This window comes from Dryobates pubescens, chromosome 13 (genome assembly GCF_014839835.1).
Source record: "Dryobates pubescens isolate bDryPub1 chromosome 13, bDryPub1.pri, whole genome shotgun sequence".
NCBI lineage: Eukaryota > Metazoa > Chordata > Aves > Piciformes > Picidae > Dryobates > Dryobates pubescens.
Window position 1 is genome coordinate 1,074,750 of NC_071624.1, and position 121,896 is coordinate 1,196,645.

The 121,896-nt window shown below is 62.8% G+C and overlaps 1 protein-coding gene across 1 annotated transcript; it reads right to left on the reverse strand.

The window, feature by feature from the left end:
- Window positions 1-50,336: 50,336 nt before the first annotated feature.
- On the reverse strand, window positions 50,337-108,916 carry EPHB1 (EPH receptor B1). The gene is made up of 16 exons (XM_054166175.1): window positions 108,734-108,916; window positions 87,024-87,088; window positions 83,732-84,413; window positions 72,562-72,717; window positions 70,080-70,415; window positions 66,656-66,837; window positions 65,179-65,341; window positions 62,233-62,341; window positions 61,666-61,730; window positions 59,188-59,310; window positions 57,510-57,757; window positions 55,476-55,691; window positions 54,201-54,350; window positions 52,375-52,568; window positions 51,105-51,260; window positions 50,337-50,484 (listed from the first exon to the last, which is right to left on the reverse strand). The coding sequence occupies exons 1-16, from the start codon at window positions 108,789-108,791 to the stop codon at window positions 50,376-50,378; spliced, it is 3,012 nt and encodes a 1,003-aa protein (XP_054022150.1). The 5' UTR covers window positions 108,792-108,916; the 3' UTR covers window positions 50,337-50,375.
- Window positions 108,917-121,896: the final 12,980 nt, after the last annotated feature.

The following is a 121,896-nucleotide window of genomic DNA, read 5'->3' on the forward strand; positions in this document are numbered from 1 at the left end:
TTCTGTGGTGGGAAGAGAGTGAAATGGGAGAGGAGTAAGCAGAGAGAAGAGCAGAGAGTGGTTGGGCTGGAAGGGACCCTAGAGCTCATCCAGCCCCTGCCAGGGGCTGGGCCACCTCCCACCAGCACAGGCTGCTGAAGGCCATGAGCTGGAGCCATGGGACACAGCCAGCTCCAAGGGAAGGAAGTGAGGAAGGAAGAAGGAAGCTGATGAGCTCAGCAGCACGGAGCTGCAGCTGCAGAGGCTCTCCCTGGCCAGCTCACATCTGCCTTCATCACCTCCCCTGCTCAGTGCCTGGGAGCCTCTCCAGCCAGCTGGGGCTTACCCCTGACTGGCAGCCTTGGGCTTCTTGCTCTCAGCAGAGGCTTTGGCTGTGGCAGCACCTGAAGGGCCAGGGCAGGGGGACAGCAGCTGCCCACCTGCAGCCTCCCAGCTCACACAGGGCTGAGGCAGGCTGGAGGGGGGCCAGCTGCAGAGGCTCCTGGAGAAGGAGCACAATGGCAGCTGCTTCCTGCCTGGGGGTGGGGAGGATCTGAGCTCAGCCTGTGAGAGTCACCAGCCAGGACCAGAGGAAGGCTCTTCCTCTGCTCCCTCACAACCACAGCCTGACCCAGGGCGCAGGCAGGCTCAGGGAGTCTGCTCTGCCACCACCAAAGCCACTGCTTAGCAGGTACCAGAACACACAGGCAGCAACAAACAGGAGGCACAGCAGGGTAGGTGCCAGACAGCAGAATATCAGCTCAAGCCAACACAGAATCCCAGCAGCATTCTGGCTGGAAGAGAGCTCTAAGCTCATCCAGTCCAACATCAGCCCAGCCCCACCATGGCCACAGCTTCTTGAACCCCTCCAGCCATGGGGACTCCACCACCTCCCTGGGCAGCCTCTGCCAGGCCCTGGCCACTCTGGCACCAAAGGCATTTCTCCTCCTCTCCAACCTCAGCCTCCCCTGACACTGTTCCAGGCCATTGCCTCTCCTTCCATCCCCTGAGACTGGGGAGCAGAGCCCAGCCCCCAGCTGGCTCCAGCCCCCTCTCAGGGAGCTGCAGAGAGCAAGGAGGTCTCCCTCAGCCTCCTCTGCTCCAGGCTGAACACCCCCAGGGCCCTCAGCTGCTCCTCCCCAGCCCTGCTCTCCAGCCCCTTCCCCAGCCCTGCTGCCCTTCTCTGGCCCTGCTCCAGCTCCTCGGTGTCCTTCTGGGAGGAGCCCAAAACTGAGCCCAGCACTCCAGGTGTGGCCTCAACCAGTGCTGAGTCCAAGGGGACAGTCCCTGCCCTGGCCCTGCTGGCCACACCAGTGCTGATCCAGACAGCTGGGCTGTGGTCCCTGGGGCCAGAAGCTCTCCTGGCTGCGAGCAGCAGAGCTGGTGCACATCTGTAGGACTTCCCTGGCACCAGCAAGCTGCCTGCTGGCTCAGGCACAGCTTTACACAGCCCTGAAGCGCAGGATTCTGTGTCCTCAGCTTGAACCTCTTCCCTCAGCTCAGCTTTAGCAGTGTGAAGCTGGAAGGAGCTTCCCCACAGCTCACTCCACCCTCAGCCCAGCAGCTGCCAGCGGGGCCAGTGCCAGGCTCACCGCCTCCAAGCCCCAGCTGGGGACCCTGAGCACTAAATCAAATCATTTGGGTGTTCCACAAGCTCCTGAGCACTGCATCCAGGATGCAGGGGAAAGGACAACAGAAACCTTCCCTCGCAGGAAGAGGGAGAGAGCAGAGCTTCCTCTCCTCTGGGGTGAGTTTAGCTGCTGAGTGACCCCCACAGCACCCCCCCCACGCCTGCTGGGCAGAGCTGCAGCACCCCTGCAGCACCCCAGCTCTCCTCTCCTGCCTGCAGCCAGCCCCCTGCAGCAGAGCACAGCCATGCAGCCCTCCCAGGCCCTCCTCAGCCTCCCTTTGCTCCCCCAGGGCTGCCGTGGGTGGCAGGGTCACAGCCCGCAGGCTTTTCACACCTCCTGCTTTCAGCTTGGCTGCTTCTGCACAAAGTGACCCCAAACACCTTCCAAGGCCCAGGGTAACCCAGCCCTGCCTTTGCCATCCTGGTCACCCCCAGTGCCAGCAGAACACCCCCACCCCAGCTGCTTCCCAGCCTCCCTCCCGCCTGCCCATCCTGCCCTGGCGCTTCCGCTCTCAGCCAAGCCCCCAGCAGCTCAACCTTTCACCCACTCACACTGCTCAGCTCATGGAAAAGGCTCTCCCAGAGCCCCTTCCCCTGCAGCCCCAGCCCCCTTCCCAGCCCCTTCCCCTGCAGCCCCAGCCCCCTTCCCAGCCCTTCCCCTGCAGCCCCAGCTCCCTTCCCAGCCCCTTCCCCTCCAGCCCCAGCTCCCTTCCCAGCCCCTTCCCCTCCCGCCCCAGCCCCCTTCCCAGCCCCTTCCCCTCCCGCCCCAGCCCCCTTCCCAGCCCCTTCCCCTGCAGCCCCAGCCCCCTTCCCAGCCCTTCCCCTGCAGCCCCAGCTCCCTTCCCAGCCCCTTCCCCTCCAGCCCCAGCTCCCTTCCCAGCCCCTTCCCCTCCCGCCCCAGCCCCCTTCCCAGCCCCTTCCCCTGCAGCCCCAGCTCCCTTCCCAGCCCCTTCCCCTCCAGCCCCAGCTCCCTTCCCAGCCCCTTCCCCTGCAGCCCCAGCTCCCTTCCCAGCCCCTTCCCCTCCAGCCCCAGCTCCCTTCCCAGCCCCTTCCCCTCCCGCCCCAGCCCCCTTCCCAGCCCCTTCCCCTGCAGCCCCAGCTCCCTTCCCAGCCCCTTCCCCTCCAGCCCCAGCCCCCTTCCCAGCCCCTTCCCCTCCAGCCCCAGCCCCCTTCCCAGCCCCTTCTCCTCCAGCCCCAGCTCCCTTCCCAGCCCCTTCCCCTCCAGCCCCAGCTCCCTTCCCAGCTCCCTTCCCCTCCAGCCCCAGCTCCCTTCCCCTCCAGCCCCAGCTCCCTTCCCCTCCAGCCCCAGCTCCCTTCCCAGCCCCAGCTCCCTTCCCAGCCCCTTCTCCTCCAGCCCCAGCCCCCTTCCCAGCCCCTTCCCCTCCAGCCCCAGCTCCCTCCCCAGCCCCTTCCCCTCCAGCCCCAGCTCCCTTCCCAGCCCCTTCCCCTCCAGCCCCAGCTCCCTTCCCAGCTCCCTTCCCCTCCAGCCCCAGCTCCCTTCCCCTCCAGCCCCAGCTCCCTTCCCAGCCCCTTCCCCTCCAGCCCCAGCTCCCTTCCCAGCCCCTTCCCCTCCAGCCCCAGCTCCCTTCCCAGCCCCTTCCCCTCCAGCCCCAGCTCCCTTCCCAGCCCCTTCCCCTCCAGCCCCAGACCCTCCCCAGCTCCCTTCCCCTCCAGCCCCAGCTCCCTTCCCAGCCCTTCCCCTCCAGCCCCAGACCCTCCCCAGCTCCCTTCCCCTCCAGCCCCAGCTCCCTTCCCAGCCCTTCCCCTCCAGCCCCAGCTCCCTCCCCAGCCCTTCCCCTGCAGCCCCAGCTCCCTTCCCAGCCCCTTCCCCTCCAGCCCCAGCTCCCTTCCCCTGCAGCCCCAGACCCTCCCCAGCCCTTCCCCTCCAGCCCCAGCCCCTTTTCCCCCCAGCCCCCTCACCTCTGCCCCGCAGCAGGCACAGCACTGCTTCCCCCTGCTGCAGGAGGATGGAGACCAGGGCTCTGTGGGCTCTCTGCAGGTTTTCTGTGCTCTCAAGCAAGGAGGGGAAGCTTCACCCTCCTCCACAGCCGCCTCCACCCAGAGGTTTGTTCATCCCTGCCGGGAATGCAGTTTGCTCTGTGCTGGCTGGGGAGCAGCCTGGGGCCTGGCTTGGTGAAGCTCTGCTCCAGCAGCCTTCCTGCCATGCTGCCTGGCAATGGACATTGCTGCTGCAGGGTGGCAATGGAGAGGGCTGGAACCCTGTCCAGGGGAGCACAGCCCAGCACACAGCCAGCAGGGTGTGGATGAGGCCCTCAGCAGCCTGCTCTAGTGGGAAGTGTCCCAGCCCAGGCAGGGGCTTGGAGCTGGATGCCTGCAGAATGGCTCAGGTTGGAGAGGACCTCGGAGGTCATCTAACTCCAACCCCACTGCCACGGGCAGGGACTCCTCTCACCTGGACTTGGATGTCCAAGGCCTCAGCAGTCCTGGCTCACTGGAGAGATCCCAGAGGACTGGAAGCTGGCCAACGTGGTGCCCATCCACAAGAAGGGCTGGTTGGATGAGCCAGGGAATTCCAGGCCTGTCAGCCTGACTTCAGTGCCAGGCAAGATTATGGAACAGGTCATCCTGAGTGCAGTCACACAACACTTAGAGGATGGCCAAGAGATCAGGCCCAGCCAGCATGGGTTTAGGAAGGGCAGGTCCTGCCTGACCAACCTGATCTCCTTCCATGCCCAGGTGACTGCCTGGTGGATGTGGGGAGGCTGTGGATGTAGTCTGCCTGGACCTCAGCAAGGCCTTTGACACCGTCCCCCATGGCAGACTCCTGGCCAAGCTGTCAACCCATGGCTTGGACAGCAGCTCTCTGAGCTGGGTTAGGAACTGGCTGGAGGCTGAGCCCAGAGAGTGGTGGTGAATGGTGCCACAGCCAGCTGGCAGCCAGGCACCAGTGGTGTGCCCCAGGGATCAGTGCTGGGCCCCATGCTCTTTAACATCTTTATTGATGATCTGGACGAGGGCATCGAGTCCATCATCAGTAAATTTGCTGTCAACACCAAGCTGGGGGCAGGAGTTGATCTGCTGGAGGGTAGAGAGGCTCTGCAGAGGGACCTCGACAGGCTGGGCAGATGGGCAGAGTCCAAGGGCAGGAGATTGAACACATCCAAGTGCCAGGTGCTGCACATTGGCCACAGCAACCCCATGCAGAGCTACAGGCTGGGGTCAGAGTGGCTGAGAGCAGCCAGGTGGAGAGGGACCTGGGGGCGCTGGTTGATGGTAGACTGAACATGAGCCTGCAGTGTGCCCAGGCAGCCAGGAGGGCCAATGGCATCCTGGCCTGCATCAGGAACAGTGTGGCCAGCAGGAGCAGGGAGGTCATTCTGCCCCTGTACACTGCACTGGTTAGGCCACACCTCAAGTCCTGTGTCCAGTTCTGGGCCCCTCAGTTTAGGAAGGAGGTTGACTTGCTGGAACGAGTCCAGAGAAGGGCAACAAAGTTGGTGAGGGGTTTGGAACACAGCCCTGTGAGGAGAGACTGAGGGAGCTGGGGTTGCTTAGCCTGGAGAAGAGGAGACTCAGGGGTGACCTTATTGCTCTCTACAACTACCTGAAGGGAGGTTGTAGACAGACGGATGTTGGTCTCTTCTCCCAGGCGGCCAGTACCAGAACAAGAGGTCACAGTCTCAGGCTGCACCAGGGGAGGTTCAGGCTGGATGTTAGGAAGAAGTTCTATACAGAGAGAGTGATTGCCCATTGGAATGGGCTGCCTGGGGAGGTGGTGGAGTCACCATCACTGGAGGTGCTCAAGAGGAGACTTGATGGGGTGCTTGGTGCCGTGGGTTAGTTGTTTGGGTGGTGTTGGATTGGTTGATGGGTTGGATGTGATGATCTTGAAGGTCTCTTCCAACCTGGTGTATTCTATGGATTCTATGGATTCTATGTATGTATTCATCCAACACCTTGAACACCCCCAGGGCATTTGTGATCACCGAGGTCCCTTCCAACCCCAGCCATTCTGTGAGGATTACTTTCACCTTGGGGCATTCTTCCTTGTTGTCATTCCCAGTTTCCCCTCCCTACATCGTGCCAGCAAGCCCCAGCTCAGCTGAGCTCCTGCTTCCCTCATGCTCCTCTTACCCACTTCCACAAGCCCAGCACTCAGCTCTTTAAAGGCCTGTTCCTGCCTCTCCCTCCTCCTGCACACACTTCCCTCTGCCCAGTGCCAGTGGCTGTGCCTCTCAGGGCATTTCCCACACACATCTTTTCCTTCCTCTCTGCCAAGTGAAGCCAGTATCACGAATCCAAACCCACCAAGGTCATCACTCTTCACCAACCCCTGCCCCAGGCAGGACCTCTCTCTGTGAGCCACAAGGGTCTGCAGAGACTTCTGTACCCAACACAAGAGTTTTAAAGGTGATGATGTGGTCAATTAACAGCCACAGTCCCTCCAAGGCAGCCACGTCCCAAGGCAGACAGCAGACAAATTTCTCCTACTGACCAAACATCTCAGGCTGGTGGAGTAGTGGCCAGAGGAGGCCATGAGGATGAGCAGAGGCTGGAGAGAACCTCTCCTATGGGGCCAGGCTGGGAGAGTTGGGGCTGTGCAGCCTGCAGAAGAGAAGGCTCCAGGGAGACCTCAGAGCAGCTTCCAGCAGCTGAAGGGCTCCAGGAGAGCTGGGGAGGGACTCTGGACAAGGGCTGGGAGTGCCAGGCTGAGGAACAATGGCTTTGAGCTGGGAGAGGAGAGACTGAGAGTGGAGAGGAGGAAGAAATTCTTTGCATTGATGGTGGGGAGAGCCTGGCACAGGCTGCCCAGGGAGACTGTGGCTGCCTCCCTGGAGGCTGGCTGAGGCCCTGAGCAGCCTGTGCTGGTGGGAGGTGTCCCTGCCCATGGCAGGGGGCTGGAGCTGGATGAGCTTTGAGGTCCCTTCCAACCCAACCCATCCTGTGACTCTCTGAACCCTTCCAGCAGGATTGGTGCAGCATGGCCACAGGAGCCATCCCCTGCCACAGGCCACAGCTGTGCACAAGGGACTTGAGAAGCCAGGCACAAGTGGGGCTGGAACAGGCTCCAGGCCAAAACACTTGGTGAGGGTCACAGCACTCAGCTCTGGATGGTGAGGCCAGAGGATGCTGGTGTTGCACTCTGGCCTCTCTGCCTCCCACCTGGCCACACAGCCTGTGTGGACAGCAGTGGCTTCTGGTGGAGCAGCTCCGTTCCACGGGCACCCAAACAGCCCCTGAGGGACTCCCAGCTGGGGAGAGCTGGTTGCATCTGCTGGGCTTCTGTTCCAGCAGCCAGAGGCTTTCCCTGCAGAGAGCAAACACATCAAGGAAGGAGAGAAGGTGCTTGGCTCCCACACAGGCCTCTTCTCTCCGGCTGCAGCAGGTGGAGCCCATCCTGGCACTGGCTGGGAAGGAGCCCTCCGGGGTCAGTTTCTCCTCTCACAGCTTCTGCAGGGGAAACGCTGAGCACTGAGCGCTCTGTGGAGCAGCACCCCCGGGCACAACGCTCTCAGGCTTCACAGGAGCACAGGTTTTCCATCCCCAGGCTCTGCCTTCAGCAGCGACATCAACTGAAACGGCTGCAGAAGAGCCGGGGCTGGGACCCGGCCCTGGGACCTGCTCCGAGCTCGGCTCCCGTGCGGCTGGTGGAGAGCTGCTGGCTGCCTGCCCCCGCGGAGATCTTCCTCCCCTCCTGCCCCTCCCTTCCCATTTCCTGCACCCCACCGCCGCAAACCCCGGGCCGGGGGAGCTGGCAGGCAGCAGCAGGCCCATGGCCATCTTGCCCAGCGTCCAGTGTGGGGAGGCGCCAGGCTGGAGTGGGAGGCTCCTGGCGGCAGCCCCCAGCAGCCCCGAACCGATTTGACTCTGCAAACACAGAGAGCAAAACCTCTCTGCAAAACCTCTGCCACCGTTCCAAAAGTTCCGGCTGCTTTCGATATGCAGATGACTGCCCCAGCCTCCTCCTCCTCCTCCTCGCCAGTTTCTTGATGTCACCTTCAGCATCCCACCCAGCGGCGCCGCGCTGCAGGGAGAGGCTCAGCGCTTTCTTTCGGCGCTAATTAACTTAACGAGCGACCCCCTCCCTCCTCTGCCTTCCTCTCCTGCTCCTTTTCGACCTGGTCAGTAGTTGGAGGCATCCGAGGTGGCCACGAAGAGCCAAGGAGGCGCTGAAGCCCCCGTGCCGCCGCTGCAATTAGCCGTGCGGGGCTAGGCTCCGCTAATGGGAGCTAATGAGATGCTGTACCGGAGGGATCCTGCGCTGGGATCAGAAGAGCCCAATCAAAGCCGCGGCAAATTCCTGATTAAGGCAGACAAAGGGAGGGAGGAAAAGCAGCGAGTCAGATGCTGAATGGATGATAAAAATCCTCTCCCACTTTTCCAGCTCAGAACGCAGGGAAGCGGAGAGGCATGACGAAGCAGCTGGCGGGGAGGGCAGAGCACGTTTGGGGAGCCGAGGGGGAGCCGCGAGTTCAGCTCATTTTCCCCTCCCGCAATCACATTAGGATTTAAAGGCCACCTCGCCCCCAGCGGCAAGGGGGTGAGAAGATTGGGCTCTGCATGCCAAATAGGATGGCAGGAGGAGAAAGGCCAGGAGGCAGGAGCAGCACAGACACAGCCCTTTGGCACCGGGAAGCGTCTGATGCTGGCTCCAGTTCTTCCCGGCACAGGGGGAGGAGGGGGAAAGAGGCTGCCGATGGCAGGGTGGCTTTTGCTGCCCGAGTTTGTCCCTGGGCAGACTTTGCCCTTCACCACCGGGGACCAAGCCAGAACAAACCTTGATTCAACCAGCACCGACCTCAGGAGACCCAGGCCCACCTTGAGACCCCCTCTGGAATCCAAAGGGCAGCCCTGCCCTGTTCCACAAGCTGTCACCATCAGCTCACCAAACACAGTCCTGCCCCTGCTGCCTCACACCTCCCTCACTCCTTGGCAGCATTAACCTCACCTCCACCTCACAGCACCCCGGGATGGCAGCCAGGTTGTTCCTTGAGGCAACAGGAAAGGATTATCCCAAAGGCTGGAGAGAGCTGAAGGAAAGCAGCATACAGCCCTGCCCAGGCATGCCCTAACGGCCTCCAGTTGCCCAAGGGCAGGTTTAGGTTGGACATCAGCAGAAACTTCTCTCCTGAAGGGGCTCTCAAAGCCTGGCCCAGGCTGCCCAGAGAGGTGGCTGAATCTTCATCCCTGGAGGGGCTTCAGAGAGGCAGAGCTGTGGTGCTGAGGGACACAGGCAGGTCACTTTGCTTGGCTCCTCTGCTCCCTTCTCTCCTGGGGTGAATTTGTCTTATCGGTGGCATGGCCCAAGGCAGGGAACCTCTGCATGCCCAAGCACAGCCTGGTTCATCCACTCATGCAAGGGGTTGGAAGGGACCTTAAGGGTTATCCACTTCCAATCCCCTGCCGTGGGCAGGGACCCCTCCCACCAGCACAGACTGCTCAGGGCCTCATCCAGCCTGGTCCTCAACACCTCCAGGCAGGAGGCAGCTCCCTGGGCAGCCTGTGCCAGTGTCTGTCCAACCTGCCCAGCTGTGCAGTGCTCAGTGCCCAGCACCCTGCTGAGCCTTCCTCCAAGGGATGCTCTGAGAAGCCATAAGGGAGCAATGCCAGCAGCCATGCTTGGGAGCCAGCACCTCCCCGAGCCAGCTCCCCCCCAGCTGTCTGCCCCAGCTCGATAAAATGTCATAAAAGCAGAGAAATTCCACACTGAACACAAATAGATCAATAGCAGCAGAGCTGCTCTTAATAGCTGCCTCAGGCTTTCCATCCTGCACCCTCCAACATGTCCAGCAGTGAGTAATTAATGACCACACCAAGTAATTACTTTCTTGATTTTGCACAGGGCTGGAATTCACCACAAGAACTTTGAGCTCTGCCGCTGCCACCTCGCAGATTAATTCACTAAGTGCTGATCTTAGGAGTCCTGGCTGCCTGCTACAGCCAACTGCTGCAGCCCTGCCTCTCCCTGTGCCTGCTGCAGCCCTGCCTCTCCCTGTGCCTGCTGCAGCCCTGCCTCTCCCTGTGCCTGCTGCAGCCCTCCACTGCCTGCTGCTGACTGCCACAAACGGAAGGAGAGCAGCACCGGGGAGAGGGACCTGGGGGTGCTGGTGGCCAGCAGCATGGCCAGGAGCCAGCAATGTGCCCTGGTGGCCAAGGGCATCCTGGGGGGGATCAGCAGGGCTGTGGTCAGTAGGTCAGAGAGGTTCTCCTGCCCTTCTGCTCTGCCCTGCTGAGGTCACATCTGGAATCTTGTGTCCAGCTCTGGGCCCCTCAGCTCAAGAGGGACCTCAGGGAACTACCTGAGAGAGTCCATCCCAGAGGCACAGAGCTGCTGCAGGCAGTGGAACATCTCCTGGGAGGCCAGGCTGAGGCAGCTGGGAGCAGAGCAGCCTGAGGGCTGCCCTCATGGCTGGGGATAAAGATGTGCAGGGCTGGAGCCAGGCTCTGCTCAGGGATGTGCAAGCACAGCACAAGGGGCACTGGGGGCAAGCTGGAGCAGAGGAGGTGCCAGGGGAACAGGAGGGAAAACTTTGTGCCTGTGAGGGTGGCAGAGCCTGGAGCAGGCTCCAGAGAGGTTGTGGAGTCTGCTCTGGAGCCTTTCCAACCCCCCTGGATGTGTTCTGGGTGCCCTGCCCTGGGTGTCCTGCTCTGGCAGGGGGCTGAGCTGGAAGTGTGTGGCCACAGCACTTTGGGCTGTGGTTTATTGGCCACTGTGGCCTTAGAAGGTTGGACTCAATGAGCTCAGAAGGCTTTTCCAACCACCACAACTCTGGTTCTGGAATTCCATGCCCTGCAGCAGGAGGTGCTGCTGAAGGCAGCCTCGCAGCCGTGCTTGTCCCTGCGAGCAGCAGGAGGAGGGCTACAAGTCAATAAGCAAATTACTGGAGTAATCCTTCCTTCCCCACCAGGAAGGAATTATTGTTCCCCCGCTCCCAAGAGCGTGGCTGCAGCTCGGGAGCTTAGCATTCAATCCGACACGGACCTCCAGCCTGCACCGTTAATCCCTCTAAGCGCAGCGGCAGCTAAGGGCAGCCCCCCCGGGCGGAGGCAGCGCCGCCTGCTCCTCGCCCGGCCCCGCATTACCATAGCTTTAATTGGCTGGGAACATCCTCTGCTTTTGTCAAAACAAATTCTGCTGAAGCGCTGCCGCAGCCAGGAGCCGGCAGAGGCGAGCCAAGAAAATCCCTTTGCGAGCCAAGAGCTCTGCTGCGGGAGGCCTGGCCGGGAGGGGCCGGAGCGGCAGCGCCTCCCCGGCCGGGCGAGCGGCTCCGAGCCGCGGCAGGGCAGGGCAGGGGATGCAAAGGTACCGATGCAGGTGGAGCTGCTGCCTCGGTCAGCAGAGAGGAGCAGAAAGGACTCTGGAAAGAGAGCCATTAAAAGACAGCACCACGGCAGGAGCCCAGCGAGAGGCTCGGAGGCCAAGAGCAGAGCAAGGGGGAGCTTGGAGCACAAGGAGCAAAGGGGCAGTGCCACGGAGAAATGCATCAGAAGGGCAGGGGAAGCAGGAGGCGCTGGAAGGGCACTGCCAGGAGGAGTGTGGTGAGAGGAGGAGGAAGAGGAGAGGCAGAAGGAAATAGCAAACAGATTGTGCTCCTGTGGGCAAGTACCTGAGGAGTCAGCAGCCCTTCCCTCCCTGCCTGGCTCCCTCTCTCCCCCCTCTCACAGGAAGAGAGCCTAAACTCCATGGGAATGGTTCCAGTTCTCCATTGCTTTTTGTTCCAAAGAGAATGCTTCCCTCCTTGGGCACCACAGAGCAGCCAACCTCTTCCCACCCAAGCAAAGCACTGTGCAAAAGGCTGTGATGGAAAAGGAAGCTGAAGCTGCTGGAGGGGGGTGGAAGGCAGATGTCTGCCCAGCACCACCCTCCCTGCCTCCTGAGTCTCCCAGGCTGAGTTCTCAGCATGTCCAGCAGAAAGTGCAAATACAGCCCTGAGCAACCTCTTCTCAGCCACCTTCACAGCTGAAGGTTAACAAGGAAGCCAAATCTGCTTCCTCTTGCAGGGAGGGAAGCTGGGGCAGGAGGAGCAGGGCTTGGAATGCTCTGCAAGCTGCAAGCACAAAGCAGACCCCAGGGCAGGGAGACAAAGAGCACAGGGAAGCCTCTGCCATGCCTGAGCACCCCACAGAGTTCTTGCCCTTAGGATGGGGGCAAGGAGAAGAGGCAATCCCTCTGAGCAGGCTCATGGCAGCTTGGGAAGAGCCAGGCTGGAGAGGTTAGAGCTCCCCAGGTTCACCCCAGGGCAGATGGGCCTCAGAATCACAGAACTTCAGGGCTTGGGAGGGACCTCCAGAGGTCATCCAGTCCAAGCCCCCTGCCAGAGCAGGGCACACAGGGCAGGGCACCCAGGACACATCCAGGGAGGGTTGGAAAGGCTCCAGAGCAGGAGCCTTGATTTAGTTTCCATCTTCACTGCATCAGCCACAAAAATCTCTTCTTCCTCCCCAGAAGGCCCAGCACAGCCCCCAGGGACAAGGCTGGAGGGGGGAGGTTACAGCCCCCAGTTTGTCACCTGCTCTGCTAGAGCAGTGGTTGCTAAGTGGAGGCTAAGGCAGGCAAACCAACCCTGACTTCATTCACACAGGGGGGCAAAAAAACAACCCCAAAGCACACAGAGAGAACCTGACAGCACAAATGGAAGGATCAGCATCAGGCACAGGCAACCAGAAGCTTCAGCACAGCAGCTCGAAGCCCAGAGAGGGTGGTGAGCTGGGGATCTGATCGGTGCTGATCAATAGCTAAAGGGTAGAGATCAAGCAAATGAGGCTGGGCCCTTTTCAGTGGTGCCCAGGGACAGCACAAGGGGCAACAGGCACAACTCTGCCTCAGCTCCAAACCATTTCCCCTTGGCCTGGCTCAGACCCCCTCAGCAAAAGCCTCTCTGCAGCCTTCCTGCAGGCTCCCTTCAGGTCCTGGCAGGCAGCTCTGAGGTGCCCCTGGAGCCTTCTCCTCTGCAGGCTGCACAGCCCCAGCTCCCTCAGCCTGTGCTCCCAGCAGAGGTCCAAGAGCAAAGGAAGCCCTCTGCCAGCCCAGCACACATTGGCTTAGCTCCACTGCAGAGCTGCAGGAGTCAGGGGCAATGCCTGGTGCCCAGGGAGAGGTTGGGATCCCAGCTGAGATGCCTGCAGAGGAGCGCTGACAAATGCTGCGCAGCGAAGCTCTTCCCCTCCCTGCCCGCCGCATCCCGCGGGGCTCAGCCCTGCCCTCTCTCACCACTGCAGGTTCTTGCTCTCCTCTGCCTTCTGCAGCTCAGGGAGCTGGCTCCAGCCTTACCTCTTGCATCTCCAAGCACCTCCTGCCTTGCCTTCATCTTCCCAAGCCCGTGGAGCCTTCCCGGGTAGCAGCACTCTTGCATCCTTTGCTTTCCTCACCCTACCTCTGAGCCATCTGCCTGGGAATCAGAACCTTTCCTCCTTCCTCCTCTCACCACTGCTCCAGAGCACTTCAGAGACTGTGCCCAACCCTTCTGCCTGGCAATCACCACACCCTCAGGTGTCCCTTGCAGGTCTCCAAGCCTGGCACCCTGTGAAGCCAGGGCAGCCATCAAATCCATTCCTCCCCTCCCTGCCTGCAGGGTCAAGGGAGCCACATCCACCCAGCCCAGGGCTTCCTGTATCTGGCTGCTGGGGCTGGGCAGCACCTGCCCACAGCCCAGCCCCCCACCCCTCAGTCACTGCAGCTGGAGCATCCTGGGGCCGTTGCCTCCTCGTCGAAGGTGCTGTGAGGAAGCCCAGGGGCTGGAGCTGGTGGGAAGCAGGGCCCCTGTGTCCTGCTCTGTGCTCAGGTCCCACAGGATCTCTCCCACTCCTCCTCAAAGCCAACACTTCCCTCCCAGCTGCAGCCACCTCCTAGCTCCAGCTCAAGGGTCAGTCCCCAGCATGGTGATCAGCTGGCAGCTGCCACCAGCACCTCCACAGCACCATGGGGTGGGGGTTGGAAAGGACCTCCAGAGGTCACCCAGTCTGCCCCCCCTGCTAAGGCAGGTCTGTCCAGAGCAGGTGGCACAGGGATGTGTCCAGGCAGGTTTGGAAAGGCTCCACACAGGGAGACTCCACAACCTCTCTGGGCAGCCTGCTCCAGGGCTCCAGCAGCCTCATCCCAAACAACCTTCTCCTTAAGTTCAAGTGCAACCTCCTGGGCTCCAGTTTGTGCCCCTTGCCCTGGCACTGGGCACCACTGACAAGAGCCCAGTCCCATCCTCTTGACCTCCACCCTTTAGCTGTTGATCAGCCTTGAGAAGATCCCTGCTCAGCCTGCTCCTCCCCAAGCTAGAGCCCCAGGGCTCAGCCTCTCCTCAGCATCTTTGTGGCCCTCCCCTGGACTCTCTCCAGCCCTTCCCTGTCTCTCTTGATCTGGGGAGCCCAGAACTGGACACAGTACTCCAGGTGTGGCTTCACCAGGGCAGAGCAGAGGGGCAGGACCCCTCGACCTGCTGGCCACACTCCTCTTGATGCAGCCCAGGACCCCATCAGCCTTCTCAGGCCCAGGGGCACATTGGTGGCCCCCGGTGACTTTGTTGTCCCCCAGCACTCCCAGGCCCTGCTCTGCAAGCTGCTCTGCAGCAGGTCCCATCTCACCCATCCTGGGGCAGGAGGTGGCTGCTCCCTGCACTCTCCCTGCTTGGGCTTCCTGGGGTGCACTGTGCCCAGCTCTCCAGCTCTGCTCCAGGAGCGAGGTGCCAGCTGCCAGCCCCTGGCTGCTGCCGGCTCCGCGGGGCAGAGGCAGGGAGTGGGTGGCTTGCATGCAGGGCTGGGACTCAGCTCTGCAGACTGAGAGAGCTTTCCCCTGCCTCCCCAAAGTGCTGAGTGCTCAATCTTCCCCTCCCTGCCAGTCCATCAGGCAGGCTGTGAGCTCCAGCAGCTGGAGAGCCGGCCCCGATAAATTTCCTGCGGAGTGCCTCTGACACTCGGAGCCTCTCTGAGCTAATGACTGAGGGAAGGGCTGGGGGAGAGCAAGCAGCTCAGCTGAGCAGTTTATCTGATGGATTTAGCCTCTTCCCCTGCTGCTGCACTATCAGGTGGACAAATCCAATTTCCTCGACTGCATTTCTCGTGTGAGGTTATTTGACAAACACTTCCCCAGCCGATTGCCTTGGCATGCACTGAGCAAACACCCTCAGGGGGAGCTGGGCTCCTGAGTGCATCCCCTGGCACTGCACCAGGGCCCACTGGAGCAGGGCAAGTTTGCTCCTTCCCCCCCCCCCCCCCCCCCAGGATCAGTGATTTCTGCATCACCAAGCAGGTTGGGTTTGCTCTGCAGCTCTCCCTCCTTGGCTGACAGCCGTTGGTGCTGCTGCCTGGGCAGGCAGCAGGTCAGCTGTCTGCTGGTGCAGTCAGGCTGTGCTGGGCAGCACGAAGCCCCTGCAGCAGACAGATCTCAGCAGAAGCATCCCAGAGACCTCCAGCAGCTAGAGCTGAGGCTGCCTGGGAGAACTCAGCCCCCAAAGATCTCTGCTGGTTGTTTTCATAGGATCATGGATCCATGGAATGGGCTGGAAGGGAGCTCAAAGCTCATCCAGCTCCAAGCCCTGCCCTGGGCAGGGACACCTCCCACCAGCACAGGCTGCTCAGGGCCTCATCCTTGAGCACCTCCAGGCAGGAGGCAGCCACAGCCTCCCTGGGCAGCCTGTGCCAGGCTCTCCCCAGCCTCATTCTCAGGAATCTCTTCCTCCTCTCCACTCTCAGTCTCTCCTCTCCCAGCTCAAAGCCATTGTTCCTCATCCTGGCACTCCCAGCCCTTGTCCAGAGTCCCTCCCCAGCTCTCCTGGAGCCCTTCAGCTGCTGGAAGCTGCTCTGAGGTCTGCCTGGAGCCTTCTCTTCTGCAGGCTGCACAGCCCCAGCTCTCTCAGCCTGACCCCACAGGGGAGGTTCTCACCAGCCTCTGCTCATCTTGGTGGTCTCCTCTGGAGCCTCTCCAGCTCCTCCTTGTACTGGGGGCCCCAGAGCTGGAGGCAGTGCTGCAGGTGGGCTCTGGGCAGAGCAGGCTCTGGCCATGCCTGGGGTCAGTCTGAGCAGTTCCATATCTGGCAACCAAAAGCTGCTGTGTTGGTGTCTGAAAATGAACCTGCCCTGAGCAGGATGTTGGACTAAGGCTTCCTGAGTCCCTCCCCAGCTGAGTGATCCCAGGCTTGAGCAGCACAGGTGAAGGCAAGCGGCAGGAAGGTCACCCAGCGTGGCAGCAGGCTGGGGGCAGCAGGCTGGGGGCTGTGGCAGCAGGCTGGGGGCAGCAGGCTGGGGGCAGCAGGCTGGGGGCTGTGGCAGCAGGCTGGGGGCAGCAGGCTGGGGGCAGCAGGCTGGGGGCCGTGGCAGCAGGCTGGGGGCAGCAGGCTGGGGGCAGCAGGCTGGGGGCAGCAGGCTGGGGGCTGTGGCAGCAGGCTGGGGGCAGCAGGCTGGGGGCTGTGGCAGCAGGCTGGGGGCAGCAGGCTGGGGGCTGTGGCAGCAGGCTGGGGGCAGCAGGCTGGGGGCTGTGGCAGCAGGCTGGGGGCCGTGGCAGCAGGCTGGGGGCAGCAGGCTGGGGGCTGTGGCAGCAGGCTGGGGGCCGTGGCAGCAGGCTGGGGGCAGCAGGCTGGGGGCTGTGGCAGCAGGCTGGGGGCAGCAGGCTGGGGGCTGTGGCAGCAGGCTGGGGGCAGCAGGCTGGGGGCTGTGGCAGCAGGCTGGGGGCAGCAGGCTGGGGGCTGTGGCAGCAGGCTGGGGGCTGGGGCAGCAGGCTGGGGGCCAGGGACTGTCTCTGCAATTGCTGATTCACAGCAAAATCTGGGGGAAAAGAGGCACAAAGCAATCCTGGCTCAGTCCAAACTGGAGCCAGACCAACGTCTGAAGGAAGGCTGAGGGACAGACATCTGCATTTCAGCAAACTCAGCTCCGAGGCTGCAGCATCGCTGCAGAGCCAGGGAAGAGCAGAGCCTGGGCCCCATGGCTGCAGGGGGAAACTGCAAAGGCTTCAGGGCCCAGGCAGCAGCAGAAGGCAAAGAGAGAGCAATCACAATTCATTACTCATCACAAACCTTCCCCAGGCTGTTTGGAGGCCAGGGCAGAGAGCTTTAGCTCTGCAGGGAGCCTGGGTGGCAAGAAAGTAAACCCCAAAGCAACAGTCCTGCAAATGTGGCTTGGAAACTTGCTTTGCACAACTTCACTTCTCCCTCTCCCTCCCTCTCTCTCTCTCTTCCTCCCTCCCTTCCTCTCTCTCTCCCTCCCTCCCTTCTTCTCTCTCTCCCTTCCTCTCCCTCTCTCTCTCCCAGCCTGGCCCCACAGGGGAGGTTCTGCAGCCTCTGCTCATCCTCATGGCCTCCTCTGGAGCCTCTCCAGCAGCTCAGGACTTGTGCCAGCAGCACTCAGACAGCTGAGCTGGCTCTGACTGAAGGAGGTGAGCTCAGGCTGCTCCCTGGGATGTCTTGAGGATCCCCCTGGCAAAGGCATCCACAGCATTGCCCAGTGCCTGCTGGGACACCTCTGGGAGCAGGGAGGTGGCCCAGGGTCTATCATAGCACAGCCAAGAGCTGAGCACCTCCAGCCAAGCCTCTCCAGTGCCACATCCAGGCCAGTGCCCACAGCCTTCTCCCTCACACCCTGCCAGTGCCTGGCCAGGGTTGGGAGCAGCAGCTCTGCCCAGCTCAGGGAGATCAGCCTGGCCCTGGGGCCAGGCTTTGGTGGCCGTGGTGGGGCTGGGTTGCTGGTTGGAGGGGGGGATCCTGGAGCTCTTTCCCACCCAGAACAGTTCCATGATTCCTTAATTCTCTGATCTCAAACAAGAAGCAAAACCTCCACCCAGCCAAGCAGCTGAGGCTCTGGTGGAGGGGGGAGATTTCTTCCTTCTCATCCTCTTCCCTGTCACATTAATGCAAGCTGAACAATCTCCTCTCTTCCCCATGCTTCCTCCTCCAGGCAGCTCCCCTCCTCTGCCTTTCTTTTCCATCCCAGCTCCCCGCAGCAGAAGGCCCTTGGAGGCAGCAGGGACTTCAAAGACCCTGGGTGCAATGTGCAGGAGGAGATAAAACCCCTCCCCAGCAGTGCCCCCCCAGAGCCCCCAGCTCCTCACCCAGCAGCAGGGCAGGGAGATGCTCTGCTGGAGGGGAGGGGGAGCTGGGTGCAGGAGGGGAGCTGTGGTTAATGGATGCAAATTGCCTGGCATGCAAACTGCTGCTCAGGTAGAAAGGCAGCTCTGGTGCCAGCCCAGCCTCTGTGCCAGCCCAGCCCCTGTGCCCTCCCAGCCCCTGTGCCAGCCCAGCCCCTGTGCCCTCCCAGCCCCTGTGCCTCCCCAGCCCAGCTTCTGAACCATTTGTTTGCCCACCAGGGCAATGTCCTCCAGCAGCCTCCCCCCAGCCTGCCCCAGCAGCTCCTCACCCCCAGGGAAGTTCAGCTCTGGCCTGTTCCTGGGGGGTCACTGCCATCCCCCCCTGAGCTCAGCCACTGCACAGCACCACAGAGCACAGAACAGAGCCACAGCCTGGCAGGGGCTGGAGGGGACCTCCAGAGATCACCCAGTCCAAGCCCCTGCCAGAGCAGGGCACCCAGGGCAGGGCACCCAGAACACATCCGGGGGGGGGTTGGAAAGGCTCCAGAGCAGACTCCACAACCTCTCTGGAGCCTGCTCCAGGCTTTGAGAAGCCTTTCAGGGAAGAAGCTTCTTCTAATATCCAACCTAAACCTCCCCTGAGGCTGTTTCCTCTCCTCCTGTCACCACAAGCCCCCATACAAAGTCCCTCCCCAGCTCTCCTGTAGCAGGAAGCTGCTCTGAGGTCTCCCTGGAGCCTTCTCCTCTCCAGGCTGCACAGCCCCAGCTCTCCCAGCCTGGGCCCATGGCAGAGGTTCTGCAGCCCTCTGAGCATCTTGGTGGCCTCCTCTGGAGCCTCTCCAGCAGTTAGCACCTCGCAGTCTGCAGACTTACAATGCCCTGGGGGCGCAGCCACGGCACCCAGGGGGCAGCCACAAAGCTCCTGCAGGCAGCCAGTGGTGCAGCTGAGGACCAGCAGCCAGGCAGAGGCTGGAGCCACCTGCAAGCAGGAGAGCAAAGCACACAGGAGCTGGTTCAGCTCCCACAGGAGGGCCAGGGGCAGAGCTGCACTGCTGCCAGCCCCCAGAGCAGCACATCCTGGGCTGCCTGCTTCGAGCTTTCATTGTGCAGCAGTCGAAGCCTGACAAAGCCACAGCCTCAGTGCAGCCCTCCAGCACCTGCCAGGGAGCAGCAGATTTATTGCTGCTCCACTCAGCTCTGCCCCTCCTGGGAGCTTTGCTCTTCTCTGCCCTGCATGGCAAGAGCTGTGCCAGCCACAGCATCATGGAATGGTCTGGCTTGGAAGAAGAACTTTTCAGCTCATCCAGTCCAAGCCAAGGCCTCAGCACCACAGCTCTGCCTCCTTCAAACCTCTCCAGGCTGGGGCTGGCCATGGCCTCAGCACCACAGCTCTGCCTCCTTCAAACCTCTCCAGGGATGGGGCTGGCCATGGCCTCAGCACCACAGCTCTGCCTCCTTCAAACCCCTCCAGGGATGGGGCTGGCCATGGCCTCAGCACCACAGCTCTGCCTCCTTCAGACCTCTCCAGGGATGGGGCTGGCCATGGCCTCAGCACCACAGCTCTGCCTCCTTCAGACCTCTCTAGGGATGGGGCTGGCCATGGCCTCAGCACCACAGCTCTGCCTCCTTCAAACCCCTCCAGGGATGGGGCTGGCCATGGCTTCAGCACCACAGCTCTGCCTCCTTCAAACCTCTCTAGGGATGGGGCTGGCCATGGCCTCAGCACCACAGCTCTGCCTCCTTCAAACCCCTCCAGAGATGGGGCTGGCCATGGCCTCAGCACCACAGCTCTGCCTCCTTCAGACCTCTCCAGGGATGGGGCTGGCCATGGCCTCAGCACCACAGCTCTGCCTCCTTCAGACCCCTCCAGGGATGGGGCTGGCCATGGCCTCAGCACCACAGCTCTGCCTCCTTCAAACCCCTCCAGGGATGGGGCTGGCCATGGCCTCAGCACCACAGCTCTGCCTCCTTCAAACCCCTCCAGGCTGGGGCTGGCCATGGCCTCAGCACCACAGCTCTGCCTCCTTCAGACCTCTCCAGGGATGGGGCTGGCCATGGCCTCAGCACCACAGCTCTGCCTCCTTCAAACCCCTCCAGAGATGGGGCTGGCCATGGCCTCAGCACCACAGCTCTGCCTCCTTCAAACCCCTCCAGGCTGGGGCTGGCCATGGCCTCAGCACCACAGCTCTGCCTCCTTCAAACCCCTCCAGGCTGGGGCTGGCCATGGCCTCAGCACCACAGCTCTGCCTCCTTCAAACCCCTCCAGGCTGGGGCTGGCCATGGCCTCAGCACCACAGCTCTGCCTCCTTCAGACCTCTCCAGGGATGGGGCTGGCCATGGCCTCAGCACCACAGCTCTGCCTCCTTCAAACCCCTCCAGAGATGGGGCTGGCCATGGCCTCAGCACCACAGCTCTGCCTCCTTCAGACCTCTCCAGGGATGGGGCTGGCCATGGCCTCAGCACCACAGCTCTGCCTCCTTCAAACCCCTCCAGGGATGGGGCTGGCCATGGCCTCAGCACCACAGCTCTGCCTCCTTCAAACCCCTCCAGGGATGGGGCTGGCCATGGCCTCAGCACCACAGCTCTGCCTCCTTCAAACCCCTCCAGGGATGGGGCTGGCCATGGCCTCAGCACCACAGCTCTGCCTCCTTCAGACCTCTCCAGGGATGGGCACTCAGCCACCTCCCTGAGCAGCCTGGGCCAGGCTTGGAGAACCCTTCCAGGGAAGAAGTTTCTTCTCATCTCCAACCTAAACCTTCCCTGCTGCACCCTGAGGTCATTTCCTCTCCTTCCATCACCTGAGACCAGGGGGCAGAACCCAGCCCCCTCCTGGCTTGGGCTCAGTGCATTGACCTCTGTGGATGTGGTCACTGCAGACCCAAGTGGCCATTGCTCAGGGTACTGTGAGCCACTTCAGCCTGGCCTAATGCACTGCCTGAGTAAATAAGCCAAGGCAAATAAAGGTCAATGACTGCTGCAGTGCCTGCTCAGGGCAGAGTGACCCAGGAGGAGCTCTCCTGTCAAGGCAACACAGATGAACAGCAGCCACAGGCAGACTCCATCCTTCATCCCTCTGCCCGGAGCCCTGGCTGGGAAGAGCTGCTGCAAAGAGCAGCACCACTGAGTGCTGGGGGCAGCAAGGCATGGGGGGGTCAGGGGGTGACCCTCACCTTAGGCAGGAGCAGGGATCACAGCTTGGGTGAGCAGCAGCACCCAACCCTGCTACACAAGGTCTGGCTGCCAGGAGCCCCTGGCTGAGCCTGGCAGGAGATGGGAACAGGGAATGACAGAGGGATGATATCTGCACAGCCAGGCATGGGAGGGCTGGGATGGAAAGGACCTCAGAGCTCATCCAGCTCCAGCCCCCTGCCATGGGCACAGGCTGCTCAGGGCCTCATCCTGCCTGGCCCTGAGCACCCCCAGGCAGGAGGCAGCCACAGCCTCCCTGGGCAGCCTGTGCCAGGCTCTCCCCAGCCTCACTGCCAAGAATCTCTTCCTCCTCTCCAGTCTCAATCTCTCCTCTCCCAGCCCCTGCAGCCCCAGGCACAGCTCCAGCTGGAGCAGGCTGCCCAGGGACCCCTCCAGGCTGAGCTTGGATGGCTGCAGGGATGGAGCCTCAGCCCCCTCCCTGGGCAGCCTGTGCCAGGCTCTCCCCAGCCTCCCTGTGCAGAGCTTCCTCCTGGTGTCCAACCTGACCCTGCCCTGCTCCAGTACCAAACCATTGCCCCTGGTCCTGTCCCCACAGCCCCTTCTGAGCAGTCCCTGCCCAGCCTGCCTCTGGGAGCCTGCAGCTACTGAAGCGCAGCAGGAGGAACACAAACACAAACACAACCCAAACCCAACACAACCCAAACATAAACCCAACCCAAACACAACCCAAACCCAACACAACCCAAACATAAACCCAACCCAAACACAACCCAAACACAACACAACCCCAACACAACCACAACCCCACCCAACCCCAACCCCAACACGACCTAACCCCAACCCCACCCCACCCCAACCCAACCCCACCCCACCCAACCCCACCCAACCCCACCCCAACCCAACCCCAACTCAACCCCAACCCAAACCCAACCCCAACCCCACCCCCACCCCAACCCAAACCTAACCCCAACCCCACACCCACCCCAACCCCAACCCAACCCTAACCCAACCCCAACCCAATCCCAACCCAACCCCAACCCAAACCCAACCCCAACCCCACCCCCACCCAAACCTAACCCCAACCCCACACCCACCCCAACCCCAACCCCACACCCACCCCAACCCCAACCCAACCCCAACCCAATCCCAACCCCAACCCAATCCCAACCCCAACCCAACACAAACCCAACCCCAACACAACCACAAACCCAACACAACCCCAACACAACCCCACCCCAACACAACCCCAACCCAACCCCAACCCAAACCCAACCCAAACCCAACCCAAACCCTACCCAAACCCAACACAAACCCAACACAAACCCAACCCCAACACAACCCAAACACAAACCCAACCCAAACCCTACCCAAACCCAACCCAACCCCAACCCAACCCCAACACAAACCCAACCCAACCCCAAACCCAACACAAACCCAACCCAAACCCAACACAAACCCAACCCAACCCCAAACCCAACACAAACCCAACACAAACCCAACCCCAACACAACCCAAACACAAACCCAACCCAAACCCAACCCCAACCCCAATCCCAACCCAAACCCAACCCCAACCTCAACCCCAAGCCAACCCCAACCCAACCCCAACCCCAAACCCTGACCTCCTGTGCCTGCTCTCAGGCTGCAGCAGAGCTCAGGAGGGGCTGTGCTGAGCTGCAGTGCTGGAGGAGCTCTGCCTGCCCACTCAGCTGCTGGCTCCTGAGCTGCTGACGCTCCTGGGGTCCCAGCCTGGGGGCTGTGACTCTCGGCCTGGGCTGGGGCTGCCGGCAGCCCGCTCCGTCTGCCGGTGCAGCGGCGGCGCTGGCAAACCTCAGCGGTGCCAGCAGAGCCCTTCTGCTCCACAGCCTCTGGGGCTTCCCTCCCTTTCCTCTCTGCTGCTCTGAAACTGTTGCAGCCATCACTGCCCAACGTTTAATCGCTGTTATTAAAACAAGCGACACAGGAAGGAGAGAGGAGGGGGAGGGGAGGGGCCACAGGAGCTCTCTGCTGATGGTCAGAGGCTGGCAGGGAGCTGTTGGAAGATAGCTGAGGACACAATGACAGCACAGGAGCAGTGGCCAGGCCAGGCCAGGTCATAGATTCACAGAACTCTGTGGGCTGGAAGAGAGCTCTCAGACCACCCAGGCCAACCAGCAACCCAACCCCACCATGGCCACCGAACCCTGGCCCCAAGTGGCCCCAAGTGGCCCCTCCAGGGCTGGGGACTCCACCACCTCCCTGGGCAGCCTCTGCCAGGCCCTGACCCCTCTGGCACCAAAGGCATTTCTCCTCCTCTCCAACCTCAGCCTCCCCTGGCACCATTCCAGGCCAGTGCCTCTCCTTCCATCCCCTGAGACTAGGGAGCAGAGCCCAGCCCCCAGCTGGCTGCAGCCTCCTCCCAGGGAGCTGCAGAGAGCAGAGGTCCCAGGCCATAGGAAATGTTTTCCTGGTAACCCAACAGAGTGCTCAGGCCAGGCAAACACTTGTGGGGGTGGGGACAGACTGACAGCCAGCCACAGTCAGGACAAACAGCCAGGGGATGCCGCAGCAAACACCTCCCCAGCCCCAGCAGCTGACTCCCTGCCTCTCACAGCTCTGGAGGGCCGGGCCAGGGCAGAAGCAAGCAGCTCGCCGTTCAGCAGCCCCTGACAAGCCCCAGGCATGCAGCATCACCTCCAGGTGGGTGACTGGGATGTAAGGAGGCTCAGCCAGGCAGGGCCAGGGCAGCTCCTGCCTGAGCACAAGCTCCCAGCCGCAGGCTGAGCCTGGGCTGACCTTGGCTGGGGGCAGAGCGCACAGAGCTGCGCTGCACATCGCTGCCTGCTGCGGGCAGGAGCTCTGTGCCCAGGCTCTGCTTCACACTTCCCAAGAGCAGTGGCAGAGCAGGAGGCTCCCTGAGAGCTGCGGTAATAATGCAGGGTGTGAAGAAAACAGCTTTGAGGTGAGAACCTGCAGGAATTCTCTCAGTTTAGTCTCCTAGGGAGAAGGTTAAAAGCAGCTTGACTCAGGGCCATGCATCTGAGCTCAAGATGAGCTCTGCTGGTGCTGCCTCTTGAATCTTGCTGTGCCACAGCCAGAGGCTGGGGCTGGAAGCAGCCAAGCCCAGAGCTTAGGTGATGGTGGTCGCCACATGGGGCTGTGGGCTTTGGATGTCCTTCCAGAAGGGATCTTCCCACCCAGTTACCAATGGCTCTCCAGGTGACCACCACTCAGAGCTCACATCCTGCTGCCTGAGCTGTGCTGGAGCCAAAGCAGCTCTCCCTGGTTTCCCCCAGAGCCTCATCTCTGACCCATGGCAGCTCCAGAGGGGATGGGGGAGACCACTTCAGGTCCTGCAGGAGCTACACAAAGCAGGGTCAGGAGGTCACAGAAGGGTTGGGTGGGAAGGGACCTGGAAGCTCATCCAGCCCCAGCCCCCTGCCAGGAGCAGGGACACCTCCCACCAGCACAGGCTGCCCAGGGCCTCATCCTTGAACACCCCCAGGCAGGAGGCAGCCACAGCCTCCCTGGGCAGCCTGCTGTGGGAGTCTCTGCTCTCTGGGGGTTTGCTGCAGCAAGGGAGGACACAGCCTGAGCTGCTGTGGGGCAGAGGAGAGCTCCAGGACGTTCACTTCACAGCCAGTGCCAGAAGGGAGCAGCCAGAAGGGGCAAGCTGGCAGCTGCCATGGCCAGAGGGATGGAGAGAGCAGGCTGAGAGCAGCCAGGGGACTGCTGGAGGCAGCTGATGCATTGCTGGCCCCACACAGTACCTGGCTGCTCCTCTCTGTTAGGCAGATGGATGGCAGGGATTTAAGAGGAGAAATGGATTTTTTTGCTAAGCTAATTAGCTCAAGAGGCTGTCTGGAAGCTCAGGCCCCACTCTGTCTGAGGCCTGCTGACACACAGCTCAAAGCAGCATTTTTCTTCCCTGTTACTGCTCTGCCTCCCAGAGCTTCCCTCACAGGCTCAGGGCAGAGGCACACAGCTGTGCCACAGGTGTGCCCAGGCAGCGTGGGCATGGCTGTGCTGCTGGGGGGCTTAGCACAAGAGGAAATGCCCTGGGGTCACAGCAACCCCATGGAGGCTCCAGGCTTGGGAACTGCCCAGCAGGGCAAGGCCTGGGGGTGCTGGGTGCCAGCAGCTGGAGAGGAGGCAGGGGGTGCCCAGGGGGGCAAAGAAGGGCAGCAGCAGCCTGGGCTGTGAACTTTAGTCACAGAGTGGCTCAGGCTGGAAGGGAGCTCAGAGCTCATCTGCCCCAGCCCCCTGCCATGCCCAGGGACACCTCCCAGCTGCACTCAGCTGCTCAGGGCCTCATCCAGACTGGTCCTGAACACCCCCAGGCAGGAGGCAGCCACAGCCTCCCTGGGCAGCCTGTGCCAGAGCCTCAGCTCCCTCCTGCTGAACAACTTCTTCCTCAGCTCCACTCTGACCCTGCTCTGCCTCAGCTCCAAACCATTTCCCCTTGGCCTGGCTCAGACCCCCTCAGCAGAAGTCTCTCTGCAGCCTTCCTGCAGGATCCCTTCAGGTCCTGGCAGCAGCTCTGAGGTGCCCCTGGAGCCTTCTCCTCTGCAGGCTGCACAGCCCCAGCCCCCCCAGCCTGTGCTCAGGGCAGAGCTGCTCCTGGGCAGCTCCTGAGCTGCCTGCAGTTCAGAACCACCACTGCATCACTGCACTGGGAAGCAGCCTTGCTGCTGCAGTGCTGCTGCTCCAGGAAGTCAATGCCCTCACAATTAATCACAGCAGCAGAGGATGGTAGGGGCTGGAAGGGACCTCTGGGGATGCTCAGGGAGCTGACAGAACCCTCTGCAATCTGCCACCACAGGCTGTGCACAGAGCATGGCAGACTCTGCTCCTCTGCCTCCCCTTCTGCTCCAGGCAGCCCTGGTACACCTCAGTCAGCTGAGGAGGAGGCTGAGGGCAGGCTGGGATGCAGCACAAGCAAACAAATGACCAAGAGCCAGAGGGCTGGAGGAGTGCTGAGTGCTGCCAGGCTCTCAGGGGGCAGACAACAGGCAGGGTGGTGCTGCTGGCAGCCAGGCAGGAGAGCTGCTCCGGGCTCCAGAGCCTTGCTCCTGCCATGCCCAAGCGCTGGAGCTCACTGCCAGGAGCTCTGCTGCAGGCTCTGCCCCAGCCCGGGGTGCTCAGCCCGGGGTGCTCAGCCCCCAGCAGGCTCTGCCCCAGCCCGGGGTGCTCAGCCCGGGGTGCTCAGCCCGGGGTGCTCAGCCCCCAGCAGGCTCTGCCCCAGCCCGGGGTGCTCAGCCCGGGGTGCTCAGCCCCCAGCAGGCTCTGCCCCAGCCCGGGGTGCTCAGCCCGGGGTGCTCAGCCCCCAGCAGGCTCTGCCCCAGCCCGGGGTGCTCAGCCCGGGGTGCTCAGCCCCCAGCAGGCTCTGCCCCAGCCCGGGGTGCTCAGCCCACAGTAGGCAGAGAGGAGAGCTCTGAGCTCTGCCACTATGCAGCAGGCAGAGAGGAGGGCACTGGGCACTGGCACCATGCAGCAGGCAGTGAGGAGAGCTCTGAGCTCTGTCACCATGCAGCAGGCAGTGAGCATCATGCAGCAGGCAGAGAGGAGGGCACTGGCACCATGCAGCAGGCAGAGAGGAGGGCACTGGGCACTGGCACCATGCAGCAGGCAGAGAGGAGGGCACTGGCACCATGCAGCAGGCAGAGAGGAGGGCACTGGGCACTGGCACCATGCAGCAGGCAGAGAGGAGGGCACTGGGCACTGGCACCATGCAGCAGGCAGAGAGGAGGGCACTGGCACCATGCAGCAGGCAGAGAGGAGGGCACTGGGCACTGGCACCATGCAGCAGGCAGAGAGGAGAGCTCTGAGCTCTGCCACCATGCAGCAGGCAGTGAGCATCATGCAGCAGGGAGGGCACTGGGCACTGGCACCATGGGCCAGAGCTGCCACTGTGTGTGGTGGTGTCACACACATGAGCCCCAGCACAGTGACAGCAGCCAGGGGCCCAGAGAGGTCTCCAAGTGACAGCCAATAAAATATGACCTCATGATGGCACCGTGGAAGGAGAAAGCTTAATCCCCAGCTCAGAGGCTCTCAGTTACTGCTGGTTCTGAATCCTGTCCTTGCTGGCATGAGCAATGAGCAAATCAATCATCCCCACAGCTCTTTATGGCCACCATCAATCTGGGGCCCTCCTGTCTCAGCCACCTCCCTGGCTCCACAGGAGTCCTCTGTCTGCCCCTGGGATGCTCCTCGGTGTCCTGCACCACGAAGCCCTCAGGCACCTTTCAGGCACAGTGGTGGCAAACCAAAGGCTTTCCTGGCCAGGATGAGCTGGAGGCAGTGCTGCAGGTGGGGGCAGAGCAGAGGGGCAGAATCCCCTCCCTGTGCTGCTCTCTCCCTGCTCTGGCTGCAGCTCAGCACTCAGCTGGCTCTGGGCTGCCAGGGACCAGTGCTGGCTCCTGGGCACTTTGTCCCCACCTGACCCCCCTGAGGCCTTCTCCCCCAGGCTGCTCTGCAGCCCCTCCTGCCCCAGCCTGGCTCTGTGCTTGGCACTGCCCTGAGCCAGCTGCAGGACCTTGCCCTTGGCCCTGCTGAGCTCCATGGGGGTGGTTTGGGCTCAGCTCTGCAGCCTGCCCAGGGCCCTCTGGAAACAGCTAAAGCCCAGAGCCCAGCAGGGGCCATGGGAGGCAGTGGGGCTGAAGCAGGTGCCTGAAGGGAAGTTGGAGCAGGGAGGGGACCCAGCCTGTGCTCCCTGGTGGCAAGCAGCAGGACCAGGGGACATGGCTTTGAGCTGGGAGAGAGGGGAGACTGAGACTGGAGAGGAAGAAGAAATTGTTGGCAGTGAGGCTGGGGAGAGCCTGGCACAGGCTGCCCAGGGAGGCTGTGGCTGCCTCCTGCCTGGAGGTGTTGAGGGCCAGGCTGGATGAGGCCCTGAGCAGCCTGTGCTGGTGGGAGGGGTCCCTGCCCAGGGCAGGGGGCTGGAGCTGGATGAGCTCTGAGGTCCCTTCCAGCCCATTCCATGAATCTCTGATCTTCAGGCAGCCTCCAAGGCAGCCTCCTGCCTGCCCTCCCCATGCTCAGTGTGGCGCCCACGCCGTGCCAGCCAGGAGATCCAAAGGTGGGCACAGGACCTCTGCAGCACCTCAGAGCTGCTGTGGAAATGCAGCTCAGAGTGAGAGCTTCAGAGCTTGCAGGAGCAGAGGGCCAGCAGGTGCTGAGAGTGCTCCTGCTTTGCCTCTCCTGACAGGCATGGAAATCAGCCTCATTTCTATGCCACGAGGCAGCTCCAGAAGCCTTCCTCTGCTCCTCCCTGGGCTTTCTCTTGCTTGGCTTTTTCCCTCCTCCCCAGAAATGCTTCCAGGATGCCAATGAGCTGCACATGGCTCTGTTCTGAGACCTCTCCAGTCTGGAGATCAGGCAAGATATAGAAACCTCTCAGCCTGCCAAGTCTCATGCTTGTTAAGATTAAGTCTGAGCTCTCAACGTTTTCTATGGAGGGCCTCCAAGAATGAGATTAAAGAAGGCCTCCTGCCACTGAGTGCTGCCTGAGTGCAAGCACCACGACCTCCTCCACTGCTGCTGCAGCCTGCTGGGGCTGGGGAGCAGCTCCCTGCCTGCTGCTGCAGCCCAGGGAGCAGGATTCGGGTGGGGAAGCAAATTCAGCCTCTCTCCCTGGCTGCAAGGATCCCAACCTGCCTCTCACATCCCCCTGCAACGGTCCCCAGGGGCTGGAGCCAGCACTGCTGTGCCTCAGGCACTCCTCCTCTGTTTGCCTCTGCAGTTTAGCTTCAGGATGGTAGGGACTGGAAGGGACCCCCAGAGATCATCCAGGGCAGGGCACACAGAACACATCCAGGGGGGGCTGCAAAGGCTCCAGAGGAGACTCCACAGCCTCCCTGGGCAGCCTGCTCCAGGCTCTGCCACCCTCACAGCACAGAATCTCCCTCTCATGTTCAGATGGAGCTTCCTCTGGGCAAGTTTCTGCCCATTGCCTCTTGCCCTGTCCCTGGGCACCACTGAGAAGAGTCTGGCCCCATCCTCCTGACACCAACCCCTTAGACCTTTGTCAGCAGGAATGAGATCCCACTCAGCCTCCTCTGCCCCAGGCTAACCAACCCCAGCTCTCAGCCTCTCCTCAGATCAGAGCTGCTCCAGGCCCCTCAGCAGCTCAGTGGCTCTGTGCTGGACTCTCTCCAGCAGCTCTTTGCCCTTCCTGAGCTGGGGAGCCCAGAGCTGGGCACAGCTCTGCAGGTGAGGCCTCAGCAGGGCAGGGCAGAGTACACAACCTTTGTGTGGAGCCTGAAGCAGAGCCTGGGTGCTGCTCCTCACGCCCCAGCACACTGCCACAGCCTCCCCATGCTGCAAGCAGGGCAGGCTGAGTCTTTCAGCTGTTCTGGTGCAGGGCTGCCAGGGGCTCAGATGCAGGCTCTGAGGAGCAGGGCACTGCTGCCCCAGCACACCAGCACCTCCCTCTCAAGAGGTCCTCCCTCTGAGTTCAAGGTGGTCACACTGCTGGCTGACATGGTCCTGAGGAAAGAGTGATGTGGTGAAGCCACTGCCCAGGGTGCTGGGGAAGAATAGAATAGAATAGAATAGAATAGAATAGAATAGAATAGAATAGAATAGAATAGAATAGAATAGAATAGAGTAGAATAGAGTAGAATAGGAGTAGAGCAGAGCAGAGTAGAGTAGGATAGAGCAGAGCAGAGAAGAGCAGAGCAGAGCAGAGAAGAGCAGAGCAGGGCAGAGTAGAGCAGAGCAGGGTAGAGTAGAGCAGAGCAGAGTAGAGCAGAGCAGAGCAGAGTAGAGCAGAGCAGAGCAGGGTAGAGCAGAGCAGGGTAGAGCAGAGCAGAGCAGAGCAGGGTAGAGCAGAGCAGGGTAGAGCAGAGCAGGGTAGAGCAGAGTAGGGTAGAGCAGAGCAGGGTAGAGCAGAGCAGAGCAGAGCAGGGTAGAGCAGAGCAGGGTAGAGCAGAGCAGGGTAGAGTAGGGTAGAGCAGAGTAGGGTAGAGCAGAGCAGGGTAGAGCAGAGCAGGGTAGAGCAGGGTAGAGCAGAGCAGGGTAGAGCAGAGCAGGGTAGAGCAGAGAAGAGCAGAGCAGGGTAGAGCAGAGCAGGGTAGAGCAGAGCAGGGTAGAGTAGAGCAGAGCAGAGCAGGGTAGAGCAGGGTAGAGCAGAGCAGGGTAGAGTAGAGCAGAGCAGAGTAGAGCAGAGCAGAGCAGAGCAGAGCAGAGCAGAGCAGAGTAGAGTAGAGCAGAGCAGAGCAGGGTAGAGTAGAGCAGAGCAGAGCAGGGTAGAGCAGAGCAGAGTAGAGCAGGGTAGAGCAGGGTAGAGCAGAGCAGGGTAGAGTAGAGCAGAGCAGAGTAGAGCAGAGCAGAGTAGAGCAGAGTAGAGCAGAGCAGAGTAGAGCAGGGTAGAGTAGAGCAGAGCAGAGCAGAGCAGGGTAGAGCAGAGCAGAGTAGAGCAGAGCAGAGCAGGGTAGAGCAGAGCAGAGCAGAGTAGAGCAGAGCAGAGCAGGGTAGAGTAGAGCAGAGCAGGGTAGAGTAGAGCAGAGTAGAGCAGAGCAGAGTAGAGCAGAGTAGAGCAGAGCAGGGTAGAGTAGAGCAGAGCAGAGCAGAGTAGAGCAGAGCAGAGCAGAGCAGAGTAGAGCAGAGCAGAGCAGGGTAGAGCAGAGCAGAGCAGAGCAGAGTAGAGCAGAGCAGAGCAGGGTAGAGTAGAGCAGAGTAGAGCAGAGTAGAGCAGAGCAGAGTAGAGCAGAGTAGAGCAGAGCAGACCAGGCTGGAAGAGCCCTTCCAGATCGCTGCATCCAACCTCTCATCCAACACCTCCTAATCAACTCAACCCTGGCACCAAGCACCCTGTGAAGTCTCCTCCTGAGCACCTCCAGGGATGGTGACTCCACCAGCTCCCTGGGCAGCACATCCCAAGGGAAGGGGACACCGTGCCAGCTGCTGGAGCTGGGACTCATCTGAGCAGCAAAGCAAGCGACCTGTGGCCTGCCTGCCACCAAGCACCAAGCTCCCACAGAGCAGAGCTCAGCCAGGCTCTGCAACCCATGCCCCAGCTCCACAGGAACCGGGTCCCAGGCTCCAGGCCCTGCAGGCAAGGGGAGGCAGCAAGCAGAGAGCTGTGTGGGGGAGGGGTGGGAGCTGGCACTTCCTGGCACTTCCAGGAAAGGAGGGCAGGAGCAGAGAGTGGAACCCATCCCTCCTCCAAAAATACTTCCTAATTGCATGTCATAAAAATAATTAGGTTATGGTGGATTAGTACAAATGTTTACAAGGCAATTGCCATGCAGAACATTATGGGTAATAAGATGCTAATTGCTGTGGAAGCAGAGGCTGATTATGCTCCAGCACCATTCAGAGCTGCCAGCTCGGCGCTTCCAGCCCAGCTCCAGCCTCCCCCAGCGCTACCCAGGGATGCAAGGAGAGCACAGGAGGTGGCAGCCCCGCAGGGCCTCGGAGCCAGAGAGCTGCTGAGGTTGGAGAGACCTCTGGGACCCCCCCAGAGCTCAGAGCCCCAATGCTGCTGCAGAGCCACTGCCACGGAACCGCCACAGCCAGGCAGCTGCCGAGCGCCTCCCGGGCTGGGGACTCTGCCACCTCCCTGGGCAGCCTGGGGCAGTGCCTGGGAGCCCTTGCTGGGAAGAGATTGCTCCTAATGTCCAACCTGAGCCTCCCCAGGCACAGCTTGAGACCATTTCCTCTTGTCCTGTAGCTTGTTGCATGTGAGCCCAACCCCACCTGGCTGCAGCCTCCTCTCAGGGGAGCTGCAGAGAGCAAGGAGGTCTGCCTCAGCCTCCTCCTCTCCACGCTGAACACCCCCAGAGCCCTCAGCTGCTCCTCCCCAGCATCTCCAGGGAGAGGGAAAGGAATAAGAGCAACTCATAGAATCAACCAGGTTGGAAAGGACCTCAGGGATCAAGTCCAAACTATCACCTAACACCTCCTGGCCACTAACCATGGCTCCAAGTGCAGTCACAGTGCCAGGATGAGAGGGGATGGACTGAAGCTTGGGGAGGGCAGGCTGAGACTGGAGAGGAGGAAGAGATTGTTGGCAGTGAGGGTGGGGAGAGCCTGGCACAGGCTGCCCAGGGAGGCTGTGGCTGCCTCCTGCCTGGAGGTGCTCAGGGCCAGGCTGGATGAGGCCCTGAGCAGCCTGTGCTGGTGGGAGGGGTCCCTGCCCAGGGCAGGGCTTGGAGCTGCTTTCAGGTCCCTTCCAGCCCAACCCAAGCCAGGATGCTGTGAATCTGTGAGAGCTCAACATGTGAGCACAGCACAGAGACTCTTTGTAGTGGCTCAAGCTGCCTGGGAGCTCTGCAGCTGCCTTCCAGATGCTGCTGGTGGGAACTAACCTTTACAGCATCAGCTCTGGGAGCCTTCCTGGGAGCAGCAGCTCCTCTGCTGGGGTCCTCTTTGCCTGCCTCAGCCAACACTTCAGCTGCTGTTAAAAGGCTCTCTGCACCCAAGCTGCCTCCCACAGGCAGCTCTTGCAGAAGGTCACAGCATTGTCTTGAGCCCCAGTGGACATCTGCCCCTTGCACCCAGCCTGGGTGCTCACAGTGGCCTCCCAGCTCCAGCAGCATGGAATCATTTGCTTGGAAAAGGCCTCCAGGCTCATCCAATCCAACCACCCTCTAACCCTGCCAGGGCTGGGGCTAACCACGGCCTCAGCACCACAGCTCTGCCCCTTGAGACCCCTCCAGGGCTGGGGATTCAGGCAGCCCGGGGCAGGCTGGGCCAGGCCCTGAGAGCCCTCTCAGGGAAGGATTTTCTGCTAAGAGGCTGCAGCAGCTCTCCCTTCAGAGGCTCTGCACAGCCACCAACATCTTCTGCTGATGGCTGAAGATAAATCCACTTGGAACTCACCACTTCCAGGAACCAAGCTTCCTTCATCCCTCCCAAAGACCCCAGGAAGGGAATTCATGGCAGCTGTCAGCAGGAAGGGAAGATGGTGATGGATTTATTTCCACCATGGCAAACAAGAGCTGCAAACACCATCTGGATCCCTCCTTAAAGGCTTTAGACACAAAATGTTGTCCAGACCCCCCTTGCCTGGTCCAACAAGCCATCACCAGCACGTAGCAGAGAGGATCAGCTCCAATCTGTTCCTGGATGGGAAACAACTTCAGAGAGCAGCTCAGCAGGAGGCAGAGCAGCCCTGGGCTTAAGGCAGCTCTCTTTAAACCGCTTGTGAAAGGCTTCTCAGGAGACAATCTGCAGCTCTCTGCCTCTGACCACTACCTGCAGCTCAGCACTCATCCCCCAGCCCTACTGCTTGGGAAGCCTGAGCCGCAGCTGGCTGCAGCTGCAGAGAGCCACCCTCTGCACGGGGCAGCAGCCACGGCCAGCCTCTGCGTGGGGCAGCAGCCACCCTCTGGCCACGGCCACCCTCTGCACGGGGCAGCAGCCACCCTCTGCGTGGGGCAGTGGCCACCCTCTGCGTGGGGCAGCAGCCACGGCCACCCTCTGCGTGGGGCAGTGACCACCCTCTGCATGGGGCAGCAGCCACGGCCACCCTCTGCACAGGGCAGCAGCCACAGCCACCCTCTGCGTGGGGCAGCAGCCACGGCCACCCTCTGCACGGGGCAGCAGCCACAGCCACCCTCTGCGTGGGGCAGCAGCCATGGCCAGCCTCTGCGTGGGGCAGCGGCCACAGCCACCCTCTGCGTGGGGCAGCGGCCACCCTCTGTGTGGGGCAGCGGCCACCCTCTGCGTGGGGTAGCGGCCACCCTCTGCGTGGGGCAGCAGCCATGGCCAGCCTCTGCGTGGGGCAGCGGCCACAGCCACCCTCTGCGTGGGGCAGCGGCCACCCTCTGTGTGGGGCAGCGGCCACCCTCTGCGTGGGGTAGCGGCCACCCTCTGCGTGGGGTAGCGGCCACGGCCACCCTCTGCGTGGGGCAGCAGCCACAGACACCCTCTGCGTGGGGCAGCGGCCACGGCCACCCTCTGCACGGGGCAGCGGCCACAGCCACCCTCTGCACGGGGCAGCGGCCACGGCCACCCTCTGCACGGGGCAGCAGCCACAGCCACCCTCTGCACGGGGCAGCAGCCACAGCCACCCTCTGCACGGGGCAGCGGCCACCCTCTGCACGGGGCAGCGGCCACGGCCACCCTCTGCACGGGGCAGCAGCCACAGCCACCCTCTGCGTGGGGCAGCGGCCACGGCCACCCTCTGCGTGGGGCAGCAGCCACAGCCACCCTCTGTGTGGGGCAGCGGCCATGGCCACCCTCTGCGTGGGGCAGCGGCCACGGCCACCCTCTGCGTGGGGCAGCGGCCACAGCCACCCTCTGCGTGGGGCAGCGGCCACCCTCTGTGTGGGGCAGCGGCCACAGCCACCCTCTGCGTGGGGCAGCGGCCACCCTCTGCGTGGGGCAGCGGCCACAGCCACCCTCTGCGTGGGGCAGCGGCCACCCTCTGCGTGGGGCAGCGGCCACGGCCAGCCTCTGCATGGGGCAGTGGCCACCCTCTGCGTGGGGCAGCGGCCACGGCCACCCTCTGTGTGGGGCAGTGGCCACCCTCTGCGTGGGGCAGCGGCCACAGCCACCCTCTGTGTGGGGCAGCGGCCACAGCCACCCTCTGCGTGGGGCAGCAGCCACGGCCACCCTCTGTGTGGGGCAGCAGCCACAGCCACCCTCTGCGTGGGGCAGCGGCCACAGCCACCCTCTGCGTGGGGCAGCGGCCACGGCCACCCTCTGCGTGGGGCAGCAGCCACAGCCACCCTCTGCGTGGGGCAGCAGCCACGGCCACCCTCTGCGTGGGGCAGCAGCCACGGCCACCCTCTGCGTGGGGCAGCTGCCACGGCCACCCTCTGCGTGGGGCAGCAGCCACGGCCACCCTCTGCACGGGGCAGCAGCCACGGCCACCCTCTGCGTGGGGCAGCGGCCACGGCCACCCTCTGCGTGGGGCAGCGGCCACAGCCACCCAGCCAAGGCCTCTGGAGGAGCAGCTCCTCCTGGTTTGCTCTCCCGGCTCCCCCAGCGGCACGGAGCAGTGGGTGCCGGAGTCTCAGGGGGCTCCGCCTGCTCCCAAGCAGCCCCTGAAGGAGCCAGCGGTGCTCAGTGAAGCTCCGCGGCTCAGGCTTGCCTGCTGCCTGCATCAGAGCTGGCTGCATGCTTGCCCTGGCACAGAGAAGGGGGCAGCAGGCCGGTGAGCACGTGGCAGGAGTGCCAGCTGCCTGCCAGCCCGGCTTGGGCACAGGCTGCAGAGCTCCCACCTGCCCTGGCACACCTCTGGGTGTCAGAGTGACTTTGCAGCTCAGGGGGGCTGGAGCTGCAGAGCGCTCAGGGGAGGTTTGCCACGTCCCTCCCGGGGCACAGCTCACCCAGGCTGGCCAGGAGCAGCAGTGCTGTCCCCAGGGGGTGTCCCCGAGGCTGCACAGCTCCCCACCAAGCTGCTAACCCCATTGTGCCCTCGGCATTCCCCCTGCAGTGCTGAGCACCCCAGCTGCTGCCTGGCTGCACTGCCACTCACCCCTGGCTGCAGTGCTGGCCCCTGCTCCCCGATGGAGCCCAGCAGGACATCAGCTGCTGCTTGGGTTGGACATCAGAAGAGACTCCTTCCCTGGAGGGGTTCTCCAAGCCTGGCCCAGGCTGCCCAGGCTGCGTGCCCACCCCTGGAGGGGTTTCCAGGAGGCAGAGCTGTGGTGCTGAGGGCCAGGGTCTAGCCCCAGGCAGAGGTGGGGAGTGGTTGGCCTGGCTGCTCCTGGAGGTCTCTTCCAACCCAGACAGCTCTGTGATTTCCAGCAGCAGCTCCTGGAAGCAGCAAGTTCCTCACCTCAGCAGCTCAGCAGTCAGCTCTCTGCAGCCGTCTTCCCCCTGGCAGCCCTGACTGCAGAGGCAGAGCAAAGAGCTGCCTGCCTCAGCCCCACTCCTCCTGCACATCCCCAGAGCCTCTGCTCCAGCAGAGCTGTAGATGCTCCCTGTCTGTGCAGGAGGTTCTGTGCTGCTGGGAGGGGGCTGCAGGGAGAAGCTGCTCTGAGCAGCCAGCAGCTGAGCACAGCAGCCAGGCCCAGCACAGCCACCCTCCTGTCCTCCACAAAGCCACCTCTCACACCTGCTAGGCTTAAGGAGAGGTGGAAACCACAATCACAGAGTGGTTTGGGTTGGAAAAGCTCTCTGAGCTCATCCAACACCAACCCAACCCCACCATGGCCACAGGTTCCTGGAACCCCTCCAGGGCTGGGGACTCCACCACCTCCCTGGGCAGCCTCTGCCAGGCCCTGACCACTCTGGCACCAAAGACATTTTTCCTCCTCTCCAACCTAACCTCCCCTGGCACAGTTCCAGGACATTTCCTCTCATCCTATCTCTTGTTCCCAGGGAGCAGAGCCCAACCCCCAGCTGGCTGCAGCCTCCTCTCAGGGAGCTGCAGAGAGCAAGGAGGTCTCCCTCAGCCTCCTCTGCTCCAGGCTGAACACCCCCAGCTCCCTCAGCTGCTCCTCCCCAGCCCTGTTCCCCAGACCCTTCCCCAGCTCTGCTGCCCTTCTCTGGCCCTGCTCCAGCTCCTCAGTGTCCCCTTGGGGCAAGGGCCCTGAGGCTGAGCCCAGCACTCAAGGTGCTGAGCAGAGAGGCACAGTCCCTGCCCTGGCCACACTGCTGCTGCTCCAGGCCAGGACACCTCTCAGGCTGCCTCTCCTGCACACCCAGCACCAAGCAGGGTGCCAGCCCTGGGGCTGCCTCCCCTGCTGGGTTTGTCTCTCTTCCTCCTCACCTCTGCTTTTGGTTCTGCTGTGTGCTGGAGCCCCTTGGGGCTAACCCAACAGGTCCTTGCCAGCCCTCAGCCCGGGGGTGAGGGCAGAGTTCAGCTCTTCCCTGCCTCTCTCCTCCTGCCTCTGTCAATCCTTGCTGAGGGCATTCCAGACTCGTTAGTGTGACCCCCGGAGCCGGCTGCTGGGGAGTGCTGATCACGTCGGAGGCATAATCACACTCAGCTCCTGAGGACTGTTGCCAGGGTTACAGCTGCCGGTGGCTCCCCAGCTTTTGTGTGCCTGCAGGTTCCCACCCCCTGCACACACACTCCCCCTCCAGCCCTCTGCTCCACGGGCTGCTGGGGCAGGAGAGGAGGAGGAGGAGGCTGGGCAGGTTCACACAGTCACAGCATCCTCAGGGCTGGAAGGGACCCCAAGGATCCTCCGGTCCCACCCCCCCTGCCAGGGGCAGGGACACCTCCACCAGGTCAGGGTGCCCAGAGCCAGCTGCAGCCTGGCCAGGGCGGGTGACAGCAGCAGCCTGAGGGAGAAGGCAGCAGCTCCATGCAGGGCACAGGGGCTGCAGGACTCCATGCTGCCCCAGCTGGGCCGGAGTGGGGGGGACAGAGGGAGAGCAGAAGGAGAGCAGAGGGAGAGCAGGGAGTTGAATGCTGGTGGCCAAAAGGTTACAGGAAGAGCCTCAGCAGCTGCAGAAGCTCCATGGGAGGAGGGACAGAAATCTCTCTCCCTCATCCCCTGAGCCAGAGTGAAAGCTCAGAATGAAAGCTAAAGAGCAAGGACAGGAGCTGCCAGGGAGAGAGGGGGGCACGACCCCAGGGGAGAGGGCTAAGAGAGGCCAGAGCTGCTGCCATGCCAGCCTGGCACCTCCTGCCACTCTCAGGGACAACCACACAGCCCTGCCACAAGCTGCTCTACTCTAACCAGAGCAGGAGAAGCTCCTGAGAGGCACCTGATGCCCAAGGACACCAGCTCTGCAGGCACCAAGGGAAGGATCCAGACTTCATCCAGCAGGTTCTGTCAAGCCTGCCTGGCACCAGCCTGCCTCAGAGCTCATGCAGACCACCTGGAGACCTGGACTGGTGTTGCTGCCTGTGCAGGAAGGGCAAGGGGCTGCCAGCTGAGGCTCCCTGCCTCCAGCTTAGCAGCAGCTCAGCTACAGCAGGGAAACCTGCATGGAACCAGCTCTGATCAGCAGAGCTGGGAGCAGCCTCAGCCCCACTCCTAGCTGATGGCATCAAGCAACTGCTGGGCCCCCAGGCCCCTCCTGTCCTGGAAGCTTTTAGTGAGCCAGGAGGGGGAATCAAAACCTGAGCATGTCCACTGAGCAGCATCCCTGCTGCCCCAGCTGCCTTGGAGACCTCTAGGTCACTATCAGTGCTCCACAGGGCACAAGTCACAGCAGGGCAGGGGCTGGAAGGGACCCCCAGAGACCATCCAGCCCAACCCCCTGCCAGGGCAGGGCACCCAGGGCAGGGCACCCAGAACACATCCAGGGGGGTTGGAAAGGCTCCAGAGCAGACTCCACAACCTCTCTGGGCAGCCTGCTCCAGGCTCCAGCAGCCTCACCCCAAGGAAGTTTCTCCTCATGCTGAGGTGGCACCTCCTGGGCTCCAGCTTGTCCCTGCTGGTCCTTGTCCTGTCCCTGGGCACCACCAGCCAGAGCCTGGCCCCTGCCTCCTGACCCCCAGCCCTCAGCTATTGAGAGGCATTGATCAGATCCCTCTCAGCCTTCTCCTCTCCACACTCAGCACCCCCAGGGCTCTCAGCCTCTCCTCACAGCAGAGCTGTTCCAGTCCTTCCTCATCCTCACAGCCTGCCCTGGGCTGTCCCCAGCAGCTCTCTGTCCCCCCTGAGCTGTGGAGCCCAGCACTGGGCACAATGCTCCAAGCGTGGGGAGCAGAGCAGGGGTGGAGGAGAAGCTCCTGAGAGTGACAACCACCACGGGAAGGGCAGCCCAGGGAGAAGCCATTCAGGCACTGACACCGAGTGGAGCCTGCCCAGCCAGGCTGAACTCCCTTGGCTGCCTCAGCAAGCCGGGTAGGGGGCCGGGCAGGGGCCGGGTACGGGGCCGGGCAGGGGCCGGGCAGGGGCCGGGTACGGGGCCGGGCAGGGGCTGGGGTACGGGGCCGGGTACGGGGCCGGGTACGGGGCCGGGCAGGGGCTGGGGTACGGGGCCGGGCAGGGGCCGGGTACGGGGCCGGGCAGGGGCCGGGCAGGGGCCGGGTACGGGGCCGGGCAGGGGCTGGGGTACGGGGCCGGGCAGGGGCTGGGGTACGGGGCCGGGCAGGGGCCGGGTACGGGGCCGGGCAGGGGCCGGGCAGGGGCCGGGCAGGGGCCGGGCAGGGGCTGGGGTACGGGGCCGGGCAGGGGCCGGGTACGGGGCCGGGCAGGGGCCTCGCTCATCCCTTGCACTTAAGCACAGGGTCAGGCAAATGCCTCTGCAGGGTGAGGAGCTGCAGTGGAACTGTTTGCCTGGCAGGCAACAGGAAGGGTCTCACTGACCCCCACAGCCCAGCCCCAAAGCAGGCAGCAGGCACCATGGGGACAGCAATTCCTCTGACAAAGGATGCAGAAGGAGCAGGGGGAAGAAGCAGGAGCTCCCTGGGTCACATGGGAGGCAAACACAGTTGTTGTCCCTGCACAGCAAATAAATAACTCCCAGCTATTGTTCTTTAGAAAGAGCCCAGCCAAGCCAGCAGCAGCACCAAACAAAGCCCAGAGCAGAACAAACCAACCAAAGCCTCAGCAAGCCCCAAAGCAAACAGCAAAGCCCAGCTGGGTCCAAAGGCCTGGGGAAATATTGACCAGCACCTCAGCCACAAAGCTGAAGCCCTGCCCCAGCAATGCCAACCAGCAGCTGCCTGCCACAGGCTGGCTCAGGTTCCAGCTTGTCCCTGCTGGTCCCTGTCCTGTCCCTGGGCACCACCAGCCAGAGCCTGGCCCCTGCCTCCTGACCCCCAGCCCTCAGCTATTGAGAGGCATTGATCAGATCCCTCTCAGCCTTCTCCTCTCCACACTCAGCACCCCCAGGGCTCTCAGCCTCTCCTCACAGCAGAGCTGTTCCAGTCCTTCCTCATCCTCACAGCCTGCCCTGGGCTCTCCCCAGCAGCTCTCTGTCTCTCCTGAGCTGTGGAGCCCAGCACTGGGCACAGCACTGCAGCTGTGGGCTCAGCAGGGCAGAGCAGAGGGGCAGCAGACCCTCCCCAGCCCTGCTGGCCACACTCTGCTTGCTGCTCCCCACTGGCCCTCTTGCTAAAGCAGCGACAGAGGAGGAAGGAAGCCCTCAGAGCCCCTTGAAGGCTCAGACCAGAGCACTGCTGGGCTGCTCTGGGCTGCTCTGTGACCCAAACCAGCAGCAAGGCAGAGCACTGAGAGGACAATAGGAAGGGAGAACAGCCACAAAATCGTTTGGAGCAGGGGATCATGGAATGCACTGAGCAGGAAGGAACCTCTTAGGGTTCTCAAGTCCAGCCCCCCAGAAGTCCACATACTGTCAGGAGCAGGAGGGGAAAGAGCTGAGGTGTGGCAGAGGGACTCAGCAGGACACAGCTCACAGCACTTACCTGAGGCAAAAAGGAGACAAAGCCACACAGGAAATGCTGGAGGAGCTCTGCCCAGGCTGCAGCCTTGGAGGAGAGCTCTCACCTGGGCACAGCTGCCAGGGGAGCCTGGGGTGGGACTGTTAAAGGGAACAACACCAGAGGTGTCAGAGTCCCTGGGACAGCAGCACTGCAGCAGGGCCAAGGGGAGACCTGATCCTGAGTGCTGCCTGGTGTCAGACCCCTCACTGCCAGGAGGACACTGAGGAGCTGGAGCAGGGCCAGAGAAGAGCAACAGAGCTGGGGAGGGGTCTGGAGAGCAGGGCTGGGGAGGAGCAGCTGAGGGAGCTGGGAGGAGGCTGCAGCCAGGTGGGGGCTGGGCTCTGCTCCCAGTCTCAGGGGATGGAAGGAGAGGCAATGGCCTGGAATTGTGCCAGGGGAGGCTGAGGTTGGAGAGGAGGAAAAATGTCTTCGGTGCCAGAGTGGTCAGGGCCTGGCAGAGGCTGCCCAGGGAGGTGGTGGAGTCCCCAGCCCTGGAGGGGTTCAAGGAACCTGTGGCCATGGCGGGGTTGGGTTGGTGTTGGACTTGGTCTTGGAGGTCTTTTCCACCCTTAATGATTGTCTGATGAGGGAGGGAGGAGGAAGGTCCAGAGCAGCATGAAGAACACTGAGGTCTCACCTCCAAAGGCAGTGCCCAGGGGACTGCTTGCCAGAGGCAGGGAGGGGATGCAGATGAGCAGGGAGCATGTCTGAGCAGTGACATTACAAGCAGGGCTTGTAAGGGACAGGCTGTGACATTTCAGAGCTGTGGCTGGGAGGTGCTTGGCATTCAGAGGGAGGCAGCCCTGCCTGCTCTGTCTCCAGCGAAGCTGTGCCCTGCCAGAGGCAGCCTGCCTTGTCCTCCCTGCTGCCCAGCGCCCTGCCAAACTCTGATCCCATGCTGGCCTCCAGAGGCTCTGCAGGGTGGTCTGGCAGCAGGTCAGGCTCAGGGGAGGTCCCCCAGTGGCCCAAGGCTTCAGAGGGGGGAGAGGGCTGGTGAGAAGCCTGGTGAGGACTGGCACAGCCTGGCATTGGAGCCACAGGAGAACTGGAACTGGTTACTGGCACAGTGCTAATGCAGTGGCCAGGGAGGAGAAAGGACCCTGATGGAGGGAGGGAAGGGAGCAGAGCCCAAGGGCTCCAGAGCACAGCCGTGCCCTGCAGCCCAGGCAGCCAGCTCTGCCCTCCCCTCCTTCCACGGCAGGGACTCTCCAGGGCCTGTCTCACTGTCAGAAACGAGCAGCTTTAAAGCTTTGCTCCTCAAGCCATGGCTCAGCTGAGCAGAGCAGGAGCAGGCTCTCCCTCGGCTCTGTCACTCCTCCCACGGCTGCTGCCGGAGCAAAACAACTCAAAACTTCCCCTTTGTCAGAGCAGGAATCGCTGCTTGTCAGGAGCTGCCCTGCGGCTGCCGCTGCTCTGCTGCCAGAGGGGAGGCAGCAGCTGGGGCTGCAGAGCACCACAGGCACACTGCTGGCAGAACCACAGCATCACAGCAGGGCAGGGGCTGAAAGGGACCCCCAGAGACCATCCAGCCCAACCCCCTGCCAGAGCAGGGCACCCAGGGCAGGGCACCCAGAACACATCCAGGGGAGTTGGAAAGGCTCCAGGGCAGACTCCACAACCTCTCTGGAGCCTGCTCCAGGCTCCAGCAGCCTCACACCAAAGAAGTTTCTCCTCATGCTGAGGTGGAGCCTCCTGGGAGCAGCTCCTGCACCTTTGGAGGAGCTTAGTGGGCAGTGGGCAGCAGCCTGTGCCAGGCACAGAATCACAGCATGGGTTGGGTTGGAAGGGACCTCAAAGACCATCCAGTTCCAACCCCCTGCCATGGGCAGGGACACCTCCCACCAGCACAGGCTGCCACAGGCCTCCTGCACACCTCCAGGGATGGAGACTCCACCACCTCCCTGGGCAGTGCCCCTGGAGGTGCAGAAAGCTCTCGAGAGCAGCTGTGGGAGCAGCCACAACAGCAGTGCCACCGAGCTGAGGAGCAGAGGGAAGCAGAGACCCCAGGGCCATGCCAGCCCCAGCTGTGCCAGTGGACACCTCCCTCCCTGCAAGAGCAGCCCAAAGGCAGAGGGCAGGGGCAGCCCACAGCCCTCGCCTTGAAAGCTGTCCCAGAGAGCTCCTGTGTCTGGCCCCCAAGGACCTGGGTGGTTGGTGCACATCTCCAGACCTACCCAGGTCCAAAACCTGCCTGCTCCAGCCCTCGCTGCTGCCTCAGAGGTGCCTGTGCTCACACCATGCCTGCAGGGTCAGCTGCCCCCAGCACCATCCCCTGGGTGGGCTCCTTGCTTCCAGCTGGACCAAATGGCCAAGTGCAGCAGAGGTGAAGGAGGAATCCATTTCCACCACCCTTAAGGCAAGCAGGTTCCAGCTGAGCACCAGCAAGGCTCGGGGCAGCCAGGAGCTGCAGACCACACTTCCCTCCCAGCCAGCAGCTCCCAGTGTGGCTCCCCTGAGCCACAGCACACCAGAGGAAAAAAACCAAACCAAACCAAACCTAAAAACCCTCAAAAAAACCCAAACAAATCCTCCTGCCAGAAGATTCCTCCTCCTGGCTTTGTGCTCCAGCAGCCTCCGGTAGGGATCTCGGAGAACAAAGCCACTTCAGCTGCAAAGAGGAGAGCCGAAGCCGGCAGCCACCGAAGCTCCTGGTGAGAGAAGGAGCCAGGAAGAGCTGCCAGCTCCGCCGTGAATATTCATGGAGACACTCAGCCAGCTCCGCCCCGCGGGGGGACCGGGACCGGGGCAGGGGAAGGGCAGGGGAAGGGGCAGGGAAAGGGGCAGGGACCGGGGCAGGGGCAGGGACCGGGGAAGGGGCAGGGAAAGGGGCCGGGGCAGGGACCGGGGCAGGGGCACGGACCGGGGAAGGGGCAGGGACCGGGGCAGGCAGGAGGCTCAGGCTCGTTTCGCTGCTTTTATTGAGTGCAATTTCCTCTTCAGTACAATTTCCTCCGAAAGTTTACTGTTACAAACTCCGACAATTGCAACACAGTCAACAAACCGGGACGGGGCGGGGGAAAAAGACCAAAAAAAGGCAAAAAGACCAAAAAAAAAGAGAAAAGGACAAGGGGTAGGCTCTTTTACAGACATCTCACTGGATATGTACAGGACAGGGGACAGGGGCAGGCTGCGCAGGGCACGGAGCTCCGGCGCCGCTGCAGAGAGCTCCCGGAGCGGCGTCTGCTGCGCGGGGGGAGAGCGGTCCCCGGGGACCGACACCAGCCCCCCGCGGGCCCTTCTCTGGCGCTGCTGCCCGGCTGCGGTGCTGGACTCAACATCCCTGCAAGGCAAGAGGGAGGGGAACAAGAGGAGGGTGAGACAAGCTCGGAGGTGCTCCCCAGGCCGCTCCTTTGCAGCTCAGGTCCCCCTCGCAGTGGGGACTGCACCCACAAAGGCTTCTTCCAGCAGGCACAGCCCCTCAAAGGCCAGGAAAGCAAAGCAGGGTTCATGGGTGTGCTGCCAGGGGCACAATGGCACCAACGGCACTGCCCCCGCTGCCCGGGGAGGGGGAATGCAGGAGACAGAGGCTGAGCTGCTGCAGGGAGCAGAGGCTGAGCCTCGGTGACATTGTGACCACATCAGAGCATTGCCATGGCCAAGAAATGCTTCCCTCCCCCCTCTGCAATGTGGAATCTCAGCACCCTTTGGGCTGGAAAAGCCCTTTAAGGACATTGAGTCCGACCAGCCCCGAGCTCTGCCAAGGCTGGGGCTAACCTCAGCACCCAGCTCTGCCTCTTGGCAACACCTCCAGGGATGGGGACTCAGGCACCTGCCTGGGCAGCCAGGAAGCTCCCCAGATCCGAGGCAGGAGCAAAGCAGCAGGCACCATGAGATGCCTTTTCCAATGCCACCAACCCAAACCCAAACCATTCTCTCTGCTGCCGGGGGGGGGAAGGCAGAAGGTCCCCAAAGCAAAGCCCCAGGAGCACTCCCTCCTCACCCTGCAACCAGGCAGTGCCACCTGGCAGCAAACCCACTGCAGAGCCTCGATGGAGAGGCAGAGATGCTTTCAGCATCCAACTGCACCTCGGAGACAGAAAGGCACCAGGTGGAATCACAAAGCCACCGACTGCTGTGCCCCTTCCCTGGGCCACCAGTCCCTGGGGCTCACTGCTGGGGCTCTCTCTGCCTCTCCCCCCATGCTGCTGCTTCCCACACCCAGCTCCAGCTGGGGCTGACATTTCCCTCCTGTTAAAATCCATCACCCCCCTGAATGAAAACCTCTCTCTGCTTCAGCAACCCAACCTTGCTGTAAGCCTCTGCATCCAGAGCATCCAATGAAAGCTCAGGTGCTGGGTGAGGCAGAAGGCTGCATGGCCTCCTGCAGAAGCTCTCTCTTGGGCTGCTGAGCTGTGCCTGGGCACCAGGGCCACCTCCAGCCTCTGGAATGGGAGAGCCCTGGGCAGGCTGAGTTTGCACTGTGGCCTGGCTGCAGCCCCTCACTCTTCCTCCCTTGCTCGTGGGATGTCTCCCCTGGGCCTGGCCCTGCTGCCCAGAGCCCTCCTGCAGGCAGCAGCCTTTGAGCACACAGCCCCCAGCCCCCGTGGAGGATTTGTGGCAGGGCTGCTCTGGGAATGCCCTGAAGCCATTGCTGTGTGCCAAGCCCTCCCTGCCCAGCTCCTGCCCTCACTCAGCCCTTGTGAGGAGAGGAGTCACACCTCACTCCCAGAGCCCCATCCCCATGCAGGCAGCAGTGGGGTGGGGGCACAGCCCTGGCACCCAGGCACCAACCCCAGCCAGAAGGTCAGGGCCTGGCCCCTGACCAGCAGCAGCATCTGGCTGTGGACACTCCCCGAGGTCCTGAGGCTGGGCAGTCTGAGGAGAGCTCACCCAGAGCAGTGAGGAAAGCCAACCCAGCCAGCTGATGGGCACACAGCTGGTGCCCACCTGCCCCTGGAAGGCTCCAGCTCCCATTTCCAGAGCAGGGCTCACCTTGCTCCGTGGGCAGCACTTGGCATGGTCTGCACCCGCTGCTGCCAGCCCCAGCCAGGGCTCAGCACCTTTGGTAACTGCACTGACGGTGACCAGAGCTGTGCTGCCTTCTGTGCCCTGCCTTCATGCAGGGGTCCCAGTGAGACCCTTGAGGACAAGCACCAGGAGAGGAGCAGGTTGATCACTGCCATGCCAGCTCCTGGGCAATGTGCAGCCATGAGGGAGGGGAAGGGAAGGCACAGCCCAGGCTGGTGGCTGGGGAAAGCTTCCCAAGCTTTGTTTACTTGAGAACACAGAGGAAAGTTGACTCCAATTAATTTGTTGGAGTGGATAGGCATTAATCCTCCTACACTCATCCAGAATTAATGTGGCCTTAAGCAGATTGTTGCCTAATCCACTTCCACGTCCCCCGAAAGGGCTCCTCCTGTTTGGGAGCCAGTGGAGTTCACTTAATCCACTCAGCACTCACGTGGCTGGCTGGCTCAGGGCCACCTCCCTCCAGAGATGGGCCAGGGGACCTCAGCACCACCCAGGGCCACCCTCCCCAGCGCTGCAGCTGTGCTCCCTGCCCCTGGCAGGGCCTGCTGGCACCTGGTGACGGCCCCAAAGCAGCCGCTGCAGCGGAGCCGGCCGGGGGGGCACAGCCAGCAGAAGGAGAGCAGAGGCAGCAGAGAGGCTCAGGCACAGATGGGGAGGGAGCAGCAGCTCTGCTCAGGCTGGAGGGGTACTCCCCACGCTGCCAGCCATGGCCCTGGGACACCCTGCCAGGGTGCCAGCATCTCTGGCCCGGATGAAGGGCACCGTGGTCACCTTGGGCAGATCCCTTGCCCTGCCCAGCGCTGGTGTGCTCCCCCGAGGTGAGCAGAGAGGGGCGCTAGGGGCCCCCAAGGGATCTGCCCGGTTCCTGTCTCTCATCTCCCACCAGGCAACACCCTGGAGCAGCCTCCTCAGCAAGAGGCAGCCCCTGCAGAGAGGAGCACCGAGCGTGGGGAGCTCCTGCAGCAGAGGTGCAGGAGGAGGGCAGGGGAATGGGGAAGCCACAGCCCTGTTTTCATGGGAGCAGAATGCATGGGGCTGGAAGGCTCCTGCAGAGCTCATCCTCTGCAGGCAGCAGGGACATCCCCAACTGGATCAGGCTGCTCAGAGCCACATCAAGCCTGACCTTGAATGCCTCCAGGGATGTGGCCTCCACCACCTCCCAGGGCAGCCTGTGCCAGGGCTCACCACCTTCATTGGGCAGAACTTCCTCCTGATGTCCAACCTGAATCTCCCCTGATCCAGTTTCAAACTACTGTCCCTGGTCCTGTCCCTCCCAGCCCTTGTCCAGAGTCCCTCCCCAGCTCTCCTGGAGCCCTTCAGCTGCTGGAAGCTGCTCTGAGCTCTCCCTGGAGCCTTCTGCAGGCTGCACAGCCCCAGCTCTCCCAGCCTGGCCCCACAGGGGAGGTTCTGCAGCCTCTGATCATCTTGGTGACCTCCTCTGACCCTCTCCATCAGCTCCAGGCCTCTCTTGTGCTGGGGCCCCGGAGCAGGACACAGCCCTGCAGGTGAGGTCTCCCCAGAGCAGGGCAGAGGGGCAGGATCCCCTCCTAGCTGATTCCCCTAGGGAAAGCAGCATTCCAAGCACCAAAAGCTGCCAGGCTCAGAGCTCCTGCTCTGAGCTCACTCTTATTTAAAACTCATCCTCCTGCTGCTTCTATCCTGAGCCTGCCCTGGCTTGCAGCAACATTTAAAATTAAATATACACAAGTGTGTGTTCCCAGAACTGTTAATTTGAAGGGCATTAAATGCCACAAACCACATCCCCTGCCCTTCCCCTCTCTCCAGGCAGAGGCACAGAACAAGGCTCTCAGCACAGGCTCCCCTGGCAGGCTCAGCAGCTCGCTCTGGCCTGGGATGTGCCAGCAGCTGGGGGCACAGCAGGGCTGGTGCTGGAGGGTGTGGAAGAGGAAGGGCAGTTGGCAACACCCAGCCCAAGCACACCATGGAATGGTTTGGGTTGGAAGAGAGCTTCAAAGTCACTGAGTCCAACCACCCTCCAGCTCTGCCCAGGCTGGGGCTGGCCATGGCCTCAGCACCACAGCTCTGCCTCCTTCAAACTCCTCCAGGGATGGGCACTCAGCCACCCCCCTGGGCAGCCTGTGCCAGGCTTGGAGAACCCTTCCAAGGAAGAAGTTTCTCCTAATCTCCAACCTAAACCTAACCCTGGTGCAACTTGAGGCCAGTTCCTCTCGTCCTATCTCTTGTTCCTATGGAGCAGAGCCCAACCCCCAGCTGGCTGCAGCCTCCTCCCAGGGAGCTGCAGAGAGCAAGGAGGTCTCCCTCAGCCTCCTCTGCTCCAGGCTGAACACCCCCAGGGCCCTCAGCTGCTCCTCCCCAGCCCTGCTCTCCAGACCCTTCACCCACCTGGGGCAGAAGAGACCAAGAGCCACTTGGCTCCAACCTCCTTCCAGGGAGCTGTAGAGAGGGAGAAGGTCCTGGACCCCTCGTGTCCCAGGCCAGGAGGATCTTGCCCATGATGGTCCCTGAGACACTGAGCTGAGGCCAGCTCTGCACCCAAGAACCCTTTCTGGTACACTGCCACAGGCAGCAAAGGCAACACCAGCAGAGAGGTAGCAAAGCCCCTGCTAGGGCCAGGGAAGGGCTGCGGTGCTTGCAGTTGCCATAGAGACGCAGAGGAGGAGCTGCCAAGTGCCTCCCTGAGCGACGGCTCAGCCCAAGGTGGGCTCCCGTGGCAGCAACCCGGGCAGGGGGCTGCACCAGCCCTGGCTGCTCAGTGCAGAGGTCAGCCTGCCCCCCCCGCCCCCCACAACACTCTCAGGGTGTTCAAGGCCAGGCTGCATCCTGGGCCGGCTGAGAGGCGTCCCTGCCCATGGCAGGGGGTCGCAGGAGATCTCTGAGGTCCCTTCCAACCTGAGCCGCTCTGCGGTGCTGTGCCAGGTGCTGGCACGGGCTGGTGGCATGCAGCAGGGCAGGCACAGAGGTGGAGCTTTGGGATTTGGTCCTTTCCTGCCATGCTTTCAGCTTCCCTCTGACAAAACAGAGGCTGAAGCCCAACCCCAGGGGCTGCCTGACCCTCACTGAATGCCAATGCGGCGCCGCAGCGCGTTAGCATGCACGGAGCTGCCGCATCTGCTGCTGGCTGTGGCAGCAGCCTGGCATACAGAGTGGGGCCACCAACCCCCCCAGGGGACCAGCCAGCTCCCAGCAGCCAGGAGGAGCAGCAGGCCCTGCTGCTATAAACAAGGGGGGGCTTTGCTCTGCCTCCTTCCCTGGGGGGAGCTCAGGGAGCTGAAGAACTCATTGCTGCAGCTGGCTCCTTCCTTCCTGCCCCTCAGCAGAGCTGCAGCTCAGCCTCCTTCCCATCCCCATTCCTTCAGAGCAGCCCAGGAGGCCCTCAGCTGCTGCTGGTGCCACAGTGTAACAGAATGGTTGGGTTGGAAGGGACCTCAGAGCTCATCCAGCTCCAACCCCCTGCCATGGGCAGGGACAGCTCCCACCAGCACAGGCTGCTCAGGGCCTCATCCAGCCTGGCCCTCAACATCTCCAGACAGGAGGCAGCCACAGCCTCCCTGGGCAGCCTGTGCCAGGCTCTCCCCAGCCTCACTGCCAACAATCTCTTCCTCCTCTCCACTCTCAGTCTCTCCTCTCCCAGCTCAAAGCCATTGTTCCTCATCCTGGCACTCCCAGCCCTTGTCCAGAGTCCCTCCCCAGCTCTCCTGGAGCCCTTCAGCTGCTGGAAGCTGCTCTGAGCTCTCCCTGGAGCCTTCTCTTCTGCAGGCTGCACAGCCCCAGCTCTCCCAGCCTGGCCCCACAAAGGAGGTTCTGCAGCCTCTGATCATCTTCATGGCCTCTACTCCAGCAGCTCCAGGTCTTTCTTGCGCTGGGGGTACCAGAACTGGCTGCAGCGCTGCAGGCTGTGGCTGCCTCCTCCCAGAGGTGTTCAAGGCCAGGCTGGCTGAGGCCCTGAGCAGCCTGTGCTGGTGGGAGCTGTCCCTGCCCAGGGCAGGGGGTCGGAACTGGATGAGCTTTCAGGTCCCTTCCAACCCACTCCATGAACTTGGGGCAGGGACTGGTAGCCCTCAAGGGTGCCTCCTGCTGCCAGTGCAGTGCCCACAGGAGCACAGTGCCAGCTGACCACAGCTGGCACACAGCCACCCCAGAGCCTCCTCCAGAGCTCATCCATTCCATCAGCTCCCAGCAGGATGTGCCAAGGGGCAGGAGCTTGCCCAGGCTCCCAGGATGCAAACATTGGCACACATCTGGCAGTGCCCACCAGGACCATCTGCAAAGCTGACAAGGGCAGGGAAAACACCAGAGAGCCCAAAGGGAAACTACTCCACTGAGAGAGGCTTTAAGGAGGCAAGCAGCAACACAGCCAGGAGGACAGACAGACAGCTGGACAGAGGCACACAGCACCTACCTCTGGAGCCAGGGCTCCTAGGACTGAGAATCAAGGTCAAAATCCTTAGGTCCACAAGATGGGGGCAAAAAAAAGTCCTCCACAGTCATCTTCCAGGCACCTGCCAGGCTCTGGAGGGCTCAGCAGTCTGTTCCCAGAGCAGCCACCCCTTCTCCAGCAGCCACCAACCCAGTCCCAGGCACAGGGCAGCTCCTCCGGGCCCTCGGTGTGCTGCTCCCCGGCCGCAGGGTGCTGAGCCCCGGCTGGGGCAGCTCCCTGCTGCCTGCCGCCCCCAGCGGCCGCAGCAGCCACCCTGGCCCTGCCCCGGGCCCTCGGTGGTCACAGTCAGGGACAGGGAGGGAGCCCACGGTAGGGGAGGGGGTGGGGAGGCACAGGGAGCACACACACAGGGGACACCTCCACAGCCGGGGTGGCCTTCGGGGGGGTGGGGGCTTGGGGGTTTGTTTTGTAATCCTTGGGTTTCCTTTTTGCAAAAAAACTGCAAGCAAAGGAGAGGCAGCAGCCCAGGCCCCGCGGGGAGCCGGCCCTGGGCACGGAGCATCTCTGCTTCAATATGAAGCCATAACCGGGCCGAGCCGCGGCCCCCCGGCAGCGCTCGCACCAGTCCTGCGGGGGCTGCCGGCCGCGGGGGCCTCCGAGGACGCTTCCAGCTGGTCCCCGGCAAGGCGAGCAGGGAGGGGTGGCCAGGAAGAACAGGGAGGTGGTTCCTCAGAGCAGGAGGCTCCGTCTCCGGCCGGCCCCTTCCTCCTCCTCAGCTCCAGCTGCTCGCCGGGGCGGGACGGGAGTCTGCTGTGCGGGGCTGGGCTCCGCCGCCCCCGGCGCTCGGCTCTGCCTTCACTCTTCTCTGTGGGTCTGCGTTTAAATATCTGCTCTGTACATATGTACAGGAGTTCCCAGGCTGCTCCCGCGGCACTGCCAAGTGTGCTTCTCCTGGGGAGGAACCGAAGCCAGCAGCCACAGCCGAGTCCCAGAAACATCCTTCACCCGCGGCCGCAGTCCCGGGCAGGGCGCTGCCTCGGCCCCGGCTGTGCCCTCCCCGTGCCCTGCGGGTGGCAGGAGGGCAGTCAGGCCATGGAGCTGGGAGACTGACTCATCTGTACCCGCATGGACTGCACGCTGTTCAGCAGCTTCTTCTGGTGCCCAGCCAAAGTCACTCCTATTCTCAGGAGGTCTCTGAAAGGCAGGCAGAGAGAGGGCAATCAGCAGGCAGCCCGGGGCTGGTCTCTCTGTGTCTGAGTGAGGTGAAGGACGCAAGCTCAGCTGGCCCACACCTTGCGGCAGAGGAACAGCCACAGAGCCCAGGAGCAGCCCCACGAGCACTGGAGGCAAGGTGGGACCCAGAGCAGGGAGAGGCCTGCAGCTGGTGCCCAGATGGTGAACATGGGCAGCTCCAGCCTCGGGGTGAGATGGATGGTAGGACCAGGGGCAGTGGATATGAACTACAGCACAGGAGGCTCCACCTCAACACGAGGAGGAACTTCCTCACTGTGAGGGTGTCTCAGCTCCTCTCTCTTTTGGGACAGGGGTTTGGGGGGGCACAGAGCCCTGGAGCAGGCTGCCCAGAGAGGCCGTGGAGCCTCCTCTGGAGACTTCCCAGCCCCATCTGAATGCGTCCTGTGTGCCCTGTGCTGGATTCTATGCTCCTGCTCTGGCAGGGGGCTGGACTCAAAAGATCTCCAGAGGTCCCTTCCACCCCCTAACGTCCTGTGGCCCTGTGACCCTTCCTTTGCAGGGGGCCCAGAACTGAGCTCCCCACCTCCTCCCACCCCGCCGCGCCCCGGCAGGCGACTCACTCGGCGGTGATCTGTGCGACGAGCTGCAGGGAGGTGAAGCCGGCGGCCAGGAAGCTGTCCCGGTACTGGCTCATCTTCACAGCGCTCAGCCAGTCGTCCACCGAGGTGAAGGCAGTGAAGTCGGGGATGGAGCGGTCGAGGAGGGGCTGGGAAGGCCTGCGAGGGGACAGGGCGCTGGGGACGTGCCCGGGGGGCGCCGCGGCGCTGCCAGGCACGAGCCCGGCTCCACCTCCCCGCGCCCTGCCGCTGCCCCAACGCCCCCGTGGGCACGGCGAGGCTCTGCCAACAGCACTCTGCAAGCCCCAGGCTGGAACCCAGCTGTGGCGGCCATGGGCACAGCTGCACAGGCAGAGCAGACCCCACACGCCCCCAGCCACAAGGGGTGGGCAGGTGGCACCCGATGGGATGAGCTGAAACCGTCTCCATGAGTCTCTCTTGGGCCTGCACAAAAGGGTTCAGCCAAACAAAGAGCTTACCCCGCTCAGATGTCACCCCCAGGGTGGCAGGGGAGCCCTCCCCATGCCAGCTGCCCTGCAGGACCCAGCACATGGATGGCCTGGGCCCAGGTCCTTTCCCGAGGAGGCACCAGGAGGGCACCACACCGGTGCCCATCTTGAGTAAAGGCCCCCAGGCACCACACTGGCACTGCCATGGCCAGGAGCAGCAACTGCCCTGCAAACCACAGGCTCCCCAGCCCCCCTGTGCCCAGCAGAGGGTGAGTGCCCCTGACTTGTGGCAGCCACTGCTGAGGCCAGCTGCTGGATGCATGCAGAGTGCAGGATCCCTTAGCCGACCAAGTCCTTAGCTGCCTAGAGCAAAACCGTCACATCCCATGGGTGCCAGGAGCAACATCCTCACGCTGGCACCCTTGGGCTGGAGCACACTGCAGAAACCACCTCCTGGACCTGCTGGCAGCTCTCCCTGGGAACAGACTGTAGCTCACCTGCGTGGCTGGGGTTTCCTGGTCAAGGGATTTGTAACACAGTACAGAAAGAGCCACCCTGAGCACACTGCAGGCTGGGACTCGGCTCAGGACTTCTGTTAGCTGCTTTGCCTGTTGAGGGCTTCCAGGACTCCTGCTGTAAGTGGGGCTCTGAGACTCTGCAACGCTAAGGATCCTACAACGCTGCAATAAAGGGCTTCTGGGAGGGCTTCCTGAGCTTCTCTGCACTTGTGCAATCTCGCTGCTATACAGCAGCAGGCTCGGCGCCTCCATCGCTCCCCCCGCGGCGGCCCGTAGCGGGTAAGAGGAGGAACAACCCCGACTCACACAGCGGTGACGGCAGCCAGGGCCTTGAGGCTGGCCGGGTTGCGAATCATCTTGTCCAGGGTGCTGACGATGTCCCCGAAGCGCGGCCGCGCGTTGCGCTCCTTCTGCCAGCAGTCCAGCATCAGCTGGTGCAGCGCCGCGGGGCACTCCATCGGCGGCGGCAGGCGGTAGTCCTGCTCGATGGCGTTGATCACCTGCAGCCAGGGGGCACCGCCCGGGGGGGCTCTCAGCGAGGGCACCCGCAGCGGACACGCAACCGAGCGGCAGCGCAGAGCCGCTGGGCACGGGGAGGCTCCGCACAGGGACCTGGCCAGGCTGCATCAAAGGGCCGAGGCCACGTGTAGGAGATGCAGCACAGGATCACAGAGCTGTCAGGGCTGGAAGGGAGCTCAAGGCTCAGCCAGTCCCAGCCCCCTGCCATGGGCAGGGACACCTCACACCGCAGCAGGTTGCTCACAGCCACCTCCAGCCTGGCTGCAAACACCTCCAGGCAGGAGGCTGCCAGCAGCTCCCTGGGCAGCCTGTGCCAGGCTCTCACCACCCTCCTGGGGAAGAACTTCCTCCTCACAGCCAATCTCAATCTATTTCTGTATTTGTTCCATACCCCCCAGTCCTATCATTACCCAAGGGCTGGGCCCTGCACTTGGGACACCACAACCCCAAGCAACCCAACAACCTTGGGGCAGAGTGGCTGGAAAGCAGCCCAGGGGAAAAGGGTCTGGGGGTGCTCTTGCTGACAGCAGCTGAAACTGAGCCAGGGTGTGCCCAGGTGGCCAGAAAGGCTACCAGCAGCCTGGTCTGGATCAGGAACAGTGTGGGCAGCAGGAGCAGGGCAGGGATTGTGGCCTGTACTGGGCACTGGTGAGGCCACAGCTGGAGCACTGGGGTTCAGTTCTGGGTGCCACAGGATAGGAAAGGTGCTGGAGGGTGTCTAGGGAAGGGCAGCAAGGCTGGTGGGGGTTTGGAGGGCATGGAGTACAAGGAGCAGCTGAGGGAGCTGGGGGTGTTCAGCCTGGAGAAGAGGAGGCTGAGGGAGACCTCACTGCTCTCTGCAGCTCCCTGAGAGAAGGCTGCAGCCAGGTGGGGGCTGGGCTCTGCTCCCCAGTCTCAGGTGATGGAAGGAGAGGCAATGGCCTGGAATTGTGCCAGGGGAGGCTGAGGTTGGAGAGGAGGAAGAATGTCTTTGGTGCCAGAGTGGTCAGGGACTGGCACAGGCTGCCCAGTGGGGTGGTGGAGTCCCCAGCCCTGGAGGGGTTCAAGAAGCTGCAGCTGTGGTGCTTCAGGATGCAGTTTGCTGGCCCTGGCAGCTGGGCTGTGGTTGGGCTCTGATCTTAAAGAGGTTTTCCACCCTCAATGATTCTATGAAGGCAAAACCTGAACCACCCCCAGCCACTGCTCTCTGCAGGCTCAGCTTCCTGGCTGGGCAGAGGTGGCAGAGGCTGGGAGGCAGCTGCCAGCCCAGCTGATCAGCAGCAAAGGAGCAGGAGGAGCTGCCGGCCCCAGGGCTCTCCGAGGTCACTCTGCGCTCTGATGCCGCCGGCGCTGCGGTCCTGCTGCTCATTAGCTCTGTGCAGTGCAGTTCTGCAGGCAACTGCCAGAGCTCCTTCCTCACTCCTAAACCCTCTGAAGGTTTTCAAAGGCCCTGCTGCTTCCTGCACTCCAATTACCAGCACTGCCTCTGCCTCCCTGCTCCCCTCCTCCCACCCTCTGCCTCCCCAGCCTGTTTCATCTCCCAGCCAGGCTCCCGACAGCAGCAGACAGGCTGCGGGGCTCCCTTTGGGCAGCCTCCCACCCCCCGGAGCTGTGGGGGAACCCCCAGTGCTTACATCCTGGTTGGACATGTCCCAGTAGGGTCTCTCCCCGAAGGACATCACCTCCCACATGACGATGCCGTAGCTCCAGACGTCGCTGGCCGAGGTGAACTTGCGGTAGGCGATGGCCTCCGGCGCTGTCCACCGCACCGGGATCTTCCCTCCCTGGGCAAAAAGGGAAAGCAGGTGGGGAATGGCTGCCTAGGCTCAGCTGATAGGAGGAGAGGATGTGGCCTGGAACTGTGCCAGGGGAGAGTTAGGTTGGAGAGGAGGGAAAATGCCTTTGGTGCCAGAGTGGTCAGGGACTGGCACAGGCTGCCCAGGGAGGTGGTGGAGTCCCCATGCCTGGAGGGGTTCCAGAAACCTGTGGCCATGGCCCTTGGGGTCAGGGTTTGGTGGCCATGGTGGGGCTGGGTTGATGTTGGACTGGGTGACCTCAGAGGCCTTTTCCAACCCAAGCAGCTCTCTGCTAAGTGACCCCCACCAAGCCAGGGCAGGTCCAAGCTCCTGGCTGGATTGGGAAGCGCTGGCAGCCACGTCGGGGGCAGAGGTGCTGCGGAGGGGGCAGCATGCAGGGAAGGGACTGCTCCTTGGGCAAGGACCACTGAAATGAGAGGGGAAGAAACCACCAGAGAAGCCAAGGTCTGGGGGAGCCAGGCCTGGGACTGAGCGGAGGCAGGGCTGCAGTGCCCATGGTAGTGCCACCACTGCTGTGCCTCTGCAGCGTGCTGCTGGCTGCTGTGGAAGGAGGAATGGCAAAAACATTTGATTTGAGTAAGCAGCAAATGGAGGAATTAACTGCTGGGTTGTTTTCCCTGCCTCTCCCCAGAGCTAACCCCCTGCTGTGGGAGGCAGAGTGATGCAATGGCAGGCACAGCATCACTTTCCAGCTGCCAGGCAGATCTATTACAGCCCAAATTAAATAAAAGCACAGATGAGATAATCTGGTTTAGCTCCAAAGGTGGGGAAAGGCTGCTCCATGCCTCAGCCCAGAGCCACTGCTGCAGCACAGGGGCTGTGTGCTCAAAGGCTGCTGCCTGCAGGAGGGCTCTGGGCAGCCAAGGCAGCAGGGCCAGGCCCGGGGGAGACATCCCACGAGCAAGGGAGGAAGAGTGAGGGGCTGCAGCCAGGCCACAGTGCAAACTCAGCCTGCCCAGGGCTCTCCCATTCCAGAGGCTGGAGGTGGCCCTGGTGCCCAGGCACAGCTCAGCAGCCCAAGAGAGAGCTTCTGCAGGAGGCCATGCAGCAGGGGCAGGGCAGCAGGGGCAGGGCACCCCGTTGGGCACCTACCAGGGAGCTGGTGTAGGTGGGGTCGGAGGTGTCGTCCTGCAGGTAGCGCGAGAGGCCGAAGTCGGAGACCTTGCAGACCAGGTTGCTGTTCACCAGGATGTTCCTGGCGGCCAGGTCCCGGTGCACGTAGTTCATCTCGGCCAGGTACTTCATGCCCGCGGCGATGCCCCGCAGCATGCCCACCAGCTGGATCACCGTGAACTGCCCGTCGTTTTGCTGCCACCGCAAGAGCGGGCACCGGCGTCAGCCCGCGGCGCCCGCCCCGGCAGCGGGGCTGCCCGCCCCCGGCCCTGGCAGGGCGCCGCACCCCTCCGGGGCCCTCCCGGCTGCCCTGCTCTGCCCCGCTCTGCCTGCTTAAAGCAGAGTACGGCAGCACAGAGCACCTGTGGGGCAGCTGGCACACAGCGGCCAGCTCCTGAGCCAAGGAGACAGAGAACCACTGGGAAGCAGGGAATCAGAGGAGGAGATGCCAACATCCCGGATGCCAGCTGAGAGCAGGAAGTGCTTGGGGAAGGAGGGGGGCAGCAAACTCGCGAAAGGGAGGAGGTGAGAGGAGTGCCGGGCGTGTGCCCAGCGTGTGCCCAGCAGCTGCCCACTGTGTGCCCAGCACGTGCCTGGCACATGCCCAGGGCAAACCAAGTGCCTGCCCAGCCTGTGCCCAGTGTGCGCCCAGTGCGGGCCCAGCGTGTGCCCGGTGCCCGCCCAGCCTGTGCATGATGCACGGAGCCCAGAGCCCAGTGCCCAGAGCCTGGAGCGCGGTGCGCGGTGCCCAGTGTGCAGCGCCCGGAGCGCAGAGCTCAGTGCCCGGAGCATGGAGCCCAGAGTGCGGTGCGCGGAGCCCAGAGCCCAGTGTGCAGTGCCCAGAGTGCGGAGCCCAGTGCCCGAAGCATGGAGCCCAGAGTGCGGTGCGCGGAGCCCAGAGCCCAGTGTGCAGTGCCCGGAGCCCAGAGCCCAGTGCCTGGAGCACGGAGCCCAGAGCCCAGTGTGCAGTGCCCAGAGCGCGGAGCCCAGTGCCCGAAGCATGGAGCCCAGAGTGCGGTGCGCGGAGCCCAGAGCCCAGTGTGCAGTGCCCAGAGTGCGGAGCCCAGTGCCTGGAGCACGGAGCCCAGAGCCCAGTATGCAGTGCCCAGAGCGCGGATCCCAGTGCCCGGAGCCCAGAGCCCAGTGTGCAGTGCCCAGAGTGCGGAGCCCAGTGCCTGGAGCACGGAGCCCAGAGCCCAGTGTGCAGTGCCCAGAGTGCGGAGCCCAGTGCCCGGAGCACAGAGCCCAGAGCCCAGTGTGCAGTGCCCAGAGCGTGGAGCCCAGTGCGCGGAGCATGGAGCCCGGAGCGCGGTGCGCGGAGCCCAGAGCCCAGTGTGCAGTGCCCAGAGCGCGGAGCCCAGTGCCTGGAGCACAGAGCCCAGAGCCCAGTGTGCAGTGCCCAGAGCGCGGATCCCAGTGCGCGGAGCCCAGAGCCCAGTGTGCAGTGCCCAGAGTGCAGAGCCCAGTGCCCAGAGCACGGAGCCCAGAGCCCAGTGTGCAGTGCCCAGAGCATGGAGCCCAGTGCGCGGAGCATGGAGCCCGGAGCGCGGTGCGCGGAGCCCAGAGCCCAGTGTGCAGTGCCCAGAGCGCGGAGCCCAGTGCCCGGAGCACGGAGCCCGGAGCCCAGTGTGCAGTGCCCAGAGCGCGGAGCCCAGTGCGCGGAGCCCAGAGCCCAGTGTGCAGTGCCCGGAGCGCGGAGCCCAGTGGGCGGTGCGCGGAGCCCAGAGCCCAGTGTGCAGTGCCCGGAGCGCGGAGCCCAGTGCCCGGAGCACGGAGCCCGGAGCCCAGTGTGCAGTGCCCGGAGCGCGGAGCCCAGTGCGCGGAGCCCAGAGCCCAGTGTGCAGTGCCCAGAGCGCGGAGCCCAGTGCCCGGAGCACGGAGCCCGGAGCGCGGTGCCCGGAGCCCAGAGCCCAGTGCGCGGTGCCCGGAGCCCAGTGCCCGGAGCGCGGAGCCCAGTGCGCGGTGCCCGGAGCCCAGAGCCCAGTGTGCAGTGCCCGGAGCGCGGAGCCTCACCCTCAGGAAGGAGTCGAGGGCGCCGTTCTCCATGAACTCGGTGACGATCATGACGGGGCGGCTCTTGGTGACCACGCCCTCCAGGCGGATGATGTTGGGGTGGTCGAACTGCCCCATGATGCTGGCCTCGCTCAGGAAGTCCCTGCGCTGCCGCTCCGAGTACCCGGCCTTCAGCGTCTTGATGGCCACCGCCAGCTCCCGCTTGCCGGGCAGCCGCAGCCGCCCCTTGTACACCTCCCCGAACTCCCCTGCGGGCGACAGGAGCTGCTCCCACCTGCTCCTGGCACCGCCCCCCGGAGCGGGCCGGGCGCTGCCGGCCGACGCCGCGGCCGTGCCCCGCGCCGCAGAGCGCCTGCCTGGCCCTGCTCGGGAGCTGCTTGGGCTTCCGACCTCCCCCGGGGTGACCTGGCCTGCATGAGCTCCTGTGTGGCCTGCTCTAGGTGCCCCTGCCCTGGCAGGGGTTGGACTGGATGAGCTCTGGAGGTCCCTGCCAGCCCCTGGCACTCTTCCATGGTCCTGTGACAGAGCAGAGCCTGAGGCTGCTCCTGTAAACTTCCACAGGGAGGATTTGCAGAGCAAGGGAAGGAGCAGTGGGACCAGGTCACTGCTGGGGAGACTGCCAGGGGGCTGCAGAGGGAAACGTTCCCCATGGGCACAGTCAGACCCTGGAGTCCCCTCCCTTGGGCAGTGCTCAGCCTCAGCCTGCCAGGGGGCTGGGCCAGCTCCTTCCAGCTGCACCATCAGCTGGGCAGGTTGGGCCAGGGGGGCCCTGGGGGCACTTCCAGCCTGGCAGGATGGGACTCTGTGATCAGATCATCAATGCTGAAGGACAACCTCAAACACAAGGTGCTGGCACTGACAGTCTGGGTGGCCTTGGAGGATAATTGGGCTGCTCTCATTGCTGCCCCCTCACTCAGAACACAGGGGAAGCCTCCTCTCACATGCAGTGGGGAAGCTTTGCCTTCACCCAGGCAAGATCAGAGCAGCTGATCCATGGCTGGACATGGTCCTGACCAAAGCAGCTCACTGGAGGAAGCTCTGCACAGGGAGGCTGGGCAGACACTGGCACAGGATGCCCAGGGAGGGGGCTGAGGCTCCATCCCTGGAGACATTCAAGCTCAGCCTGGATGTGTCCCTGGGCAGCCTGGAGGTGTCCCTGTGACTGCAGAGGGGTTGGACAGGATGCCCTTGCAGGGCTCCTCCCAGCCCAGTGCCATCTGTGAAGCTGGGAATCTGTTGCTTCTTTGCAGCTTCCCCCTTGGCTTCTCAGTTTCCCTTCTGCCAGAGTGACTGAGGCAAGGCAGGGGAAGGGAAGCAGCACAGCTGACACAGCTCTGTGTCTCCACATCCATCTGCACGGGCACACGGCCCAGCCTGCAGCACGAGCTGGCTTCCCTGCCTGTCTCCTGGAGAAGCCAGGTAGGGAACCCCAGGAGGCCTCACAGGCAGCCAGCAGAGACATTCACAGAGCCTCTTCCAGCTCAGAGCAGCTGTGAGAGCTGGCACCGAGCCCCTGCCCGCCCCAGCCCCTGCAACCTGCACGTCCGGAGGCTCACTCGAGGCCTTCCTGCTGCAGCACCACATCTGCACCCGCAGGACAGTGCTGCAGGGGGGTGTCTGGGCACGCAGAAGCAGCAGAGGGGTCCGGGAGGGGGTGGGAAGGGCTGCCCAGACCTACCTGCCCCAATGACCTCCTCAATCTTCACGAAGGAGACATCGATCTCCTTGGCGAACTCCCGCACCGCCTCGTTGGGGTCCTCATAGGTGAAGGGGTCGATGTAGATCTTCATGCCTGGAGACCCTTGGGGCAGGGAGTGTGGGAGAGGAAACCAAGAGCAGTTGTGCCAGGGCCAGGAACTGGAGTCCTGGGTGCCCCTGTGCCCTCTGTATGCCCATCATGGCTGTGCTCACCTGTGCCACCTGCACAAACTATCAGCATCCTTCCACCTGCTCCACCTGACCCTCTCCCCTGAACCCTCCCTGCCCTCTGTTCTTCCACTGTCACCCTCCTCTTCCTCCTGCCCCACACTGGGGAGCAGTTCCAGACCTGAGCTCCAGTCAGCTGCCCTTCTGCTGGAGCTTTGCAAGGCTGAAGAAGGAATTTACCCAGGAAAGGTCTGAGAGCTGCAGGAGGCTGCTGAACAGACAGAGCGCAGCAGCTCCAACACCAGCCTGTGCGGAGCCACAGGGCACAGCCAGCCCTGGGGACCAGGGCGAGCTCCCTTGCATGGGGACGGTGCACGGAGCAGCCCCTGGCTGTGCTGCAGGGAGATGCAGCCAGTGAGCTCCTGCCCTCTTCCAAGGCACCAGAACAGGCCCCAGAGGGGCTTGCAGAGCTGCCCAGGGGCATGGCGTCGGGGCAGAGTGCAGCCACTGCCACCCCCGGGGCTCAGCGGGGGACACGGAAAGGGCTGTGGCCTCCCCGGGGGCTTTGTCCTCCTGTGCCACTGCTCACCCTGAGATTACCAAGCAGGGTGCAGCAGTCAAGGTCATCTCTGGAGGAGACCAAGAGGGACATGGAGAACAGGGCTGGGGAGGAGCAGCTGGGGGAGCTGGGGGTGTTCAGCCTGGAGAGGAGGAGGCTGAAGGAGACCTCTACAGCTCCCTGAGAGGAGGCTGCAGTGGGGTAGAGGTGAGTGGGGGTCAATCTCTTCTCCCTAGCAACAAGGGACAGGAGGAGAGGAAATGGCCTCAAGTTGCCCCAGGGGAGGTTGAACATCAGAAGAAACTTCTTCCCTGGAAGGCTTCTCCAAGCCTGGCCCAGGCTGCCCAGGGGGTGGCCAAGCGCCCATCCCTGGAGGGGTCTCAGAGAGGCAGAGCTGTGGTGCTGAGGCCATGGCCAGCCCCAGCCTGGGGAGGGCTGGGGAGAGGCTGCACTGAGGACCTGAAAGGGCTTTTCCAACCCAAATCATTCCATGATTCCATGAGATTGCTGCCTGCTCCTCCTCCCCAGAGCACCTCTCCTTAATGCTGGTTAGCAGCATTTGATCCATGGCTGAGGACCCTGCCCATGGCTACAATCCCCACGGGAAGTGTTCAGGAAGAGCCTGGATGAGGCCCTTGGTGCCATGGTTGAGTTGATCAGATGGTGCTGGGTGAGAGGTTGGACTGGATGATCTCAAAGGTCTTTTCCTACCTGGTTAATTCTATTCTACTCTACTCTACTCCCAAAGCCTTTGCAGACCACTGCCCACAGCCTGCCTGTGGCTCTGCTCCAGGAACCTGAAGCCAGCTGCTGGCTCCTTTGCTGCCCAAGGAGCTGAGGAGGGGGCTTGCAAGCCTGGTGGAGGGGCACTGCTGGTGCCAGCCCCAGGGACAAGCGCTTGCAGGGCCCCCAGGCCTCAGGGGGAGCAGGCTGGGAGCCTTCCCCTCCTCAGAAGGAGCCTCTGTGGCCAAAGCTCTGCGGCTGGGAGGTGAGCAGGGAAGGCTGCAATGAAGCCATCTGGGCATCTCCCACTTCATAAATCCCTTTACAGCTCTGTCTCAGAGCCTTTAACTGCCCCATAAATTCCTCCAGAGGAGCAGCTGATGCTCCAGCCAGGATTACACAGGGATTTACAGGATCGTAACCAAGCCTGAGCCACTGATCCCGGCGCTGGGGAAACAGAGCCGAGAGCAGCAAAGCCTCCTCGGGCTGCCAGGCAGCCTGCTGCCAGCCTGCTGCCAGCCTGCTCCGCTCTGCCCCCTGGCACACGAGGACCAGCGGCCCCCGAGCCCCAGCCCGCCCAGAGCAGTGGGGTCAGGGCAGCTAAGCCATTGACAAACCATCTGCAGCCCTCAGCCCTTGCCTCGGCACCACCGTGGCTCACCGGCACCACCACGGCTGATCACCAGAGCTCACCAGCACCACCACGGCTCACCAGCGCCATGCCAGCCAAAGCTGGGTGGGAGGCTGGGTCCTGGCAGAGGAGGCTGTGCTGAGCCTGCTCTTCCGACCACCCTGATGCTGCCAGGCAGCAGCCCAGGCCGGGGCTGGGCTGGGTGACCTCCAGAGGCCCCTTCCAGCCCCTGCCTGCTGTGGCACACAGCTGCAGACACCTCTGCTCCCGCCCTAGCGCCCTCCCCACATGCACCCTGCGGCTTTCCTCCCCCCTCCATGGCCACCAGAAGGTGCTGGGGTGGGGCAGGGGTGGGGCATGCAGGGCTGGGTGCTCACCTCTGCCGGTGCTGTAGTGCTGCAGCTTGTCACTGTACACAGCCTCCTTGCTGTAGGCACGCTTCCTGCGGGCACAGGGCACACAGGGCTCAGGGGCAGCCATGGCCCCAGCGCTGCCCTGCCAGCAGCACCCTCCCTGCTGCCAGCTCCAGGGCATCCCTCACCTCCTACCCAGGACAGTCTGGAGAGCTGGGCAGGGAGAAACCAAATGAAATCCAAGCAGGGTGAGGGCAGAGTCCTGCAGCTGGGGAACACAGCCCCTGCACAACAGGGAGGGGCTGGCTGCTGGAGAGCAGCTCTGGGGAAAAGGACCTGGGAGTGCTGGTGGACACCAGGCTGACCATGAGCCAGCAAGGCGCCCTCCTGGCCAAGAAGGCAGAGGGCATCCTGGGAGGCATGAAGAAGAGAGGGGCCAGCAGGTGGAGGGAGGTTCTGCTCCCCCTCACCTGGAATACTGTGCCCAGTGTCTTCAGAGGCTCTTCTCCCAAGTACCACTCTGTGAAACCTCTCCCAGCTGTGTCTAAGCAGCTCCAGCTTGCAGGGACACAGCAGCCCACGGGGACCCACCTGCTGCAGACGATGGAGATGGCCACCAGGGAGACGATGAAGACCACCCCAGCTGCTGCAGAGCCTGCAATCAAAGGCAGCTGCTCCCTCAGCTCTGACTTGTAGTCATCTGCAAGAGAAGAGGCAGGGGATGAATTTGCCCTCACACTCATGGAGTCAGAGCAGCCTCCTGGGTGGGGGGCCCATAACACTCCTGATTCCGTGGGTGCTGCTCCCATGGGAGGGCGCTGGGGCAAAGGGGATCCGGGTGGGAGTGGGGGCTGGTGGTGAGAGTCCCAGTGCACAGGGAGGACTGGGCACGTGTGGGGGAAAGCCAGGAAAGCCCCCTGGCACCGCTGTGGAGAAGAGAGGGCTCCAGGCAGACCCCAGAGCAGCTTCCAGCAGCTGAAGGGCTCCAGGAGAGCTGGGGAGGGACTCTGGACAAGGGCTGGGAGTGCCAGGATGAGGAACAATGGCTTTGAGCTGGGAGAGGGGAGACTGAGAGTGGAGAGGAGGAAGAGATTGTTGGCAGTGAGGCTGGGGAGAGCCTGGCACAGGCTGCCCAGGGAGGCTGTGGCTGCCTCCTGCCTGGGGGTGTTGAGGGCCAGGCTGGATGAGGCCCTGAGCAGCCTGTGCTGGTGGGAGCTGTCCCTGCCCGTGGCAGGGGCTTGGAGCTGGGTGGTCTCTGAGGTCCCTTCCAGCCCAACCCATTCATGAATCCATGACTGTGCTGCCTGCCCTCTCTCTTCCCTGCCCTGCTCTGCCCCACCAGCAGACCCCATGCCCCTGGGAGCTTCTGCAGCCCTCCAGGACCCTTCCCAAGCGCCCCCAGGAAGCTGTGCCAGGCTGTGCCTGCAGCCACAGGTAAGGGTTAAAGGAATATTCACCAAAAGCAGGCGTTTAGCACCCTTTTATCTGTGCCTCTCAGCCCGGCAGTTAATTACCGGCAGGCAGAGCCCTCTCTCCTGCTCTGCTGCAGCCCAGCACATTTCTCATCTAACAATCAATTATTATTTAATAATCCTCACTCTCCAGCCTTATTAAATTGCAATTAATTGCTGCTTTGAGGCAGGAGTTTGCTTTTTGCTTCTCTAATCCTGAACACTGGAGCCGCTGAGGGGGTTCAGCACCATTTCCTTCCCTCCAGCTGCCCTGCCCGGGTCTCCCCTCCCTGCCCTGGGGGCAAACGTGGCCCTGGGGAAGGGGAAGAGCTTTAGGAGAGAAGGAAAGCTTCAAGAAGGGAAAAAAGCTTTAGGCCTGGCAGCCTAAAGGGGTCGGAGCGGGCAGAGCTTGGGGGGTCGGAGCGGGCAGAGCTCGGGAGGGGGTCGGAGCGGGCAGAGCTTGGGGGGTCGGAGCGGGCAGAGCTCGGGAGGGGGTCGGAGCGGGCAGAGCTCGGGGGGGTCGGAGCGGGCAGAGCTCGGGGGGGGTCGGAGCGGGCAGAGCTCAGGGGGTCGGAGCGGGCAGAGCTCGGGGGGGGCCGGAGCGGGCAGAGCTCGGGGGGGTCGGAGCGGGCAGAGCTCGGGGGGGGTCGGAGCGGGCAGAGCTCGGGGCGGGGACGGAGCGGGCAGAGCTCGGGGCGGGTCGGAGCGGGCAGAGCTCGGGGGGGGTCGGAGCGGGCAGAGCTCGGGGCGGGTCGGAGCGGGCAGAGCTCGGGGGGACGGAGCGGGCAGAGCTCGGGGGGGGGTCGGAGCGGGCAGAGCTCGGGGGGGGGACGGAGCGGGCAGAGCTCGGGGCGGGTCGGAGCGGGCAGAGCTCGGGGGGGGTCGGAGCGGGCAGAGCTCGGGGGGGTCGGAGCGGGCAGAGCTCGGGGCGGGTCGGAGCGGGCAGAGCTCGGGGGGTCGGAGCGGGCAGAGCTCGGGGGGGGGTCGGAGCGGGCAGAGCTCGGGGGGGGGTCGGAGCGGGCAGAGCTCGGGGTGGGGACGGAGCGGGCAGAGCTCGGGGCGGGTCGGAGCGGGCAGAGCTCGGGGGGGGACGGAGCGGGCAGAGCTCGGGGGGGGACGGAGCGGGCAGAGCTCGGGGGGGGGTCGGAGCGGGCAGAGCTCGGGGCGGGTCGGAGCGGGCAGAGCTCAGGGGGGGTCGGAGCGGGCAGAGCTCGGGGCGGGTCGGAGCGGGCAGAGCTCGGGGGGGGTCGGAGCGGGCAGAGCTCAGGGGGTCGGAGCGGGCAGAGCTCGGGGTGGGGACGGAGCGGGCAGAGCTCGGGAGGGGGTCGGAGCGGGCAGAGCTCGGGGGGTCGGAGCGGGCAGAGCTCGGGGGGGGTCGGAGCGGGCAGAGCTCGGGGGGGGGTCGGAGCGGGCAGAGCTCGGGGCGGGTCGGAGCGGGCAGAGCTCGGGGGGGTCGGAGCGGGCAGAGCTCGGGGCGGGTCGGAGCGGGCAGAGCTCGGGGGGGTCGGAGCGGGCAGAGCTCGGGAGGGGGTCGGAGCGGGCAGAGCTCGGGAGGGGGTCGGAGCGGGCAGAGCTCGGGGGGGGGTCGGAGAGGGCAGAGCTCGGGGGGGGGTCGGAGCGGGCAGAGCTCGGGAGGGGGTCGGAGCGGGCAGAGCTCGGGGCGGGTCGGAGCGGGCAGAGCTCGGGGCGGGTCGGAGCGGACTCTCACCACGCTGCCCCGGCAGACAGCTTGATGGGCACCAGCCCCCCGGTGCCCAGCAGCCCCTTGGTGCCCGGCAGCCCCTCCGATGCCCAGCAGCACCCCCATGCCCAGCAGCCTCCCCAGTGCCCGGCAGCCCCCCTGGTGCCCGGCAGCCCCCCGGTGCCCAGCAGCACCCCCATGCCCAGCAGCCTCCCCAGTGCCCGGCAGCCCCCCTGGTGCCCAGCAGCCCCGGTGCCCGGCAGCCCCCCTGGTGCCCGGCAGCCCCCCTGGTGCCCGGTAGCCCCCCCGGTGCCCGGCAGCCCCCCGGTGCCCGGCAGCCCCCCGGTGCCCGGCAGCCTCCCCGGTGCCCGGCAGCCCCCCCGGTGCCCATGTGCTGGCACTCACCGTCGCTGAGGGTCTGGAAGCACATCTTGCCGCTGTACTTGCCGTAGCCAGCCACGGTCCGTGCCCGCACCTGCACCACGTACACCATGCCAGGCCGCAGCCCCTCCAGCCGCGCCGTGTTGGTCTGGCTGCGTGCCAGGGACGAGTTGTACTCGTTGTGGTCCTGCTGGGCACAGAGGGGGTCAGCAGGGATGGGCAGCAGCAAGGGGGCAAAGCCTCACAGCCCACCCGTCCCCCTCGCCGGCGGGGGTGGGGCTCACGTGCAGGGGCACGGCGCGGCGGCCCTGGCTCTGCCCCAGGGGCACCACTGTCAGAGCCTGGGCAAGGTGGCTTGGATGCTCCCAGCTGCACTCAGCCCTGGTAGGGAGCAGCCCAGAGGGGCCAGGCCTGAGCTCAGTCTGGGAGCTGAGGGGGTCCCTGCAGCACCCCCCCGGCGCCACCACGGCGAGGAGCAGGGAGCAGCAGCAGGGAAACAAGAGGAGCGCAGGACCAGAGCCTGGCAGGGGCTGGAAGGGACCTCCAGAGGTGACAGAATCCAAGTGGCTCTGCCCACCTGGGCCTTGAAGGCCTCCAGAGAAGCACCCAGAGCAAAGCCACTCCTGAGGGGCAAACTCCTCCTCTTCCACCCAGAGATCTCCCTGCACATTCCAGAAGCATCTTGATGCTATGGAATCACCAACCCCCCCCGGGGAGACCCTGCTCCAACAGCTTCAAGGGCAGCTGCCCCTCCCCAGAGCCTCCCTGGTCCCTGCTCTGCTGTGCTAAACCTCGGTGCCAGCCTCGCAGGTCTCAGCTCTCCCCTTCTGCAAGGCTGCCCCCAGCGCTGTGCTGCGAAGGGGCTGCTGGAGAGCTCAGCATCCTCTCGTTGGTGACCCCTGGAGCAAGCCATGGGAGCTGGCAAGAGGCAGGGCTGGACCAGCTTGGGCCTGCCAGGGCTCCCTGCCAGGCTGGAGAGCAGGTGCCCAGCTGGCAAGGACACGGCAGGAGGCAGTGCCCCGGGGCAGGGACAGCCCTGACCACCTTTGCTGCTCCTGGCTCTGCCTGTCCTTTCCTCCTGACACCTGGGATGCAGTGCCCGTGGTGGTGTCAGGCTGGGACCACCCTGGAAGGCTTTTCCAACCCCAACAACGATTCTGTGTCCTCACCTCCAGCTCCCTGCTGCCCACAGCAGCCACAGAGCCAGGGCACCAAGCAGCGAGGGAGAATCCTGCCCCAGGGCTGCACACCCACAGCTCACCGCCCCTCCTCTGCCTGCACCTCGCTCCCACCCTCCGGTGCCTGCACGGGCACCGCGGTACCCGTGCCACCACCATGTGCCACCACCCCGTGCCACCACCCAGGCCCTTCCCAGGACAAAAGGCTCACAGAGGCTGCTCCTCTCGCAGCTCCTGCGGACCCGAGCCCCCTCCCCAGCAGCGAGCCAGCCAGCTGCAGGTGCCCCCAGCCCCCCTGTGCCCGGGCTGCCAGCCCAGCTCACCGCGGCGGGCCGGGAGCCCACGGGGCTGGCGCCGTCGGGCGTGCAGATGCGGCTCAGCTTCTCGTAGTAGCGCAGCTCGTAGTCCAGGATGATGCCGTTGGGCTGCTCGGGCTGGGGCCAGGACAGAGTGATGCTCCTCATGGTGGCACTCACCTGGTGCATGATGGGCACGGTGGAGGGCGCTGCCCGGGAAGCAGGGAGGGAGGGAGGGAAGATTAATGCAGAGCAGTAGGACCAAGGGCCTGGGGAGAGGGCCGAATAAGGGCCCTGGGGAGAGGGCCGAATCTCCTGGGCAGGTGGAGCACCTCCCATGCCAGTGGCTGTCCTCCTGGGGGGCTCAGTGGTGGGAGGAGAAGCCTCTGGAGCCAGAGCAGCAGGCTGCAGAGGGAATTCTGCTGCTTAAACCAATTACTCTTTTTAATTAGGGGCTGAGAAATGCTCAGTGCTCCTTCTCCCTGGGACTGTTTGCTCCAAGGCTGTCTCCCAGGGTGGGGCACACAGAGAAGAGCTCTCCCCAGAGGAGACAACCCAGGCTCAGTGGTGGCCTCCAGCTCTGCTTGACAGCTTTTGCTGTAACAGCGTGGGGGAGCCAGCACCCAGCGCTGCCAGAGCCTGTGCCACGGCTGCCACCCCACAGGCTGGCAGCAAGAGGAGCAGAAGTCATCTGCCCACCCTGAGCACGACAGCAAACACCCCAGGCCAGGAAGGGGACCCCAGGGTGCTGAAGCTTGAGCATAGCTTTGGCTCAGGCCTGTCCCAGAGGACTTGCTGGGTGCACTCTAGAGGCTCTCAGGGGATGCTCTTCCCCAGCTCCCAGATGTGCCTCTCCCAGGAGCTTTACTTCCACAACTTGCAGAACAGCCTCAAACCTTCCCTCAGCTCCCAGCCCACCCCCAGACCATGATGCAAGGGTGGCTCAAAGGCAGCCAAGGTATCAGACAGCAAACCAGAGGGGCCCTGTGCATCTTGTTGGGGCAAGCAAGGTGCTGAGCACCGGCCAAGCATGCAGCCCTCTGTCCTTCTGTCCCACCCCCTCCCCTCCCTGCCAGTGTTTCCAACCAGTGCCCCCCAGGCATGCACCACCACTCATGGAGCACACCAGAGGCAAGCCAGCAGGTTCCCTGAAGCAGCTGCCAGGACCTGACCCCACTGCTGCTGCTCCCTGCCTCACACATGCCCTGGAGCCATCTCAGGGCTGCTCTGCAGCTGCTGGGCACCAGAGCACCCTTGGAGCAGAGCATGGCTGCAGCCAAGCAGGCCTGGCAGCAGCAAGGTCATCCTCCCGCCACCAAGAACCACAGAACATCCTCGGCTGGAGGAGACCTCCAAGCTCCTCCAGTCCAACCCTCACCCCAGCAGGGTCACCTCCAAACCACAGCCCTGAGCAGCAGCTCCACACACTGCTGGAACACCCCTGGGGATGGGGACCCCAGCACTGCCCTGGGAGATCCAGCGCCTGAGAACACTTCCAGTGCAGAAAGGCCTCCTGAGATCCCTGCTGCAGCTTGGATCCACACCCTCTAGGACACCAAACCACAGAATCAGCCACAGGCCACTTTTCCAAAGGCTTTTTGCCCTCCAAGTAATGCTTGAGAGGGCCAGAGCCAGGCAGCAGCACCTCCTTCCTGCACCCCATCCCCCCAGAGGCCTCCAAGAGAGCCCTGGCAAGGCTCAGGTGGCACTGGCATGACCTGCCAGCAGGGTCAGCTCCCTGTCCAGCCACCTTCTCTGTCCTCCTCCTCCTCTTCCTTGCTATGCAAGCAGTGCTGGGCAGGGAAAATGCCTCCTCAGCGTGGGTCTGGGGCAGAGCTGAGCCCGGCATGATCAGCTGGGGGCACAGCATCCTGCCAGGGGGAATCTGGGAGCAGCAGGAGCTCTTTCCAAGAGGCTGCAGCAGGAGAAGTCGACAGCTCAGCACCACCTTTGTTTACCCAACACATTTAATGCTGTTGGTGGTTTTTCTGGGCTTTGATCTCTCCACATCCACTCCAGGAAGATGCCCATGGGCTGGAATTAAGCACTCAGCTGATTGCTCTTTGTTGATTGCTGCATTGTCTGCCTCCTCAGCACGGGATGGGACTGGCAGCAGCTCCCGGGGCCAGGTGCACTAAACCAGCCCAGAGTCAGCCCCCCTGTGGGGACACTGGGTGCAAATCCAATGGGATTCCAGCAGCACAGCCCTGCTCCTGCCCGTGGCACACCTGCTGCATTTCCCCCGGGTTACCCCACGGGCACTGGGAGCATTCCCACAGCAAGACTCAGCCTCTGCAAGACAAAGCAGGGAGCAGCAGGGTACAGCCTGATGGCCCTGGCTGCTCCCAGCTCCTAGGCAGTCTTGGGGCGGGGGGATGAGCAAATAAACACCAAAAAGCCCACCCAGAAGAACAAAGACCTGAAATAAGAGGCAGGTTTGAGAGCACAAGAGGCAGGAGACTGAAATATTTACAGCAGGGTTCTGGGTCCTGCTCACCTGAGGCAGCAGGTTGGCAAAGGCTGCCTGCTTGGCACAGAGCAGACATTCCCACCCCCTGTCTGTGCCCACAGCAGATGGGTTTCCATACCCTCCTCTCCCTGTGCTCCTCACTGCAGCCTGGGACCAGGTCCCCCCTTGCCATCTGCACATCCACCCTGCCAGCATCCCAGCTTGGCTCAGAGCTGCCTGTTCAGCTCCTGGGGCCTGATCAGGAAGAGGGAGGGAAAGGGAGAGGGGAGCCTGGAAAAGGGAACAAGAGGGAAGTGATGGGAGAGGGAAGTGCTGGGGGAGATGAAGCCAGAGCTCAGCCCTGGGGTGCTGCTCCCTCTGTGCTGCAAGGCAGCCAGGCTGCGTTTCCAGGCTGGCCTCCCCCCATCTGCCTGCTCCCACCTGGGCAAGGCAGGGGAATGGCAATGCTGTCCTGGCCCCAGGGGATCCAGAGGGGGATAGAAACCTGACAGCAGTCCTCACCCTGGGCCCCCCACAGCTCAGCTCTCCCTCTGCCCAGGGTGCAGACACCCAGCCCTGTCCCCCTCTCCGGCCCTGCCTTTTCTCCCCACTTGCTGCTTTCCAGCCCACGAGGACTAACTGCAGGCTCCCTGCAGCCACCACTCACACCCAGAAGCTTTTAGAAGCAGATTCATAGACTCCTAGAACGGTTGGGTTGGAAGGCACCTTAAAGCTCCTCCAGCTCCAGCCCCCTGCCACGGGCAGGCACACCTCCCACCAGCACAGGCTGCTCCAGGGTTGAACACCTCCAGGGAGGGGGCAGCCACAGCCTCCCTGGGCAACCTGTGCCGGTGCCTCCCTACCCTCACCACCAGGAACTTCTTCCTTATCCCCGGTCTCAGCGGAGCTGGAGCTTCCTTCCACAGGCAGCTGGCAGGGCACAGCTAAACCCCTCCCTGGCAGGGCACAGCTAAGCCCCTGCCCGGCACCGCCGGGACTCACCGGCTTGGTTGGTGGTGATGTTGACAGAGACGTGCTGCGGGGGGAAGGGGCTCTTGCTGGAGACGCCGTTGACGGCCTGGATCTCGAAGGTGTAGGGGGTGTGCGCCCAGAGGCTGCTGATGAGGACGCGGGTGCCGGTGAGCCCCAGCTGGCGCGGCACGAAGGCCACGTTGTCGTCGCAGCGGGCACAGGCGCGGCCGTCGGCGCCGCACTTCCTGCAGACGATGTTGTAGCGCAGGTCGTCGCGGCCGCCCGTGTCCCGCGGCGGGTGCCACTCCAGGATGATGGAGGTCTCGTTCACCAGCGAGATCACGTTCCGCGGGCCCGAGGGGACGCCTGCCGGGGGCGGGGGGAGCGCTTGGGAGGGGTCCCTGCCTGCGCACAGGGCAGGGGCCCGAGGGGGACGCCTGCCGGGGGCGGGGGGAGCGCTTGGGAGGGGTCCCTGCCTGCGCACCGGGCAGGGGCCCGAGGGGACGCCTGCCGGGGGCGGGGGGAGCGCTTGGGAGGGGTCCCTGCCTGCGCACCGGGCAGGGGCCCGAGGGGACGCCTGCCGGGGGCGGGGGGAGCGCTTGGAAGGGGTCCCTGCCTGCGCACCGGGCAGGGGCCCGAGGGGACGCTTGCCGGGGGCGGGGGGAGCGCTTGGGAGGGGTCCCTGCCTGCGCACAGGGCAGGGGCCCGAGGGGATGCTTGCCCGCGGGGACAGCGCTTCAGGGGGTCCCTGCCCACCTCCTCGGGCTGGGGCTCAGCAGGAGCTCCAACACACAGAGGGACACTGCACACATCTGCACACCTCAGCACCTCCTGCCTCAGCCTTGCTCCCAAAGGGCTGCGGGGACAGCAGCAGAGGCAATGGCTTCAAACTGGAGCAGAGCAGATTGAGATTGGAAGTGAGGAACAAGTTCTGCAGCAGGTTGCCCAGGGAGGTGCCAGTTGAGGGCCCAGCCCTGGAGATGTTCAAGGTGAGGCTGGACAGGGCTGTGAGCAACCTGCTCTAGGGGAGGATGTCCCTGCTGGGGGCAGGGGTAGGGCTGGGTGAGCTCTGGAGGTCTCTTCTGATTTGTCTCCATAGGTTGCCTGCACTGGGAGCCAGGCTGTGATTGTTGGCAGTGCTGAGCACCCAACACTGCCAGCCACAGAGGGCAGTCCCACAGCTGGAGATGAAGACTCCCACAGCACAAATGCACTTTGTGTGCAAAAGAAGCCCCCCCCCTGCAGCACACAGGCAGATCCACCTGCAAAGAGGGACCCCCTGTAGTGCTGAGGAGATGCTGAGGCAGCTGCAGTGCTCCCCTGGAGCAGTCTCACACAGATCAGCACAGCAAGGGCAAGGCCATGGAGCTGCTGCGGAGGAGCAGGCGGAGAGAGGCAGGGAGGGAAAGCAGTCATTAGGGGTTCAATATCTGGAGCTGGGAGCTCAGGTAGTTAACAGCATGGAGCAGAGCCTGTGCTGCCTGCTGCCCCCTGAGCAGCTCAGGGGCTGCAGGACATCGAAACTGCATGGATGAAATGCACCAAGAGCCAGCACAGAGGTTCGGAGGGCAGGAGCTCAGCGCAGCTCCCACTGCAAGCACTGAACGGGGCAGGAGGCCACTCAGGCTGGAGGGCTGGGGCTGTTCAGCCTCTAGGGAGAAAGGAAGGCTCCAGGGAGTCCTTAGAGCAGCCTTCTAGTACCTGGAAGCTGTAGGCTGACTCCCTGCTCTGGTGGGCCACGGGAGGCCACCTCTGCCCAGCTCCCTGCCTGACCTACCCTCTGCCCCTGCCCCCTTAGCTGCCCCCAGGCAGCACTTTGGGAGCTGTGTGAGCTGTTGCCATGGATACCATGGATGGAAGCTTTGTGCTGAGGGAAATGACAGCCTTTGGAACCAACAGATTAAATACAAGAAGATTAAAAAATCCCTTCCCTCCACATTCCCTTCCCTGTACTGCAGTCCCTGCGCCTGCCTGGGAGCAGCTGCCAGTGCAGTGTCTTCACTGGACCCAAGGCACCAGGGACAGCCCACCCTGGGCTTCCCCCACAGTGCCAGCAGCTCAGTGGAGATGTCCAAAGGGGTTTGGAGAAGGGATGTGGGACTCACATCAGGGGCAGCAGTGGGGGGAAGGACAGAGAGGTTGCCCTGAGAGGTTGTGGAGTCTCCTCTGGAGACTTTCAAGACCCATCTGGATGCCTTCCCGTGTGACCTGCCCTGCCTGATCCTCTTCTGGCAGGGGCTCGGACTGGATGATCTCTGGAGGTGCCACAGGTGCCAACAAGGGCCACGTGGTGCCAGGGAAGCTCAGCCCCTGCTCTGAGTGAGGCAGAGCCAAGGTCTGCCGCTGGGAACGGGCACGGGGCTGTGGGGTTTGACCACCAGGCAGCTCTGCCGCTCCCCTCGGCCACGGGGTGTGGGCAGGAAAGGAGACCCAGAGGCTGATGGCTCTGTCCCTGCAGCCTCCCTGCAGCGGGAGGAGGCCCTGCAGCCCCAGGTCCTGCCCCGGTACTCACTGGTGCAGGCAGCTGCCGGGGGGTCCAGGTCCGCCCGGTAGAAGCCGTTGCGGCAGCTGCAGAGCGGCGCAGCCTCGGCGGCGGAGCGGCTGTTGGGGGGGCAGGGGGCGCACAGCCCTGTGCCCTGCCTGGCCTTGAACGTCCCCACGGGGCAGGCTGCAAGAGAAGGAGAGCAGAGCTGTGGGCTGCCAGTCCCTCCCAGCTGCCAGTCCCTCATTCTCATCCCCCCCCAGTCCCAACCATCGCCGGTCAGTGGTTGGCATCTGTGGCCCCCAGAAGCCAGAGGCTGGGCGAGGGCCCAGGTGCCCGAAGGGACCAGGCTTCCACCCAGCTCCACCACCCAGCTCCACCGCCCGGCTGGCAGCGGGGAGCTGCTCCTGGCCTCACAGACGAGGTGGCCACAGTTCCCTTTGGCTGCTGGCTGTGCCCCCGTGGCGCTGCTACCCCCAAGGCATGGCTGTGGGGGGGACTCCTAAGTGCCTGATAAGCAGGGGGATGATTGAGATAATGGAAGTGCCTCTTAGCCCCTGCCTGCTGCAGCAGGATATGAGGCAGCTCCAGCAGCCAGCAGAGGAAATGAATGGGAGCAGGCAGGAGGAAACACTTTGATGCAATTTCCTTAGCAGATAGTGGAGCATCTAATCTTTATTGGAGCCCTTTAACCTGTCACTGCCAGCTCACCAGGGCCTCCTGCTCACACACAGTCCTGCCAGATATTAAAAGATGATAAAAAAGGAGAAACCCAAACAATATTTTACAGTTTCATTATCCCTGGCAGGTCTCTTCCTGCTCGCCTGAGGCACTCAGCTGCCTGCAACCGAGCCCCAGCAGGAGCAGCTGAGTGGGGATGGGACACCCAGAGGGACCAGACACCCTCTCACACTGCCCTTCCTCCTGCCCTCTCCAGCAGCTCCAGGTCTCTCTTGTGCTGGCCCCAGCCCTGCAGGTGAGGTTCCCCCCCCAGGGCAGAGCAGGGGGGCAGGATCCCTCTCTCCAGCCCTGGCAATGGGCACTGGCAGCACAGGCTGGGGCTGCCCTTGGCCTCCTGTGCTGCCAGTGCCCATTGCTGGCTCCTGCCCAGCTTCTCCCCCACCAGCACCCCCAGGTCCTCTGCAGAGCTGCTCCCAATCTCACCACCCCCACCCATACATCCCTGCCAGCTGCAAGCACGTGGCTCTTAATTGTTATTATTACCAATTAGCTTTTCTCTCCTGTAATTACAGACACTCTGCCTGCCCTGAGCCTCCTGCAGCTTCAGGGGGGGCTGTGATGCCTTCTCCTTCCTGCAGCCCTCCCCTCTTCTGTTGCCCAGGAGTCCTCTCTTTCTGGGGGCACTTGAACCACGAGCCTCACACCGAACAAAGCCAAATCCATTCACCACAGAAGGGCTGGGAGGGACCTCTGGAGAGCAGCCAGTCCACCCCCCTGCTGGAGGAGGATGAGCCAGAGCCAATCACACAGAACACATCCAGGGGGGCTGGGAAGGCTCCAGAGCAGGAGACTGCACAGCCTCTCTGGGCAGCCTGCTCCAGGGCTCCAGCACCCTCACACCAAATGACTTTCTCCTCCTGTTCCAGTGAAACCTGCTGGGTTCTGCTTTGTGCCTGCTGCCTCCCCTCCTGCCACTGCCACCTCTGGCAAGAGCCCAGCCCCATCCTCCTGACCAGCATTGATGTCAGGAGGACATTGATCAACCAGTGTTGATCAGCACTGATCAGATCCCCTCTGGGGCTGCTCTGCCCCAGGCTAACCACCCCCAGCTCTCAGCCTCTCCTCACATCAGAGCTGCTCCTCAGCAGCTCAGTGGCTCTGTGCTGGACTCTCTCCAGCAGATCTTTGCCCTTCCTGAGCTGGGGAGCCCAGAGCTGGGCACAGCTCTGCAGGTGAGGCCTCAGCAGGGCAGGGCAGAGAACATCTTTCAACCACACTCTTGCTGCACCCCAGGATGCCCTTGGCACACTGCTGGCTCATGGGCAGCCTGCTGTCTACAAGGACTCCCAGGCCCTTTTCCCCAGAGCTGCTCTCCAGCAGCTCAGACCCTACCTGTCCTGCTCCCCCAGCTGTTGTTCTCCCCCAGGGGCAGGACTCTACACGTGCCCTGGCTGGACTTCAGTGTTTCTGCCAGGTCATGCTGGGTGGCAGCAGAGCCTGACAGAGACCACAGAGCATGAGATCCACCCTCCTGCTGGGCAACCCCAGCAACCCCAGGCTGCAAGGCTCAGGCAGAGCTCCAGCCCTGGGGGCACCAGTCAGTGCCTCTGCCCACCAAGGGCAAGCTCAGCCTTGGCCTGGACTTCAGGGCTGCTGCAGGAAGGCTTCCCAGAGCCAGCCAGGTCCGGGGCTGCTGCAGGAAGGCTTCCCAGAGCCAGCCAGGTCCGGGGCTGCTGCAGGAAGGCTTCCCAGAGCCAGCCAGGTCCAGAGCTGCTGCAGGAAGGCTTCCCAGAGCCAGCCAGGTCCAGGGCTGCTGCAGGAAGGCTTCCCAGAGCCAGCCAGGTCCAGAGCTGCTGCAGGAAGGCTTCCCAGAGCCAGCCAGGTCCAGGGCTGCTGCAGGAAGGCTTCCCAGAGCCAGCCAGGTCCAGAGCTGCTGCAGGAAGGCTTCCCAGAGCCAGCCAGGTCCGGGGCTGCTGCAGGAAGGCTTCCCAGAGCCAGCCAGGTCCGGGGCTGCTGCAGGAAGGCTTCCCAGAGCCAGCCAGGTCCGGAGCTGCTGCAGGAAGGCTTCCCAGAGCCAGCCAGGTCCGGAGCTGCTGCAGGAAGGCTTCCCAGAGCCAGCCAGGTCCAGAGCTGCTGCAGGAAGGCTTCCCAGAGCCAGCCAGGTCCAGAGCTGCTGCAGGAAGGCTTCCCAGAGCCAGCCAGGTCCGGAGCTGCTGCAGGGCTGTGGTGAGCAGGGGACAAGGCTTGGCCTCGGCTCTCCCTTCCACCAGGGCTGCCTTGAGAGCTGCATCACCCCAGGCTGCAGCAGGAGGAATTGATTGTTGATTAGGTGGGCAGGGGAAGATTAATGATGTGCTTAACGATCTGTTTCCACATGTTTAAGCACCAGGGGTGTGTTTGTAAATGATGAGGCATAAAACCCGGCAGTGATGCTCGATGGCTTTGCCGCTCGCTGGGGCTGAGTGCTCAGCACTCAACCACCCAAAAGCTGCCTCTGGACTACCTGAGCACAGGGGACACAGCACAGCTGGAGGCACAGCACAGCTGGAGGCACGGGTTTGCAGCAGGACCCCTTTCCCAGGGTGACACAGATGTGTAAGGGTGAGAGGGAGCACCTTTAGGGGGCTGCTAAAACTCAGCAGTAAGAGGCCACTGCCAGAGGTCTGGGGACCTGAGGGGGGATGTCAGGGGTGGCAACCAGCCTGCAGTGCCCCACAGGGCTGGAGCAGGCTGCCCAGAGGTGGTGGAGTCTCCTTCTCTGGAGACCTTCCAGCCCCACCTGGATGTGTTCTGGGTGCCCTGCCCTGGGTGCCCTGCTCTGGCAGGGGCTTGGACTGGATGACCTTCAGAGGTCCCTTCCAACCCCTGCCCTGCTGGGACTGCAGGCCAGAGCTGTCCCTCTTACCCCCAGAAGGCTTGGGGTGCTGATGCTGTGCTGATGGGGGACATCCTGCTGCCCAAGACAAGCCATCATCACCAGACAGACACCAGACACCCCACAGACAGCTGTGAGCCTGGTGGGTGTCCAAGCACTCCACTCTCCAGGCTAAATCCTCTTGGTTAGCACCAGCTTGCACTGTGGAACTGCCCTCTCAGGGAAGCTTTAGTCAAAGGAGAGAGAGAAAAGGAGAAGGAGAGGAGAGAAGGAGTTTGAGGACACCACAGCCTGCAAACAAAGGAGGAACTGCAGCCCACTGCCAAAGGATTCGAGGCCATTCCCCCTCCCTTCCCCTCCCTTTTCTGCAATCAATTCTATCATTAAGAAGGCAGCCTGGCTCCTAAACCCAAACTGCCTGCAGGAGGCTCAGCACCTCTCCATGAAACCCCCCAGAAGAGGGAGGAGGCCCTTGCTGGAAGCCCCTTGCACGTGTTGCAGACACCTTGGAGTGAAATGGATTTAGCTTTAAGCACACCCAGGGGGAAAAAGAACAACAAGGGGAAAACAAAACAAACCAAACCCCAAACCAAACCAGCCAAGAGCAGCTCTTCAGGTTTTCAGCCTCCAGATGGCTTCTCCCCCGTTAGAGGAAGGCAGCTCTCCCCTCCCCGCCCTGCAGGCAGGCAGAAGCCCTGCGAGCTGCTCTCCATGCAGGCAGACCAGCAGGCTGCATGCTGCGGGAAGCCGACGGCCGGAGGCTGCGGCCGGCGCCCGCGGGGGGAAGGCTGCGGCCAGCGCCCAGGGCCCAGGGGAAGGCTGCGGCCGGCGCCCGCGGGGGGAAGGCTGCGGCCGGCGCCCGCGGGGGGAAGGCTGCGGCCGGCGCCCGCGGGGGGAAGGCTGCGGCCGGCGCCCGCGGGGGGAAGGCTGCGGCCGGCGCCCGCGGGGGGAAGGCTGCGGCCGGCGCCCGCGGGGGGAAGGCTGCGGCCGGCGCCCGCGGGGGGAAGGCTGCGGCCGGCGCCCGCGGGGGGAAGGCTGCGGCCGGCGCCCGCGGGGGGAAGGCTGCGGCCGGCGCCCGCGGGGGGAAGGCTGCGGCCGGCGCCCGCGGGGGGAAGGCTGCGGCCGGCGCCCGCAGGCAGCTCTGGGAGGGCTGCACCGTCCGGAGGGACAGACACAGCCCCGGGGCTGCAGGGCCCCAGCACCACCATGGCCTGCAAAACGCTCCGGGGGTGCAATCCCCTGGGTGTGTTGGGGACACCGAGGATGCAGGCTGCAGTCTGGGGGCAAAAGCAGCAGGATCAGGCAGGCACACAGCACTGCCCAGCCCCTGCCATGCCTCTGTGACCCTGCCCAGCCCCTGCCATGCCTCTGTGACCCTGCCCAGCCCCTGCCATGCCTCTCTGACCCTGCCCAGCCCCTGCCATGCTGCCTGGCCAAAGATGGATGGATCCTGCCAGGGCTCCTCAGCCCTCCCCCAAACCTCACTGAAGAGCATGAATGATCCCTGCACTCCTGCTCTCAGCCATCTCTGACACACAGGGATGACAAATGGCCTCCTCCAGCAGCCTGGCAGCTACCAGGCAGGACACCTCTCCACTTGGCACCATCCAGCTGCCCAACAACCCCAGCTCCAGACACAGGGCTTGGCAGGGGGCAGAAGATTCACCTCTCAGGAATCTCTGCTCACTGCTTTGCTTTTTTCCTCACCCTGGGGGGCTCCATCCTTCCTCTGCACCTACTCACAGTGCCCCAGGTCCTGGCTGGTGAGTCCAACCCATGCCAAGCTCCCTGCCAGCCAGGGGAAAGCAGGACAAGGGGCAGCAGCCTGGATGAAGCAATGAAGTCCAACCAGGAGAAGTGCAGAGTCCTGCCCCTGGGGAGGAACAACCTCTGCAGCAGTGCAGCCTGGGGCTGGCCTGCTGGAAAACCTCAAGTGCAGGGATGGATGTGGCACCACCAGTGGCCAAGAGGATGCCCATGAGCCACCAATGCACCCTCGTGGCCAAGAAGGCCAAGGGCATGGTGGGGTGCAGCAAGAAGAGTGTGGCCAGGTCGAGGGAGGTTCTCCTCCCCATTTACTCTGTCCTGCTGAGGCCTCACCTGCAGTACTGCATCCAGCTGGGGGCTCCCCAGCACAGGAAGGACAAAGAGCTGCTGGAGAGAGTCCAGCACAGAGCCACTGAGCTGCTGAGGGGCCTGGAGCAGCTCTGATCCGAGGAGAGGCTGAGAGCTGGGGGTGGTTAGCGTAGGGCAGAGCAGCCCCAGAGGGGATCTGATCAGTGCTGATCAACACTGGTTGATCAATGTCCTCCTGACATCAATGCTGGTCAGGAGGATGGGGCTGGGCTCTTGCCAGAGGTGGCAGTGGCAGGAGGGGAGGCAGCAGCCACAAAGCAGAACCCAGCAGGTTTCACTGGAACAGGAGGAGAAAGTCGTTTGGTGTGAGGGTGCCGGAGCCCTGGAGCAGGCTGCCCAGAGAGGCTGTGCAGTCTCCTGCCCTGCAGCCTTTCCAACCCCACCTGGACGCTGCACTCCTGTGCAACCTGAGCTGGGTGCCCTGCTCTGGCAGGGCTTGGACTGGCTGCTCTCCAGAGGTCCCTTCCAGCCCCTGCCAGGCTGTGATCAGTAGCCAGCTGCAGTTAAAAAGACACCTCCCAGCGTTGAGAAACTGATCAGCCCCCAGCTGGGGTCCAGCCCAACCTGTCTGTAATCCCTCTGGCTGGGAGAGCTGCTGGGAGAGCTGCTGCCTGCTGAAGAGCTGCCCCGGAGCTGCCCAGCCCTGGAGCTGGGCGAGAGCCTCCTGCCCTGGCAAGCAGAGCGCAGCCGGCTGGCACCGCTGCCAGGGGAGAGCAAACAACACAGAGCCCGAGGCAGCCAACAAACACCCCCAAAGCACAGCACAAAAGGGCCAAAGGTCCAGAGAGGCTTCCACTCGCCCTGGGCTGAGTCAGAGGCTCGGCCAGGTGCTGGCTGCTCGCAGCCAGGGAGGGAACAATGGAGCTGCCGGACGCGGCCGGAGCCGGCGCTTCCTCGCGGCTCCCCATTGTGCAGAGAACAATCCCTGCTCCGGCCAGAGAGCAAAGGGCCTCTGACACGATGGCTCCGAGCTGAGGGCTGGGTCCCCCAGGCTGATGTAAGTGGGAGAGGTTAGAAATGCTCCCAGAACGACACCGGCGGGGCAGGGGCTGGAAGGGACCGCTGGAGATCATCCAGTCCAAGCCCCTGCCAGAGCAGGAGCACCTGGAGTAGATCACACAGGATCCTGCAGGCTGGAAAAGGCCTTCAAGGTCCTCCAGTCCAACAGTAACCCAACTGCCACGGCCCCTAAACTGCATCCTGCACACCTCCAGGATGGGGACTCCACCACCTCCCTGGGCAGCCTGTGCCAGTCCCTGACTGCTCTCTCGTGGAGCTGTGCCCACAGCAGCCCCTGCAAGGTCAGATGGAGCTCTGCACTCTGGCAGCTCCCCCAAACAAATGAGGTTTTCCCAAGCATTTCAGTACTGTAAAAGCCTTCCTGGCTGGGCCATTAAGCAGCCAAGGCTTTGGAAGCAGATTTATGCCCCTGTTTGTAAACAGGCTCATGAAAAGACCCTTGGGGAAGGAAAAGTATTAGAAAAAACATCAAGGAGGGCATTTTTCTTCCTCTTTTAAGACTGGAATCAATAGGAGACTCAAAAGTTCCCATTATGGGGAGGGGAAACACATAAATGGTCCAGGGTACAAGATGAGGAGTGGGGAAAAAGTGGCAGACAGAACAATAAAGGCAAACAACAGAGCTCTGGGGCCAGCCCCCAGCCCCTCCGAGGCCACAGAGGTCTGGCTGGAGCAGCCCAGCCCCCACTTCTGCCTTGCCCAGGGAATTTCCCAGGTCAGTCCTGAAGCTGAGCCAGGGGAGGCTGAGGTTGGAGAGGAGGAAGAATGTCCTTGCTGCCAGAGTGGTCAGGGCCTGGCCCAGGCTGCCCAGGGAGGTGGTAGAGTCCCCATGCCTGGAGGTGACCAAGAAACCTGTGGCCGTGGCAGCTGGGGACAGGGTTTGGTGGCCACGGTGGTGCTGGGTTGGAGGTTGACCTTAGATGACCTTGGACCCTTAATGGCTTCTTGCACCCAAACACTTCTGTGATTCCTCCTCTGGAGGGGTTCGGGTGCCAGGGATGAGCCAAAGGCAGAGCAGAGCTCTGGGGCCAGAGGCACAGAGCCACGGCTGCAGGGCTGGGGACAGAGAAGGGGCCAAAGCCACCACAGGAACACTCTGTCTAATAAAGCCTAATTAGGACACCCATTAAAAGCCATCACACTCATTAAACCAACACTTAACAAGGTTTTCCTGGACATGCTCCTTGCTGAATTGTTACAGAGGGTAATGGATGCCTGCACTAAGGAATCACTGCAGGAAGGCAGAATGAAAGCCACACTTCTGCTCCTCTCCTTTCTCTCTGTTTTGGAGGATCTCTGGTTGGAAAAGCTGCTCCCTGGCAGCACCATGCTGGTAAAACTGGGCTGCCTGTTCCACCCAGTGGTGGAAGCTGGGAGACTGCTGCCAGGCAAAGGCAAAGGCCCTGCAAACAAAGGGCAGCAACCCACCACCCCTCCAGCACCACCACCCCAAGGGCTGGGGAGCCAGAAAGAGAACCTGGAGATGGGAGAGAGAGGAGAGCTGGGGGAGCTGGGAGGGGAGCTGGGGGGGGAGCTGGGGGGGGGGGAGCTGGGGGGGGGGGGAGCTGGGGGGGGGGGGGGAGCTGGGGGGGGGGGGGGGGGGGGGGGGGGGGGAGCTCCTGCCTTCCAGAGCAGCCCAGCTGGGGAGAGCAGCTTGGGCTGATGCAGGATGGGAGAAGGAGACAGGAACCTGCTCACAGGATCACAGAAGCCTTTGGGGTGCAAGAGCCCTTTCAGCTCATCCACTCCAACCATTCCCTACCTCTGCCAAGGCTGGGGCTCAGCCATGGCCTCAGCACCACAGCTCTGCCTCTGGGAGCACCTCCAGGGGTGGGCACTCAGCCACCCCCCTGGGCAGCCTGGGCCAGGCTTGGAGAGCCCTCTCAGTCAAGAAGGTTCTTCTGATGCCCAACCTAAACCTGTCCTGGGGCATTCTGAGGCCCTTTCCTCTCCTCTATCCCTGGCTCCCAGTGAGAGGAGAGAGCTTCACAGGCTGCATCAGCTTGGAAGGGACCCTCCAAGGTCCAGCCCCCTGCAGCAGGGACACCTCCAGCTAGAGCAGGCTGCCCAGGGCCACATCCAGTCTGAGCTTAAACATCTGCAGGGATGGGGCCTCCACCACCTCCCTGGGCAGCCTGTGCCAGTCTGTGCCACCCACGGAGCTCTGGCAAAGGCTGGGCACAGCCTGGGGCACGGCTCAGCAGCAGCAGGGCACCCGGACAGGGGTGAGGTGGGGGTCAGCCGCCTTGTGGCAAGCCAGGGATGCCCAGGAGCTGAGGCAGCAGGCTGTGCACGGCAGGCAGGGCAGCCCAGCTCTGTGCTTACTTTGTGCCGTGCTGCTGGTGGCTTTCTGCTGTTGTTTCCCTGCTAGCTCAGCTCTGCAGCTCCTGGCAGCAAGCAGGGAGGTTCATTATCCAGAGCCACAGCAACGGGGAGGCTCCTGCCCACCCCAGGCCAAGAGTTCTGCCGGGAGGGGGAAATGGAAAGCCAGCCCAGCCCAGGAAGCAGCGGGGCTGCTCTCTCACCCCTCCCCTCCCTGGGTTGAGAAACACAAAGTGAAAACCCAGCACAAAGCTGACTTCCATCATTAGGCTTCACACACCAGCAGAGAAAGGGTTTAATGATCTCCCTGGAGGAGAGCAAGCAAAATCCACCCACCCTGCTCCTCCAAGGTCCCCAGGCATTTCCTCCCCCTCCCAGCCAGCCCTGCTCCTGCTTCTCCTCCCCCCCCCCCAGGGGGCTGCTGCACTGCACCTTGACCAGGCATGGAAACCACAAAGCAAGGCTGAGGGATGGGGCAGGGCAAGACAAATGGGTTTAATATCCCCCTGAATGGAGCCCAGGCTACCACAGCACGTGAATTATTCATGGTGCATTCAGCAGCAGCCTCAGCCCACGCTGACCCACGGCTCCGGCGGGCACCAGGTGCCAAAGGGCACCGCGGCGGCAGTGCCACGGGGCCTGTGGGCAGCACCACTGCCCTGCATCAGGGAGACCTGCAGCACCAAGCCCCAGCCACAGCAACATGGCAGAGACTCTCACACAGCAGACTCAGAATCATTAAGGCTGGAAAAGACCTCCAAGAGCACCAAGTCCAACCCTGTGCCAGGCACTTGGGTCACAACCACCCCATCAGCACTGCAAAGCTGCCCAGAAGAAAAGGACCTGGGGGAGCTGGGTGACAGCAGCTGAACATGAGCCAGGGGGTGCCCAGGTGGGCAAGAAGGGCAGCAGCAGCCTGGCCTGCAGCAGCAGTGGTGTGGGCAGCAGGAGCAGGGCAGGGATTGTGCCCCCGGGCTGGGCCACAGCTCAAGCCCTGGGTTCTGTGAACCTCCTACCCAACACCCCCATGACCCTCAGTGCCAGACAGGTCCTTCCCTCCCACCCCCAGTCTCAGCCTTGTGGTGGCAACATGCCCCTGACCCCAAACCACACCAACCTCCTTCAGGGCAGGTGAAGGCTGTGCCATGCCCGCGCCGTCGGCGGGCAGCCAGGCACCGCTGCTCCCAGCCGGCCTCAGAGAAGCCCTCGGCAGCCCCCAGCCTTGCTGGCAGCACAGAACTGCTCCAGCCTGACCCCCCCCTGCCAGGCACAGCCCCAGCCCGGGGGTGGGAGGGCTGGGAGCGGGCTGGGAGCTCAACCACTGCGCTCTATTTCCGTCCCCAGGCGCAGCAGCGAAGCCATTTTCTCCGCCTGGAAATACCAAAGGGAGCTCTGTGCTCTCCTAGCTCTATTTTCCTCTCTCCTTGGTGACAATTCCCCCAGGCTTGTTAAGTGGCTCAGATCAGCCTGATGAAGGCTTTGAGCAGATGTCAGGAGCACGTTGCCTCCCAGGAGCCTCCTGGCAGCATCCCTGCGAGGTGAAGCCAGCAGGTGAGTGAGGCACAGGCACACAGCCCCTCCGAGGAGGCAGAAGTCAAAGAGAGAACCAGGAAAGCGCTGAACCTCACAACCTGCAGCCTCCTGCTCCCTGACCCCTGGCAAGGGCAGCGTCCTGCAGAAGAGAAGGCTCCAGGCAGACCTCAGAGCAGCTTCCAGCAGCTGAAGGGCTCCGGGAGAGCTGGGGAGGGACTCTGGACAAGGGCTGGGAGTGCCAGGCTGAGGAACAATGGCTTTGAGCTGGGAGAGGAGAGACTGAGAGTGGAGAGGAGGAAGAAATTCTTTGCAGTGAGGCTGGGGAGAGCCTGGCACAGGCTGCCCAGGGAGGCTGTGGCTGCCTCCTCCCGGAGGTGTTGAGGGCCAGGCTGGATGAGGCCCTGGGCAGCCTGTGCTGGTGGGAGGGGTCCCTGCCCGTGGCAGGGGGCTGGGACTAGAGCATCCTTAAGGTCCCTTCCAGCCCAACCCACTGTGACTCGCTGGATCCCTGCCCACCCCCGAGGAGAAGCCACTTGCGGGCAGGCGGAGGGCAGGGAGCAGACCTGCCCCGGGCGGCAGCGCCGGGAGCCGCTCCGGGGGCAGAGGTTCGGCCCCGCGGCGCTCCGGGCTCACCTCTGCAGGCCACGTTGTTCTCGGGCTCGTAGCCGGGCCGGCAGGTGCAGCGCCCGATGGGCACCATCCACTCGCCGTCGCCGTTGCAGTAGAGCTTGATGGGCACGTCCACCTCCTCGGCGTGCGCGATGCAGGTGCCGCGCGCCGTCACCAGCGAGGTGCTCTCGGCGCCCGTCATGGTCTCCGGGAAGATGGCAAAGTTCTGCACCACGCTGGGGCACTTCTTGAAGAAGACCCTGACGGAGAGCAGCGACATGCAGGCCCCGTAGTCCTGGAAGGCCAGGTAGAAGCCGCTGCGGGTCAGGGGCCCGAAGCTCCGCACCTCCGTGTTCACCTTCATCAGCCTGCCCCCGAAGTCCACCTGGGAGAAGCTCTCGTCAGCGGCGATGGTGTCCACCTTCAGGTAGGGAGCCTCGGTCCAGAAGGCGGCCTGCTTGGTGGCCACGACGGCGTCGGTCTCGTAGTAGTAGAGGTTGAAGGTCTCCTTGCAGGAGCCGGGCACGTTGGGCAGGCTGCTGCAGTCGCGCACGGTGAAGCGCAGCTCGGCGTAGACGCGGTGGGCGCCGCGCCGCCCGATGAAGGTGGTCAGCAGCCAGTTGTTCTGGTTGGGCTCGAAGACGTTGCACACCTGGTAGGTGCGGATGGTGTTCAGGTTCTCGTCGTAGCCGCTGACCTCTTCCCACTGCGGGCGGCAGGCAGGAGAGGCACAGAGACGACACAGAATCAGCCAGGTCGGAGGAGACCTCCGGGATCACCCAGACCAACCGACCACCCAACCCCAACCACCACCCGGACCGCGGCACCCAGTGCCTCAGCCAGGCCCTTCTTAAACACCTCCAGGGATGCTGCCATCCCCCCTCCCCTGGGCAATCTGGGAAGAGCTGCTTTCTAAGACCAAGCCTAAACCTCCCCTGGCGCAGCTTGAGGCTGTGTCCTTTTGTTCTGGTGCCTGGGAGAAGACACCAGTCCCCACCTGGCTGCAACCTCCCTTCAGGGAGTTGGAGAGAGCAAGAAGGTCTCCCCTGAGCCTCCTCTTCTCCAGGCTAAGCAACCCCAGCTCCCTCAGCCTCTCCTCACAGGGCTGTGCCCCAGACCCCTCCCCAGCCTCCTTGCCCTTCTCTGGACACCTTCCAGCAGCTCAACATCTTTCTTGAAGGAGAATCCCAGAGCTGCAGGGGGGCCCAGGAACGTGGTCATGGATGCATGATGTGAGGCACAGGCAGAAGGAACACCCAGGCCAAGGCCAGAGGAAACCATCAGCCTGCTGCCCCTGCATGCCTCTCACCATCACTCCCAGATGAGGCTCAAACAGCTTGCCACAGAAGCACAGAATGCTGGGGGTTAGAAGAGACCTCTGGAGGCCATCCAGTCCAACCCCCCTGCCAAGGCAAGGTCACCCAGAGAACGTGTCCAAGTGAGATGGAGACTTCACCACCTCTCTGGGCAGCCTGCTCCAGGGCTCTGCCACCCTTCAACCAAAGCAGTTCCTCCTCATGCTCAGACGAGCTTCTGAAGTTCAGGTTTGTACCCACTGCCCCTTGTCCTGTCCCTGGGCACCACTGATCAAAGCCTGGTCCCAGCCTCCTGACATCCACCCTTGAAGTATTGATCAGCACTGATGAGTTCCCCCTCTGGCTGCTCTCCTCCAGACTAAACCCCCAATTCTCTCAGGCCCTCCCCCTCAGAGACATTCCAACCCCCTCAGCATCTTTGTAGCCACTGTCCACGTCCCTGCCAGAGATGCCCAACAGCCCTGGCCCCGGGGCAGACACAGATGCTCTGCATCCACCCAGAGCAGCCCAGCAGGAGCAAGGGGACTGCACAGTGGAGGTCACACTCTTCCACACATGCCCCAGCCCACCTCTGCAGCTCTGGGCCTGGGAGTTTAAAGTGTTTTGTGGAAGACCTCAGAGGTGCTCCTGCAAAGGAGAAGACTCAGCAGTAGCTGTCAGAGGGGGAGGCTTGGCTGTGCAGAGAGGAGGGATGCAGGGATGTGTGCTGCAGAGCCTCTGTGCCCCGGGACAGGAGCTCCTCAGCTGCCTTGTGTGAGCTACCAGAGGCAGCAGCTGCAGGCAGCTCTTTATGCCTCATCTCCACCATCTGCCTGTGACCCTCCTGCATTTTGCCAGCCCTTTACCTGGGCCCAGGCTTCTCCCAAAGCAGTTCAGTGGCCAGGTCCCAGGTCTGAAGGGCCTCTGGCATACCTGCAGAGGACTTTGTGCCCACTGCCTGTCTGGTTCAGCTTTGGTGGCAGCGTGGCCAAGCCAGTCACACTCTAACACAGACACAAGCTGGCATCCTTTCCCCGTCAGTGCCACATCCTGGAGGCCCCAGGACAGCCCTTGCTGCTGTGCCCATCCTTGCCCACCCAGCTGCCTGTCCCACCCTGCTGTCCATCCATCAGCTGGCATCTTCCCCCACCAGCACTCCTCTCCTCCCTAGCTTGTCTCTCACTTTATCTGCCAGGGGAATGTGAGTCAGGTTATTTTATGCCTCCATTCCTCAAAGGCTGGTATGATATAAAAAAGATGTTTTAAGTGCCTCAGGGTGTTTTGTTCCTCATTACTTCATAAAAGTGACATTAATAGCCAGGGAAGAGCACTGCCGAGTGCAATTATGGATGATGTTCCAGGTAGGAAAGCTGCTTGGAGCCTGCTAATGCTGCCTAATTACAAAGGCTTCTGGCACAGGGAGAGGCAAGGCACGAGCTGGGGACAGACCCTTCTTCACCTGGGAGGAGGACAGGCACAGGAGGGGAGATCACAGAAACACTCAGGTTGGAAGAGACCCTCAGGAACATCAAGTCCAACCCAGCACCCTACTCCACAGGGGTCACCCCTGAACCAGAGCCCCAAGCACCACATCCAAACCACCTTCAAGCACATCCGGGGCTGGTGACTCCACCACCTCCCTGGGCAGCACATTCCAGTCCCTGACCACTCTGGATGGGAACATCTTCACCTACTGTCCACTCTAAACCTAGCAGGTTGAGGCCATCCCCCATTGCTCTGTCACTAATGACCTGTGAGAAGAGACCAGCAGCAGCCCTCCACAGCCTCCTTTCAGGTAGTTGCAGAGAGCACATGGGGAGCCAGGAGGGAGCCAGGAGAGCTCCACATTGAATGAGAGCCTGGGACCAGCCCTGGAGCAGCCACACAGCTCAGCATGGCAGCGTCCTGGCCACCCCACGGGGCACTGCTGCTCCCACTGGGACTTCCTCAGATGCCCACCAGCGTTTTGAGGTGGAGAGGTGAAGCCCCAGAGCTGGCACAAGGCTCAGCTGGACACTTACCCCTGAAGGAGGGTTGGCAGTCCAGCCCAGCTCGGCCGTCGCCGTCCTCGTGTCCATCAAGGTCTCTGGGGAAGCAAGAAAAGCAAACTGGTTACTGCCAAAGCCCTCCACGACCCTGGGAGCACACAGCCACAGGGCAGACCTCCAGCTGCCTTCACAGAGCAGCCTTGGAGCTGCTCAGGGAGAGAGCAGCAGGCACCCTACTACCCTTGAATGGTGGAGTCTCCATCTCTGGAGGCATCCCAAACCCCTCTGGATGTGTTCCTGTGTGATCATGGTTTAGGTGACCCTGCCTTGGCACTGGATGATCCAAGCTCAGCTTGGAAGGGGCCCCAGAGACGATCTGCTCCAACCCCCTGCCGTGGGCAGGGACACCTCTCAGCTAGAGTTGGCTGCTCAAGGTCTCATCCCCCCCGGCAGGAGGCAGCCACAGCCTCCCTGGGCAGCCTGCGCCAGAGTCTCAGCAGCCTGGCACTGAAGAACTTCTTCCTCAGCTCCAGTCCGACCCTGCTCTGCCTCAGCTCCAAACCATTCCCCCTTGGCCTGTCTCAGCCAGCCTGAGGAGAAGCCTCCCTGCAGGGGGATGTGCAGAGGTGCCTTCCACCCGCGGCGCTGTCTGCGGCACACGGCTGAGCCGCGCGGGGTTTATCCTTTTACAAACAAAAACAAAGCGAAGCGAAACAACCCAAACACCAACCGATAAAACACAACAAGCAGAACAGCGAGAGCAACAACAGACAGAGACAGATGGGCAGCCCCCTCCAGGTTGCATTTGTTGGTTCGCAGCAGGCAGGCTCGCAGATTGATGTCCTTCCCCTCCCCTGGCTCTCCCGGGCGGCAGCAGGAGATGCGCTGCCCCGGGCTGGCAGAGCCCGGGGGCCCCGCTGCCCTCCCCGCTGTCCCGTACCCGGGGCGGCACCAGGACAAGAGGAGCGACCGGAGGAGTGAAGAGTCAGGAAACCAAAGCCGGCCCTGGAAGCGGAGCTGCCGCCCGAGGGCTGCCGTGAGCCCCCGCGGCCGCTGCGGCGATCCCTAGAGGGAAACGCGGCTCCGGTTCCCCTTGCCGGCACGCCCTGTGCTGGCTGCCCCGGCACGGGAAGCGGCACCGGGAGCTCCCCACCCTGCCAAACGTCGCCAGGTCCCTGCCCCGGCTGATGACCAGGCCCGCGGAGAACCGCGGGGGCAGCACAAGGGGCGGGGGGAGCAGCGCAGGACCCTTCGGGGCGTGAGGAGGTGCCTGTGCAGCTGGCTCCCGGGGTGCCTCGCAGGCCAGCGTGGCGTGTGTCCTGCCCGGCGGCAGCCTGCTCCTGCAGAGCAGATGCCTGACCCTCAGTGCCCGCAGGGAGCAGAAGGGCAGGGTGGCCTGCACGCTGCCACAGCACATTGCCACTTGGGTCAGCTTCAGTCCCTTCCTGTTGAGATTCAACCGAGTCATCTGGGCTGGAAAGCTCTTCAGGATCAGCTCCAACCAGTCTCCAACTCTGCCAAGGCTGGGACTAACCATGGCCTTGGCATCTCTGCCTTTCACAGACAGAGATGGGGACTCAGCCACCTCCCTGGGCAGCCTGTGCCAGGCTTTCAGAACCCTTTCAGTCAAGAAGTTTCTTCTCGTGTCCAACCTAACCCTCCCCTGGTGCAACTTGAGGCCATTTCCTCTCCTCTTGTCACTGGTTACTGGAGTGAAGAGCCCAACCCCTACCTGGCTCCAGCCTCCTCTCAGGGAGAGAGCAAGGAGCTCTCCCTCAGCCTCCTCTTCTCCACACTAAGCAGCCCCAGGTCCCTCAGCTGCTCCTCCCCAGCCTTGTTCTCCAGACCCCTCACCACCTTCCTTGCCCCTCTCTTACCCTTCAGAAGCCAGCTAAAAACAAATCCCAGCTGCAGCTCCTCCCTCAGCTCAGAGCTGGGGGCTTGTGCTCCAGACCTCCTGCAAGCTTCTGCTGCCACCCCCCTCCACCTTCCCACCAGCACCACCACCAAGGCTTCCTCCCCTTGCAAGCAGCCCTGCTCCTGGTGAGGCAGCCACTGAGCCTCACCACAGCCCTTCACACACGCAGGCTGATGTGCCCAGGTGGAAGCAAAAGGCCACACAAGGACCTCCTGCAGCCCCCTCCAGTGAGACTGCATGGGGAGAGCTGCTCAGAGCACCCCCAGATGCTTGGTTCTTCTCCCTGCAGGGGAAACTGAGGCACAGCAGAGCACAGGGTGATGCAGGGCCTGCAGCTGGGCTGGAACCCAGACCTGGCTGCCCCCCACTCAGGTCAGTAAGTGCCAGGAGGCACTTACCTTGCAAGGGTTCATTCAGGAGAGAATTTCATCACCATCTCCCTTCCTGTTCCACACACCTGCAGCTTGCAGCCTGGGGCAGGTTCTGGTTTGCAGCAGGGCACCGACAGAGGGATGCAGCTCTGGTGAAGCCACAGTGTGGGGCAGCAGCACACGAGGAGCAGCTCTGAGCTGACACCCACCAGGGTCCATCCTGGCAGCATCCTCCCGAAGTCTCAGCCCTTCCCTGCTGTTCTGTTCCACCCCAGAAGCTCCAGGAGGAGAAAGCAGCAAGACAGCAGCACAGCACCAATGGCAGCTACCAAAGAGGGAAGCTTCAAAATAATGAAATCAAGAGGGAGAAAGAAAGAAATGGACAAGAACCACAGGAAGGCAGTGGTGGGCAGTGCCCTCCTGCAGCCCAGAGGCAGCTGTGTGCTGGGCTGCAGCCAGAGCAGTGTGGGCAGCAGGCAAGGAGAGGGGATTCTGCCCCCTGACTCTGCTCTGCTCAGACCTCCCTTCCAATCCTGCCTCCAGTGCTGCTGTCCCCAGCAGGAGAAGGACACAGAGCTGCTGGGGAGAGGCCAGAGGAGGCCACAGAGATGCTGCCAGGGCTGGAGCAGCTCTGCTGTCAGCACAGGCTGAGGGAGCTGGGGCTGTGCAGCCTGCAGAGGAGAAGGCTCCAGGGGCACCTCAGAGCTGCCTGCCAGGACCTGAAGGGATCCTGCAGGCAGGCTGGGCAGGGACTGTTCAGAAGGGGCTGGGGGGATAGGACCAGGGGCAGTGGTTTGGTACTGGAGCAGGACAGAGTCAGGTTGGACACCAGGAGGAAGCTCTGCACAGGGAGGCTGGGGAGAGCCTGGCACAGGCTGCCCAGGGAGGGGGCTGAGGCTCCATCCCTGCAGCCATCCAAGCTCAGCCTGCAGGTGTCCCTGGGCAGCCTGCTCCAGCTGGAGCTGTCCCTGGGGCTGCAGGGGTTGGACAGGATGCCCTTGGAGGCTCCCTTCCAGCCCAGTGCAGTCTGTGAATGAGGGAGCCTGAGACACTTGGTTGGAGAAGTCTTCAGGACCTGAGGCAGCGCTGGAGGCAGCTGCCCAGGCTGCAGTGGCCGCAGCCCTGGCGAGGAGAGGAGCAGAGCCGTGGGAGCCGAGCTCAGGGAGTGCAGAGCTGCAGCTTCCCTGTAATGGACACATTACTTTAAACTAAGCCTTCGCCATCTGTTCCACTCCCTAATTATCAATACAAAACCAAACGGCTCCTCACAATTACACCCCTAACGAGGAGAGATGCCAGCAATTAGAATGCAGCAGCAGCCTTGCCACCGAGCAGGGCATCCATCTGGGGTGGCACTCCGCAAGCCAGGCAGGGACTCGCTGCCATCCCGGGCTCCACACAGCCTCCCAGGACGCTGCTGAGAGGTGTCCTGAGTGCAGAGACTCAGGGAGTGCTTAGGTTGGAAGGGAGCTCAAAGCTCATCCAGCTCCAACCTCCTGCCACGGGCAGGGACAGCTCCCTCCAGCACAGGCTGCTCAGGGCCTCATCCAGCCTGGCCCTCAACACCTCCAGGCAGGAGGCAGCCACAGCCTCCCTGGGCAGCCTGTGCCAGGCTCTCCCCAGCCTCACTGCCAGGAACCTCTTCCTCATCTCCAGTCTCAGTCTCTCCTCTCCCAGCTCAAAGCCATTGTTCCTCAGCCTGGCACTCCCAGCCCTTGTCCAGAGTCCCTCCCCAGCTCTCCTGGAGCCCTCCAGGTGCTTGAAGGCTGCTCTGAGCTCTCCCTGGAGCCTTCTCTTCTGCAGGCTGCACAGCCCCAGCACTCCCAGCCTGGCCCCACAGGGGAGGTTCTGCAGCCTCTGATCATCTTCAGGGCTTCCTCAGGCCCCACAGCAGGAGAGCTGCAGTGCAGAGGAGCAGAGGCCAGGCTGGTACCACTCAAGCAGTGAGGCTCAAGTCAGACCTTTAGAGTGAGAGCAGCCAGGCATGGAGCAGGCACTTGATGCCACCCTGCCAACAACCCTTCCCAACAGGATTTAAGCCTCTTCCCAAGAAACTCTTCAAAACAGTTGGGGCTGGAAGAGGCCCTGAGCAGCCTGGGCTGGTGGGAGGTGTCCCTGCCCAAGCTGGATGAGCTTTAAGGTCCCTTCCAACCCAGCCCATTGTATGGACCTGTGGATAAGCCATCCTGAACTGAAGCTGAGCCTATTCCTGAAACCCCCATCCTGAATTATTTCAGCTGCCCCCAACATGGGAGGCCCCTGCTGAGTGCCACCAGAAGGTTTGAGCTCTCCCTGGCAAGGAGCAGGGTCTGCCTTTGGGCAGAGAGGGACGAGGGCAAGGAGCCCAACCCCACGCCCCCAGCTTCTGCCGTTGCCATCAGAGTCGTGACAATAAACCTACTGCCCAGGGAGGCCAGCAGAAAACTTCTCTGAGTGCTGCACTCCTCACTAGGTGCCTGGGGAACAGGGACCCCCTCCCCAGGGAGGCAGGAAGCTCTCACTCCTGCGAGGAGATAACAGCAAGAAGCAGCCTGAGGCACTCGAAAGCAAATGCTTGGGCATATGCAGAGAGACACAGGCAGGGCTGAGACAGCCAAGAGGAAAAAGATAGAAATTAAGCAAAATAAGGAGAGAGGAGGCTTGCTAACAACAGATGGGGAGAGAGAGATTTGGAAAGGATGCCAGCTGCTGGGAACCAGCCCCCCGAGCTGCGTGGGGAGCCGAGGGGCGCTGTGGGTAACGGCACCCCGGGAGGGACAGGGCCCCCACAAGGGGCAGGGTGAGGGTGGCCACAGAGGGCTCAGTCCCAGCTCTGAAGGGGCAGAGGATGCCCCACGGGGCCCTGGCAGAGCGCAACATGAGCCTGACCCAGGGGGTCGGTGCAGCCCCAGCCCCATGCCATAACTTGCTGTAGAGGAAGCACAGAAGACTTTCCCCCCCCAGCACAGCCCCATCCTTGCCCCTCTGTTTCCTGCTCCCCGCTGCCAAGCTGCCTCCCTGCCCCCTCTCTCCCCAGAGCTGCGGCAGAACCGGCCCGAGGGAGCGCACAGCTCGGGAAGCTTCCGGCCAAGCCTGCTGACATTCCCGGAGCAGGGAACAATGGAGAGGCAGAGCCAAGCTGCTTCCTCACCGCCAGCACTAAGTGACATTAACTGCTGGGGTGCCACCAGCCCTGCCTTCCTGTGCTTGCCCTGGCCCCAGCCTGCCCCGGGGCTCTCATCAGCACTGCCTGCGCGCTGCTGCTCTGCGCCGCATCTCTCCGTGGCAGCGCTTAGCACCCCCAGCTCCCTCAGCCCTCCTCTAGCCCAGGGGCTCCAGGCCCTTCTCCAGCCTGCCTGCCCTGCTCTGGACAGGCTCCAGCCCCTCCATGTCCTTCCTGCAGGAGGGATCCAGAACTGAACACAGCTCTCCAGGTGTGGCCTCATCAGTGCTGAGCACAGGGGGATGATCCCCTCCTGTCCCTGCTGCCCACCCTGCTTCTGATGCCAGTGGCTTTCCTGGCTCCCAGGGTGCTGCTGGCTCCTGGTCAGCGAGTGCCAGCCAGCACCCACAGGGCCCTCTCAGAGCTGCAGCTCTCCAGCCACACCTCCCCAGGCCTGTAGCTCCCCACGGGGTGGTTGTGACCCAGGTCACATCATCCCACAAGGAGAGATCCAGTAAATCAGAGACAAGCTGCCTGCAAACAAATCACAGGGGAAAGGGAAAGGGAGAGAGGGACAGAGAGGAGAAGAGAGAGAACTGCAAGGAGAGAAGGAAGGAAGTGACTAAGAATTGCCAAAACCAGGCTTGCATGAGAGGGAAAGGCAGACAAAGGGAATCACATGGAACCTGGAGATAAGGGAGGAGATAGCTTCTGAATGCCTTTTGTTTCCAAACTGCAAACCCATTTCAGCAAATCTGGGAGCACAGATCCATGGAATGGTTCAGGCTGGAAGGGACCTCAAGGCTCAGCCAGCTCCAGCCCCTGCCACGGGCAGGGACAGCTCCCACCAGCACAGGCTGCTCAGGGCCGCAGCCAGCCTGGCCTGGAACACCTCCAGGGAGGGTGGTGAGACACTGGAAGGGGTTGCCCAGGGAGGTTGTGGATTCCCCCAGTGAGCTGGTGTAAGTCAGCTGGGATTCCCTGACAGCCTCCAGCCAGGGAATGAGTCAGCTGGGGAGACAGAGCAGCCAGAAACGTCGCTGGCATCTGCAGCCAGACGTGCCAGGGTGGACTCCAAGGGCACCCAGGCTCCAGGGCTGGGCAGATGGGACACTGCCATGGGCCTGCAGGGGCATCTCACACATCCTGCAGCTGCACCATGCTGGGCTGCAAAGCCACCTCCAAGGCCCCCCGCGCGGAGGCAGCTCCAGAGCAGGGACCCTCAGCTTTGCCCCAGCCCTGTGCTCCTCCTTTGCCTGGGGTCCCCTTCCCCAGGGGATGCTTTGCCTTGCTGCAGGATGGCAGCACCTGTGAGGAGACTGGGCAACCAAAACAGTCACCCTGCCCTGCCCTGCCCTGCAGCAGTGCTGCAGGCAGCTGAGTCAGGGCTGAGCCTTGCCCCCAGCAAAGCTGTGCCCAGCACCAGGCAGCTCCCTCAGCCAGGCTGCCCCCAGCCAGGCTGCCAGGGAGTCCCCGGGGCGAGGGCGGCACCTGGCATCGCCCAGCTCCTGCCCACTGCATCTATCTGAACGTGTCAAAGCCACTCTGCACCGGGGTGGGGAGGCTTGGAAGGGACCTCTGAAGACCCTCGAGTTCAGCCCTGCTGCTAGAGCAGGGGCACAGGGGACCAAAGCCCATGCAGGCTTTGAAGGTCTCCAGAGACTCCACAGCCTCTCTGGGCAGCCTGCCCCAGGGCTGCAGCACCCTGGCAGGAAAGACATCATTCCTCCTGCTGAAATGAAGGGGAAAGCCCTGCCTGGATCCTCTGGAGACACTCTGGCACAGTGCCCTGTTGCCTGCCACCGCGAGGCTGCAAGGGGCTGGAAGGGGCTCTGGCAATGCCAACAGGTCCTGCACCAAGGGCAAAGCAGACCCTGCTGGGCTTGGCTCTGCTCTGGCCCCAAATGCAGCCTCCTGGAATGCCCTTCGAGCCAGCCCAGCCTTGGGCTAGGCTTCTGCCAAACTGCTGCCTGCCTGCCTGCCACACAAAGAGCAACACCAGGTCCTCTGTCCCACCACAGCCCCTGTGCCAGGGGCCCTGGAGCTCACACTCTGGGAGAACACAAACCAGAGCTGCACTAAGCCAGCCCTAACTCCCCACCCTCTGCTCAGGGCTCTGCTTATGCTGAGCAGGCACCGAGCTGCTGAGCAGCCACAGCTCCCACCAGGAAGGAAAAGGAGGAGGAGGAGGAGGAAGAGGAGGATGCTGGCAGGAGGCAAGGCTTGGCAGCCAGCCTGGCCAGCACACCCCTGCCTCCAGCCCCAGTGCCTGCACGGGTACGAGCTGGGCAAAGGCTGCAGCATGGGGACAGGCAGCTGCTCTGGGCACTCTTCTGCCCTCCTCAGCAGGATGTCCCCGTCCCAAAGCACAGGGATTTGGTGTGGGCAACACCTCACCAGCACACCTGGAACACAGCACTGCAGGGGGGCAAGCAAGGAGAGCTCCACCAGAGGCAGCTCTGGCAGCCTGGGCAGCACTCAGCCCCCAGGAGCCAAGCAAGGAGAGCTCCACCAGAGGCAGCTCTGGCAGCCTGGGCAGCACTCAGCCCCCAGGAGCCAAGCAAGGAGAGCTCCACCAGAGGCAGCTCTGGCAGCCTGGGCAGCACTCAGCCCCCAGCCCCCAGGAGCCAAGCAAGGAGAGCTCCACCAGAGGCAGCTCTGGCAGCCTGGGCAGCACTCAGCCCCCAGCCCCCAGGAGCCAAGCAAGGAGAGCTCCACCAGAGGCAGCTCTGGCAGCCTGGGCAGCACTCAGCCCCCAGGAGCCAAGCAAGGAGAGCTCCACCAGAGGCAGCTCTGGCAGCCTGGGCAGCACTCAGCCCCCAGGAGCCAAGCAAGGAGAGCTCCACCAGAGGCAGCTCCAACCTGGCAGCCTGGGCAGCACTCAGCCCCCAGGAGCCAAGCAAGGAGAGCTCCACCAGAGGCAGCTCTGGCAGCCTGGGCAGCACTCAGCCTCCAGGAGCCAAGCAAGGAGAGCTCCACCAGAGGCAGCTCCAACCTGGCAGCCTGGGCAGCACTCAGCCCCCAGGAGCCAAGCAAGGAGAGCTCCACCAGAGGCAGCTCTGGCAGCCTGGGCAGCACTCAGCCCCCAGGAGCCAAGCAAGGAGAGCTCCACCAGAGGCAGCTCCAACCTGGCAGCCTGGGCAGCACTCAGCCCCCAGGAGCCAAGCAAGGAGAGCTCCACCAGAGGCAGCTCTGGCAGCCTGGGCAGCATGCAGCCCCGGGAGGTGCTGTGAGCTGCAGCAGGGGTGAGGGGTGGTGCTGGCACGAGTGGCACAGCTCTGTTTCACACTGTGCCAGCTCTGCTCATTTTTCAAGTGGCCCCAGTTGATGATAAACTTCCTCTTGAGCTCAGCTCCACAGCCACCTCTCCTGCTGCTGACAGGGCCCCATCCTCCCCGATTGTGCTTCCCTCTCTGACATCAATCACCTGGAGTGCAGGCTGTGCTCGGGGCCTCATTACTGTTCATCATCTCCTGCACCACACAGCTGTCACAGCCTCGCCAACCCTGCCACCCCCAGCAGCCCTTCAGCAGGGCAGGCAGTGGGGGGAGAAGGCACCCCCAGCTCAGCAGAGCGTGAGGAGCTGCCCATGCATCTCCTGCACAGCTCCTGGAGGGCAGGGCTGCAGCACCCCAGCACGCTGCTCGTGGCACGGCTCCGGAGGGCGGCAAGGGGCAAGGGGAGCTCGCTGCATGCAAGCACCCAGAAGAGGCAGGGGTGGCAGCAGCTCTGGCAGAGGCCCCTCGATGGCCAGGAGGATCTCCTTCAGCAAGCTGTGCCCCAGCAGGGAAACCTCCTTCAGAAGAGGTGGCAGAAACTCTCTGCTCCCCAGCCTTAAAGCAGAAACTCCTTTAGGAGGGAAGGAGGGGGAGCTGGGCACAGGGACAGCAAGAAGGTCACCAAGCCCTCTCTGGGGTAGCTCCCAGGCAGCATCCTGGAATGCTTTGGGTGGAAAGGGACCTCAAAGCTCATCCAGCTCCAGCCCCTGCCCTGGGCAGGGACCTCTCCCACCAGCACAGGCTGCTCAGGGCCTCATCCAGCCTGGCCCTCAACACCTCCAGGCAGGAGGCAGCCACAGCCTCCCTGGGCAGCCTGTGCCAGGCTCTCCCCAGCCTCACTGCCAAGAGTTTCTTCCTCCTCTCCACTCTCAGTCTCCTCTCTCCCAGCTCAAAGCCATTGTCCCTCAGCCTGGCACTCCCAGCCCTTGTCACAGGTCTCTCCCCAGCTCCCTTCTCCATCTCCTCAGCACCAATGGTGCCTCCAGCCCCACAAGGGTACTGCAGATTAATGCAGAGGAGGAGGTCCCTGGCACACTGCACACGGTAACCACAGCCTCAGCAGGGCCCTTCAGGCAACAGCCACACCAAGGCACCAGCTGCTGGCACATCGCTGCAGGAGCCAAGCAGAAGGCAAGCAAGGGAGCACCCAAGGGTGCCCCTGGCCATGGGGTGCCCACCACGACTGGCCTGATGGCTTTTTGTTAGAGGAAGTGCCACCAGCTTCCAGGTGGTCAGTGGCCCTGCAGGGAGCTGACCCCTGCCTGCTGTGCCCCTGCCCAGCACCCATGGCTCAGGGACCTGCCTGCTGTGCCCCTGCCCAGCACCCATGGCTCAGGGACCTGCCTGCTGTGCCCCTGCCCAGCACCCATGGCTCAGGGACCTGCCTGCTGTGCCCCTGCCCAGCACCCATGGCTCAGGGACCTGCCTGCTGTGCCACTGCCCAGCACCCATGGCTCAGGGACCTGCCTGCTGTGCCACTGCCCAGCACCCATGGCTGAGGCTGGCATCCTTGCCCTCCAGCCTGGCTCAGGGACCTGTGTCCCCGCACGGAGCCTGGGGGGGTGCAAAGCTTTGGCAGCTGCCCCCAGCCCTGAGTGGCCACAGGGAGGTCAGGATGCCTTCAGAGTGTGTCAAGGGTTGGAAGGGACCTCTGGCTGTCATCCAGCCCAAGGGGCACCCAGGGCAGGGCACCCAGAACACGTCCGGGGGGGGTGGAAAGCCTCCAAGGCAGGCCCATGAGGTCAGCTCCTAGACGGCCACCTCTGGTGCTGGTGTCTCAAGCTCTCCACCTCCCCCCTCCCGTGGAGGGGAAACACCCTCAGAGCCCCGGAGAGCACAGCAGGAGGGGGAAACCCTGGGAGCTGCCTCTGCAGCAGGCCATCCATCACTGCCAGGAGGGTGGCCCCAGAGGCTCGGCTCAGCTCCCCCAGCATCCCAGCCCCAGGAGGCAGGGGGTGCCCTGCGGCGCGGCCGCCCTGGCACACGCGGAGCCGGCGCGCGGCACCGGGGCAGGCACACAGAAGGGAAGGAGCCATCAATCTGGGGGAGCTGGAGGAAATGAAATCATTATGTCTGCAGCTACAACATCCCCAAGAACAAATTTCCTGCCTGGATAATAAATGGGTTCTTTTGTTTCACGTTGGCCCCAGCCACGTGACGCTCTTGGCCTGTTCCTCATCCAAAACATCTCCGCTGCACAAACACCCTCAGCTCAGCTGCTGCCAGCGTGGTGTCCCTGGAGCAAGGTGGAACAACCACCCCCCCGAGGCAAAACTGATCCAATCTGGGTCTGCGGGCTCCCCCACAACCCCTGCGGGCTCCCCCACAACCCCTGCGGGCTCCCCCACAACCCCTGCGGGCTCCCCAGCCCGCGGGCAAGCGACTCAGAGAGCCCCAAAGTAGCCAACCCTGGCTGGAGAGCACAAAATGCAGCCCTGGAGAGGCAGCCCTGGGGCAGTGCCTGCAGGGAATAAGCCCTGAGAGAAAAGGTCAGGGTGGGAAGATGTGCCCTGGTGGGCATGAGAGCCAAGGGCAGCCTGGGGAGCAGCAAGCAGAGTGTGGCCAGCAGGGCTGGGGAGGGTCTGCTGCCCCTCTGCTCTGCCCTGCTGAGACCAGTGCTGGGCTCCACAGCTCAGGGGAGACAGAGAGCTGCTGGGGACAGCCCAGGGCAGGCTGTGAGGATGAGGAAGGACTGGAACAGCTCTGCTGTGAGGAGAGGCTGAGAGCCCTGGGGGTGCTGAGGGTGGAGAGGAGAAGGCTGAGAGGGATCTGATCAATGCCTCTCAATAGCTGAGGGCTGGGGGTCGGGAGGCAGGGGCCAGGCTCTGGCTGGTGGTGCCCAGGGACAGGACAAGGACCAACAGGGGTGCCAGGTGTGCCAGGCTGGGTGAGGGGCTGGCTCCCAGGCACGCTGTGGGCATTGGGGCAGGTGCTGCAGGCTGGCACTGCTGCTGCCAGCCATTAGTGCAGTGTTAGTTCAGGTAATAAAGAGCAAGGCCTGAGGAGCAGCCTGGGGATTCAGATTTACAACTTGTATCCAATCCAGGGGCTGTAAAACCTCCCCTGGTTGGTGAGCTCCTTGCCAACTTCATAAAGCAGCCTTGATGATTATTGTTTTCTGACTCTGCTGCCCCTGCCTGTGTGGGTGCTGCACATAAACATTGGCACTTTGATTCATTCAAGACTGGAGAAAGCTTTCAAGGTAACCTATGAGGCATACTCCAAATGCCTCCAAGGCAGCCCAGCCTCCCCTCAGCACCACAGAGCCTGAAAGAAAGAAGGGGAAATGTGCCTTGCCTTGCAGCACCACCTCCAAACACTGCCTGGGCTGCTGGCGTGGGGGAGGGCTACGCCTGGCACAGGGCTCTTGGGCAGTCACCTGCCCACTGCTCTCCCCGGTGCCCCCTCAGCAGGCAGCCCCTGGGGTGCTGCCCAGGCTGTCCCACTGCTTGGAGACAGAGAAACCATTTCCTCCCAGGTTATGGACACAGAGCCAGGCTGGGGCAGGAGGGGCTGAGAGCAGCCTGGGGGAGAAGGCCTTGGGGGGGTCAGGTGGTGACAAACTCCCCAGGAGCCAGCACTGGGCCCTGGCAGCCCAGAGCCAGCTGAGTGCTGAGCTGCAGCCAGAGCAGGGAGAGAGCAGCACAGGGAGGGGATTCTGCCCCTCTGCTCTGCCCCCACCTGCAGCACTGCCTCCAGCTCTGGGGCCCCCAGCACAGGAAGGACCTGGAGCTGCTGGAGAGGCTCCAGAGGAGGCCATGAGGATGAGCAGAGGCTGCAGACCCTCCCCTGTGGGGCCAGGCTGGGAGTGCTGGGGGCTGGAAGCAGATCTCTTCTAGGTCCCTCTCAACCCAACCCACTCTGTGGTTCCGTGCCCTGAGCAGGGGAGACCAGAAGCTTCCCCGGCCCCGGGCAGCCCCGGCGGCAAAGCCCAGCGCTGGCACACAAAGGCAGCGCTGGAGGCTGCCCTAAGCAGCATCCTCCTCAGAGCCCCTTTGCTCGGGGCTCGGCCGCAGCCTGCCGCAGTTAATGAGCAGCTCTTAGCTGCTTTCAGCAGGCTCTGGAAGGAGCCTTTCAGCTCAGCAGCCTCCTGCGTGTGCGAGGTGCTGCCAGGCGCTGCAGCAATCAGCGCTCGGCAGAGCAGCCGGCACAAAGGCTGCTCCGGAGCGGGATCCTGAACGCCATTAGCTCAGTACCTGGCAGCTCCCACCAGCCCCCCCACACCCCCCCGGCAAGGTCAGCGGCAGCACCACGGCCCGGGGCAGGCACTGCCGGCCGAGGGCTGGAGCTCAGCAGAGCCCTGCCCAGGAGGGGTCCTCCCGTGGGCAGCAGGAGCAGGGCAGGGGTTGTGGCCCTGGGCTCAGCACTGCGGAGGCCAAACCTGGAGTGCTGGGCTCGCTTTTGGGGCCCTCACTCTAAGAAGGACATGGAGGAGCTGGAGCAGGTCACAGCACAGTGCCTCTGTCGAGAGCCTGATCTGCTCAAGTGACTTAGACCCCACCAGCAATTCCCTCTCCAGGGGCAAAGCCTGGGGAGCAAAATCCCCTCCGGCATTAGGCTGCAGCCCAAGCCCGCAGGCTGGGGAGCAGCTCTGTGCATCTCAGGCTTGCCCACAGCCAAGTCCTGCCCTAGCTGGGGCATGGATGCCTTCAAACCCAGCTCCATCAGAAGCAGAGGGCCATGAGGGGAGGGCACAGGGTCACAAAACAGAAAATTAAGGTTGGAAAAGCCCTCTGAGATCATCCAGTCCAAGCAGCAACCCAGCACCACCATGGCCACCAATCCATGGCCCCAAGCGCCATGGCCACAGGGTTCTGGAGCACCTCCAGGGATGGCAAAGGTTCTAAGCAGTCAAAAGCATGGTAGGAAGTCCCTCTGGCAGCACTGTGGTGGTCCTGGAAAGCCAAATGTCCTTCCTTTCACACACCTTGGGCTCAAGTGCAGAGCAGAGCTGATGTCCTGCCGAGCATGGTGACAGCACCCAGCTCCCCCCTGCCCCTGCCTGCCCACCTCACTGCTCAGGGCTTTGGAAAGATGAAGGCAGAGGGATCAGACATCAGAGTGCCCAGCCACCTACCAGGGCCTTCCCCAGCTGCCTCCTCAGGCCATGCCAGCCTGGCCCCCAGCACAGCGCCAGCCTGGCGCCTCCCAGCTCACCCCACACCAGCACCATTCCCCTCCTGAGGATGAGATTTCCTTCCCAGCTCTTCTGCTGGGCTCCTGCCTGCAACTCACAGCCCTTCTCCTCCTGCAGGCTGATTTAAGGTCTTTGAGCAAAAAGCAATTACCCTGATACCAACAGCCCCCTCCCCCCCCCCAGCACCATCAGCAGCCAGCCCCAGCCCCGTGGCTCAGGAAGCAGCTGGAGCAAGTGGAGGAATCTACAACCTCCCTGGGCAACCCCTTCCAGTGTCTCACCCCCACTGGAGGTGCTCAGGGCCAGCCTGGCTGAGGCCCTGGGCAGCCTGTGCTGGTGGGAGGTGTCCCTGCCCATGGCAGGGGGCTGGAGCTGGCTGACCTCGAAGGTCCCTTCCAGCCCAACCCATTCCATGCATCTCTGCTGACCGTGGGGCTGTAGGGATCAGCTGCTCTCAGGCTCCCCTCCTACTCCTATCTCATCAGGTTCAGGGTGAAAGAAGCAAAGCCAAAGGAGTCTTCCTCAGGCAGGGCTGGGCACAGAGCCCCTTCCCCTTTGAACTGCTGCCTCTGTGATTCTGCACCGCAGGGCTCCCAGCAGGAGCTTATTAAAGCCAGAGCAGAGCACGTCTGCTTTAATAGTAATTAGGTCACCCTGGGTTGTGGGCTTAACAGGCAAAAAATATAATTATTTAGAAACATCGAGTTGAAATGCCAAAGAGTCTTAATGGAGCTCAGCTAATTAACCAATTTCAACTGAGAAACTGATTAGCTTAGGGAAAAAAAAAAGAAGCAGGCAAGGAAAAAATCAATGATCATAGACAACACCACTTTCTTTTAACAGGTTGTTTTCTTGCAGCACTCCTCAATTGCATGAAAGGAGACCAACAACCCCTGCTAACCAAATATTATTGTAATTAAATATGCAGCAGAAAGCCTCTTCAATTATTCAGAGGACTGATAACACTTGTTTCTAATTGGGGCGGTGGGAGAGGCTTCCAGGAGCAGAGATTCTGCACATCAGCTGCCTCCAGCTGCAGAGGCAAACCCCACAGGAGTGGATGTGGCATTGGCACAGCTCTGGCCACCACTCTCATAGACTCATAGAATTGTTTGGGTTGGAAAAGACCTCTGGGAGGCCAACCAGCAACCCAACCCCACCATGGCCACCAAACCCTGGCCCCGAGTGCCACGGCCACATCCTTCTGGAGCTCCTCCAGGCACGGGGACTCCACCACCTCCCTGGGCGGCCTCTGCCAGGCCCTGACCACTCTGGCACCAAAGGCATTTCTCCTCCTCTCCAACCTCAGCCTCCCCTGGCACAATTCCAGGCCATTGCCTCCCCTTCCATCCCCTGAGACTGGGGAGCGCAGCCCAAGCCCCCACCCTGGCTGCAGCTTCATCTGTCCTGTAGGAAGCAGGCTGGGGGCAGAGAGATGCTTCCCAGAGGCAGGAACGTGGCTCAGCTGGTCCTTGCTCTCTGGATGGTTGCTCCTAGCTCAGAGGGGTAGGTGACTGATGGCCAGCTGCCAGGTTTCACACCGTGTCCTGATGGCAGCCTCCTTCCCCAGCAGAGCAGCAGTAGGAGCAGCAGCCCCTGGGTGGATCATTATAATTCACCATAGGAAATTACAAATTAGCTCTGCAGCAGAGGATCCAGGGGTATTGAGATTAGCTATAGAGAGACTACAGAACCTTCCAGCCCATTTATCAAAGCTCTCCCAGCTCCCAACTTCCAGGGAAATGAAGCAATAATAAATATTGAGCCAGGAAAGTTAATCTCCACTGAATGCACTTTAATAATTCAAAAGTTGTGAGGAAGAAAGGCGTCAGGCAGGGAGCCCTCAGCTCCTGCAAACACCAGCACCATGCTTCTCACCCCTCCTCAGGATGGGACTTGTGGAACATGGATGCCACAAACAAACAAAACAAAGCAAAAACCCCGAGGTACAAAAAAAAATCAGCTGTGGACTTTTGCTGGGGGGGAGGGAGAGCCACCCAGGCCTGACACTGCTCTGGGAAGCCACAGAGCTGAGCCACAGTTTGCCCTCACTGTCACCAAGCAGAGGGCCGTGGTGCCCCTGCCTGCTGCTGGGTGCTGGCTGCACCAGCCCTGTGCCCCCTCTCCAGCTGCTCCCTTTTGGAGGGGCTTCATCTTCAGCCCCACAAAGCTGGGCTGCTCAGCAAGCAGCTCAGGGCCCCAGGGCCACCCAAGGTCCCAGCTCTCTCCTGACTCTGCTCTGGCTTCACACCATCCCCTCCTGCACATCTCTGCTCCTGCTCCCAGCTCCACTGGGAGCTGATGCCAGGGGCTCAGCTGTAGGAGCCACAGAAGCATGGAAACATTTGGGTTGGACAAGACCTTGAAGATCCAAGTCCACCCAGTCTCCAGCTCTGCCAAGCCAGGGGCTCACCCATGGCCCTCAGCACCACAGCTCTGCCTCTTTCAAACCCCTCCAGGGATGGGGACTCAACCACCTCCCTGGACAGCCTGGGCCAGGCTTGGAGAAGCCTCTCAATCAAGAAGTTTCTTCTAATATCCAACCTAAGCCTGCCCTGGGGCAACCTGAGGCCATTTCCTCTTCTCCTATCACTTGTTCCTTGGGAGCCCAACGACCACCTGGCTCCAGGCCCCTCTCAGGGAGCTGCAGAGAGCAATGAGGTCTCCCTCAGCCTCCTCTTCCTCACACTGAACACCCCCAGCTCCCTCAACTGCTCCTCCCCAGCACTGTTCTCCAGCTTTGTTGCCCTTCTCTGGACCTGCTCCAGCCCCTGGCTGCCCTTCCTGCACCGAGGGAGCTCTGTGCCTTCACAGGCAGGCCTCGATGCATCTGTGTCTCCTGGATCCACATTTGTTTGCCATCCTCACCACCCACAGCCCTTAGCAAGGTGCTCTCGGTCACCAGTGGACTTCCATTTGCACCACAGAGGCTGTGTGAATCACTTCCATCCCACTGGCTCCAGCATCCCCGAGGTTAGGAGCACTCCAGCTTCCTAGCAGTAAAGCCAAGGCCATGCCCTTGCCAGCTGCTGCCCAGCAAGGCTTAGCCTTGCACCAGAACCCTGTGCACAGCGCTGGAGAGCTCAGAGCTTGCAGAAGGAGAGCAAGGTCAAAGTGAACTGCACCTTCACATCCTAATGAACGCTGGGGGGGAACCTTCCTTGCCCCAGCTGTTTGCTCAGCCTCGCCGTGCTGCTCAACAGCTGCTTGTCCTGATTGAGTCCTTCTGGGGGGCACCCTCTGGGCAGTGCCAGCCTGCCAGAGCACGGTGAGCTGGTGCACACAGCCAGCAGAGGCAAGAAAGCCTCCTTGGGCTGGCTGCATCTCTTCTGGAGCAGCCCAGCACACACCACAGACAGCACCCCCTGAGCCGCAGCCTTGCTCCGAGCAGCTCTTGCCTCGGCCTGCCCCCGCCCAGCACTCTGCTGCACCAGGGACCAGCATCTGAGCCGATTACCATCGCCTTCCTCATTGCCCAAGGTATTCCGTTCCCCTTCTCACCAAACCTGACTGTTTCTCTAGCTTGCAGACCCCCTCTCTGCTGGAAACATCAATTATTCAGCACTGCAGCCCGGATCCACAGGCAGAGCAACACACTGGCCTTGCTTCATCTGCAAACACCAACATTTGCTGCAGCTTCCGAGGGCCAACCGTGTCAGGAGCTGCACCCAGGAGGGGCAAGAGGCCACCTTGCAAACCTGCCAGCTTATGCCACAGCAGAGCAGGCCACCAAACACAGGGAAGCAGCAGGCAGCAACCCAGCTGCCATACAGAGATGGTGAGCTGTGGCCACAGGCTCCCCTGCCCCACGCCTGCCGCTCACAGAGCTCCTTCAGGGCCCTTCTTTGCATCACCTGCTCCAAGGCCCTCTTCAGTGTCAAACAAATACCAACGAGGCCAGCACAACGGGCGGGCTTTGCACTCCCAGCTCTGCTTTCTGATCCCTCCACCATCTCCAGCACTCCTTCTCATCTCTAATGAGGCTTCCCGAGCCCAGCCACCACAGCACCGAGTTATTCAACTTCAGGGGAAGGGAAATTCAAAGCTTTAATTAAAGCACAAAAGAAAAGCCAAACCTGCAGCTTAAGAAAGGAGGCCAACGCCAAGCTGAGAAGCTGTCCACGAAACGGGCTGGAGCCGACTCAGGGACGGCCACAGCACGGCCACCTCTGCCACCAGCCCAGCCGCGTTTAGACCCCCCCGGGACAGGAATGCCCCTCCCTCCTCAGGCCTTCAGCTCTTGGCCACAAGGCGCGGCGTGAGGAGCCCCAGGCCAGCAGGACCTTCGGAAGCACAGGGACATTGCCTTGCCTTCCCCCCCACCCCCGAGCCCGGAGCAGGAGGGAAACAGGAAAGCAGGAGGAAGACTGAAGCAAGGCATAATGAGTCAGTGATAACAGCAATTAGTCAAAAGAAAGCACCACAAGCATCTGCAGCCTCAGGCCCCTTTTCCATGACTTGACAAAATGCTTTCCCTCCAGGCTGACGAGAGCTGGGCTCTCATCCTGCCAGGAAGGTTTTTCCCCTTGGGTTTTTGTTTCTTTTTTTTCCCCCCAGACAGCTTGTACAAAAAAAAAAAGTAAAAGCAAGAGCTGGTTAGGCTCCGGCGCTTGCCAGCTCCCTCCCGAACCACTGATTTCCAGCTTCTCCTTGAAAAGCCCTGCTCTGGGCGAAGCAGCTGGGTCCAAGGTGCAAGCCCGGGCGGTGCTGGTGGTCGTGGCGACGGTAAGGGCGGCGCGGCCGCCACCGGCTGCCAGCCCTCGGCGCAGGCACCGCTCCGGCGCCGGCTGCCAGCAGAGGAAGCCCAAAGGATGCCTGCAACAGATGTGCGCATCCCGAGCCAGAACGGGAGGAGAGAGGACGCCCGGAGCGGGCAGCACGCAAGGAGCAGGAGGCGGGCACCAAAGCCCCATGCCCAGCTCTCTCCTGGTCTGCCAGGCAAGCAAGGGAGCCGAGAAGCACGGGAAGAAAATCCGAGCCGGATCTGCCGCTTCCAAGCAGGGCTTCCCACCTCCCTCGCTGTGCTTTGCTTATCGTAGTGCTGCAAGCAGCAACACAGAGCGAAAATCCTGGGTTTGAAAGCAGCAGGGAGATGATGGATAGGCAGGCAGGTAGGCAGATTAAATAGCATCTGTGGAGGAGCTGCACCAAAATGGACATCTGCCCCACCTGACCTCCCACCACCTCCGGCTCTGACAGCTCCCGAGCTACAGGCTGTAACGGCAGCCCATTACCACCCTCTCTATATGCTAAATGTGATTATATTTGGTTCAGCTAGCACGAGAGAGCTCCTGAGTGATTGCAGGGTGTGGGAGACACGGAGTGTGTGTTGCTGTCATCTTCTCGTGTCCCTCTTCCTCTTTGCAAGCCACGAAAAACAAACAAATCACTGTAAGCATCCAGGAGTCAGCTAAGCCACGGGAACTGGTAAAAATGAAGCAGCCAGAGGACAACTCAGCGCAGCGGCTCCACCATCGCCAGATTTGCATGCCACAGGCAAGGAGTTCGCAAGGTTTTATAGAGGATAAAGAGAGAGGACTGCAGGCAGCCCTGGCCCCCACCCCGGCCGCATCCTCCGCCCCCTCCAACCAGGTTCATCTCCCCCCTGCCATCCCAGAAAATAGACTTTTTGTCTCGATGGCTGATTTGGGATGCAGGGAGCCACCTCTCTCTCGGCTGCTTCTGCAGCCTGTGCCAGAGCGAGCTGCAGCCACAGCTTTGCCTTGCTGCTGGAGAGGGCTGGCGGCAGCCCCGGTCCTGCGGCCGCTCCGGGGGGCAGCCCGAGCCCGGGGCAGGTCAGGCTCTAGGAGGTGTTTCAGCTTGGTTAAAGAAACCCACGCCTAAATCTAGCAGATCCACCTCCCGCACCAAGAGGCTCCGTGAGGTTTCAACGAGCTCCACAAAAAGGTTTTCTTTACACCAGCGGTGCCAGCAGACTGTCGCCTTAACTCCACATCAGATCCAATCGCTCTGCCTCGGGAATTCCCAGTCCAAAATCTTCCCTTAAATCTGAGAGCTCTCCCGGGATGGTACTTTCCTATCCAAGTACTTTCCTCAGCAGAGCAGAAAGAACACTGACACTCAACAGATTCGGTTCCCGGCAGAGACGGTGGCTCTGCCAGCCCAGCCTGTGCTCCGGAGGCGGCTAGCGCCGGACCCTGCGTGACACACGGACGTGTCGGACGGACAGACGGACACGACCCTCGGGAGCGCTGTCAGACAGGGACCAAGCCGAGGTCTCCCAGCCAGCAGGCAGCGCCTGAAGGAGCGGCTGACGCTGCCAGTGCCTGCTAGCCAAGTGCTGCTCACAGGTCCTGCACTTCACCAGCGGCTTTGCCACCCGGCAAACGCGCCGCTTGGCACCACCCCTGGGCAAGGCAGCAGCCTCGCCGCCTCGGCTTATCCCCGCAGAGAGGCAACGAGGCAGGAGGACAGAGAAATGCGAAAGCAAACGCCTGGGTCCACCAAAAGGCAGCGCAAAGCAGAGCCTGCAGCAGGGGGGCCTGCCCAACAACCCCCCGCAGACACGCCCGAGAGCGGAGGGCAACCACAGCTAGCATCTCGCCCCCCCCCCCCCCCGCCCCTGGAGACCATCGCAGCCGCGCTCCGACTGCTGAACCAGCTCCGTGCTGCCTGGAGCTGAGCCACCGAGCTCCAGCTGACTCCAGCAGCTTCCCGTTCACCACAACCATGCTCACATCAGCTGAATCCCCCCCGAGAAGGAGCCGAGCCCCGCGCCGGCCAGCAGCCCGGCTTGCCCACGAGACCTCGGGCATCATCTCTCCGTAACTACATCTTTCTTGCTGCCAACAAGCAAGGGGCTGCACCACATTCCCTGCTCACAGGCACCGCTCGAGCGCTGGGCAACCCCTGCCACTACCCTTTTTTGCCCACGTTGCACCAGGAGAAAGAGGCAGCAGCAACATAAAGGAAGAGCCCAACAGTAGCGGCAGCCCTTCCTAAAGCCGTGCCAGCCGCACAGCTGCCATGCACCACCGAGCTGAGCAGGGGCTTGACCTGGTGGTCCTGCCAGGCCCTCCGCATGGAGCCTGGGCGCTGCGGGCAGTGTCCCAGTGCTCGGCAAATCTCACGACTGGATGGGCGACAGGGAAAAGACTTCAGCCCAGCAGCACAGACCTTGCTTCAGTCCTGCATCTGCCCCACGGCTCCACCAACGGACCAAACATCTCCTGGCCCAGGCCAGCTCAAAGGAAGGAAACCCTCTACCCACGCACCTCTTGATGCATCCACCCTCCTCTTCCACAAAGCTCCCCTGAGCTCCGAGGGGTGTGGGGAGGCACAGGAGGAGGAGGATGACCAAAGGCAGTCGTTCGCAACGACCCCGGCGCCCGGAGGTATCCAACATCGCCAGCCCGCGCAGAGCCCTACCCGGGAGGGGATCCAGAGGGTACCTTGGAGGTGTCCCTCACCATGGCACCAAGCAAGGGTCTCCCGAGGACCAGATCTAGAACGGTCTCCCGTCGCACGCACGATCGGTCAGGTTTCCCGGAGCCGTTCCCCAAGAGCCAGAAACACCTTGCGCCCCTTCCCGAGGCCAGCCCCGGCTCGCGGGACGAGCCCCGGGTTGCCAGCCCCGCCTGCGGGCCGGTTCCCGCCGGGATGGGCTGCGGAGGGTGGCTGGCACAGCCCGCCGGTGCCAGGATGGAGCTCGGCGGCCCCCAAAGCGAACGGGCGCTGTGCCGGGAGCCTGCTCCCACGGGATGGCAGCCCCCCGGTACGCTACACGGTGGCGGAGCCGGCTCCCCGGCTGGTCTCCGGTTGCAAACGCCAGCGAGAGGCGCTCCCAGCCCACGCGTAGCCGCGGTGGGCGCAGGGACCGGCGGCTCAAGCATACCACGTTCTTCCCCGCGCCTCCCGCGCTCCGCTCCCGCCTCACCTTCCACGGCGGCCGCAGCGGCGGCCAGGCAGAGCAGCACCACCAGATCCGCAGCCATCGCCTCCCCGGGCCCCGCGCGTCGCTGCTCCGCAGGCGTCAGCCGCTGCCGGCGGGCGGCCGTGAGCGGGCATGGGGTTACGTCCGCGGGCCGCGCCGGGACGAAGGAAGACAGGGCCGAGGCAGGGCCGGGACAGGCCAGGCCAGGCCGATCCGGGGCCGGGACGAGGCCGCGGGACAGGACCGCGCCGCCTCCCCGCGCCGCCCGGGTCACATCGCCGCCGCGAGTGGGGAGCGCGGCCACGCCGCCGCCGGCCCCCGCCGCAGCTCGGCCCCGCCCCCGGGCCCCGCCCCGCCAATCCCCAGGGCGCGCCCCGCCCCCGAGCCCCGCCCCGCCAATCCCCGAGGCCCGCTCCGCCTCCGCCCCGCCCCCGCCCGCCGCCGTCCGAAGGGGGACGGCGCCCCCTGGCGGCCGAACAGGCCCACACCCTCCCGCCGCAGCTTTTCCGCTCAGCGGGACCCCCTGCGCGACGGGGCGGCCCTTGAGCCCTGGGCACGGGGCAGCGGGAAGGGGAGGAGACCGGCTGGTCCTGCCTGCCGTAGCCCAGTTCCCCTCTTTTGCCCTCAAAACGAAGCTGCCGCAAAACCTGTGTCCCCAAACCACTTCTGCCCACACCTCAGGCTCAGAGAGGGCAGCCGCATGCCGACATTTCCTCAGCCTCTCTCCTTCCCCACACCTTCACCATTGCTGCGGGGCCCGAGGTGAGATGGGCACCCAGGCGCAGGGGAGCAGCAGGCTGCCCTCCCTTGCCCAGGAGTCACCAGAGTCCCCAGCCCTCGGCATCCTTCTGCCAGCACCCGTCACCATCAGCCCGAGCCCAAAAGGTCACCCACACACAGGGTGACGTCCTCCTACCCATGAGCTCAGGCAGCATCCGGTGGATGTCCCTCCTGCCCAGCTAGGAGCGATATCAACCTGCAGCTGCTGAGGAAAAGAGCCTTCCAGAAAGAGACTCACCCTGTCCCCCTCACCCGTGCACTGCGTGCCAAGCCAGCTCTGGTTGCCCTTCCCAGGGCTCTGCCTCCCTCCCCTTTGCTCCCTTCCCCAGCCAAACAGCAACCGCCCCCGGCAAGCAGCTCAGCCCACCCCTCCCGCCTTCCTCCTGCTGGGTTCGCGCCTGGCAGCACACACCGGAGAGGACAAAAGTGAGGGCAGGGAAGGCAGCGAGGGCTGCTGCGGGTCAGGGTCACCTGCTGGCGGCCAGGTCGTGTGTCTGCCGCCCTGCTGGGGCCAGCAAACCCCTCACAGAGGTACCGGGCACTGGAAAACCCTCAGCTTGCGGTGGGAGAGGGCACAGAAAGCGCTCAGCGGTGCCACAGGAACCAGAGTTTGCTGCTGTAGTTGTGCAAAATGTGTTTCAAGCAGTTCCTCTTCAGCTGAGCAAATAACAAGGGGGGGGGGGGGGGAATAACTAAAATAAAATTGCCAAGAACCTTCTGGCTAAGTTTTGAGGCAATTCACTTTCATCTTGACAAGGCTTCTTCAATTCCTTCCCATGAATATCTCAGCAATCCAGTTTGCTCACTCAGAGGATCACAGAAAGAAAACTGTGAAGTAAATGTCAGTATTATTTGCATCTTTATCCAGTCTGCCACAAAAGCAGCACCACGTTATTTATCTGATCCAGCACAACTCACTAACAGCTCCAGCATAGAATATTCATGATGCACAAAGCAAAGGGGGGGGGGGGGGGGGAAGGGGAAACAAAGTGAGGGATAAAATGTGAACGGTTTGGAAAGACAAGAAGCAAAGAGCTGAGCCTCGGAGGTACCCGCCGGACCGCCTCAGCTCCGAGGGGTTGGTTGTTCTGGGGTTGCTGCTTTCCCCTCCTCAAATAATTGCTATCAGCTGAAAAAATGGCATTCAGAGACATCTGAGCAGAAAGGAAATGATCCTGAGCGTGCCTGGGGAGGGGAAGGAAACCCAAAATCATGCAGCAAGAGTCTCACACAGCACTTAGAGGATGGCCAAGGGATCAGGCCCAGCCAGCATGGGTTTAGGAAGGGCAGGTCCTGCCTGACCAACCTGATCTCCTTCCATACCCAGGTGACCCGCCTGGTGGATGTGGGGCAGGCTGTGGATGTAGTCTACCTGGACCTCAGCAAGGCCTTTGACACCGTCCCCCATGGCAGACTCCTGGCCAAGCTGTCAGCCCATGGCTTGGATGGGAGCACACTGCGATGGGTTAGGAACTGGCTGGAGGCTGAGCCCAGAGAGTGGTGGTGAATGGTACCACATCCAGCTGGCAGCCAGTCACCAGTGGTGTGCCCCAGGGATCAGTGCTGGGCCCCATGCTCTTTAACATCTTTATTGATGATCTGGATGAGGACATTGAGTCCATCAGCAGTAAGTTTGCAGATGACACCAAGCTGGGGGCAGGAGTTGATCTGCTGGAGGGTAGAGAGGCTCTGCAGAGGGACCTCGACAGGCTGGGCAGATGGGCAGAGTCCAAGGGCATGAGATTGAACACATCCAAGTGCCAGGTGCTGCACATTGGCCACAGCAACCCCATGCAGAGCTACAGCCTGGGGTCAGAGTGGCTGAGAGCAGCCAGGTGGAGAGGGACCTGGGGGTACTGGTTGATGGTAGGCTGAACATGAGCCTGCAGTGTGCCCAGGCAGCCAGGAGGGCCAATGGCATCCCGGCCTGCATCAGGAACAGTGTGGCCAGCAGGAGCAGGGAGGTCATTCTGCCCCTGTACACTGCACTGGTTAGGCCTCACCTCGAGTCCTGTGTCCAGTTCTGGGCCCCTCAGTTTAGGAAGGAGGTTGACTTGCTGGAACGAGTCCAGAGAAGGGCAACAAAGTTGGTGAGGGGCTTGGAACACAGCCCTGTGAGGAGAGGCTGAGGGAGCTGGGGTTGCTTAGCCTGGAGAAGAGGAGACTCAGGGGTGACCTTATTGCTCTCTACAGCTACCTGAAGGGAGGTTGTAGACAGACGGATGTTGGTCTCTTCTCCCAGGCAGCCAGCACCAGAACAAGAGGACACAGTCTCAGGCTGCGCCAGGGGAGATTCAGGCTGGATGTTAGAAAAAAGTTCTATACAGAGAGAGTGATTGCACATTGGGATGGGCTGCCTGGGGAGGTGGTGGACTCACTGTCATTGGTGGTGTTCAGGAGGAGACTTGATGGGGTGCTTGGTGCCATGGGTTAGATGTTTGGGTGGTGTTGGATTGGTTGATGGGTTGGACACGGTGATCTTGAAGGTCTCTTCCAACCTGGTGTATTCTGTGGATTCTATGGATTCCTGATTTCAGGGCCTGGCTGCACTGGGTAGGAGCCAGCTGTGTGTGCTCAGGAGCTTCCTGTCCTGCCAGCCTCTTGCTGCTCCTGCAGAGGGTGGCTCAGAAGCAGCCTCCTCACCCAGGTGCTGCCCAGAGGGCCAGCATGGGGAGGTGGCAGCGCTGTGCCACACAGCCGCTCTTCCCTGCTCACCCGATGGGATTCTGGCCCCCAGCCATGCCAGAGCCCACCAGCATCTCCTTGGAGGGCACACCAAGGGCACTGAAGCCAGCTGGGGGTGTTGGCAGACTTGCATAGGATCCTAGAATGGCTTAGGTCGGAAAGGACCTCAGAGGTCATCTCCTGCAACCTCCTCCCCGGCGGCAGGGACACTTCTCAACTAGACTCAGCTGCTCAAGGGCTCAGCTCGGCTCTGGTGGCTCCTCTGAGCAGGCCATCAGTGGGAGGCTTCTCCCACAGCACCCTGCCTGTCACCAGGTCCCAGGACCCCAGGTCCCAGAGCTGCAGAGCAGAAGGCCCTCAAGCACTGGGCCTTAGCAAGCCCCTTGCAGCCAGGCAACCCCCTCAGGACACAACTCACCAGCGCTGTTCCCCAGGCAGCCCTGCAGGAGGGGCACAGGGCAGCCTCTGGGAGGGCTTTTGGCAGTGCCATGCCCAGAGAGCGGGGCTGGTGCCTCTGCTTCTGTGGCACACAACCAGCAGCACATGGAGACGGTGGCAGTCGACTGCCAGAATCAGCTCTGTCTTAATTAACAGCTCTGCCTTTGTTCACTGAGGGGGCTCCAGGCCATGCCAAACCCTTTCTGAAGGATGAAGATCTGAGACCCCAGCAAAACAAAGCACAAAATCCCCCGAGGTCACGTTCAGGACTAAAGGGATCACAGCCTGTGACTGTCCCCTTCCCACCCTGCACCAGCTGCAAGGGGAGCAGCTGAACCACAAAGGTCACAGAATGGTTGGGCTGGAAGGGACCTCAAAGCTCATCCAGCTCCAGCCCCCTGCCCTGGGCAGGGACCCCTCCCACCAGCACAGGCTGCCCAGGGCCTCATCCAGCCTGGCCCTCAACACCTCCAGGCAGGAGGCAGCCACAGCCTCCCTGGGCAGCCTGTGCCAGAGTCTCCCCAGCCTCACTGCAAAGAATTTCTTCCTCATCTCCAGTCCCCATCTCCCCTCTCCCAGCTCAAAGCCATTCTCTGATGAATGCCACTTGGCTGTCCCTCTGCATGTGCTGGTGACAGCCACACTGCAGGGTGGGCTCCGGGCCCTAAATCCTTTGGGTGCAAGGTGGCAAGCCTGGGAGCATGGCACCTGCTGCAGCCTCAACCAGAGGGTGACCAAGGCCTCTGCCTGCACTAGAGCTCAGACTGGAGTGCCCCCTGGGAAGGTGCCCTTGGCAGCAGGAGGTCCCCAGCAAGCTGGTTGCTAACCCAGGGGCAGCTCAGATCAGGCATCAAGACCAAAAATCCTTTCCCTGCACCACCTCAGCAGAGCAGAGGAGCTCCAGAGGGCACAGGAGCCTGCCCAAGCCTGAATGAGCCCAGGGGCTGAAGCAGCCACGGAGCTCCTGGTCTGCTCCCCAAGCTGAGGCCAGGCCTGCAGGGAAGGGCAGAAGGTTTCTGCACCAGGCAGGAGCCCTCCCCAGCAGTGCTCTCACAGCTCTGACCCTGCCAGGGCAGCACAGCCTGCTGCCAGCAGCTTCCCTCTGCAGGGAAGGAGCAGGCACCTCCAGCAGCCTCCTCCCAGAAGTCCCAGCCCGAGGAGCTGCTGAGCCCCGGCAAGCAAAGCAGATCCCCCCCAGGCTGCCAGCCCTGCCCGGGGCGCCACAAGGTGCGCGGTGGGCGAGAGAGCCCAGCAGGGGCAAAGCTGGCGAGCGGCACCGGCCCTGCAGCACCGCCTCTGCCACCCAACCACCCTGCTGCACGTCCAACTAAATGTAAGCGGAGCTCATAGCACTGATCAGCAGCAGGAGCCGCTGGGAGCATGCTGGGCAGGGCTCGGGTGCTGGGCAGGGCTCGGGTGCTGGGCAGGGCTCGGGCCGCGCTGGGCAGGGTTCAGGTGCTGAGCTGGGCAGGGCTCGGGCCGCGCTGGGCAGGGCTCGGGTGCTGAGCTGGGCAGGGCTCGGGCTGCGCTGGGCAGGGCTCGGGCTGCGCTGGGCAGGGCTCGGGCTGCGCTGGGCAGGGCTCGGGTGCTGGGCAGGGCTCGGGCTGCGCTGGGCAGGGCTCGGGTGCTGGGCAGGGCTCGGGTGCTGGGCAGGGCTCGGGTGCTGAGCAGGGCTCGGGCTGCGCTGGGCAGGGCTCGGGCTGCGCTGGGCAGGGCTCGGGCTGCGCTGGGCAGGGCTCGGGTGCTGAGCAGGGCTCGGGCTGCGCTGGGCAGGGCTCGGGTGCTGAGCTGGGCTCGGGCTGCGCTGGGCAGGGCTCGGGCCGCGCTGGGCAGGGCTCGGGCCGCGCTGGGCAGGGCTCGGGTGCTGGGCAGGGCTCGGGCTGCGCTGGGCAGGGCTCGGGCTGCGCTGGGCAGGGCTCGGGTGCTGAGCTGGGCTCGGGCTGCGCTGGGCAGGGCTCGGGCCGCGCTGGGCAGGGCTCGGGTGCTGAGCAGGGCTCGGGCCGCGCTGGGCAGGGCTCGGGTGCTGGGCAGGGCTCGGGCTGCGCTGGGCAGGGCTCGGGTTCTGGGCAGGGCTCAGGCTGCGCTGGGCAGGGCTCAGGCTGCGCTGGGCAGGGCTCGGGCTGCGCTGGGCAGGGCTCGGGCTGCGCTGGGCAGGGCTCGGGCCGCGCTGGGCAGGGCTCGGGCTGCGCTGGGCAGGGCTCGGGCTGCGCTGGGCAGGGCTCGGGTGCTGGGCAGGGCTCGGGTGCTGAGCAGGGCTCGGGTGCTGAGCAGGGCTCGGGCTGCGCTGGGCAGGGCTCGGGCTGCGCTGGGCAGGGCTCGGGCCGCGCTGGGCAGGGCTCGGGCCGCGCTGGGCAGGGCTCGGGCTGCGCTGGGCAGGGCTCGGGTGCTGGGCAGGGCTCGGGCTGCGCTGGGCAGGGCTCGGGCTGCGCTGGGCAGGGCTCGGGTGCTGGGCAGGGCTCGGGCTGCGCTGGGCAGGGCTCGGGTGCTGAGCAGGGCTCGGGCCGCGCTGGGCAGGGCTCGGGCTGCGCTGGGCAGGGCTCGGGCCGCGCTGGGCAGGGCTCGGGCCGCGCTGGGCAGGGCTCGGGCTGCGCTGGGCAGGGTTCAGGCCGCGCTGGGCAGGGCTCGGGTGCTGAGCAGGGCTCGGGCTGCGCTGGGCAGGGCTCGGGTGCTGAGCAGGGCTCGGGCCGCGCTGGGCAGGGCTCGGGCTGCGCTGGGCAGGGCTCGGGCCGCGCTGGGCAGGGCTCGGGCCGCGCTGGGCAGGGCTCGGGCTGCGCTGGGCAGGGCTCGGGTGCTGGGCAGGGCTCGGGTGCTGGGCAGGGCTCGGGTGCTGAGCTGGGCTCGGGCTGCGCTGGGCAGGGCTCGGGCTGCGCTGGGCAGGGCTCGGGTGCTGAGCTGGGCTCGGGCTGCGCTGGGCAGGGCTCGGGTGCTGAGCTGGGCTCGGGCTGCGCTGGGCAGGGCTCGGGCTGCGCTGGGCAGGGCTCGGGTGCTGAGCAGGGCTCGGGCTGCGCTGGGCAGGGCTCGGGTGCTGAGCAGGGCTCGGGCTGCGCTGGGCAGGGCTCAGGTGCTGAGCAGGGCTCGGGTGCTGAGCTGGGCTCAGGTGCTGGGCAGGGCTCGGGTGCTGAGCTGGGCTCGGGTGCTGGGCAGGGCTCGGGTGCTGAGCTGGGCTCGGGCCGTGCTGCGCTCCCAGGAGAGATCATTGCAGGGACACTTGAAGACTTCAAACACCAGAGGAGAAGCAGAGGGAGGGAGAAGAGGGAGGGAGGGAGAAGAGGGAGGGAGGGAGAAGAGGGAGGGAGGGAGAAGAGGGAGGGAGGGAGAAGAGGGAGGGAGGGAGGGAGAAGAGGGAGGAAGGGAGGGAGAAGAGGGAGGGAGGGAGGGAGGGAGAAGAGGGAGGGAGGGAGGGAGGGAGAAGAGGGAGGGAGGGAGGGAGAAGAGGGAGGGAGGGAGGGAGAAGAGGGAGAGAGGGAGAAGAGGGAGGGAGGGAGGGAGAAGAGGGAGAAGAGGGAGGGAGAAGAGGGAGGGAGGGAGGGAGAAGAGGGAGAAGAGGGAGGGAGAAGAGGGAGGGAGGGAGGGAGGGAGAAGAGGGAGGGAGGGAGGGAAGGAGAAGAGGGAGGGAGGGAAGGAGAAGAGGGAGGGAGGGAGGGAGAAGAGGGAGGGAGGGAGGGAGAAGAGGGAGGGAGGGAGGGAGGGAGGGAGAAGAGGGAGGGAGGGAGGGAAAAGAGGGAGGGAGGGAGGGAAAAGAGGGAGGGAGGGATCTCTTCGGGCAGCCCTGCAGGGCTCAGGCATGTGAGCAGAGCGCGGGCAGGAGCTGCAGGAAGCTCCTTTGCCGTCTGAGCAATTTGAGAGTAAATGGAAGCGAGAGCAGGTGAGCTGGAGGTTAATCTGGCAGCCTGGCTGTGGAGGAGTCTGATCATTCCCTGGGCAAAAGAGAGGCACAGCCAGCGCTGGGAGGAAGCCCCTGTGCAGGAACAGCTGATGGATTGGAGGCTCTTCTGCTGGAACAGGCTGTTTGTTAAGGACAGAAACGAGAGAGCCAGGAGCCTGCAGCCTTCCAGCGCCCAGGAAGCTGTTAATCACCCCAGAGGATTGAACAAGAGAGGAGAGCAGGATCAAGGCAAGGTCTGGTGCAGCACCAGGCCCCAGGCAATGGAACAGAAACCCCAGGCTCCTCCACTCCACACTGCCACCAGACATGGAGGCAGGGAGCCCACAGCTGCAGTGCTGTGCCCAGTGCTGGGCTCCACAGCTCAGGAGAGACAGAGACCTGCTGGGGAGAGCCCAGGGCAGGCTGTGAGGATGAGGAAGGACTGGAACAGCTCTGCTGTGAGGAGAGGCTGAGAGCCCTGGGGGTGCTGAGTGTGGAGAGGAGAAGGCTGAGAGGGATCTGATCAATGCCTATCAATAGGTGAGGGCTGGGGGTCAGGAGGCAGGGGCCAGGCTCTGGCTGGTGGTGCCCAGGGACAGGACAAGGACCAGCAGGGACAAGCTGGAGCCCAGGAGGTGCCACCTCAGCATGAGGAGAAACTTCCTTGGGGTGAGGCTGCTGGAGCCTGGAGCAGGCTGCCCAGAGAGGTTGTGGAGTCTGCTCTGGAGCCTTTCCAACCCCCCTGGATGTGTTCTGGGTGCCCTGCTCTGGCAGGGGCTTGGACTGGGTGATCTCTGGGGGTCCCTTCCAGCCCCTGCCCTGCTGTGATTCTGTGATCCTCTAGCAACCTTTCTGTGCAGGACAAGACAAAGATCAGTGAGTTCTCCTCCTAAGAGCAAAACCTTCTCCTGGATTTCAGGGACGATGCAGCTGCTGCCTCCTGGGTTTCCCTTCAACTGAGTTTTTCAGGATGGTTGCAAGTTGTGGAGTCTCAGAATGTTTGGGGCTCGGAAGGGACCTTTAAAGCTCACCTGGGCCAACCCCTCCTGCACTCAGCAGGGACATCTTCAACTGCAGCAGGTTGCTCAGAGCCTTGTCCCGCCTGACCTGGAATATTTCCAGGGGTGGGACATCTCCCACCTCTCTGGGCAGCCTGGGCCAGGGTCTCACCACCCTCACAACAGATTTCTTCCTTGTACCCAGTCCCAGTCTCCTCTCTCAGTTTACATCAAGGTCCTTGACCTCCCAGTCCTGCCCAGCAGCAGTGCCAGCCGCAGGACAATGCAAGCAGGGCTCAGGCGATGCCCTTTGCTCCCTGATTCCCCTTCTCTCCTCCATCTCCCCAGGTGGAAGGATCTCTTTGTTCCCTTTGAAGGCAGAGGATTAACGAAGGCAAATGCAAAAGAGCAAAGCAAACCCTCCCTTGTCTGAGGATGCTGACTCCTCTTTATCTGTTGCTAATCTGGCTTCAACTTTCATCTCTTCGGGACAAAGGAAACCTGACGAGTGGATTTCAGCAAGTGCCAGAAGCAGGCTGGCTGAGGGCTCTGCTGGGCTGTGAAGTCAGAATGCTCCCAGTGAAGAAAGCACAGCACAGGCAGGCAGACACACACTGGCAGTGGGGATCTAGAACAAAACTCTTCTCATCTGCCAAATGCAAAAGCTACAGGGAAGAAAGATGTCTCTGCTCCAAGGAGATTCCCCTCTCTTGAAGCAGAATGCAACTGATCTTTGGAAGGGTTCAGAAGGGGAGGGGAACCTGCCACCAGAGTTCCACTTTATCACAGCATTTGGCTTGTTGGGCTCTGAGCTGGGTTCCTGCCTCTGGAAGCAAACAAGAAGTGAAGTTTCCAGGTGCAGAGCCATCCAAAGCAGCAGGAGGAGGGAGAAAGGCCCAACCCACCCCATAGCTGCTGCTGCAGGCTCCCACTGAGGCACTGCAACAAGCCCCATCCCTTGGAGTGCATAAAGCTGGCTGCTGCTGCTGCTGCTGCTTTGGTCAGGAGCCCACCTCAGGCACAGGAAACTTCCTGCTGCAGGGTGATGAATTTGCAGTTGTCACCTTGATCAATGGCCCCATGGATGCTATCATAAGGCTGAGAAGATTTCCCCCTCTCCTATCATTCACAGGGTAATTACATGGATGGCTGCACTCAAGGGCAGGAGCCTGTGTCCAGCACCCCTGCAGGCACAGCACCCCTGCACAGGGCACAGCACCCCTGCACAGGGCACAGCACCCCTGCACAGGGCACCAGGGCAGAACAGCTGCCCAGGTAAAGGCAGCAAGACAAGAAACACCCAAACCTATAAACCTCCAGTGTCTCCCCAGCCTCCCTGTGCAGAACCTCCTCCTGATGTCCAACCTAACTCTGCTCTGCTCCACTTCCAAACCACTGCCCCTGGTCCTATCCCCACAGCCCCTTCTGCACAGTCCCTGCCCAGCCTGCCTGCAGGTTCCCTGCAGAGACTGAAATGCAGCTCTGAGGTCTCCCTGGAGCCTTCTCTTCTGCAGGCTGAGCAGCCCCAACTCTCCCAGCCTGGCCCCACAGGGGAGCTGCTCCAGCCCCCTGACCATCCTGGTGGCCTCCTCTGGATCTGCTCCTCTGTGCTGGGGGTTCCACAGCTGGACACAGTACCCCAGGGAGGTCTCAGCAGAGCCTCTCTTGCCCTGCTGGCCACACTGCTTTTGATTGAGCTTGGAGAAGACCTTCAGGATCAATGAGTCCAAACACTGACCCTACTCTGCCACATCCCCAAGCACCATCTCTACACAGCTTTTAAACACCTCCAGGGAGAGCTCAGCTTCCTGCCAGCAAAGAGGACAGGAGGAAGCCTTCCTCTCCCTGCTGGGGCAGGCAGGAGAGGATCCTTCAATGGATGTGCAAACCACAGAGCTCTCAGTTCCCAGCCCTCCACATCAGAGCTAAGGATGCCCAAGCCCTGCACAGCCCCAGCTGGGTGCAGCTCTTCAGGCAAGTCACAGGAGAGGACCAAACCAAGTCCTGTCAGGCTGGACTGGCACCAGCCTGAGCAGCAGGCCAGAGGGCAACTGAGGCAGGTTTGCCCCTCCATCAGGCAGGGCAGGCAGAGGGGTGCCCCTCCATCAGGCAGGGCAGGCAGAGGGGTGCCCCTCCAGCAGGCAGGGCAGGCAGAGGGGTGCCCCTCCAGCAGGCAGGGCAGGCAGAGGGGTGCCCAGAGGAAAGAAGGGAGCAGCCAGGCCGCTGCTGTCTCGGTTCACATCTGGCAGCTGCAAAGCTCTGAGACAATTCTGCCTCCATCCTCCAGAGAGCTGGGATCTGGGAGGGATGCCAGGCACACAGCAAGCAGGAGGGGCTGAAATTCCTTCACAGAATCCAAAAGAGGCAGGCAAACGTCAGCAGAGTCTCCCTCCCTCCAAGCAGTGACTCCTCGAGGCTGATGCAGGCTCTGGGATGGAGCTTTTTTCATCCAAGTGGAAGGGAAAAGAGAGCAGAGAGGGAGGTGCAGGGGGGGGAAGGGGGAGCAGACAACAGCTGTGAGGGGTTTTACCAAAACCACTGCTCTGTGATCAAAGTCTGCAGAGAAAGCTTTTGTGTGTGACCTCTGCTGCTGCTGGGAAGAGCCAGCACGGATCCCCCACATGGCTCAGGCTGGAAGGGACCTCAGAGCCCTGCTGCAACCCCCTGCCATGGGCAGGGACACCTCTCAGCCACACTTGGCTGCTCAGGGCCTCATCCAGCCTGGCCTTGAGCACCCCCAGGCAGAAGGCACCCCTGGAGTTTCAGGTGCTGGCTGCAAAAGCAGAGCTTTGCTTTCTCTCTGTCCAAACCCAGACTTCTTTCTGATGGTTTCCTGTAACCAAACCTCAGTCTCTGTAAATAAAAACAGTTTGACTCCAGGGGCACCTCAGAGCTGCTGCCAGCACCTGAAGGGATCCTGCAGGAAGGCTGCAGAGAGACTTTGGCTGAGGGGGTCTGAGCCAGGCCAAGGGGAAATGGTTTGGAGCTGAGGCAGAGCAGGGTCAGAGTAGAGCTGAGGAAGAAGTTGTTCAGCAGGAGGGAGCTGAGGCTCTGGCACAGGCTGCCCAGGGAGGCTGTGGCTGCCTCCTGCCTGGGGGTGTTCAGGGCCAGGCTGGATGAGGCCCTGAGCAGCTGAGTCTAGCTGGGAGCTGTCCCTGGGCATGGCAGGGGGCTGGGGCAGATGAGCTCTGGGGTCCCTCCCAAGCTGAGCCCCTCTGTGGCTCTGTGATGGAGCACCCAAGCTGGAAGAGCTGCTCAGGGCTCCATCCAGGTCAGCTCTCTGCTCTGCCCAGACACTCATCAGTGAGCAGCAGTGTCAGGCTTAGTCCAGACTCCTCGTTCTACTGCTGCAACCCAGGCTGGGGCCAGCCCCCTGAGTCCCCTCTGGTTTTCTCATGCCAACCTCTGGAGGTCAGCAACCAGCAGCGCTGGGACCGGGAGTCAGCTCCTGCCCTTGGGCAAAGTACAGACAGCAACGAACCCAAATCACAGCCCCAGGGCAAGCAAGCAGCAAACCCAACCCAAATCACAGCCCCCAGGGCAAGCAAGCAGCAAACCCAACCCAAATCACAGCCCCCAGGGCAAGCAAGCAGCAAACCCAACCCAAATCACAGCCCCCAAGGCAAGCAAGCAGCAAACCCAACCCAAATCACAGCCCCCAGGGCAAGCAAGCAGCAAACCCAACCCAAATCACAGCCCCCAAGGCAAGCAAGCAGCAAACCCAACCCAAATCACAGCCCCCAGGGCAAGCAAGCAGCAAACCCAACCCAAATCACAGCCCCCAGGGCAAGCAAGCAGCAAACCCAACCCAAATCACAGCCCCCAAGGCAAGCAAGCAGCAAACCCAACCCAAATCACAGCCCCCAAGGCAAGCAAGCAGCAAACCCAACCCAAATCACAGCCCCCAAGGCAAGCAAGCAGCAAACCCAACCCAAATCACAGCCCCCAAGGCAAGCAAGCAGCAAACCCAACCCAAATCACAGCCCCCAGGGCAAGCAAGCAGCAAACCCAACCCAAATCACAGCCCCCAGGGCAAGCAAGCAGCAAACCCAACCCAAATCACAGCCCCCAAGGCAAGCAAGCAGCAAACCCAACCCAAATCACAGCCCCCAAGGCAAGCAAGCAGCAAACCCAACCCAAATCACAGCCCCCAAGGCAAGCAAGCAGCAAACCCAACCCAAATCACAGCCCCCAGGGCAAGCAAGCAGCAAACCCAACCCAAATCACAGCCCCCAGGGCAAGCAAGCAGCAAACCCAACCCAAATCACAGCCCCCAAGGCAAGCAAGCAGCAAACCCAACCCAAATCACAGCCCCCAGGGCAAGCAAGCAGCAAACCCAACCCAAATCACAGCCCCCAAGGCAAGCAAGCAGCAAACCCAACCCAAATCACAGCCCCCAA

Excerpts from the sequence above, each read along its gene's own strand:
- EPHB1 (XM_054166175.1), bottom strand. The coding sequence starts at position 108,791 with ATGGCTGCGGATCTGGTGGTGCTGCTCTGCCTGGCCGCCGCTGCGGCC. Across the intron at positions 61,731-62,232 it reads ATCTCCATCGTCTGCAGCAG|GAAGCGTGCCTACAGCAAGG; the intron begins GTGGGTCCCCGT and ends CTGTGCCCGCAG. Across the intron at positions 54,351-55,475 it reads CCACCTACACCAGCTCCCTG|GGAGGGAAGATCCCGGTGCG; the intron begins GTAGGTGCCCAA and ends CTTTTTGCCCAG.